At 36.0% G+C, this 144,179-nt stretch overlaps 2 protein-coding genes across 4 annotated transcripts; one reads left to right on the top strand and one right to left on the bottom strand.

Annotated features, from left to right (window-relative positions):
* Window positions 1-58,302: 58,302 nt before the first annotated feature.
* Window positions 58,303-134,124, top strand: PTPMT1 (protein tyrosine phosphatase, mitochondrial 1). The gene is made up of 5 exons (XM_081730672.1): window positions 58,303-58,720; window positions 69,589-69,669; window positions 95,296-95,487; window positions 101,369-101,507; window positions 130,052-134,124. The coding sequence occupies exons 1-4, from the start codon at window positions 58,496-58,498 to the stop codon at window positions 101,489-101,491; spliced, it is 621 nt and encodes a 206-aa protein (XP_081586798.1). The 5' UTR covers window positions 58,303-58,495; the 3' UTR covers window positions 101,492-101,507; window positions 130,052-134,124.
* LOC145664215 (uncharacterized) lies at window positions 75,870-86,361 on the bottom strand. 3 transcript variants are annotated; one of them, XM_081730669.1, is made up of 4 exons: window positions 86,171-86,361; window positions 82,722-83,374; window positions 81,175-81,409; window positions 75,870-79,051 (listed from the first exon to the last, which is right to left on the bottom strand). In XM_081730669.1, the coding sequence occupies exons 1-4, from the start codon at window positions 86,334-86,336 to the stop codon at window positions 78,924-78,926; spliced, it is 1,182 nt and encodes a 393-aa protein (XP_081586795.1). In that variant the 5' UTR covers window positions 86,337-86,361; the 3' UTR covers window positions 75,870-78,923. The 3 variants fall into 3 exon arrangements, with proteins under 3 accessions (XP_081586795.1, XP_081586797.1, XP_081586796.1); XM_081730671.1 differs by having other exon boundaries at window positions 75,870-79,020; XM_081730670.1 differs by having other exon boundaries at window positions 85,938-86,313.
* Window positions 134,125-144,179: the final 10,055 nt, after the last annotated feature.

Genomic DNA, 144,179 nt, shown 5'->3' with positions numbered 1-144,179 from the left:
ATACAATTTGAGGCTAAATTATATGAACATTTCTAAAATTGCCCCTAAAAGTAGATTACATTTTTTAAAAGTCGGGATTTCGGAGGGCGGACCCCCAGGACCCACCCTGCGTATGCCCCCTAAAATATTCACGGTAGGCTTGCAAATGAACTGCTATACTATAATGATGAACTATAATATGGTTGGATCGGCCCCCTAACTTCTACCGCCCCTCATATTTTTGGGCTGGCTACAGCTACCTGCTTGGCTACCTACCAATACACACAATGATTAGTCTTAAGGGGCCGTCCACATATTACGTAACGCTACTTTTGACCAATTTTTATCCTCTCCCTCCCCCTTGTCACACTTCGTAATGCAAGGCTGAACCCCTCCCCCGTTCGTTACGTAACACTTTTGGATTTTTGTTTTCTCACCAATTTTCCTTATTTTGGGAGTTATTATAATAAAAACTATTTTTAATAGCAGAAATTTTATTACAAAATGCTCTTTTTCTGAATATATTTGTAGTATTTTTCACTAATAAATCAAAGTACCGGTACGTATTAGAAAATGGTAGGATGGTAATAATATTTTAACCCCATAAGATTGCTTAATTAACAGTCCTAATTCTTCAAAACTGCATACTGTCGTTTCCCAAGGAGATCACACCTATCCTTTTCGGTCAGATGATGACAACGAGGGTCACTACGAAAGTTTTGAGATACGCATTGTTGTGGCACAGTATTTGAATTCCAACAATTGCGTTCGGTAGTGGAATCTAGAGCAAAGAAGCGAAGCAGGTTTCAACGGCGTATCGCTTTCACTTGTTTGTTGATGTGATCAGTATTCGGCTGTCTAGAATGGAGCTCGAAAGGGAACCTTTTCGGGGAATGATCCTCTACGATTTCAAAATTGGATTCAACGAGACACAAAGCCTTGACCGTTTGCAGGGGGCATTTGGGGACCTTGCTCCTTCCCGTACTACACTTTTTCGGTGGTTTGGTAAATTCAGAAGAGGCCGGACATCGCTTAAAGATGGAGAGAGAGCTGGACGTCCTGCAAAAGCTGTGTCAGATGAAAACATTGCCGTTGTGGAACAAATGATTCGAGAAAATCCTCGAACAACTTTCAAGGACATTGAATCTACAGTGAACATTGGATCGCCAGCAGTAACAAAAATTCTTCATGTTCATCTTCGGTTCATGAAGGTTTCATCTCGTTGGGTGCCTCACACTTTGACTGAACAGCAGAAGCGCATGCGTGTGTAATGGTGTGAAGAAATGCTTGCAAGATTTGATGGAGGCAATTCTCGACGCGTCTCTGACATTGTTACTGGTGATGAGACTTGGATCTATCAATTTGACTCTGAAAATAAACGCCAGTCTACAGTTTGGATCTTTCCGGACGAAAATCCACCCACGAAAGTGAAGCGACCGCGAAGTGTGGGGAAGAATATGGTCGCAACTTTCTTCTCCAAATCTGGCCATGTTGCTACTGTTCCACTTGAAGAACAAAGGACTGTTACTGCTCAATGGTACACTACTGTTTGCCTAACAAAAGTGTTCCAGAACCTTCGGGAACGGCGTCCAAGAACTGGATTGCGTGGGATCCTGCTTCATCATGACAACGCGTCCGCACACATGGTCAATATCACAATTCAGTTTTTAGAATCTAGGGAGGTCAAACTTATGTCTCATTCGCCGTATAGCCCTGACCAGGCCCCGTGTGATTTTTTTCTGTTCCCCGGGATCAAAGATCGCATGCGTGGGAAGAGATTTTGCAGCCCTGAAGAAGCTGTAGTGGCTTACGAGAACGAACTTTCAACACTTGAAGAAAAAGGCTGGCAACACTGCTTCCAAAAGTGGCTTTCGAGGATGCAAAAGTGTGTACAGTGTAATGGTGAATACTTTGAGAAAATGTAAGTGTTAAATTGATTTTAAGTAAGTTATTTCACATCTGAAAACTTTCGTAGTGACCCTCGTACTGACAAGGAAGAAGAAGGTGGAACAGGATCTGAAGAACTAACATCGATCTCTTTTTCAGGGATCCAGGATGCTTCATGCATTTGAAATTCGCCAGTTTCGACGATGCCAAGTTGCCTTCCTCATCGACCACAGATTCAAAGTAGCTGCACATGTGAAGAAGCAGGGACATCTCGTTTGTGAAGAAGCTCTCGAGCATCTTTTTTGGACTTCGGACTTCAGTTTACCTCTTTTCATATTCTTCTTGTCCTAAATCAGTGCGAGAATGCGAATAAACTCAATTTCTTCAGAAATATTCAAATTCAAAAATCAAAAATTTAGTACGAGATAATATCCGACGAATTAGGTTTTTTAATATCTTATTTTGATCTACAAATCCTGGATCGTTCCATCGCGGAAAGTATAATTTCACGAAAAAGAATTTCTTCTGTTTCCCATGCAAAACCCCTTAGAAGAATAGAGTGAGTAATGATTCAAATCAAAGGTTTCAGATAACATTCTCAGAAATAGCAATACTAGTGGGAACATGAGGGCATTTTCAGGCGGTGGTTACGATCACTAACAACTAACTCCGGAAAAGCGTGTTCCCTAAATCCAATGCTGCGATAGCCACAAAACGGAGTTTTATTGTATTGTAATACATGCAGGATTCGCCACCATTTACGCTGGTGTCAAGTGCGTCTTCGAATCTTTTCTGTATGATTCAATTTATATAGGCTATAGTTCGCTATTTTCCAAAACAATAGGAATATTTATTTATCTATATCGATATATATATATACGAGGGTTGGAACTTAAATAGTGGCAACACTGCTGTGGAGACACTATGCAATGAAATGTACTAGTGGCGCTGATAGCGCACGTTGTTAACATACCTACCTAACCTCGGAGCAAGTAGACTCGCCCATCCCACGTCACCGGCAGGCTCACAAGCGAGGGAAGCACAAATCACTTGTGAGCGAGCGGTCTAACGTAAAGGTGTCAGGTGTCACTATGTTTTCCAAACAGGAACAACGGAGTTGGATCAAGATTGAATGTGTCAGGGGTCGTACAGCACGACAGTGTCATCAAGGGCTTCAAGAGGCGTGTGGGGAATCGGCATTGCCGTACAGAACAGTGGCACGGTGGGTAAAAACCTTTAACGAAGGTCGGCAAACTGTGGCGGACATGCATCGGGCAGGTCGTCCTAGCGTCTCTGAAGAAGAAGTGCAAGCTGTTACCGCGTTAGTGGACAGTGATCGACGCCTGACGATTCGTGAGCTCGCCCACGAAACCGGATTAGGGCATTGACGGTCAGCCCTGGAGGAACGTAATGCGTTAGGATAACACACCATAACTTTCACCATACTGGGGCTCTGACGCACTTTCGACTTTCGCGGTGACCCATAATGACGCCATTCGTTGGATTGGCGTTTCAGTGTTGGCTCGTAAGATCTGGCCCATGTCTCATCCAGTGTTACGATACGGCGTAAAAAAGCCTCGCCTTTGCGCTCATACCGCTCCAAGTGCGTCTGAGCAGCGTCGTAACGCATCCATTTTTGCATTTCCATCAACTCATGCGGAACCCATTGTGATGCAGTTTTGCGCATGCCCAGGCTTCCTTCAGAATGCGAAGCACAGTCTTACGCGCTAATCCGGTTTCGTGGGCGAGCTCGCTAATCGTCAGGCGTGGATCACTGTCCACTGTCCACTAGCGAATTTGACACCTTTACGTTAGACCGCTTGCTCACAAGTGATTTGTGCTTCCCTCGCTTGTGCGCCTGCCAGTGACGTGGGATGGGCGAGTCTATTTGCTCGGAGGTTAGGTAGATATGTCAACAACGTGCGCTATCAGCGCCACTAGTACATTTCATTGCATAGTGTCTCCACGCCACTATTTAAGTTCCAACCCTCGTATATATATATATATATATATATATATATATATATATATATATATATATATATATATATATATATAAATGAAAGTGACTATGTTTGTAACTTAATAACTCTTAACCATCCGACCGATCTCGTTCAAATTTTCAACATAGATGAAGTTCTGACCTGGGATGTTTTTTTATCATTTTACTTTGAAGGTGCAACTTGGGGGAGGGGCAATATATAAAAAATGATTGAAAATGAACGATGTTAGTGTCAAATGCATAGATTTCGGGGTCGCTGAGATAAACAGTGACTCTTTCGATGCAGTTTAAATCCAAATTCACCCCGCAACTTGGGTAAAGTGGAGGATGACATATACAAAATGTTCGAAAATGACTGATATTAGAGTCGAGACCATGGTGTTAGGGGTCGCTGAGATGAACAGTAACACTTTCGATGCCGTTTAAATTAAAATTTGGCCATGCAACTTGGGGAAGGGGAGATATATAAAAGTGATCGAATATGACCGATATTTGTGTCGAATCCATAGTTTTTGGAGTCCGTAAGTTGATGGTGACAGTTTTGGTGCCCTATATATCCAAAATGAAACGTATTCTCCCCGTATGAAAAACGGGTATTCTAGCTAATTTATAAAAATGAAAAGTGTTTTTTCTTGATTGACCCTTATGCACATTTCGGTTGCACATAGAACAAATCCAAGAATGTTTTATGTCATCAATTCGAGGACAAATAGCACATCTCCTCCTTTTAGCTGGAGAATCTGTTTGCGGACAGTCTACATTGATGTTCTTATCAGTTAGTCGTAACAATGACTGCCGAAGCCTACGAGAAAGTGTCCCGCATTCGCCCCTTACTTTTAGGTGATCTTGAGCGAGAGTCATTGTAATACTCCTCATGAAGTCTCGTCTCTGAAGTCTTCTTGGTTCGTTGGAAAGATGGTAAAAAAAAAAACAAGGCTATTTAAGCATGCAACGTCCAGTATTCTATAGAAAATTGCAAGAAACCACCTTCTGCAAAATCTGCCAGTTCCGAGTTCTGCACACATCTCCGTAACACTCCCCAAGAAAACCACAGAAAAAATGTAATGCAGGAAACGTATAGCACAAGTACTATCCTGGGGAAAATTTCGACCCCAGAGGTCCGAAACTATCGAAACAACAAAGTGCACGGACACGAACAACAAGTCACTACGAAATCTCAAGATCAACTGAAAAAATGCAACCGTTAAGTTTTACGACCCACGATTATGCCGGCTAGGGTAAAGGAGGCGGCGATAATGAGAACTGAATGAAATGGTGGAATGAAGAAAGTGGGACGAAACTGGAGAACCCCGAGAAAACCCACGCACACAGTGTTTATCCAGCACAAGGTTCACTTTGCGCGAGCTGGGATCAAACCCAGGACCCCATGCACTAGAGGTGAATACTCTATCACTGAGCCACCCCGGCCCCCTAGCAAGGTCAACTGAGAATAGACGACTGAAGCCTCAGTGAAACAATATATATATATATATATATATATATATATATATATATATATATATATATATATATATATATATATATATATATATATATATGAATACATACAGGGTTTGTCCGGGAAGTAATAGGACTGATTTTATTCCGCCATGATTGTACTTCGGAGCGTGCGCGCACCGACTGAATCCAGTAGAGGGCGTTCCTAGCTAACGAACGATCAGCTGGTCAGTTGTCTCCGAGCACACGGAGAGTCAGGACAGGCCTTTTCGCGCGACGTGTTTCTGTGAGTGGTGCAAGCCGAAAATGCAGCGTTCGTTAGAGCAGAGGTACGCGATTAAATTCTGTGTTAAACTCGGTAAATCTGCGACAGAGACGTTTGATATGATCAAGCAGGCTTACCCAGATGATGCTTTAGCAAGAAGTGGTGTGTTTCGGTGGCACAAGGCCTTTTCGGAGGGCCGGGAAGAGGTCGCCGATGAAGACCGTGCTGGAAAACCATCGACTTCGACAAACACCGACAATGTGACTCGTGTGCGCGAAGTTTTGAACTCAGACCGTCGACTAAGTATTCGTTTAATTGCCCAGATGTTAAATTTACCAAAAACTGTGGTTCATGAAATTGTGACGGAGCCTTTGAACATGCGCAAGGTGTGCGCGAAGATTGTCCCAAAAGTGCTCACTGACGACCAGAAATTGCGACGAGTGGAATTGTGCCAAGAAAATTTGAACATATGTGAAAGTGACCACCAATTTTTGAAAAAAGTAATCACAGGTGACGAATCAGGGATCTTTGAGTATGATCCCGAGACAAAGAGGCAATCTTCCGAGTGGCACACGCCGGCGTCTCCTCGCCCAAAAAGAGAAGAATGAGCAAATCCAAAGTGAAAACGATGCTCATTGTCTTTTTTGACATCAAAGGCTTCGTCCCATATGAATTTGTTCCTCCTGGACAAACCGTCAATGCCAAGTTTTACGTGGAAGTGCTCAAGAGACTCAAACAAAGGGTCAATCGGGTCCGACCAGACATCGGAGCTGACTGGAAGCTGCACCACGACAACGCTCCGGCCCACACCGCCTTTCTTGTGAATAGCTTCCTGACCAAGGCCGGCAACCCAACGCTTCCGCAGCCGCCCTACAGCCCAGATGTGGCCCCCCGGACTTCTTTTTGATTTCTCGCCTGAAACGCCGGATGAAAGGCAAGCATTTTCAGACGACAGAGGGGATCCAAGCAGCTTGCACCGCGGCTCTCAAGGCTATTCCGGAGAATGACTTCCGTGACGCCTTCAATGCTTGGAAATCGTGCTGGCAGCGCTGCATCGACGCAGAAGGAGCCTATTTTGAAAGTTTTCAAAGAATTGTAACGATTGGCTCAATATTTTTTTTAAATCGACTCAGTCCTATTACTTTCCGGACAAATCTTATATATATATATATATATATATATATATATATATATATATATATATATATATATATATATATAACGCAGCAGCTGAAATCCGTGGGGCAGGAGGGTATGAGCAAATCGATCACCTATGGAATGAATCGATCCAGGGCACAGTAAAACTAGTTAGGCCAGTGGGCATATCTCCTTCCTTCTCTTCTCTTTACATTATATCTGGAGATGTATGTTCTGACTAATAGGCTACTGTGGCAATTTTAAAAAGTAAGAGGATATACGCTATCAATGATAAACTATGAATTTTAATATATATAGGGCAATAAATCGAAAAACTCTATATTATTGTTCTGTTCCAATGCCCTGTATAGAGATCCACATATGTCTTCTCAGAGCAACATTAAACTAATCTTTTCCACAGAATATTTTTCATTCTATACTTTGATCCAGGGGTTGAAATGGAATTTTAGACCTAAGGGGAAAGTCAATAATAGATAAGGTTTGATTCAGAAAGTCGGAAGAGCAAGCGAACTTTGATGGAGAAGCGATAGAGATTGTTGCAGAACAATTAACAAAAAAACAAAATTAAAATCACCATTCAAATTTACTATTTGTTAATAATAACTACAGATGTTTCTCCTTCCTTTGCACAATCACTTCAACTTACGAAGGGGATATTATCCCCTCGTGCATACCTGATTTTCACTCTTGCTTTTATCTCAGGCTTTTTGCACGTGAAACCGTATTTACCGGGTAACTTTGACTAGGGGTCATTTTGACTCGTGCATTTTTGTCGCGGAGCACTTACGCCCAGACCTTTTCCATGCTGGTCCGTAAGACTCGGGCCCTTTTGAGGCAGGGCTCTTTCGATCCAGTCTCCTTTGACGCAGGACTCTTTTAACTCGATTCCTTTTGACCCGAGCAATTTTGACGCGGGGCCATTTTGACTAGTGCATTTTTGTCGCGGAGCACTTACGCCCAGACCTTTTTTATGCTGGGCCATAAGACTCGGGCCCTTTTGAGGCAGGGTTCTTTCGACCCAGTCTGCTTTGACGCAGGACTCTTTTCACTCGATTCCTTTTGACCCGGGCAATTTTGACGCGGGGCCGTTTTGACTCTGGCCTTTTAGTTGCGGGGCTATTTTCACTCGTGTCCTTTAGAGGCGGGTCCTTTTGACCCCGACTCTTTTAATGTAGGGCCAGTTTGTCGCGGGGCCCTTTCACCAAGCTCTTTTGGCGCGGGCTGTTTTGACTCGTATCTATTTGTAGCGGGGCCGTTGTGACTCTGGCCCTTTTATTGCGGAGATTTTTTGACTCGGAGACTTTTCTCGCGGGGCCTTTTGACCCGCAGATCTTTTGACCTGTGCTCTTTTTTTACATTCGCTCAGCCGCGTAACTCTCAGCCGGTGCCTTAAGCATTCAAAACCGGCGAGGCAACATTGTTGCGAATGTTTCTTTATTTTTTCTAGGCTCTCTTGACGCGGGGCTGTTTATACTCGGGCTCGTTTGACGTAGGGTCCTTTGGACTCGGTTCTTTTTGTCGCGGGACCATTTTGACCCAGGTCTTTTTCACGCTCGGTCGTTTTATCCCGGAAACTTTTAACTCAAGTCTTTTCGACACGGGCCATTTTGACTTGGACTCTTTTTTCGCGGAGACTTTTGACCTGGACGTTTCACTCTGGGCTGTTTTGACCCGGGCCCTTTTGACGCGGGATCGTTTTAACTCGGGCACTTTTGTCGCGGAGACCTTTTGACGCAGGTCTTTTTGACGCGGGCTCTTTTCTAGCGGGGCTGGTTTGAACCGTGCCCTTTTGAGTTGCATCCCTTTGACCCGGCCTCTTTCGGACCGAAACCCAAGACCATTTGACGCGGGGTCTTTTGACTCGGCTCCTTTTCACGCGGGGCCGTTTCTACTCGGGGCCTTTTGTCGCTAGGCCCTTTTGACCTGCAGACTTTTTGACTTGCGCTCTTTTAACACGGGGCCGTTTCTTCTCGGGTCCGTATGACGTAGTGACCTTTTGACTCGGGTTTTTTTCGCGGGATCCTTTTGAGTCGGGTTCTTGACGCAGGGGCCCGGTTGAGTCGGGTTTTAACTCAAGCCCATTTAACCTGGGCCCTTTAGACTTGGGGCCATTTTGACACCGGGCCTTCTGTCGCGGAGACCCTTTCACACAGGTCCTTTTGACTCGGGTCCTTTTGTTGCAGAGATATTTTGAACCCGGGCCTTTTGTCGGGAAGTTCTTTTATCCGAGCCCTATTGACCTGGGCTCTTTTCACGCGGAGCCCTTTTTACTTGGGCCTGTTTGACGCAGGTCCATTTTGACTCGGGTCTTTTTGTCGCAGGACACTTTTGACACGAGCTCTTTTGACGCTGGGCCGTTTTGATCCCGGGAACGTTTGTTGCAAAGAGCTTTAGACCCAGGCCTTTTCGACTCGGGCATTTTTGTAGCGGGGCCCCTTTTGGCACAGTCCGTTTGGCATAGAGCCCTTTTGACTCGAGCTGTCTTAACACAGGGTTCTTTTTTACTCCGGTCTGTTTGTCGCAGGACGATTTTGACCTGAACTTTTTCACGCTGTTCCGATTTGACCCGGGCCCTTTTGAGGCGGGATACTTTTGACCGGGGCTCTTTTTACGCAGGCCCCTTTTAACTCGAGCCCTTTTGACGCGGGGTCGTTTTGAGTCGTTTCCTTTTGTCGCGGATACCCTTATACCCAGACCTTTTTTACGCTGGGCCGTTTTGATTCGGGTCCTTTTGAGGAGGGTTCCTTTCGACCCAGGCTCTTTTGACACAGGGCCTTTTAACTTTATCCCTTTTGACCCGTACAATTTTGACGCTGGGCTGTTTTGACTCAGGCCTTTTTGTTGCGTCGCTCTTTTGACCCTTGCTGTTTAGAAACCGGTCCTTTTGACTCGGGCCCTTTTGTTGCGGGGTCCTTTTGACTTGTGCCCTTTAGTGGCCGCTCCTATGACCTGGCCTTTTCTGACCCAGGGCCAATTTGTTGCGGGCCCTTTTGGCTCAGTTCCCTTTTGTCGCTGAGATCTCATGACTCGGGGCCGTTTTAACTTGGGGCCTTTCGTCGCGGTGGTCATTTACCCTGGCCCTTTTGACACTGAGACATTATGACCTGGGCTCTCTTGACGTGGGGCTGCCTTTTCTTGGACCCGTTTGACGCAGACCTTTTTCACGATGGGTCGCTTTATTCCTGGCTCTCTTGACGCGGGATAATTTTGTCTCGGGCCTTTTTCACGCCGGACTGTTTTGACCTGGGCCCTTTTGAGGCGGGGTCGTTTTGACCCGTACTCTTTTGACACAGGGCCGTTTTTTTTCGAGCCCTTTGGACTAAGAACCTACTTAATATATATAGCGCAATAAATCGAAAAACTCTATATCGGCCTTTTGCTGCCCCCCCCCCTGTTGGAAAAAATCTTGTTGGTGTTAAGGATTATCATGTTGCTTAGTTACTGCATTATATTGTGCTATACAAACAATAAATACATCTGTGTTTTTTTAAATAAGAAGAACCTTATTTACATTTATTACGGACCTTGCTTTACGACAGCGAAACATATTCACGTTCAGCGTAATCAGTTTCCATTCTGAAATAAGGACAGTGAGACGAAAGAAATTATTGACGCATACATTTAGGACTTAGAAAAGTGTCCTGCGAACATGTCGTAGTAAATTCCTGAAGAGTGACTTTCGCTAGTAGCAATTGTTAGCAGTTATTAACTGAACATAGAAGATAATAAACTGAAAAACTGAAAATACGAATCTTTTCAGAGATGACAGTGTACTGATGCTTTAAATCTGTTCCTTTACTCTTTATACATACGTTATTTCCCTAGTCAAAATAAAAACTCTTCAAAATTATTCACAATTTCTTATGCAACCATCCCTTCCTTGGAGTACTGCGCGGTCACATACCCGTCACGGCGATGTAAAGGCACTTTTGGCGACGAGGATACCAAATAACTTACGTCATATATTTTCTGTAACCCTTCCTGAAAATATTGTTTTGAGCACAGTAATTTTCTGAGAGCAAATCCATGAGTAACAGTAATACTATCTCTAGTTTTTATTTGTGCTAAGTACTATTGGACATAAGAATGTAGCAGTACAACTCGTGCAAATGAAAGGAAATTCACATGTTCACAACACTATTTTCGTGAAAGATAACATGAAATGTAACGCGTTATACGTTACTTGGTATAAATGTCAAATGTACCGTGTAAAGCTTTACTTGTAGTAGAAAATAGAAACTAATGCAAAATTTCACTGTCAGTTACCAGATATTTCTAGTGTTGCTACAAGAGCATTAAAACAAAATATCTTCTTCTGGATAGAACCTAACCTCTCTCAGAGTTATTATTGTACTATTGGGGATGAAATATAAGGTATGTACTTCCTAGTACAGTGCAAGTACACTCTCTAGAGCAGCGTTTCCCAGCTGGTGTGCCGCGGCCGCTGGTGTGCCGCGAGGAAATCGAAACAAAATTATTACTTCTATAGCAATCAAATTCCAAGACAAAGGGCAAAATGTGTATGTGTATTTCATATTATTATGAACATCTACTATGAATCTACAATTTTAAGTTTCGTGCTGTGTTACTTTTCTGTACATTTTTAATGTTGAAAAAAGTGTTTGTTATCATTACTGCTTCTCTATTGTTGCAGACTATTTCATAACTTGAAATTTTAAAATATCATTCAATCCTTTCGACAAAGCAAACATGCATACAAATTAACTACATTTGTATTTTAAAAGTAAAGGAGATTTGTTTGTTCGTTCGTTATTTAATGATCTTCCTTCTTAGTGAAAGGTTGGATAGTTTTCGAAAAAGAAGGTGTACTTTTAAAAACCTGATTCCTATATCTCATTGCAATTGTTTTCTGTTTTTAAATTAGAATGAAAAATAAGCATAATGATTTACCACAGAGAAAGAACAGTGACCGAGCTTTCTCCTCTGTGAGAAGGAGATCAGTAATCACAGAAAAGAATTACCATGGTATTTTATATTTACAAATAATATCTATATGAGTGTGCCGTGAGAATTCAAGTTACACTTGTAGTGTGCCGCAAGTTGAAAAAGGTTGGGAAACGCTGCTCTAGAGGAATGACAAACGGATATTTAATGCCTTTTGGAAACATTTGGCCTGCTTATTTGTTTCGAATCGACAGACGAAAGGCTTTTTTTTTTTCTAAAGTCAATGACGACGACCCATGCCTTCCACGATAGAATTTGAATTTTCGAGTAAGGGAAAACAACAAGGTCTTCCACCGACGGTAATGGGACTACCACGAGAACCTTGACGGGAACCAACTCATCCTCGAAACTGACAAAGATCTGGTTCCTCTCAAAACTCTGAAGCCTCATCGAGACCACTCACGATCATCTGTTTGTCTTCCTTATTTTGAAGCTCTACGATATCCACCGAAAGCTGCAGGTGTCTATTCAGACTCTACTTTAGCAGTCGTCACCTTTGTCGTAACTCTATGGAAGAAACTTCAAACTCCGGAAATTCTCTTTACTCCTCAGCTCAGCTAATTTACATAACGTCAAATCTTCCTACCTTACCCTAGTATGATATTGCACTCGCCTGAATTTACATCAACTCATCAAATTCAGAATAGTATCAACCTTAAAACAACTAATCTGAATCTCTATCAACATCTTATAAGGTAGAATCCAGCCATGTTTGGTACCAATGCAGTTTAGTTACTACAAACTTCGAGTCACAAAACACTACCTCCGACTAAGCTCACTGCACTGCTTTCCCTAGTGATCTGTAGTGTTAATCCCGCGATCACAAAGATGTTTTAGACAAACTCAAGGCCGATAAATTTATTCTACGCGGGCAATTCGCATTAAAATGTTGCAATACCAACATATACATTGTTCATTTACTTACCGACGGCAAGTCTCTCATCGATGACTTGCTTCAAAATGAGATTTTCATTTGTCAGTGTTATCGTAGAGTTAAATCTCGCAAGCGACCACCTCTCTCTTCACACTGCGAAAATTGCTTGTAATATAACTCTCATCCAACAAGTAAGTGCTCTCATCCATCAGTTTGTTCTCACTACAGAGGACCTGATAAACTAAAAAAACATGCACTCTACTAAATCAGCCTTCTGTCTGCAACACCTGCTTATCCTACTTACTCCTACCAATGTGAAAACAAGCGTAACATCTACATGACAAAACTAGATTGTTATTCCACTGCGTCTTTACACGTCTTCCAAATCTATCAATGTTTCAACAAGAACTCAAACCTTGCTTTTACTTCCTCCAACCGTGAAAAACGTATCACAATTTATCACACTAGTGCTATAAAATGTGTTTTCATTTCAGCGTCATGCTATTCTTACGAATACCTCAACAGTTGGATACACTTTTCATATTCATATGGTAGTACCCTATCCAAGCCGTTATTCATTTCTATTTTCATTCTGAATCTAACAATCATGGACAGAATGGACAGTAACAGGAACAGAAAAGCCTTCAAACTGCTCTTTGTTAATATATATTCGTTTCAAACTGATAGAGTTCTGCCTGAAACCATGGCATCACTGCACGAAGTCTATTGCGTTGCGCTCCAGACACTTTCTTTAAAACATCAGATCATTTTTACTTCCCACATTACCATCCGCTTCGATATAATCTTCCTCACAATATTTGTCATGGTAAAGGCGCCATTGCTATTAAAAAATTCATTGCCTCGTCGTCGTATCATACCATTATATCCTGATCAATACTCTGGATATGTTATCACAACAGCCTATTTTCACGTCCTTCTCTGATTCCAGCAACTATTTATGTTCGCTCCACTCAACCTTTATCTTGTCATTTTCTTATATACTTGGATCTTAATTTTAAAATTTAAATTGCTGTACCATACATTACTTACCATTTTCGAACAGCCACACAGCAGCAATGTTTCCAGGACTTTCTGCAAACTATCTGCAGCTCTTGCATTCCTCTATCACATTACGCTCGGCCTGAGATATCACACCTGATGTTGTAATAGCAAGTAACAATCTGTTAACTTAGTCTCACGTGGAAGTAATCAGCTTAGGTAATCACTTTCCCATTCTTCTTGCAACAATTCTATCTGGTACTCATAGAACGGGACCACAGGTCTCCGACACAAAATACAATTTCACGAAAGCATAATGGGGCAAATATTGTATCTACATCTCTGAACAGCTCCTATTTACAAGCACTATCACATCTTTGGATGACAAACACAGTCTCGATTTCTTTAAGTAACCTCATATCAATGCTACCGCGCATGCAGTACCGAATAGTAGCTTGCACTCCAATCGGCCTAGTTTACCTCCACGTTCTCACACTTTTTCACCGACCTCACGAATATTTAGAGGAATATAGAAGGACCAAAGATCATAACTTTCTACTGCTTCTTCGCTAACTCCGTCAAACATTTTATCGTTGCTCGGAAACGAATATACTGACGAACTTCTTGCAATCAATTACGCAGTGAAACAAATTCAACAAAATTCTGGAACTTATTCAAACACTTTACCTACTAAAAACCGGAACACAGTATCCTATTCATGTTGCTAGCATTGTACCTACCACCGATGCAGAGAAAGCAACAGGCTTAGCTAATCATTTCGAGGTCTTCATTCTTATTCTACTCCGCTCATTACACATACATCTCATCCTCACATTACCAGTTTTGATGATCCTACTTGACCATTGCTTACTCCTGCAATGGAAAATCACTTTGATTCTACTGAACTACTCACAAGTCCAATTACCAGTAATGATATTTTGATGCTCTTGATAGTCGCCCTAATAGAGCTCCTGGAGCAGACACTATAACTTACAACCAAATTCGAAAGTTACCATTGGCATTTTATCCTGTCCTAGCTCTATCCTATACGGCTATTTATATCACTGAATATTTTCCTACTTTACGGAAACTTGCCAAAATAGGAGCATTTCTAAAACCACATAAAATCCTACCAATATTGGCTCCTACAGACCAATCAATCTCACTGTCTTCAACAAAACATTGGGACGAATTCTGATCAAATATTGGAACGAATTATCTATACTTACTCATTCTCTTCTGCAATCTATACAAACCGGGTTTCGATCATTATTTATCACTGCTGATCAACTGTTGGAATTATCTAGCTATGTTATTAACCACTTCATTAAATACCTGCCTTCTGTGCTAAATTCATTTGATACTGACAAGTAAACCTTACGTTTGGGTGAATCGAGTTGCTGACTGAGGCACATATGAGAAAGTAGTACTAAATGTGGTCAGTATTTCAGTGAAGTTGTAGGTGCGAAGCTCCAGGGGTTAAGGAGATACAGCTACCAGAACATCACATGGAAGTACAGAATAGTATTCATACATTTGGAGGTAAAAGCTCTGTAAGACCTCTTGTAACGACAAAAGGTGAATAACAAATATATGGGTATATATTAGGACTAGGGGGAAGTCATATAGTAAGGGTATATCTGATGGCGGCCATCTGGAAATCCGCCATTTTGAATTAAGGTTAAGTTTTTAAAATAGGAATAGGGTCATGTGAGACATGATTTAAGGCGCAAATTTAATCAGAAGAGCAATGGTCACGTTAATTTTGAGTTACGCACAATTGGTAAGACGTTACAGAGAAATTAAATATTTTTGCAGCATATTAGTCCTTTACCCCACCTTGTAAATTTTGTTTTAATTATAATAATTAAATAAAAAGCAGGTGGATAAATATTAGGTCTATGGTAAGAGTTGCCTTGATGGTGGCCATGTTCAAATCCGCCATTTTGAAGCAGTCAAAAGTTTTAAACAAAACGCATAACAGTGATACCTTATTAATAGCAAATTTTACCATAACTCCAACGGTATAACAATTTTTGCTTTATCATTAACCAGCACAAAATTAAATGGATCGCTCCTCACGACTACTGCTTTGACGGAATTGTTAACGACAGATGTGTCATCTGTAACTCGATTGCCTTTGTCAGGTGTGCTCACTGTGAGCAGAGCATTTGTGCAAGTCATGCACTCTTTTCTGAACTACATATTGATTGTACTAATTGAGGACTTTTCTGGAAGAAAGACCCAAGTTCAATTATGACTCAATTCCTCTTTGGTCATTTTTCCTTAAATTAACAACTTGTTTATGCGATAACAAATGATGGTTAATGATAAAGCAAAAATGGTTATACCGTTGGATTTATGGTAAAATTTGCTATTAATAAGGTATCATTGTTATGCGTTTTGTTTAAAACTTTTGACTGCTTCAAAATGGCGGATTCGAACATGGCCGCCATCAAGGCAACTCTTACCATAGGCCTAATATTTATCCACCCGCTTTTTATTTAATTATTATCATTAAAACAAAATTTACAAGGTGGGGTAAAGGACTAATATGCTGCAACGATATTTAATTTCTCTGTAACTTTTTACCAATTGTGCGTAACTCAAAATTAACGTGATCATTGTTCTTCTGATTAAATTTGCGCCTTAAATCATGTATCACATGACCCTATTCCTATTTTAAAAACTTAACCTTAATTCAAAATGGCGGATTTCCAGATGGCCGCCATCAGATATACCCTTACTATATGACTTCCCCCTAGTCCTAATATATACCCATATATTTGTTATTCACCTTTTGTCGTTACAAGAGGTCTTACAGAGCTTTTACCTCCAACTGTATGAAGACTATTCTGTACTTCCATGTGATGTTCTGGTAGCTGTATCTCCTAAACCCCTGGAGCTTCGCACCTACAACTTCACTGAAATACTGACCACATTTAGTACTACTTTCTCATATGTGTCTCAGTCAGCAACTCGATTCACCCTAACGTAAGGTTTACTTGTGAGTGCGCATTCGATACAGTCTGACAACAGGGACATCTTTGCAAGTTGCTAGGCATTCTACCCTTAACCCTTATTCGACTTTCTTCAGTATTCAGTCAATTTTCTTCAGTATTGTTTAGCCTACATTCAAATTAATCAGATTCAATCCCACCGTTCTGTGCTTCGAACATGGTGGCTCTGTTTTGTCGGCTCTAGTCTACATCTTACATGTTGCTGACATCCCACAACCTGAGCCACTACTATATTCTCTGCAGTTTCTAGCATTATGTTTCTAACACTATGCATAGCATTATGTTTCTCAGTGTATCGTACCAACGCGAAACTCCTATCGGCAATCGATAAACGTTGGTGTCTTAAATGGAAACTGACATTAAATGCAACAAAAACTCAAATGACGTTATTAGAACTCAAACGCAAGAAATACTCTCAAACAAGAAATCCTAATCGTTTACATCTCACACTCTTAGGTTCATCAATAATGTGGAATATCTTCATCGTCTCTCCACCTTCGAAGCTAATATTTGCCGTTAAATCGATGTATTACGTGGTTTACGAAGCACCAACTGGAGTCTTAATACGAGACTCATACTTTTTACTTATGAAGTCTTTGTACACCCTGCTTTAACTCAAGAACATGCCGCCTGCTTGCCACCTCCATCAAAGTTTTATGCCAGATGGCAAGTCCTGGAACGTCATGCTTTGTGCCTTGCATACTATTTGCCACTTCGAATTAAAACACAATCTCATCGAATTCTATCGTCAAACCAATATATCGCACTTCTACTGCCTTTGCTCTCATTATATTCACTACCGTATCACAGACGCTCATCTAATTCTAAATTAACTTCTCGACGAGACTTCAGCCTTACTACGTTACGTTTATTCACCAGTCGACAATTGTTTTGTTATTCATGGAGTAAACAGGCCTCAGCTTTGTATAAATCTTGGTTGTGTTTATAGTTGTCATCTATACATCTTTAACATATTAATTGAGTACTACAGTCGTTCGTTTTTACTAACAGGGCTAAGTATCTACATCCCCTCTGAGTAGCCCCAGAGCAGATGATTAACATCCTCGTTCAAACTAATATATATATCCTTGTATTTTGTTTCCTGCACTTTACTTCATCATTTACATCATTTGAAATTTTGTAAATGTAATCTTTTTAAACATCTTGAAAGTTTCAATCATAATGTTGGAGATATTCAAGTTTTGCACCGTTCTTCGTCGCGAATAGAAAGAAGCGTGATACATTTTAGACAAAGACGAAAGAAGGAGTTAACACTAACAAGGGACATCACCCAATTGTCCGGCTCCGATTTCAATGAAATTTTTATTGCTGATAGAGGACATGTATTCATTACTTGTGATGACAGAAATTTTTGCCATGGTGCATGTTTTCTATTTTTTAATAATTTTTAAAGGTTGTGATGTGGTTAATAGAGATTACTGCAGAAGTCCCATACTACCCTTTGTAAACGGAGTGCTAATGAAAGAACAACCATGTAGATACGTATAGGGTCTAAGGGGAAGTCATATGGTACGTATGACCTTGACGGCAGCCATCTTGAAATCCGCCATTTTGAATTAAGCTCAAGTTTTCTAAATGGGAATAGGGTAATATGATACACAATTTCGGGCTAGAATTTAATCAGGAAGACAATGGTGAAGTTAGTTTTAAGATGCACCCATTTGGTTAAAAGTTACAAGCATATTAATTGTTTATACTTACTATGTGCAGAAGTCCCTTACCTCCGCTTCTAACCCGCGTATTAATGATAATAAGTGGATAAACGTTTCGGTAATACATATTATGCGTAGAGGGAAGTGATACGATAAGGGTATCATTGACGGCACCCATTTTGAAATCCGCCATTTTGAATTAAAGTGAAGTTTGGAAAACTGAAAACCATAGCATGTGGCACCACATTTTAATAGTAAATTTTCCCCAAAAGCCAATGGTATGCTTATTTTTCTTCTATAGTTAACCAATATGAATTTATGACTCTTCTAATGTGCACGAAACGTCCATTATTCGATCTTTCAAATTGGCAACACTCCTAATTTTCATCGCATGTTTTAAGATTCCAACTGGCACTTTGCAATTGTTTCCATGGCTCATGTTTTCTAAATTTATTTCCTTTTTTTAAGAGTTGCGATTTGTCAGTTCATGAATAGTGTTGGGATAAGCATCCAGCAATCTTTCTGAATTTTGAAGACTCGCCATGTAATTATTAATTTCATAGGCAATGTAATTATTTATTTCCTATACCTGCCCTTCAAAAACTCGTTTACTGACATGAATCATCGCAGAACGAAAGAACTCCAACTTTGCATTCAGGTAATACCGGAGACGTAGCTTGTAATGGATAGTAGATGAGACGAGAAATAAGTTGAAAATTCACTTCAAAAAAGGAAACAAAATATGATTGTTGTGTAAACCAATGGTCTTTTATTTTGTTTTATATTTATTTGTTTATTGTATATTTAGTTATTTATCTTCTATGGCAATTCTTTAGCTAGTCAGACAAAAAAGTTATTCGTTTTCTAGCGATTTTTGTCGATGGTTCATGTTTGTAAGATTTATAATCAGTATTGATCGGGAACTCGATTAAGTTACACCTCTTTATAAACAAGTTACCTGTTTTCATATTTTGTTCACGGTACAAACAATGTGTTGGGAACAGTCATATTATGTCTCTTTGATATTTTCTATCATTGCTGCTGTTCCTTTAAAGTTATAAAGTTGTATTTATTTTTAAAAAAATATACTGTTTGTCGCAACATGTAGGCTACATTACATGATAATTTTGAGTTCGTGTTACATCAATTTCTTATAATTTCATTTGTATTTCTTTACATCACATAGGTCCATAGGTACCTCATGTACTCTGAGTTAAAATAAAAAAATACACTGCCAAGGAAATTAATAATTACATTGCAAGTCTTTAAAATTCAGAAAGATTGCTGGATGCTTATCCCAACACTATTCATGAACTGACAAATCGCAACTCTTAAAAAAAGGAAATAAATTTAGAAAACATGAGCCATGGAAACAATTGCAAAGTGCCAGTTGGAATCTTAAAACATGCGATGAAAATTAGGAGTATTGCCAATTTGAAAGATCGAATAATCGACGTTTCGTGCACATTAGAAGAGTCATAAATTCATATTGGTTAACTATAGAACAAAAATAAGCATACCATTGGCTTTTGGGGAAAATTTACTATTAAAATGTGGTGCCACATGCTATGGTTTTCAGTTTTCCAAACTTCACTTTAATTCAAAATGGCGGATTTCAAAATGGGTGCCGTCAATGATACCCTTATCGTATCACTTCCCTCTACGCATAATATGTATTACCGAAACGTTTATTCACTTATTACCATTAATACGCGGGTTAGAAGCGGAGGTAAGGGACTTCTGCACATAGTAAGTATAAGGAATTAATATGCTTGTAACTTTTAACCAAATGGGTGCATCTTAAAACTAACTTCACCATTGTCTTCCTGATTAAATTCTAGCCCGAAATTATGTATCATATTACCCTATTCCCATTTAGAAAACTTGAGCTTAATTCAAAATGGCGGATTTCAAGATGGCTGCCGTCAAGGTCATACGTACCATATGACTTCCCCCTAGGCCCTATATGTATCTACATGGTTGTTCTTTCATTAACACTCCGTTTACAAAGGGTAGTAAGGGACTTCTGCAGTAATCTCTATTAACCACATCACAACCTTTAAAAATTATTAAAAAATAGAAAACATGCACCATGGCAAAAATTTCTGTCATCACAAGTAATGAATACATGTCCTCTATCAGCAATAAAAATTTCATTGAAATCGGAGCCGGACAATTGGGTGATGTTCCTTGTAAGAAAGAAAACTTTACATTGAAGAGAATGCTATAATAATCAATTATTTTTAAAACATATCTTAAAATATATTTTCCATTCCGACGGCTTAGTGTCATAGGAACGTTCCTATAGAAAATTAGTTTTTCAGAATCGCAAAAGGATATTGTTTTTTTCGTACTTGATTTTAGTTTATGATAATCCAAAATGCTTTTTATTTGATCAACCATATTTTACAAGGAAGTTTGACTTATAATCATTTCACAAAAAGAAACATTCGAGCTCTGATAATGTCGGAAATTGTTTGCTAGTGGTCTAATACTGCCACGCTTAGTTGCATGCATGGAGAGCATGCCTGCGACCGTTCGGTCTATTTGATGGACTGGTTCCGCGAAAATGTGCGATGTAACCCCCATTTTCTGAGGGAGTGGGATATGCCCACTGCGCGGCCGAACCAAGTCCTGAGTGCCTACCAGTTAACCTATTGGTTGAGGCAGACTGCTAGCGAGCCAGTCCTACCATGCTCTGCAGGCATGGCGCCTGAGCGTTAAAATGGATTCCTGAGATTGGCTTCCACAAGCTACCGAATTCCATGGTATGACCACAGCCCGGCAGAGTGCAACCCAAATCCGGGGCCTCAGGCAATGCCCGAGGGGGCTTGTTCAATCCCGGTACCTCTATCGTTCAACTGGCAACCGCCTTGTCGTGTAGAGGTACCACGCACATGTCGAGATACTCCCGTATCTCATCCCGGACCCAATGGTACGTGTTAAGTCACCATTTAAATTTGATGCCGGCCCATATCCTACAGAGTTTCCTCCCTTTGGCGGGATCAGAACCGTTACACAGATTCCTGGGCTTGGCCCCTCTCCCACCCTCCGTTTGGTCCCCCAGCAGGCAGGAATCCGACACTCCCCCCGGTAGGATCGTCCAAGCAATTACGGTAGATGTACACCGTACATTACCAGAACCAATGACTGATGTAGGCCGTTTGCTCAAGACAGACATTGTCATTTGGGAGCCGTGTCTCCCTGGTAGGCCTGCCCAAACAATACAGTGCTACCTATCTTTAACGTCTTTTGGTACCACGTACACATTGTAGCTAGGCTATGTACTAAAACTAAATTTTGTGTTGTTCGCGCAAAGTTGAATTTGTTGTATTCTGTTCAGACAGTTTTGTCCTTCCATCGCTTGGATTTCCGGGCAGAAACTGACTTTAGTAGCCCAGTTGTTAGGTCGCCACCGCAGCAATCGCCGCGGAAAAGATGTTAAAGCAATCCAAATTTGTTGTTGCGGGAATAAATGTCTCACGTGAATTCGATTTTCGATTAGACTATACATACTTATATATTATCGTTGGCACATTCTGCGAATGCAATACTACACTCTAAACACAAAATTAATAATTTCGAAATAATCTTGACAACAAACTTCACTGTGATATTATATTATTGATAGATTAAAATCATATGACGAAATTGTACATTTAGCATGGAACAAAGAAAATCAACAGGTCAAAAGTTAAATAACATGACGTCTTTTACTAAATTTTGGTAAGTAAATAGCATTTGACAATAGCATCACAACAACATTCATCAATGTTTGTAGTACTTGCAAAATTACATGATAACGTCACAGTGGTACACATAATAGTGAACAATCGCATTAATAGCCTGGTAATAATGGTGATGTCTTCAGTTTCGGACTTCACTTATTCATAATACTTCAGATGTTTCAATTCACTAGGAAAATAGTTAAGTTATATGGCATGATAAATAATAACGGCATTAGTGCTCATAACTTGTACTATAGGGTCTTCACGGGATAATTCGTAGTATTTCATAATCGTATATCTTAATATTCTTAAATCACCGTTACTCTATAAGCGCATTTTTGATGTTACTCGTTTCCTCATTTAGATGCCTGGCATTAGACTGAATCAATCGTGTAATCATTCAGACGTAAGCATTGCTATTAATATTATCGTTTCATCATTATTTACGCAGTTTTATTTTTATTATTATTTTATTTAATTATTCATTTACTATATTCATAATTCATTTACTATATTCGTAATTATTATTTATTGAATACTTTATAAATTCCGTACCATTTATATTTTTCACTCTACTTTATATAACACATACACATCTATGCATACATCGATGTAACACGAGATTACTAATTATATACTGAATATATTTGAATTAGCCAGGGACACGAAGATGTCAACACAGGAAATCACAAGTATGGCGTCTACAGATGAAATCAGAAATATTGCATACTACAATTGCTGCTATTTTATCCATTATATACCTATGATGCCACATAAATCATAATGCTTACTCTAATAAAGCAGGGGGCGCGGTGGCTCATGGTAGAGCGTTCACCTCTGGTGCTTGGGGTCCCGGGTTCAATCCCAGCCCCCGCCAAGTGAACTTTGTGGTGGACAAACACCGTGCTCGTGGGTTTTCTCGGGATTCTTTCGTTTCCTCCCACTTTCTTCATTCCACCATTTCACTCATCTCTCATAATCACTGTCTCCTTTAGCCTAACCGGCATAACCGTGGGACGTAAAACTTAAAGATTTCATTTCATTTTCTAATAAAGCATGGCATAAACTACGTCAGTTCCGTCATGATACTAATTTCTTTGGTATATGAACCAATTATCAAAACGTTTAACAGTCAATGCCAAATTGAAATTATACTGAGAATTTGGTTAATAGGTACCGGTAACTGTTATAATTCTAGATCTTGAGTGGCTAATGTATTATGAGGGGAAAGGTTTCCACCCTCCGAACCTGCTCTTTTAGTGATTTTGCATTTTAATGCCAATCTTCTCTCCAAAATCTAAGTTGAAATATATATTTTAAAAGTAATAATAAATAATACCTTACGTTGATTCTTTTCTTAATATTATAGAATTGTGGTTGCAATCAACATTTTTTTAAAATTTTATACACTAGTTAAAATATACAGACTCTTCCCGTATGTTAGTTTTGGTATATCTCTACGTTCGTTTGTTTATTTTATATCAAAACTTCTACTTTTTGAGGTGCAAATTTGTTCCATTTCGCTTTTTGATTTTACATTCGTAAAAATCGTAAATTTAAACATATATTTTTTAAAAATAATGATCAAACAACTATCAAAATAATAACACAAATTGAAATAAAATGGACGTATTAACATAACTAATAATATTAATTGTAGTGTCAGCTGTAGCGGATCACTACAACTTCACCCGCCGTCGGAAATAAAATTTTATCATTTAATAAAATTTTCCATGTAAGTATATAACATCATTTATTTATAAGTCAACATCATCCTCGGTTTCCATATTTGGTCTTTTGTCATTCTGAAAATGTTTCACTTCGTTAATAGTAAGATGCTTTGAAGATATCTCTTCAGATTCAAGAGGATAACGACTCAGAGTATCGGCAACAAAGTTTTCTTTACCCGATATATGCTCAAATTTTAAATCATATCTCTGTAATTTAAATACTATTCTTGTAACCCGAGAATCAAGGTTTTTTAAGGAAAACGCATAAGTCGCAGCATGATTATCGCAATGAATGATAGTGGCTCTTTCCAGAATATAAGATGAGAATCGTTCGCACAGGAATAAGATTGACAGTAGTTCAAGCTGGAATATGGACATTGAAAATTCATGCAGCTTTAATCGCCTGCTAGCTTATGCCGGTACTGATATTTCATCCTCTCCTTCAGGATATTGACATAGATAGCCAGCGAGATTCTCCTTGCAGGCGTCACTGAATATATGGAAAGGCAAAGAAAAATTTGGTTGTCCTAATGCAGGAGGAGTAGTAGCTAGCTTTCTTAATAAATCGAATTGATTTAAAATTCGTCTGTGAATTTGAACGGTGTATCCTTCTTAAGCAATTTGTAGAAAGGTGGAGTTAATTCAGCATAATTAGGGATGTGACGGTGAATCCATCCTAGTATGCCTAAGAACGACTTCAATTGTTTTCTACTTTTAGGAATTGGGAAGCAACGTATAGTGTCAGTCATTTTGGTATCAACTTTCACTTGAGTTCCACTGACAATATGTCCTAAAAACTTAATTTCAGTTAAAAGGAATTTACATTTTTAGAAATTTAAAGAGAAGTGAGCAGAATCAAAAATATGTAATACTTCCTCAAGATGGCGTAGGTGTGTTTCTAGATCTGGTGAGAAACATAAAACATCGTCTAGATATACTGTAACAAATGCTCTAGTTGACATATTGAAGAATTTGTTCATCATATTTTGGAAAACAGCGGGAGAAGAACGTAGACCCATGGGTAGTACTTTAAGACAATACTGTCTTCCCAAGTAAACAAAACCGGTATATTTATAGGAGTCCGGATGTAGTGCGAGTCCATAATATCCAGCAGTACAATCAAATGATGAAAAATATTTCGCTCCACTAAGTCTCGCTAGAATTTCAATTGGTTCTACTTGTACTTTTGGTGCTATCACTTTCTTGTTCAGATCACGTAAATCCAATACCGGTCTAACTCCACCCGAAGACTTTGTTACACAATGCATGGGATTACGGTATGGTGAGGAGATTTCTTCCACTATTCCATGTTGTACCGATTTTGCCAATTCAGCTTCGAACTCAGATCTCATTGCATGAGGTACGCTATAAAGTTTTCCAACGATAGGTTCTTCATCCGTAAGTTGGATACGATACGAGTCAGTAATAATTCGTCGAGGGTATTCCGTAAACATTGGCCCGTGTCGCTTTAAAAGAGATATCAATCGTCCTTTTGTCGTTTCATCTAAATCTTCTCGGTTATTTATAATCGTCTCAATTTCCGTTTCAGTAACATTAGGCTCTGGATCCTTCACTTCTTTAGGTGGTTTGTCTTCTTTCAGTGAGCAGATAAAATATGTTTCCACCTCAGCAAGGTCAATATTTGGCAACGAAACCTGTAGAAAATTTGGCTTAGATATATCGATATTGATACGTTCTTCATTATTGTTCTTCAAACTGAGTTCTCGTTTCTCACTATTAATAATGCATTGAAATTTATTGAGGAACGGGCTCCCTAATAATAAGTCAGGTTTCGCGGTCTTTACCACAAACAAGGGGGTTTCAAACAAATTATTTTGTATTCTTAAATTTACGACTTGTAGGCCTTTTACCTGGAAATGTTCAGCACCTGCAAACGTTCCTAAAGTCATGTGTGAGTACGGTCGTAATTTAACAGTGGGAAATTTGGCTAGTATTTGACGCCAAATTCTTTCACTCAACACGTTTACTTCCGCTCCAGTGTCTAGTACACAAGTAAGGGAAATACCACCAATACTTCCTTGAATCGTAGGGGACGGGTAACAATAAGCTTCCATTGATAACACATTACTTCCCTTATCATTGTCATCCTCTATGACAAAAGATACTTGGTATTGTAAATCGTTCAATGTTGAGGTAGGATCTCTTGGTATGTCTGCTTCTCTGCTTGATACTTATTCAACAGCCTTAATTTTTTCTCAGGTGAGCAGTTGAAGTGCTTGAGGTTCCGAAAATTCTGTGTACCAATTGGTCGATTATCCAACGTGGTTAAAACAGCACAGTTTCGTAATACTTTCTCAACTCGGTGCGGTCCAACGTAACACGGCAAGTATTTGGCTGTTTCACTTTTAATAGTCGATGACAAATGATGTCTTTCTCATCACCAAGTCACCTGGCCTTAGGTCCACATCGGTTTTCTTAGTATCTAATTCATTGGATTTCGATCTCGGTAAGACAGGATTTTGTAGAGCTAAAATTCTGTCGTGAATACCTACAGGGAACAGTTCTTCCGGCCAGCAATAGGCGCGTTTGAAATTGTCCACAGCTGACTGTGACAGAAATAGTTCGGCGGGGTCGACTGTGTTGTAGTGTTGACTGAATGGTTTAAGATATCCTGAAACATTTTTAACATACGACTCCACTTGTTTTGATTTTCGGCGCAGTATGTTCTTATAATTCTATTAAGCTCTCTATGTTTTCGCTCTATGATCCCATTTCCTCGGGGATTATAGGGTGTTGTAAGGCAATGTTTGATCTTCCGGCTGTGGCAGTACTTTTTCCAGACTTTAGAAAGAAATTGTGATCCCTGATCAGTAACAATTGTATTTGGATAAGGAAATAAGTAAAAGTAAAATGTTTCTAAAGTCCTGATTATTTCTCCAGCCGTAGCCTTACGCAAGGGAAAGAAACACACAAATCTGGAATATACATCAACAATAGAAAGAATGTAATAGAAACCATTACTTTGAGGCAGTTTTCCCTCTATATCCATGCATAATTTATCATGTGGGAAGTTAGCTGTTAAATGATAAGTTTCTCGATGAATTTGCCTATTTGGAAATTTGTTCGTTGCACAATCCAAACAGTTTCGGGTACAACGTATCATGTCCCTTTTCAATGTTCTCCAATAAAATACAGATCTACAGAATGCCAAACATTTCTTCTGGCCAAGGTGTCCCTTTCGATGAATTCTTTCAACTAATTCATTTGCCATTACTTGGGAAACAACTAACAGCCAGCTTCCTCGTTTTACATTCTGAACAAATATTACCGAATTATGTCTCTTTATATATCGCGAATTAGGTAAATTCTTTATCAATTTATCCTTCAAACTGACAATATGCGTCACTTTCTTGTGCTTTTTTTAGTTCTTCAAAATTAAATAAATTGGGGTCTTCTTTAAAAATAAAATTATCAAAGTAATGAAACGCATCATGTGTACTATTATTCTCTAACGTCTCCACAACTGGGACAGGGGAATTCATGGTTTCGCAGCCTCCTACCCCTGCGTCCGTAGGCTGCGGCCTGTTTCCCGATTCAGGTCGTTGATCTGGAACCGGAGTCTGATTACCAGGCGGCGGTTCGGTCCCAGCACTCTCTCTGTTGGTTGGAGGTTCTACCGCTCTATTGGTAGGTACTGCAGTTAGGTTCCATTGTGGTTGGTAAGAGTACGCACGCTTGCGAGACCAAGGTGGTAACGATCGTCTGTTTCGGAATCCCCATCGTCTTTCCTGAAATCCTGGGTGATAGTTCTGTCCAAAAAAACGATCATTTTTCGGTGCCGTGATCATATTCGTTGACGCTAGAGGCGTTGCAACTTGTTGGTTCACTTCGACGTCTGTCTGAGAAGCTGAGTCTGTTTTCATTCTCTTCACATAGTTCACACGAGGAGCTCTGTAGAAGACTCTCCGATTTTTAGCGTCAACATTGTTTAAAACCGAATTTTGACTGTAGTCCTGAATATCAGCCAGGCGCAGCAAAAGATCATCTACGTTCTTACTCGGCGTAGCACGTAAAATTTTAGCATCTTCAGGAGGTATACTATTCAGAATTAAGTCAATCAGTTCATCTTGATCAAAGTTACTAGCAATTTCTTGGTACATGTCCACTAAATCCCAAGCAAAATCAGATAGATTTCCGTGTTTAAATTTGTCATACTTCACATGCTGAAGTTGACGCTTTTGCGCCCTCTCCAACCTTGGTGACAAATATTGTCGTTGAAAACTGCGCACAAAGTCGTCATATGTTTTAAGTTCGGACTGGATATTTCTAAACCACGCTCCAGCACCCTTGAGCAGACATCGTTGCGCGATAACAAGTTTACCCTTTTCGGTTAAATTAAAGAGTTCTATCGTTTGTGTTAATTCATCCAAAAATGCTTTTGCCGATCCGTTAAGTTTTCCACTGAATTTTGGAAAATCCTTCAAGTCTCGAGGTTTGATGTTACTTCCTTCATTGTCGGATCTCGGATTTGTATGTTGAGTGGTAAACCCTACAGTTGGTGAGCATTCACATCGCTGGTTATGCCGCATGTACAACGGTTCTCGTGGAGTGACATCAAGACTAATGTTTTCTCTACTTGGACCGAATTGATCATAAGCAGTTATACACATTAAATGAACTAGGTCTCTTTTCCATTTCCAATACAGGTTCCTTCGACATAGGGAATCCTGTCGTTGTGACCGTAGTCGCATTCCTCGGATTACTATTAATTGTTGTTATAGTGGTACTACATATTGTCAACGAATTTAAAACGGTTGGTACAACTGGTATTTCAGTTGCCAATCTTTCTTCGGATATTGTGGAATCCATCGTTCGATTATTCGTTCGAAGACTGACTACTTCTTTTTCCAGTTTTTCTATGCGTTGGCTAAAATTTTCTTCTAGTTTGTCCACTCGGTTCCGATCCTTCTTTATCTCATTCCTACTTTCCTCTTGTTCACTTTTAATTATTCCTATACTAATCTGGGTTTCATTCTGAGTTTTCACTAAGTATTCCACGGCATCTCCCATAGTTTCCAGTCTTCTCTCAATTTGAGCTTCCTTCGACTTCAGTTCTTCAATCTCTTTGTCCAATCTATCTGTAACCGATTTTACGTCTTTCTTCACTTCTTGTTTTAGCGTTTCCATTTCTCGAGCCATATTATTTGATAACGTCGCCATATCACTGGAAATTCTTTTCAGGTCTTGATTCATGTTATCCGTTTTTATTCACGTTGTCCATTCTTTTATTCATGTTTAACTCTAGTTGAGCTATTTGCTTTACTAGCATCTGGATCATATCATTTGATATTCCTCCATTGTTACCACCCATTTCTTTTTCGGCGCTAGTTGCCGTCTCAGTATTTCCACTTGTGTTTGTTGATTCGGCATTCTTATTATTTCCAATATTACCGACTTGTCCACCAATTTCACTCTGGGTTCCTTCATTGGTCACACTCTCCATTAATATACTAATATCCTCTTCAGTAGTGTTGCCACGAGACGAGACGAGACGAGACTTCAGGCTGTCTCGTCTCGTCTCGTGCAAAGCATGTCTCGTCTCGTGTCTCGTCTCGAAAAATGTGCTCGTCCCGTCTCGAGAGGTTCTGTCCCGTCTCGTCCCGTCTCGTCTCGTCTCGTCTCGTCTCGTCTCGTTTGTCTCGTTTTGTCTCGTCTTGTCTCGTAAAAATATAGCAGCATACCATGGGAACGAAAGTAAAATGTAGCAGGCTGCACCATGCTAATCAAGATACAACTAACAAGGGAAGAGAGGGAGATTATATATCGAAGTGGAAGATGGTTTACATACCAATCGAAAGCACTAATGACGCCTATTACAAAACTGTAATAAAAATTTTCCGAATGCATATACTGTGCGAGTTATATGAATATACAGGGTGTCCAGAAAATCCATTTCCACCCCTTGAAATCGCAAACGATAAGACAGATGCTAAAACTGGAAAACACGTTTTTGATCATTATAAAAGTACAATGTATCAAAGCAAACATTGTTGTCCCAGGGCCACCCACAGAGTCCCAGGCGGGATCCAACTCAAAAATTACAAAAGGTAAGGGAGTCAAGTAGTATATCGTTCGAAACTTCTTAGGAAATGAAAGAAGACGAACAAGTCCCAACTCTCTAAAATCCCTGTCAAAATGGCGGCCGGTCAAACTGTCAGCAAAAACGTCATTGTAGAGTCTATGGCCACCCTCCAAAGAAAGAAAAAAACTGAAACGGTAAGACAGATGTCAAAAAAGAAAAAGATGTGTGTCATCTTTTCAAAAGTACAACGATTGAAAGTAAAAATGTTTGTCACAAGATTCCAGACGGGGTCCTATTCAAAATTTTCAAATGGCAAATATGGTTAAATAAAGCTGTTGAGAAATAAAAGAACACGGAACAAGTCTCGATCCTCTAAAATTACCCTGTGCAAAATGGCGGCCGGTCAAAATGTACATCTTCACTTCGATTTTCTGAGCACGTTCACTTTCCATTTTGCAATCGGCACTTGTTTTCATTCTGAGACATTTGTACGTATTTACTCTTCCTGGTGCAAGGAATTCTTTCGTTTGAATCATTTTATAATTGATAAACCAGATAACGAGCATAAGTACCACTGTTGTGCAGTCATAAACATAAATAAGTATAGGTAATAGTCTTTACTTCTGATGGCTCCAACCTCTACTTATTTATGTTCGTGGAAGTACATTATATGTTAACTAGTCAGTTCTATACTCAAAGATGTCAAATGTTGTCGTTTCTTTTCTTTATGTGTTAATTTGCTTTTATTTTATTATTTTTTTCTTTATTTAGATATTATTGGGCTCAAAGAGCAGAATCTCACAGTAGCGGCATTTCCTTTCTTTCCGTTGAGTACAAGAATTAAAGTGAAAATAAACTAAAACCCGGTTACAGAAAGAACAACTAAAATGCAAGATGTTTGCACAGTATTATCGTAGAGCGTCCATACTTGTTCTATATGTTTTCATTTAATAACAGCTTTAAACGATGTGCTACTTGACCTCCCTTGTCATTTGAACAATTTGAACATGACCCCGCCTGGGACATTGTGGAGGACCCTGAGACAAATATTTTTACTTCCAATCATTGTACTTTTGAAATCATGACACACATGTTTTTCTGTTTTGACATCTGCCTCACCGTTTCAGGATTTTTTGGGGGGTGGCCATCGACTTTACAATGACGTTTTTGCTGACAGTTTGACCGGCCGCCATTTTGCACAAGGTAATTTTAGAGTATTGAGACTTGTTCCGTCTTCTTTCATTTCCCAAGAAGTTTCGAACGATATTAAAACGCTACTTGACCCCCTTACCTTTTGTAATTTTTGAGTTGGACCCCGCCCAGTACACTGCGGGTGGCCTTGTGACAAGAATTTTTGCTTTGATACGTTGTACTTCTAAAATGATCAAACACATGTTTTCGAGTTTTGGCATCTGTCTTATCGTTTGCGATTTCAAGGGATGGTAACGGATTATCTGGACACTCTATATATCCATATAACTCGCATAGTATATGCATTCGGAAAATTTTTATTACAGTTTTGTAATAGGCTTCATTAGTGCTTTCAATTGGTATATAAACCATCTTCCACTTCGATATATAATCTCCCTCTCTTCCCTTGTAAGTTACAAGTATTACCCAGAACACACAAGACAAGAAATGTCACGGTAGCTACACCGTGAAGCCTTCACCTCTGGTGTATGTGGTAGTCGGTTCGATCTCGGTTAGTGCCATGTGAGCTTTGTGGTGGACAAACATTGAATGTGTGTGGGGACCGCGGTTGCTCAGTGGTAGAGCGTTCACCTCTGGTGCTTGGGGTCTCGGGTTCGATCCCAGCCCCGCCAAGTGAACTTTGTGGTGGACAAACACCGTGTGCGTGGGTTTTCTCGGGGTTCTCCCGTTTCCTCCCACTTTCTTCATTCCACCATTTCATTCATTACTCATCATCACTGTCTCCTTTAGCCTAACCGGCATAACCGTGGGACGTAAAACTAAAAGATTTCATTTCATTTCATTTTTCGAATGTGTGAGTTTTCTCGAAGTTGTCTAGTATCCTACCACTTTCTTCATTCCACTAATTTTCCCATCATCATCCATTCGGCCAAAGTTGCCTAAAGGTCTTAAAAATAAATTCAAATAAGCTCACAAGGCAAGGACAAATAGTTTACAAGATAATATATCTCTGCTGTTAGTTGTCTGAGGCTTCTCGACCCTGGCTTCTTTTCATTCTAAAACATTGAAATTTGTTTCACCAGTTTCAATACACGAACATACAGTAAATTGCTCAGAGGTACGTCGAAGATGAAGACACTAATGTTAAATAATGTTTACACGACAAGCAAAGTTCGATGTAAAGGTGTCATCATCCCCGACACTATCGTATACTATCAGCCCACTTGCTTTACAGTGTCTATATATATATATATATATATATATATATATATATATATATATATATATATATATATATATATATATATATATATATATATATATATATATATATATATATATATATATATATATATATATATATATATGTATGTATACAGAGAGAGAGAGATGTGTGTACACTTTGATTTCATATATTCCAGCCTTTAGGTTTCACAGTGTTAACCCATAACAATCCAAAAACTACTTTCCATTTTAACATATATAGATTTGTTGCAATTTAAAAAAAAAAAAAAAAAAGCTCGGAACCAAATAATTTTATTCAGTAATGGAAAGTATTTGATTGAAATTTTATATGTTACTGCACACTAAGCTCTACTTAAAGTGCCATAGTAATGGGAGCTGAACGACACATCGGACGAAAGAATGCTTGGGGCCAGTCTTCATCTCCATGGTTCAAATCTGTTCCCATAACCGCGGAGTGTGTGCTACTCTGTGGTGCTTGTCCCGTTTGTGTAACAAACTCATGACAGTACACCCAGATTAGCTAATGGCTAAAAAAAAAGTTGATTTTTGGGTGGCCATTTTGGATTAAAGTTCCTTATATTGTCGGGATCTATTCGCAATCATACAACGTACATCTTCATACCAAGCCGAGCGGTCTGCGGCGATAGACCATCGGCTTGAAGGCCCAGGGTTGAGTCCCGGAAGGGTCATGTGTATGGATTTTAACAACATTTGTTTTTTCGTACTGTGTCAGGCGGGGAGGAATCGTACGGGATAAAAGGATTTCAGTCTGAAAAAAATGGAGAGAATATCCTCCCCAGGATACTTTCATGGGAGTAAAGAATTAGTAAAAATATAGGATATACATTTTATAGCAGGTTTAAAAATATGGTTTGGGTATCCTATTTCTTTTCTGTTAATTATATTCTTCATTTGATTATTCTCATGATATTTTCTGCTTTTAACGGAGTTCCATGAATATTATACCAAATGTTCTTTACACTTATCAAGTTCGAAAGGTTTTATGCGCCTGTAAGAAACCATTTCTGAAGATAATTCAGGTCCTAATGAATATTATTCACTAGGAAAGGGAAGTATTCCCCTCCTCTCGAAGCAGAGGGCAATTTCGCACTCTGGACAGATCAAACATTTCCGCGTAACAAAACGAAGGACCCCCTGTAAAACTTCTTTACCTAAAGTGTTATTATTAGTATCATAAATTTGCTGAAAGCAAACAATTTGAAGGGTTCGTCGATAATATCTTTGCTTCTTTTGTCGTCCGCCCGCCTTCCAAACGAAGAGGTGAATTTTACAACATGACTGCTGTATAATAAGCGACCGATTCGTAAAATGGTAAAAGTATGTTTTTATGTGTGTGTGTATGTGTGTGTGTGTGTGTGTGTGAGAGAGAGAGAGAGAAGACAAAATTTTAGTTGCACTTCAATTGCCGTTTTCGGTTCATATACCAAAAAGAATACCGCCACCAGAGAACAAAGACAAGTGTAGACCTTACCCAGTTTTCAAATTGAATAGATGGTGGTAGTAGTTCGGTTTCTTGACCTTGTAAAAATCTTCCCTGTCTTTGATTTTGTTTGTCATCATTCCAGCCAGAAATTTTTAAAAAAATGAGAATTCCTCAGTTTACAGCAAGGGGAATTGGGGACAAGACATTAAGGATGATATTCCTGGAAGCTCATGTATCACGATTATTTCATTCAATAGACAGAGGACACTTTTCTATGGAGGCTTTTCAACATGTTTTCTCACAAAGGGGATTTTTCTTTTGCAATCTATATGACCACTGGCAATTTCAATCTTGGCCATTCCCGCCAGCGTTTTCATTTTCGAGACACGAGACGAGACGAGACATTTCACAAGACGTCCCGTCTCGTCTCGTGTCTCGTCTAAGAGGGTTCTGTCCCGTCTCGTGTCTCGTCTCACGAGACGAGACGAGACCAGACACGAGAAATGTCTCGTCTCGTGGCAACACTACTCTTCAGGATTCCGTCGATCTGTCTCATTTTCAGTTTCCAATAATTCTTCCACTTGCTTTCCATTACCATGAGGTTCTACTTCAATCATCTGCTTAGGTTCTGTTTCCGTCACCTGTACCGGAGTTTTAGGCACTTTGTTCAATTTACTTTCGTCTCCATCTTCAATGTCGACATACACTTCTCCTTCTTAATCCTCTGTCACGTCTTGAGTGTCACTTGGGGTTGGAAAATCTTTCTCTTCACATTTCGGACACAGCCATCTTACATTCTTCCCACTCAAGTACGCGTACTGTTCGTCTTCTAGTCCCATACACCTGAAATGGAACCATCCGTTGCACACGTCACAATTACACTTAAATGTATGTACTTCAGTTCTGGACATTATATTTTCATTAAATTGATCCGGAGAGTTTCTCCTTATCCCCCACATTTACCACTCTTCACAATTAAACAAGTTATGTTAAACAATTAACAGAATAACACAAAATTCGTGCCATATTTTATTCTTTATACAGTATATTTAGATAATATATTCAAATTCACGCGATCATATTACCTCCGTCAGCCACGTTGTTTCTTCGAAATTTCATATATACAGGATGTCTTCTTCTTCGTGTACATTATGTTTTTCATATTTCCAAACAGTCAGGTACTTGTGAATCAGTATTCTAATAAATACAATTTCTATAAATTTTTGAAATACTGCTAATTACTTCGTAAGTTTAACGTATTGCAGCTAATTATTACTGTTTTATCTCCATTTTACTATTCGGTTTTCTTTAAACAAAATGGCAGAACTTCAACTTGACACCCTAAAGTAATTCGAAGTATCCGTTCACAATTGGCTTCAACTTCATCCTGGCTGGATGTCGTTATTTTGTACTAAAACTAAATTTTGTGTTGTTCGCGCAAAGTTGAATTTGTTGTATTCTGTTCAGACAGTTTTGTCCTTCCATCGCTTGGATTTCCGGGCAGAAACTGACTTTAGTAGCCCAGTTGTTAGGTCGCCACCGCAGCAATCGCCGCGGAAAAGATGTTAAAGCAATCCAAATTTGTTGTTGCGGGGATAAATGTCTCACGTGAATTCGATTTTCGATTAGACTATACATACTTATATATTATCGTTGGCACATTCTGCGAATGCAATACTACACCCTAAACACAAAATTAATAATTTCGAAATAATCTTGACAACAAACTTCACTGTGATATTATATTATTGATAGATTAAAATCATATGACGAAATTGTACATTTAGCATGGAACAAAGAAAATCAACAGGTCAAAAGTTAAATAACATGACGTCTTTTACTAAATTTTGGTAAGTAAATAGCATTTGACAATAGCATCACAACAACATTCATCAATGTTTGTAGTACTTGCAAAATTACATGATAACGTCACAGTGGTACACATAATAGTGAACAATCGCATTAATAGCCTGGTAATAATGGTGATGTCTTCAGTTTCGGACTTCACTTATTCATAATACTTCAGATGTTTCAATTCACTAGGAAAATAGTTAAGTTATATGGCATGATAAATAATAACGGCATTAGTGCTCATAACTTGTACCATAGGGTCTTCACGGGATAATTCGTAGTATTTCATAATCGTATATCTTAATATTCTTAAATCACCGTTACTCTATAAGCGCATTTTTGATGTTACTCGTTTCCTCATTTAGATGCCTGGCATTAGACTGAATCAATCGTGTAATCATTCAGACGTAAGCATTGCTATTAATATTATCGTTTCATAATTATTTACGCAGTTTTATTTTTATTATTTTATTTTATTTAATTATTCATTTACTATATTCATAATTCATTTACTATATTCGTAATTATTATTTATTGAATACTTTATAAATTCCGTACCATTTATATTTTTCACTCTACTTTATACAACACATACACATCTATGCATACATCGATGTAACACGAGATTACTAATTATATACTGAATATATTTGAATTAGCCAGGGACACGAAGATGTCAACACAGAGGAAATCACAAGTATGGCGTCTACAGATGAAATCAGAAATATTGCATACTACAATTGCTGCTATTTTATCCATTATATACCTATGATGCCACATAAATCATAATGCTTACTCTAATAAAGTATGCCATAAACTACGTCAGTTCCGTCATGATACTAATTTCTTTGGTATATGAACCATTTATCAAAACGTTTAACAGTCAATGCCAAATTGAAATTATACTGAGAATTTGGTTAATAGGTACCGGTAACTGTTATAATTCTAGGTCTTTCATCTTGAGTGGCTGATGTATTATGAGGGGGAAAGGTTTCCACCCTCCGAACCTGCTCTTTTAGTGATTTTGTATTTTAATGCCAATCTTCTCTCCAAAATCTAAATTGAAATATATATTTTAAAAGTAATAATAAATAATACCTTACGTTGATTCTTGTCTTAATATTATAAAATTGTGGTTGCAATCAACATTTTTTTTTTTTTTAATTTTATACACTAGTTAAAATATACAGACTCTTGTCTTGTCTTGTCTTGTCTTCACTTTTAAGAAGTGCTGAAAAAAAAATAAGAAGGGCACCAGGAAAACCAATTTGTGCCATAAATGCTATAATTAATATGGTAGTTAGTTAAACATTTCTTCAGTAGTGATTGTGCTATTAAATCTTCTTGAATATGTCAACACACTTTTATTTGTTTTTTTTTTTTTTAAACGAGATTCCGGTTTTTTTAAGAAATTGTATCGTAGCTTTAATTGGTATATGTTGATTAGAAGCTAAAATGTGTTTGTATGAAAACGGAGCATAACCTAGGTGATTGTAGAGTTGATAAAGAAATTGATTTCTAAACGATTCAAATAGTTCACATTCGAATAGTATGTGATTCATAGTTCCAATGCCTTTGTCACACCAACAATGATACGTAGGTTTTTTTCTAATTTGGTACATTTTAACGGGAGTTAAAGCCGTTCCTAAAAGCAGTCGATAATACAAAATTACTTCTTGCCGAGTCCATGATTTTATGTGTTTCTTGAGTTGTTCTTGTGATGATGACGATATGGACCAGTAAAATTTTCCTGGTAGGGTTTTTTCAACATCATACCATTTCCCTAATTCTTTATCGTGGAATTCTTTGATTGTACGAAAAAGGTTACATGGCGAAATTTTGATGTTAGTAAGAATTCCTGTTGAACATGATTGCTTTGCAAGATTGTCTATTATATTGCTATTTTCTTCGATGTTTATATGTGCTTTTATAAATGCAAAATGAATCTGATAATTATTCTTAGACAAATTTATGTATAGATATTTTATATTTAAGAGTATCCATGTCATTGATTTATCCCAAAAAGTATTTTGTAATTTCATGAGTACACTCAGCGAATCAGAACATACCACAGATTTTTTGATTTTATGTTTTTTTATATATAGTAAGGCTTGTCTAATAGCGAATGCTTCGCCTTCAAAAATAGTAACTTCTTTCGGTAATTTGTATTGTAGGGAGATTTTATTCTTCGGGATGTAAACTGCTGCTCCGACGTTTCTGTCATTATACTTTGAAGCGTCTGTATAAATGAAAAATGTTTCATCATCAAAACGTTGCTTGAAATCTTTCCATATATTTTGATAAATTTTTTCCTTTAAATCCACATTGGATATTGGTAAGTAATGAGGATTTATGATTGTTATTTGTGCCATATTTGTACTATAACTCCAAACAAAGCATGGTAAAGAGGGTACTTTATATATCATTGAGGCAAATTTTTTGAAATTGAGGTATGCTTGTACAATCCAAGGAAAATTCCTAGTATATGGTGTATTCCTTTGATGAAAAAGTAATTCTATTTGTTGAAGCTGCTTTGGAATAGTAGAGGAATTCTTACCAAAGATTTTTATTAAAAACATTGATGCAGACTTAGAGAAAAGAACTGGGAACGGTATAATTTCTGCTTCTTTTAATATGGCTTGTCTAGGACAGAATGCTGGTTGTGAGAAAATTATTTTAATGATATCATATATAGCTTTTTCTAATTTCTGGTAATATGTACCATATCTATTATACAATGGATTGCCATAAGCAATTTTAGATATATAACCATGTTGTAGAATTTTCAATAAGGTGAAAGGATTAATTCCCCACTTTTTCGCTGACAAGCATTTTAATAAATTTTGATATTTGAATTGTTCTTGAATTAAGTATTGAAGATGGGCCTTCCAGTTTAATTTCTGGTCCATTCTAACTCCTAGATAAGAAATATACTGTTCACAATATAGCTTGTTATTCTTAAATGTTAAATGATAATTTCTAATTTTTTTTTTCCTGGAGAATATGATAAACTTAGTTTTCTTCCAATTTAATTCCAATCCATTCTTGTTCATCCAAATGTTAATTTCTTGAAGTTGATTTTCCACCTGTGGAATAGCTCTTTCAATGTTTTTAGTAAATGAAGTTAACAAGATATCATCAGCATAACTAGTAATATTATTATTCTGCCATTTTTTATTGATTAAATCCAATATGTATATATTAAATAAGAGTGGACTTAATTTGCTGCCTTGTAGAAGGCCTAATGAAGTATTTCTTGATTCTGAGTAAGAATTTTTGACTTTGATGAATACCTGTCTATTAATTAAGGTATTGTGAATTATTCTAATAATTTTGCTAGATATTTTCAGTTTATACATCTTTTCTATTAGGATATCTAAATTTACATGATCGTAAGCACCAGAAATATCAAACGATATAGCCAAAAGAGCTCCTCTTGAAAGAAAGGTTTTATAGATATCTAATGTTAAGTTAGATAATGCATCATATGTGGAGAAATTCTTTCTAAAACCTGTAATTTGTGAAGGAAAAATTTGTTCGTTTTCCAAATACCAATTCAATCTGTTAAGAATAAGATTCTCAAATATTTTATAAGCGCACGGTAGTAGAGCAATTGGTCTAAAATTATTATAAAGAGCTGTATCTTTGGAATTCTTTGGAATCGGTAGAATTAGGATTTTTTTCCAAGTTGACGGGATATGTCCAGTGTTCCATATATAATTATAATATTCCAATAAATTTTGTAAACCTAACTGAGGAAGGTTTTTATAATGTAAATATGTGAGACCATCTATACCTGGCGAGGTATTTTTATGAATATTTTTTAATACAACTTCTAATTCATCTAGTGTGAAATTTTTATCAGTGATTACGTTGTTGTTTGATATTAAATATTGAGAAAGAAGACTTCGATCATTATTTACAGAACATGGCGTTAATTTATTATGAAATAATGGTAACCAATCTAAATTTTTCAAATGAATTTGAGTATCCTGTCGATCATGATATAATTTAAATTTTTTCCAAAAATGCCATATTTTATGAGGTGAGGTTCTGTCCGATAAGTTATTGCAGAATTCCTGCCAGCAAGATCTTTTCGTTTGGTTTATGATTTTCTTTGTTTGCGCTTTTTGTTTTTGGTATTCAAAAAATAAATCTGGAGTTCGTATTGATATAAATTGTTTAAATAATATTATTGTCTTATTTACGTATTTTTGGCAAATATTATTCCACCATATCGGCCGAGGTCTGTAATTTTTCTTGATACTAAACTCTCTAGAATGATCTTTATGATTCTCCATACGAAGATCAGATACAGTTTTCTTGATGATTTTAAATATATTATCTGAGTCATTATTTATTGTGAAATAATTTTGTATTTTATTTTGATAATCTGTCCAAGAAATATTTGTAGTTATTCTTGGTAATTTAGATTTGAAGCTATTAGAAAATGATTGTACAGAATTATCCTTTACTTTTCCGTCTGAAATTAAATGAGAATAAAAAATAATAGGGAAATGATCGCTAGAACATGTGTGATGATAAGTTTGCCAAACAGTTTCCAAGTAATAAACATTTTTCGTAATTGTAAGATCTGGTGCTGAAAATGTGTTTAATTGGATCCTTGTAGGTGAACCATTGTTAAGAAAAATATAAGATGAATTCATTAAATGTAAGAGGAATTCACTGCCTTCTTTGGTAGTTTTATTGGACCCCCAGACTACAGAATGAATATTGAAATCACCACCTATATAATCAAAATTGTAATCAAATAATTGTAACCAAAAGGATGTATTAACACTAACTTTTGGAGGGATATATAGATTTAAAATTTTTAATTTGCCAATAGTTATACCAAGATATTGGATATGCGAATGAGAATTTTGAAATTGCACATTTAAAGTTTGAAAATTTAAATTATTTTTCACACATATAGCAATGCCTCCATGATAATCATGACGTATTTGATTTATGCATTGATATCCTTTAATACGTAATGGAATTTTAGGATTACACCATGTTTCCTGTAATAGAATAACATCCGGGGAAAAGATATTTATTAAATTTGTTAGATGAAATAATTTGCCATAAATACTTTGGGAGTTCCATTGAATAAAGATGAGTCTATTCTTCCTATCAATATCCATATCCAAATTTTTTTTTTTTTTTTATTGAAGTAAAGAGTATAGGTTATTGAGAATTGTCTCAGGTGAAATATATGTACTATCTCCCTCTTTTATTTTCATTGAAGAGAATATTATCTTTTTCATCCCTTCTTTTATTTTATTAATTCTTTGAAGAGAATATATTGAAACTGAAGGAACCTCTAAGTCCTTACCAACGAGTGGAGCAGGAGTTTCCTGAAGTTCTACTTTGCTAGAATTCAGTCTATCTCTACCCTTTGCATCAACCAAAGGGGATTTTTGTGTTCCAGAACACTCTGGGTTCTGTACAGCCATTTTTCTTCTAAATGAAATAGATTTATCTTGAGAATTACAAGAATAATCGACTTTGTTATATGACTTTTCTTTTCCAGTTACTGGTGTTCTATTCATATCCAACTCACCGGTGTTTGTAAAAGTAGCGTTAAATTTAACATTTTTATAATGTGATTTGCCTTTGTCTGATTGCGATAACAATTGTGAAGAATTACGAGAAAGCCATTCTCCTTGGCTTTTACGCCTTTTCTCCGGAGGTGAACTGGGAAGTTCGCTAACGACTTGGGTTCTTGAGAATGTTTTATTCAACACTGGAGTTACCAGTGGAGGCATCTGATCTATGTTAAATAAGGAAGCATAAGTTGAGATATTCTTATCAAGGTGTTGACCCTCTGAGGAATGAAGATTAACAGTATTTTGAACTGAATTAAAGTTTCCAATATTCGAATTCTTTTTCTTTAAGATTGCATTCGCCTCATTGAAAGAAATCTTTTCTTTTGCCATAATTTCCATTAATTTCCCTTGTCGTATTCTTTCCGGACATTCTTTATAATCTGCTGCATGATTACCATTACAGTTAATGCATCGCAGAGGATTGTTACAATTTGAGGAGACATGTGGATCACCACATTTTATGCATAAACTTTTATTTAGTCTACAATTAATCTTGCGGTGCCCAAATTTATTACACCCTGATATGCATTGTCTAATGGCCGGTATGTAAGTATGAACCGTTCTTTTTATATAGTATAACTTGATATCATTCGGTAATTGCTGGGAGTCAAACGTAAGTATGACTGTGGACGTAGGATCTAAGTCACCCTTTGGGTTTTTTTTGAATATTCGTCTGGCTGACGTAACTGTTGTGTCACATTTGATATCATTTAAAATATCTGACATTTCTATATCCGTTTCAATGCCGTGAACTACTCCCATTGAATAAATAAGATGATTAGGTATGAATGCTGACCAATTATTTTGTGCAAGAATTTCATGCTCTAAAAAGGAATTAGCTTCCTCTCCCGACCTGAATGTAATTTTCAATAAATTGCGACCTATTTTGTCTACTTTTTGGATACCTGCAATATCTGCGAGATATAACTTTCTACTAATAGACATTATATGTTTTTTTCCTAGTTCGTCTGTACTAGACTTAACGAACACGTGGTATGGAGCGAAATGATGCGATCCATATTTATTTGTGCCAATTGTTGTAGCATTATTTATCTCTATGAAGTTCCTTGAAGTAGCTTTTTTGAACTGGATGCCAACTTCGGAAGATAGATTTCTTATATTGACATTGGTGTTATTATCTTTTATGACTTGATCATTAACTTCCGAAACAATCATGGCGTCATTATCCTCAAGCTTATTCGATTCTGAAGCAGTTACTTCCACTTCATTTATCATTTTGTATTTATGTATGTTTATTTAATGTACTCATAATTGACCATTAATGTTAATAAAAATAACACAAAACACAACCTAGAATGCTGAAATTATAATAACACAACTGATAACACACTAATTAATGAAATAAAAGGAATGGTCTCACCAAAAGAGTAAGTTAGGAAAGTTCCAGAAAAGAATTCACGAACTAATGTACACTCTATTTTTGTCTGTGCAAGAATAACAATGTTTTTCTGCGCGCACTAGAATAGAGAACACTACGTTACACTAGAACTCGTTGTTGATTGAAATTATTATTGATTAACCATTAAACGAACTCAATATTTGTTTCATAAGTCATACAACCACACATCTGCGCGCCATCTTCCATCCTACCTCCCAAGGATTAGCCTAGACGGGATTCGAACCCTCAACCTTATGATTTGAAATCCGACAGGAAGTTAAAATATACAGACTCTTCCCGTATGTTAGTTTTGGTATATCTCTACATTCGTTTGTTTATTTTATATCAAAACTTCTACTTTTTGAGGTGCAAATTTGTTCCATTTCGCTTTTTGATTTTACATTCGTAAAAATCGTAACTTTAAACATATATTTTTTAAAAATAATGAACAAACAACTATCAAAATAATAACACAGATTGAAATAAAATGGACGTATTAACATAACTAATAATATTAATTGTAGTTTCGACTGTAGCGGATCACTACAGCGACTTGTCCGAATCCCAATGGTACGTGTAAGCCACCAGTAGAAGGGACTCACACACCCTTCCTTCGGTAGGGTCGTTCAAACAATACGGAACTAACTCTTCTTACGTGAGAGGTCAACCGTACATTACCAGACCCATTGGCTGATGTAGACTGTCTACCTTTAAAGACAATGGCCATTTGTGAGCGGCGGCTCCCCTGATAGGGTCGTGGCTCCTGTACCCAGTGAATGTGTAAGTCTGGGACGCAGGAGTGACCCACTTCCTCAGCGCTCCTGAGGTACGAGTATGCGTTAGGATACTAAGTATCCCATCCCGGACCCAAGAGAACGCATTACACTCTCTTTGAGGGCAGTACCTACATCATCCTCCCAATAGGGCACTGGATCCGCCCACACCCTTGGACACACCAGCTACCCATTCTTTCATACGTGTTGGGGCACCACGTAGCCTTATCTCCCGGACCCAAGGGCACGACCTAGTTGCCCGTTTCGGAGGATACCCGAAGGCTCACCTTCGTCGGTAGGAGCGGTGGTTTAAACTACCTACCTCACTGAGGACGTGATGAAGTCACACGTACTCTCCCAGATTCAATGGCACGAGTTAGTCGCTCATTTCGGAGGATAGCCGAAGCCTCAACTCCGCCGGTAGGTTGTTATACTTATTTGCACCGACAACTAACAGATCGTTGCCAGATTTTAGCACAGGATAGACAAGAGTGAAGCGTGTTTCCACGCTGCTCTCGAAACCCTATCTCCCCCTATGGGTCAGCTGGCCACAACAAAGCATGTGACCAGGCCATACACAGGAGGTCCCTCCCCCTTTCTCAGCACGGGCTTGGGACGGCCATGGCGGGGTTAATTTCAGAAATGTTCGTATAGCAAAAAAAAAAAAAAAAAAATTGTAGATACGTTCCTTTGACACTAAGCTGTCGATTTATTCCTGATTAAAATACGCCAAGAAAAACATAAGTATCACTAAAGACAAACGCCCCGTATAAATAGGCAATTATGATATGTAAATAAATAAGCACAGGGAATAACAATGGCGAGAATCAGTGAACATACTTCATGACATCCTTCTTTATAATTTAAAATGAATCTAGTTTTATCGACTATGCTTATGCACAAAATAAGTTATTTTTTGCTATGTGGAAAGCATCTATTTTTAAAAGATATATTTAAAAATAACTAACTACTCGGGCACATCAAACTTGTCTAAGTTGCTGCCAGAAGACCAATTACTCTTCGAAATATAGAAAATTATTATTTACAAATAGTTGTCCTCGGAAAACATAGAGGTGACTGCTAAAACATTAGGTGACAGCTTTCTGAAGAAAAGCCACTCCTCCATCACAAACGTTTTACAAGACTCTGTTTAATTTGTACTACTACTACTACTACTACTACTCTGCCGTGTCGTGACAAAACGCTGTAACTTTGGCGAAGAAACTTTGCGAAAATGAGCCTTAAAGTTTTCATCCGAAAATGTGATCTGTATCGTGTAGAAATAGTGTATCTTGACTTTGGAAACACGTGGTTACATGTAATGTTACGTAAATGCATGTTGTGTGATTAAATTTGGTGAAAATTGATTGGTTGACCATTATTGCCTAGTTACACTGGTTCTACACGATACAGATCACATTTTCGGACGAAAACTTTAAGGCTCATTTTCGCAAAACTTCTTCGCCAAAGTTACAGCGTTTTGTCACGACACGGCAGTACTACTACTTTTACTACTACTACTCAGTAGCGTTTCGTGGTCTGTAGAAGCACAGGTTGCAATGTTGCAATATCAAAGGTATGTAGTTACGCGCAAGGGTTCCCCTCCCCCAGCATTCTTGAGTTTTATCCAAAAGAATATTCAGGAAATATGAAGAGGAAAGTCCTTTCAAGCTCCATTTGTATATTTATTGATTTGAGTGTATTCTCTAATATTGATTTAATATGCAAGTCTATCCATCACGACTCTGGACCTTACTAAAGAAATATAAACACTTCTGACCAGAGTATATACACTTGTTTATTAAAAACTAAATTTCAGTGTAACGGTTTCAACAACTTAACGTTGTCTTCATCTGACACTAACTGAAAGAGATATCTTAGAGCATAGATATTTATACTAAAACTGAAAGTACTCAAATGCCTTGCGTGCATGGGAAGCCACCTGAGTCATACTTCCCCGGGCGTCATCTTTCGGCCACCTGCCCTGACTTAATTACCCTCCCACCTGTGTTTATCTTTTCCAGACATCTGTAACACACCTGTTGTTCATACTTGACCAATTGCCTTAAAACTTTCTCTTAATCTTCTTTTGATGCCTATTAGATATAATTAAAGACTATACTACATACAACTGATTATAAATACAGCAATATAAATATATATATTATTATATATATCAATATAAATTACGTATAAATATGTTCAATCTTGTACTTTTAATTTAATTTGTTCCAATAATTTATCCCTTAGATTATGTATTAACAGTCCACTTGTCCAGTTCATTAATTGTCAGATTTCTCTTTCTTTATCCTTCATACTTCCTTCCATTTCCTTGTCATTGGTCTATTGTCACTCTCTAGCCCCTTTATACCTTCCCAATCTATATCATGCCGCGTTTCTTTAACATGTCTATATATGGCATTATTTTCTCTCTTAAGTCTCACGGGTTAAGTTTTTTCCCTGTTTCTCCTATATATATATCATATCACAATCCTTGCACGTCGCTTTATACACTACACCTTCATCTTTCTCACATATTTCCTTCATTCTACCTTTTGCTTTCTTAATCACTTCCAAAATTCTTCTTCCTCCTTTTCTGTACGTCTTCACTCCACCTCTTCTAAGTAAATTCTTTAGTACTTCTGTCTTCTCCCTGATGCTCTCTATCCCGTGCCATTTGTTCTTCTCCTCTTCCTTTCTCTCCTTACTCCTTCCTTTCCTTCTTTCCTCTTCAGTTCGGTTCTTCCTTAACTTCTCTTTGTTGTACCCGTTCTGCTCTAGTAGGTTGTGGAACTTCTCTATGTCCTCCTCCTTGATAAGAAATGGAAGGAAGGACGAAGGATAAAGAAAGAGAAAAGTGACAAATTAATGAACTGGACAAGTGGACTGTTAATACATGATCTATTGGATAAATTATTGGAACAAATTGAAGTAAAATAACAAGATTGAAATATTTATATGTAATTTATATTGATATATTTAATATTATATATATATATATATATATATATATATATATATATATATATATATATATATATATATATATATATATATATATATAGTTTAATATTGTATATAGTTATACTTATATAGAGTTTTATATAATGTTATATTTTATGGTTTATTTTTTGTCGATATATAATTTTATATTGCTGTATTTATAATTAGTTGTATGAAGTATAGTCTGTTATTTATATCTAATAGGCATCAAAGGAAGATTAAGGGAAAGTTTTAACCCTTTTGTGATCCTGGCTTTTTGGGCTATTTTTTAGACTTTCAGTCAAGCAGCTACTGTATCGTCACTATTTATCCTAGGAGCATGGTTCATACCTCATTCTCTTCAGAATAGAGCTGGCTTTCAAATGGCACCACTTGCATGCTCATACCATATATTAGAAGCGGAAAAAAAATGTCAAAGTGAAAATTTCGGAGGGAATTTTTTTTCTCAAACTTTGGCCCCCCCTGGACCCCCCCTTGTGTGATCGTAGCCATCTAAAAAAATCTGATAAATAGTACTTGGTATACTGAATGTGTGTGCCAAATTTCAAGTTTCTATCTTGAATAGTAAGGGCGAGAGAATTTGTACCAAAAATTCCCACAATGCCCCAAATTACCATAAAACACTATGATCTCAGGGAAAAAAATCCTGAGACATCCCTAATTGCCCTAGGACTATAATTCGCCAATCATTCTCTTCAGAATAGAACTGTCTTTCAGGCGGTACCATTCACATGTCTCCATCATGTATCTAAGGCGGGAAATTCCTGAAAAAAGGGATTTTGGGGGGGCAAAATTTCCCTTTTTTCAATTTTTGCCCCTCTGGACCCCCCTGTTTTTACGCAGAAATCGGAAAAAAACTTCTGGTAAATACTACTCGGTAGACTGAATGTTTGTGCAAAATTTCAATCTTCTACGTGAAAAAATAGGCCCGCCAGAAAAAATTTCCCTACCATGCCCCACTTTTACCCTATACAGAAGTATATTTGGATAAAAATTCACTGAGACGGCCCTAATTACCATAGAATAATAATTCGACCGTCGTTCTCTTCAGAATGGAACTGCCTTTCAGACGGTATGACTCACGTGGTCCTATCATGTATATGAGGCGGGAAAATGACGACAAACGGGATTTTTGGGGTAAAAAATTCCTTTTTTAACCCTTTGCCCCTCTGGTTCCCCCCTTGTTTTAACACTGACATCGGAACAAAAAATCTGGTAAATACTACTCGGTGGACTGAATGTTTGTGCAAAATTTCAATCTTCTACGTTCAAAAATAAGCCCGCCAAAAATATATATATACCGACAATGCCCCATTTTTCCCTATATAGAAGTATATTTTTTAAAAATTCCCTGACATATCCCTAATTACCCTATGATAATAATTCGACCGTCGTTCTCTTCAGAATGGAACTGCCTTTCAGACGGTATGACTCAGGTGGTCCTATCATGTATGTAAGGCGGGAAAATTACGAAAAACGGGATTTTTGGGGTAAAAAAATCCCTTTTTTTACCCCTTTGCCCCTCTGGTTCCCCCCCTGTTTTAGCACTGACATCGGAACAAAAAATCTGGTAAATACTACTCGGTGGACTGAATGTTTGAGCAAAATTTCAATCTTCTACGTAGAAAAATAACCCCGCCAAAAAATATTGAACATAGGCTTAGAAAATGAGAAAATAAATTTTTGACTTATGACGTCATCACCTCCTATGTCTGGACGCAGGACGGTCTGAAACCATACGTAATGTCTTCTACAAGGCCTCTGGACTTGGAAAACAAAAAAACCCAGACGAAAAAGCTCAAATAGAAGAGAAATAACGCAATGTACCATGAAAAACGCGTATGGTACAAATTGTACCATAGGATCCCCAAAGGGTTAAGGCAATTGGTCAAGTATGAACAACAGGTGTGTTACAGATGTCTGGAAAAGATAAACACAGGTGGGAGGGTAATTAAGTCAGGGCAGGTGGCCGAAAGATGACGCCCGGGGAAGTATGACTCAGGTGGCTTCCCATGCACGCAAGGCATTTGAGTACTTTCACTTTTAGTATAAATATCTATGCTCTAAGATATCTCTTTCAGTTAGTGTTAGATGAAGACAACGTTAAGCTGTTGAAACCGTTACACTGTAATTTAGTTTTTAATAAGCAAGTGATATACTCTGGTCAGAAGTGTTTATTATTTCTTTGATTTAATATATAAGTTATTTCCCATTTTTTTCAAACAACCACTATCAATGTACGTTTAAACACTATTTATATGCAAACTTTCTACGTTCATGCTATTGAACAAGAGTTAATTCGAATATATAGCATGTGCTGTGCTGTAAGCCATGAACTCAAAAAGGAGAAAAAAAAGAAGATCGCATATATTTATGCACGCAGTTAAACAAAATTATTTAATTAAGTAAACTATGCATTATTTTAAAATGGAAGATATTTCTTCGTTCTTTCCGAGCTTCAAATTTTTCTATGACTTCATTGAAATCTGAAATGCTTCTCGCCAAGCTTTTCTGAATAGAAATCATAGCTACTGCAAATATTTTCCGCTTTATTTTCTTTAGGGTACAGAAACACCTCTCTCCTCCGACAATATACATTTTATTAGCATTTCTTTGTATGAATATAAGGGATAAAAAGTTCATTTTCAATAACTACATATTTTTGTCTGCTGTTCTACTATAAAGAAGCATTAAATATAAGATTTTTCCATCGAAAATGAAAAAAAATAATAGTTTAACATTCCAGCAATTTAGGCTAAAGAAGACAGATGAGTATTGAAAGTGGATGATTTCAGATTATTTTTTTATGCTCTCCGCCGGAAATCGAACACGGGATCATGTGCACGAAGACACAGAGCTAAGATATTTTCTTCTTCGAGACTCGATGCCCCCCCCCCCCAGAATAGGATATTTTTTATTTTAAAAATAAAATCTATCCCAAGAATTATTACCTTTGTATTATAAATGTAAAATAAAATCTATTGACTTTGAACGACCGCCCTCCCCCAAATATTCAGCCTCTATGCGCCCCTGCTACCATTAGACGCGTATTTGTTCTTTGTGAGTTTCTGCTTGGTGAATAACTTCTTTCTTCCAAGCGTCTATATCTCACTCAATCTATCAATTGAGTCAAGCGCTGCCAAGCGGAGGAATTCGTAACTACTACAGAAGCTGACTATATACCAGTTGAGGACAAAGTAGCAAATGGAAGAGCACAATACGGGAGGATAGCAGCGATGCAAGAATAAATCCACTTCCTCATATTAAGGGAGCAGACTACTAAATATTTTTCAAAAGCTAACAATTTTTCTTTTGTCTGTTTTTCGTAAGTGAAAAGAGATAATGAAAGGTAGCTTGCCACAATAATAGATAATGTTATTCTACTCCTGAAAATATGAATTGGAAGAACAATCAGTGTTGCCATCCATAGAAATGACAGTGTGGCCAAAATTTGAATTACCCACAAATCTTGGTTAAGTCAGAGACTAGTAAAATAAACTCAACGGTAATTGATGACTTATCATGATATCTGTGTTCCTTGTTAACTACTTTTAAAATAATAATTGTATTTATTTTGTAATAACTTACATAAGTTTTTACAAAATAAATAAGTGATTACAAAATGGATGGCAACATTGATTATTATTCCAACTCTTATTTTCAGATGTAGAATAACATTATCTATTATTGTGGTAAGTTACCTTTCATTATCTCTTTTCACTTACAAAAAACAGGCAAAAGAAAAATTGGTTAGCTTTTCAAAAATATTTAGTAGTCTGCCCCCTTAAGAGATAGGAGGTCGCTACTAGTGCTGTTGAATTTTTGTGACATTTGCGGTTTTCGGTTTTTGAGAAAACCGGTTTTCTGAAAACCGAAAACCGCAAAAGCGGTTTTCAAAACCGAAACCGCAAAAGCGGTTTTCAAAAACCGAAACCGCAAAAGCGGTTTTCAAAACCGAAACCGCAAAAGCGGTTTTCAAAACCGAAACCGCAAATGCGGTTTTCAAAACCGAAACCGCAAATGCGGTTTTCAAAACCGAAACTGCAAAAGCGGTTTTCAAAAACCGAAACCGCAAATGCGGTTTTCAAAACCGAAACCGCAAATGCGGTTTTCAAAACCGAAACCGCAAAAGCGGTTTTCAAAACCGAAACCGCAAATGCGGTTTTCAAAACCGAAACCGCAAATGCGGTTTTCAAAACCGAAACCGCAAATGCGGTTTTCAAAACTGAAACCGCAAAAGCTCTTTTCGAAAGCGAAAGCCGCCCGAAACCGTGTTTGCGGTTTTATAAGGGATTGTCCTTTTCAAAGCAGAAACAATGTTTGCTGTTTTTAATTACACCTTTTAACAATTGTGAAAGCATCTATCGATCGAGACAAATGTATTGATTTATATGTGTGTTTTAACTTTTTTTTTATTTGCTCCAAGGCTATTATTGTAATATGTGCAGCACAGTGCGAAAGGGATAGTTCGATGGTTGTACAAGTGACAGCTAAATTAGGGTTGCCATATTTTAAAATCAGAAAAGTGAGGGGTTCTACACCGTAAGTATTGATGTGAACTTCTGTGTTACAAATACTGACCTGCGATCCTTAGTACTTTTTTTTTAGTTATTTCTTTGATGACACTTCCAATGTACTTTTCGGCTGCAGGGAAGCAAACTGGACCCCACCTGATTTTCATATATGTTGTAAATTAGACCACAAGGAACACAAATCTGAAGGAATTTTGACATTTCGAATGTCGGAACTCGAGATATTCGAACATAAGTTGACCATGGAAGCAAACTGGACGCCACCTGATTTTTATATATTTTGTAAAGTAGGCCACGAGGAACGCGAATCTGAAGAAATTTTGACATTTCGACTTCCCGAACTCGAGATACTAGAACTTATACAGTAGTTTTATGTAATATGTATAAAAGTAACGAAGAAAGTTCTGTCGCTTTTTGACCTATCACTTAGAGCATCGATATGTCACCTAAGACGTACCTGGAAGATCAAAAATAGTACCCATCAGTATCAATGACCTTCTGCCAACGTTCGGGTTGGGCATGGATTCCTTCGCGGTAGAACTTGGTTTGCCGTGAAGCGAAGAAGGTATCAAGTGCATTTAGCACCTCTACTACGGAGTTGAACTGGAGTCCTTTAAAGTGAGTGTCCAAGGAAAGGAACAGGTGATAACAGGACGGTACAATGTCCGGACAGTATGGCGGATGCAATAGTGTTTCCCATCCAAAGCGTAGGATAGTGTCCCGGCTCATTCTAGCTATGTGGGGCATAGCGTTGTTCCGTAACGAGGGAACCCCTTAGCGATTGAGAAGTGCTGGCTCCAGGGTTTTGAGTTTTTCTTGAACACGACTCAACTGCTGACACTACGCAGTTGCATTGATGTTCTGCTCTGACCACCCGGTAGCAGTTCCCGATGCACGATGTCGTGAGCAGTCCACCAAACACACAGGAGGACTTTCTGCTGCATTGCTGATTTCAGCTGTTTTGGAACCGGTTCGTGGGATTTTAACCAATGATGACGACGCCGTGAAGCTTCGTACAGGACCCACTTCTCAACACATGTCAACACCCTGTCCAGAAATGGCTCCTTCCTCAGACGAGACAGCAAAGAATCACAGGTGTCTGCACGCGTAGCCTTCTGGCCCGGAGACAAATCATTTGGGACACATAGACCCAACTTGTAGTGCTTCCCAAATTGATGGAGGTGCTGGAGAATGGTTTCTCCATTAACATTGAATAGTAAGACTATTCAAGGTTTTGGATTAATTGTTTTAACAAAAGAGACACTGACCAAAGCTTAAAACTTTACTTTATTTTAAATTATAATTTGTAACTGTTTCAATTACAATTTCAATTAAATTATAATTTGTTATAACAACATTTATATATATGTCTGTATTTTCATTAATTTCGATCGTGTCTGAAGAAGGATATGCTAGATATCCCAAACAGTTACAAATTATAATTTAAAATAAAGCAAAGTTTTAAGCTTTGGTCAGTGTCTCTTTTGTTATAACATTGAATGTTAGCCCCAGTTCCTCACATGTCTGTCCACTGTTCGGCACCCTCACGAAAGGCCTGAGGTATCTTCCGCCCCGCTGCAGTGGCGTTTGATCCAAGTTTGAACTCGTACAGCATACACGCCCTTATGATGCTCTGTGGAGGTTCCATATTCACTCCGTCCTTACACAAGTTCACGTTGTAACTGAACTGCCACAACCAGGTAGAATGTTGGATATACCCACACCAACAACTGACCTTCGCCTTATCTCCATTCGCACTCAACTCACGGTATGAGGGTCAATTGAACATAGACCTCCACAAAAAGCGACAGAACTTGCTTGGTTATCTTTATATATCTCACAGGACATAATATGTTTCGTATAGAGAATATTGTGTTTTTTCATATAGATAGATAGCGTCTATATTAAACTTTAAGTTTTAATATCTCGAGTTCCGGAGGTCGGAATGTCAAAACTACTTCAGCTTCGTGTTCCTCGTGATCTAGTTTACAAAATATATAAAAATCAGGTGGAGTCCGGTTTACTTCCGTGGTCACTTTATGTTCGAATATCTCGAGTTCCGAAACTCGGAATGTCAAATTTCCTTCATATTCTGGTTCCTCGTGGTCTAATTTACAAAATATATAAAAATCAGGGGAGGTCCAATTTGCTTCCCTGCATCCTACGTTTCAAACGAAACCGTTTTCCAGAGTGTACATTTTGCTTCAAACTGAGTTCTGCCCTGGCTAAGAAACGTAAATTCGCTTCTATAAGAGTCTTGGAATTGTCGTTCGGCATTCTTTGTACCTTGTGAAGGCATGAATAATTCAAGTATGTTTGTTACAACATCTACAAACGAACATTCATTCGTATAGAACCTCCAATACATTACATTAAAAACACATGAAATACACAAAGAAAACCATTGTGCATTAGAGCAGATCTCTTATTAGCAAATGATTCTGCACACGTGCACTGCTCAGATAGCCCAGAGCCTGAGCCTGAGCGCGAGTCCAAATTTAACTCAATCGAGATTGAGATTGTCAGAGATGTAGCGGTTTACGTTGAATATACCATACCAACACTTTATCAACTAAGTCCTCTTAGATTTTTCTCCAATCCCAAAAAGCGGGTGGTTTTTCGTGATTAAGATATGTTTAAGAGGGAGACGAATATAGAACCTGAAAATCGGGTGGTACCCGCTAAAATAGGGTAATAAGCCAACACTAAGCTCAATAGAAATAAGGTATATCCCTATTTAAGATCACTACACATGCAACTCATGAAATTCAATTTGAAATATCATCCACTTAGACTGACATCTTTTATATTATTATTGCTCTTTCCCCTTGTTTTTAAAAATAGTACTGCCACTCTTTCTTTTGTTAACAAAAAGGCACCACCTCCCTTTCTTAATAAAAAAGAAAGAGAAAAGAAAGAAAAAATCTCTATCTCAATACACAATTTTATTGTTGATTTGTTGCCACTCCGATAAATGTGAATGTTGTGGTTTTGCATGTGTTGACTGGTTTCTTATCGAAAGTCCCAGACACCTGCAGTAGTTTATACGTGAAGGAAACACCGATCATATTTTATTCTGTATCTTTTTACTTTCCAATAACGATACCCGTGCCACTTTGAGAAATTGCAACTTATTTTTTTATTCTGCCAATTGTACAAGTATATTCACCAAGAATTTTCCTTCACTTTAAGACATTTTAAGAAAAAATAACTTCTTTTCCTTCTGCAAATTTTGATAATTTTTTCCCTACGCCGAGGAAAATTTCCCTCCATCTGGCAACTGTGAGCCGAAGTGGGGAAAGATTCTTAGCTGTTTTCTCGTCGTTACTTGATATTAGTGTGACATTTGCGCTTTTCGGTTTTTCAGAAAACCGATTTTCTGAAAACCGAAAACCGCAAAAGCGGTTTTCAAAACCGAAACCGCAAATGCGGTTTTCAAAACCGACATTTCGGTTTTATGAAATTTCACTTTTTTCAAAAACCGGTTTTCGGTTTTTTCAAAAACCGATTTCGACAGCACTAGTCGCTACCATATGCTCAATGTTACTGCTTACAGTGGCAACGCTCCCTGCAACTGGATTTGTAAATCACACTCTTTCTTTCAGTTTTTTAATTTAATTTTTAAGAAATGCATCAATACTGTTTTGCGCTCAAGAGCAAAGGTCTATTTTTTACTGATACACTATTTTAATACTTAAAAATATCTTTAGTATTAAAAAATATCCGGTTGCACAACCATGCAACATATAGTACCAGCCGCCGCTGCTGCTACTACTACTACTACCGGTACCCTGTATAATGCCCTGTATAATTCAATTTGAAGTTGCTGGCTTATATTTCTTCAATATGTATATTCGATCTCAGATTTATACCTCTTTATTCAAAAGGATGGTAGATTTGGAGGGAATGTAAAATTTTATCCTCTATAACATTTGGAAATGTTAGCTGGTTTGTAGTAAAATAGATTGAGAGCAGATTATTGGTCTAATATGTTGACAGAGAAAATACTCTTGTCGTGTCGTATCGTTGAAACACATAAAAAATGAATTATATAATAATAATAATAATAATAATAATAATAATAATAATAATAATAATAATAATAATAATAATAATAATAATAATAATAATAATAATAATAATAATAATAAATTTTATTGTGGTTAAGCTATACATAGCAATAGACAACGTCAAATTATATATAATATTGGTACATAAGCATAAATGAATAATAATCTATAACTAAATCAGTAGCGGCTAATGTTAGTGTTGCAGCGTTGCGCAACGACCAAGGTATTTCAAGAAAAAATATTATCAATAGTAGTAAACAACAGAAAAAATACTTTTTAATACTCGCATATATACACTTTAAATATCATATTTTTTACTTCTGTAACTGTCCGTTCCGTTTATCCGTTCCACAAAGCGAAAAATAATCCGTTCCAGAGTCTCTAATTTATATTGTGTTGCAGCGAGCATACAACGACCAGATTCCTTCAGCGCGGCAATTGGAGCAAATGTTAAGTCTCCTTTCCCCTATCTCGAAAGTTAAATGGACGTGACAGTGCTTCTGCAACACAGCGCGGTTTCCAGTGAATGAGAAGGATTTTCACGCTGAATAAGAGTTCTGAATTTTCTTTCACTAGCAATTAACAAATGGAATTTGTTTTTATGAATTCATATTTTTAAATTACGGGACCATACTGAAGTAAATCAATATAATGACAATTAAAAAAATAATTGGAGAATTACAAAATAAGAAAGTAAATATCTAGTAGAGGAGAAAACAAATGAAAGTAGACACGCATTTACAAGTTAATTCTTAGCTTATATTGATAATGAAGGCTTCTTCTACAGTAATTTGTGAATCAAATATTAATAAGTCAGTATGTAGAATCGCTACCCCTTCCCTCTGGGGATAGTATTTTAGTATAAACATATTTCTTTTATAAAATAAGTTTATTTTCTAATCTTGATAACTTTCCACATAAAACTGTTTGATGAGAAACGCCAGATTGAATTTGGGACTAGTTAGCAATGCTCAGAAGCGTAGTCACGAGGGGGGGTAGAACGGGTCCGGACCTCCCAAAAATTTCGAAACTCGACTAACATTTGTAGACTTTCTTAACGAACTATACTTGTTTAACAGAGAAATGATTGATGTAGGCTAAATATTTTATTTTTCACCTCATCATGTACTCTTTCTTTTCTTATAAAAACAATCATTCTATCATTTTTTCTAAAAATTTAGGTGACAGTAAGTAAGAATTACTTATCGTATTTTCGGGTGCAGTATAAGACAGATTCCATATTATGTAGACGTATTGGACCTCCCTCAAATACTTTGGACCCCTCTCAGTTAACATTTCTGGGTGTAGAATTGGCAGTGTTGTTTGTTTTGATGTTCTTTGATTTTTTTTCTTCTGTTACATGCTGATCCTTCATCTGGCGGAGGTTTCCTTTCTAGAACATATCACATTGGTAAGCATTGTTTCGCCTCATGTGGAAGTATATTGTGTTCATCGTGCATTGCGTAACAACCAAGACGGATGATTTGGAATGTAGTTTTTTCTTTTACGCACATGGATGTGTGTTGATGTATGAATATGTGACATTCGGAATTCATATACCAGTACCTCTTTTGTATCGGCTGTTTTGGTTTTTAATTATTAGGTTTAATTTTATTGTGTGCGTTTTAATTCTGTAAATAACCTACAAATTCTGAATGAATTGTATACCATGACCTCTGTAAACAACTTACAAAAAACATTGACCAGCTTTCAACTGAGGAAAAATTTGCAATTAAGGCTTAGACAAAACAAGCAAAGGGCAATCCATGAGAGTGTTCGGAAAAAAAATCCAGTTTAAATTTACAGGATATTTTATGGCAGTAGTGTTGTTTGCACCAGATACATTTCCTCAATTTATTTTAAATTTTCCTGGATAAACTGTGAATAAAGTGTGTTCAATGTACATTTTTATAACACTAATCTCTGCTACGAACTCTCTTCAGTCAACGCTGAACAGGAATTCGGATCACTGTTAGGGACTGAGTTTGCTAGAATGAATCGTTCGCAATAATCTAGAAAAAATATTTAGTGAATCTACAAAGCTTCTGAAATTAATATTAACTGTACCTATGGCGTCAGCAAAAGACGAAAAGTTTTGTTTCTACATGAGAAAGAATTGACACTTTCAAGGAATTGAATGTCCCAAGAAATGTTATCACCATTTTTTATGCTTTCCATCGAAAAAGACCTGACAATAAGAATACCAGAGTTCAACCAGCATGTATTAAACAGATTTGCTTCAATCAAAGAGAGGAGAATGAACTCCCTAATTAATTAAGGTGATTAATCGGATAAAATGTTTTGCATTTTTTATTTTTTAAAAACAGAATTTTATTTAATTTAACATGTCACATAGCATTTGCATCTAAAGTTATGCTGATTAGTCAATGAGTCAACTTTATATCTTCGGTCTCTTATCGTTCGTATTGCAACACCCGAAACCACAATCCACCGGCCGCCACTGAACTAAATTAATAATGAAATGGCGTAGGTAATAAAATGAATGACAATGACGATATGCATAGACTAAATACTAGCTCAACACAAAATTAGGAAATAAATTACATTCCAATTGAACATCTAAAACACTCCTGTAAAGAATAAAAGGGAGTTGCAACTAACCAATTGTACAATTTACTTTTAAATCTATCTATATCGATCTATATGTTCATTTGTTAGTGTTGCAGGCAACTTGTTTCAGTTTTATTCAGTGTCTCTTAACTATTTAACGTTTTGGACTGTCATCGATTTGGGATGTTTATGAGTTTATTATTGCTTCTAGCATTGTACGAATGGATATCTTGTCCGAGTTGTAAATCTTGATGGTTACGTTTTATGTAGAGGAGTACTGTGTAAATGTATGGATTGACTATTGTCATAATTTTAAGACTGATAAATAATACCCGTTATAATGTTTGAGTGTATTAGTTAATAGCATAAATAGATTGAGAGCACATTATTGACCTAATAATATTGACAGAGAAAATAGTCTTGTCGTCTTTTCGTCTCGTTGAAAAATAAAAAAGAAAAAGAAAAGAAAATATATTTATCTTGAAGAAGCACACAATCCACTGTACCAGGTATATATCTCTTTATTCTTGCACAAAATGATGGAAGGTTCAGAGGGCTCTCAAATATCATCCGCTCTAGCACTTGAAAATATTACCTAGTTTGTATTGTCTATAGACTGAGAACAGCATCGTTTCTAATACGATAACAGAAAAAAAAAATACATTTGTCGTCAAGTTTCTTGAAAATAACTCCAAAAGAGTTATATTTTCTCTTCAAGGGGCGCGTGGTCCTCCTTCTGGGTCCACCACTGCCTAGATGGACTATAAACATTTTAATTTGCCAAATGAGCGAATTTTATAGGAATGGAAATATTTACTACTAATATAGTGAACATTTTCTTTATTAGTTGGCACCATTGTTAGGAGGTGAAAAAAAGTTGGGAGCAGAGGGCGAAGGTGTGTGTGTCTGTCTGCTTCTGCTGGTAGGAGTTCCTGTAATTTGCCTTGCATATGTGTTCTGTGCCTGTTATGCGAGGCAAATAAAAATGCGTTTAAAAATATCTGTTGCTGAAGGACAGATCTTGGATAAGAAGAACTGAAGCTAGCATTGCTTTTGTCTGTTATGAATAAGAGTGGAAAGAGAGGTGATAAAGGTATAGCGTTTAGCTGTAATTGTGCTCAGAAGAAGGATTTGTCTGTCTTGTCAAGAATGTTCGCTCGACTGACGTTTTATCCGACTTTATTTTACAATGTTATAATGGAAAGGGTATCAAGTCGGCGATGGTATGATCGGATAGATGAAACAGTTTTACTTGGAGCTCTTCCATTTACTGGAATGACAAGTCAGGTAAGTAACCTTTAATTAATTAATATTCATGGCCTGAGGGACAAATATCTCCTGAATTAAAGTTAAGTATAATGTATTTTTATTGTCTTTGATATTTTACACTGGATGAAGCCTTAAGTTAGTAGTAATTGTGTTAGGTATGCGATAAATAGTAAGATAGGCGTTTATATACTTCGCTTTTCAACTGAAGAAAGCGGGTGTAGAGTGATTATAACAACAAAAAGAAGATAATCGCATTAGGAAATAATGATACAGTTGAAAAAAATGTTATAATTGAAGCTTGTTCATAATACGAAATGGCGCTTATGAAATCTTGACCAAGAGATTCGGAAATTCGAGGAAGAGAGAAAGTTTAGAAAGCTAGGCTACGAGTTTCACTGTTGTAGGTTCATGTCTATGCTAGTCTCGTTCATTTATCTAGGTCACCAAACCAGTGAACTTAATTTGACCTGCCAGTTGACTTTTTTTAAAAATAGCTTTATACTGTAATTACAAAATAAATTCTTGCATATGTCCACATGACACGACCCAGTCCTGTCAATAGGTTGCATATTGGGTCACTGGTAGAGCGCTCGCCTGTGGTGTGAGGGCTCCGTGGTTCAGTCCCAACCTATGAGAGTTTGTAATGGACAGTCTTTGTGCCCTATATTATCACTCCACCAGTCCTTTCATATCATTCGCTGTCATTAATGATCCGTCTCCTTTACCCGAAAGGGGCAAGGTTCTAGAACACAGGTCCCCCTTTCTATTTAGCTGTAATAAAGACAGAGAACAACGTGCCCTGCGGGGCTCTAACCTGCCTTCACTCACTCGGCAATACTGTGTGAATTAAATATTAAACTTTGGTACTGAAAGGAATAAACCTATCTATTAACCTATAGGCTATGGGGGACCTGTGTTCTAGAACCTCTTCTCTCCCCCCCTCCCACCGAAAGGGCATAAACGTAGGACGTTAAATCAAAAATTTCATTTCATTCTTCAAGACATGGTAGAAGTAAGAAGCCATTGATCGTACAACATCCCAACTCTCGCATTGGTTTTCTTCAAATAAATTAAAACTAAATGCAGATAAAACAAAGTGTGTTTTCTACCATTTAGCTCACAGAATATCAAACTAACTGCCACAGATATCATTGAATAATGAAGTTTGTACATTTACCAATATTGTAAAAATTTTAGGTCTGTATCTGGATGATAATTTCTCAAGGCAAGAACACGTAGAGAAACTAAGCAAAAAAATTAGCACAGGCTATGTACATAATACGAACTCTAGTCCCAATACTTAACCTGCAATCAATTCTGTCCCTGTACTATGCCATATTCTATTCTCATATTAAATACGGAATTGCGTTCTGGGAGTCTTCGCCGAAGCTTCAGAATATATTTAAACAACAAAAATCATTACCAAATCATCAAAACGCACCAGCTGCAAGAAAATATTTGAATCATTGAATATAATGACAGTCCCTTTATACATATTTGAACTTCTGAAAATTACCTGGGATCATTAGATAATATTAAAAGAGATGGTGATACTCACAACTACCTTACGCGTGGAAAAGATAACTTATCCACTATGTATCATAAAACATCAGCAAACGGAAAATCACACATCTATATGGGTTTTGGCACAGCCCCGTTTCGTGTCCAAATGGACAATTTCTCTTGGAAGTAAGCCGAGAAGCGGTTTGGATTCCGCTTTAAGTTTATGTGACCTCTTGCAGCATAACCTTGTTGTTGCATAATAACACCAAAGCGGAACAAACTAAGTTATGTCCATATTTAATATAAATACATAGAGTAAATTATTTAAACCCCCCAAAAAAACTTTTTTTTGTTTTTTTTTTTTTTCAATAAAAACCATGGCTTTGCCAACCCTGCTTCGAAACGTAATTAAATTCCAATTGTATATACTAGATTTATGTCAGTTGATGTAGTTTTATGTATAGTTAAGATGGTAAATACAAATATATAGTAATTAAAATAATTAAGTTCATATATATATATATATATATATATATATATATATATATATATATATATATATATATATATATATATATTACTGTTATATAGATTGTAGAATTGGTTTAGCCTATATCTATTGTCACAAGTTGTTGAACACTAGAGCATTGTATTTGTTTTAAATATTGTATCGAAATTATGTACTGACGAGTTATATACCATTTTGTACAAATGTACATGTAGCATGGTCCAGAGAATGATTAATAAATCTAATCTAATCTACCAATAGTACGCGCTGAACAAAAATTCGCAACGTAGCATTACTGTAATGCACTCTTAAACTGCTATCCTTTTGAGTACTTAAAGTACTATCCTTTTGAGAGGTAAGAATCGCATTTTTTTTTTTTTTTTTTTTTTCATTTGTACTAGGCTAGGTTACCGCAGATGATTGCATGGAAATTACAGTAATAGATATGGATCTGAACTCAGTTTGACGTCCTGATTACATATTACTACATAAGATTTTCCCACGCATGCGCAGTTCTGTTAGATTAATATAGGGTTGCCAGCTGACCGGTTTTTCAGCTGCCTGATCGGAAATATTGTTATTTTGATTAAAGCCGGTGAGCGGTACGAACTTCTTACCAGCTCCTTTATGACCGTTTTGTTTTTTCAAATTTGTATTTAGTTCAAAGCAATTTCATCTAGTTCAAAGTATAGATTTAGAAAGTAACTTTCATTTTGTAAATCCAAAACTGTCACCTATCATTTTGTTCATCTGTTTGTTTAGATAATTTTAAAGAGATGACAGGGATTGTATCAGGGAAAATTTGAAATTGTAAGGAATTTTATACATTTATTGGAGACGGGGAGGGGGGAGGAGGAGGACTTCTTAAAGCAATTCCTGTAGTTGAAGTGTAAAGAATAAATACCATTTTCAAATCCAAAATTGTGACGACTATATACTTTTATTCACCTGTTTCGATAATTTTAAAGAAGTGGTAGTTACTGGTAAACACAGTTAAATGATCAATGCCGGTTTCAGTTTCTCATTTATAGCACACTGCATCTATTAAGCTTATTAGTGAATGTACTAAGGATATACCGAATACAGGTGCTAATGCACTTTTGTCCACGATAGTATATTTCCTTTCCATGGATGGGTCCTAATAGATACTTAAAACTTATACCTATATCATAAGGAATTTTGAGGAGATGCCGGTTTATTTATTATTATTATTATTTTTTTCCAGACTTGGCAACTCTAGATTAATAAAAAATATATATATATACATTTTTTTTTTTAAAAAAAAGCACTATATTAAAACATAATACCTGAGAATTTTGTATACCAGGAAACGATTGCAAAATTGCTAATATATTAAAAAAATGATTAGCAAGGGGTAATAATAATTATCATTATTTAAGTATTACGTTTGTCATACAGATTGCCTAAGTAGGTTTTAAATGAGCACATGTTTTTTTATAACTACTGAATCCGTAATGACTTAACTCGGAAGCTCGCTGGTACTAATATTATACCACATTTTATATACTACCGTGCTTCAAAGAGTTAAAGAAACAGCAATTGGAGTAGTCCAGGAAATAAACTTTCATAGTTATGACAGGAACACAATAATAATTCACGCAGATGTTCGTTTCTGATTTATATTTCAGCCAAATACTACTGGATTTTTTTTTTTTTTTTAATTTTTCACTAGTCTCTAGAGTTTTTCCTAGAGTTACTTTAATCCAACGTCTTTCTATACGGCCAATTAAGCGCAATTTATTGTTAGGATATATAGTATTAGACTAGTGTTGCCCCCGACATGGTAAGTATCTTCTAAATTCGAGATGAGATTAGAAAAATGACAATTCTCGTCTCATTTTTAAGATTAGAATCGAGAAATTGCACGAGTCTAGGGGGCAACTCTAGTTTATCCCAGTCTCAGTTCTCAAAATATATTTATTGATACATGAATCATAGCATAAAAATCATAAATTGATAAAATGATTGTACGAACACAATGAAGAACATTTATCATTTTTTTAAAGATACGCAAGTCATTACGCCATATACTCCAATAATAAATATGGTTTGAGTGTTGTATCATTACGCTGAAGGATTCTGATAACTTCTAGGTGAAATTAAGACAAGTGAATGTTGTTTCACAGTTGAAACTATGGAAGACTTCCAAACCATTCGAATACAATAGTCAAGCTTCGAAGTAGTCGGCTAAGAAAGAACTTGTTCCTGAGTTCATATATATAACGTTTCTCGCTATTTCTTACTACTTTCGTTCTGTGGCGATAACTGTTGAAACCAAAGATCGTTAATTTGAACCACTTCAGCTTGAATAGAGGGTTAAGGGAGGGTATAGAAGCTATTGTTGGGACGCTGAAACGATTGCAAGAAAGATGCTTCTCAATACCTTTTACAGTTCTTGCTCTGAAAATCAGTATTGAAACCAGAAGCATTGTAAATTGAACCCCTTCCGGTTTCAATAGAATGTTGAAGGTAGTGATAATATATATACTCTTGAGATCATGAATCGATTGCAGAGAAAATGTTTTTCGCTATCAATTACCATTTTTTTTCTATGGCGATAAATATTGAAACCCGAAATGGTTAAATTTAATTACTTCTGGTTTGAATAGAGGGTTAATGAAGAAGACAAAACCTGTTACTGGGACGCTGAATCGATTGCAAAATCCGCATCTCGATATCTCCTATTGTTTTGGCTGTGATACCTGACGACACACAGACAAACTCGTTCTGTAAGACTTATGACACTTCTGCATAGCATAGTTTGGAAATCTAAAAAATCGGTTCATAAATTTTGTATGTGAATTTTCAAACTAGAGAAAAAAAAATAATTCTTCAAAAGAGAGACAAGATGTGATCTACAAAATTTACAAGGTGAAACAAAGAAACCTTATTTCTCGCTTTCGTCTCGTGAACAGCAGTATAACAGACACATTTATTATTTTACTGGTAATGGTATTCGATCTTTGTTACACAATAGACTTTAGTGCTTATCAAAATTGGAGAGTGCGTCTATTACAGTACATTTCTTTGGTTTTGTTACAGTCAATAGGTACTATTTATATAGCGCTTATTGTTCTGTTGCTATAGTATTTAATCAGTGTTCAAGGGAGGTGTTTATGCGTATTGTGGTACATTGCTCTAGTTTCACAGAAAAATGTTTACTTTATCTGAGTTACGGGAAAGTAAGAGAAAAGTGTTTCGTGAAAAATATTTTAAAAAATTGACCAAAACAAGAAGAAAAACAACCATTTCTTGACAATTTGGAAAAACATAAGGCAACGTCGTACAAGCATTGATGGATCAGTTTTTCCAGCGGGAGGGTTGTCCACTACAGTTTCTGAAACTGTATAAGAGAATAGTGAACCAAGTTTACTTACTGGGTTCGGATTCATCTTAAGAGATCTTTCTTGTTTTAGGTATAAACATGGGTTGGGTTTGGGCTGTTGGATATAAACAGGTAAAAGTGGGAAAATCTTACGGGTTTAGTTCGTTAGTTGGTATTCTGAGCCAGATTGTTACGACAGTAGGGCATTACTGGAGCAGACAGTTCTGCCAAATTGACACATTTTTAGGTTAGAATAGAGCTTTGCATTTCTTTTAGCAAAGCATGCACTGAATGAGGAACTCCCATTTACTACTTGCAGATTTTCAGGAGGGCTCAGTATAAATACAGTTTGGACATGGTGCATAAAATTCAATGAATAAAACACAAACCAACTTGTGCTGGGTGCCCACTAAAATGCACGAATACTATCTAACCGGATTAGGGCAGAACAGCGGGGGGCCCGAGCGGTGGCGACAGGGTGTGTCCGTAGGGAGAAGACGCGTCAGCGACGAGGGTATACGCATACGAGGGTAGTGAAAGAGCACACTTACAAAAACAATACTTTCACTATCACGCAATATTCATCTGTATGTGCTGTGCACTGACAGTAATTACTTACATTCACAGTGTTATTTCTTTACACGGAATGTTTGAAATCTTATTTTACTTATAAATTTTCTGTTTGGTAGAACCGTCTGCTCGAGTGAACCCGAAAGTAGTTGTTAAATATACGTAGTCAAATTTTTATTATAATAGTAATGCTATTGTTACTTGGAGGCTTAGGAGGGCCTGCCTCTTTCATTATCTAAACTACTTACTTTATATTGAGTCTTGTCTCACCTTGTCATGTCTACTGTTTCATTTGCTGCTCCAATTTTGTGGAAATGTTATGTTGTTCGTGAATAGACACTTCACGAGAGTAAGTTTGCCTTTTGTTAACTTGTTCGTGATAAAAAGAAATTCAATATATAAGTTGGTTTTGTGTTTATTCATTGACTTGTGTTATTTCCGTCACTCCACAGAGAATATTTTAGTCCCAAGTTATACGTACTTCGAAATGATGTGTTTTGTTTTCGTTGAGATTGTGAGTGGAGCACACTTCTGGAATGATTCGTGATTTTAAGCATTGTGATTGACTGGTGTTGTAATGTTTGATATTAATTTGATTTTAGTTTAGCGTCCCTTTCAGCAGCGAGGCTATATGAGACGTGGACCTACAGCTTAACGTGGAATTCGAACCACATAAGCTCCCACGTGGAATCGAACCGTTCTCTCCCACAGGTGTTATAATGTTGTATGATGTATTATAACCTGTTACCTGTGTAGTCTTGTAAAAGTTGCTCGGTCACGAGATACAGTTAGCTCATTTTTTCTTTTAGTGTTTGTCCGCGGTGAATGTTATATATTATGAATAATTTTTTAACGTATGTTTTGTTTCTTTCGCAATGTGCATGAGTTGCATTTGATTATTACAATATTGAAATTATGGTACTTTAATTGTATTTGTGGAAGAAGATCGATGGAAATGAAAGTATGAATGATTACGTCATTGCCGTGTTACAGCTTCTTTTCATTGCACTATTTGGAAGTAGTTCGTTTTCTTTATTTATATTACAGCGTTTTTTCTACTTATAATATGGAGATTTTTCTTTCAGAAATATAATTAAATCGTCGTTGTTTCACTATTCAGATTAGCATTTAAAAGTTTAATTATTGTAGAGGGATGCCAACTAACGAACTTTACCCAATCTTACTATTGGAACTCATTATACTGGGTGGATCAAACTCAGGCAGTTTTTGATCATTAATGATCAATCAATCCAACAACAACACGGAAAAAGAAACACTACTCTTTGTTTCGATAGATGACACCATCATACGTTATGCTGGGAACGAGGCCTGTACTCTACTCAGTGCGCATTAAAAAAACAATATGGTCGGAAGACGGTTGTTTATCAAGCAATGTGTAAAATGTGTGCGCCTTTTCTCTGTTATTGACAATGCATCAGAAGTCCAGCTATGATGTTGGAAGAGTTTGAAACGTCAGCAATCCACAATGACACTTTCGTTCGATTAAACAAGCAGTCGAATGAAACTGACAGTGCTTTGACCTTGGTCAACCTTGTTCAACCGAGAACTGTGTGAACTGCGGAACTGGTATTCTCTCTTCACAAATCGACGTCTACCTGCCATTTGTTTGCCCTGCTGGACATTTCAAGGACAAGTTTACGTAGCGTTTTGAGTGAAATGTAGCTGACACCATACCACCCACGTCGTATTGATATTCTTAACGGGGACGACTTCGACAAGCGAGTTGAGTTTGCCGAGCTAATACATACCAAGTTTCAGGAGAGCTTGGCCTTATCCGGAATATTGTGTGGACTGATGAGGCTAAATTTCACACATCGGGATAGGTCAACAGGTACAGCTGCGTGTTTTGGCGGCCAGAAAACCCCAGTGTCACCTTTCCATATGATTCCCAGTCCTCGGAAGTGATAGTGTGGAGCGGCGAGACGTACTGACTCATTGGTCCGTTTTTCGTGGAAGGTGGCTTCACAGGGAAAAGTTACCTACAGTTACTGAAGAAACTTCATCCCAGAACTTTCAAGAACTGTGGTGGCAGCAAGATGGAATCGCACCACACTACGTCAAAAATGTCCATACAAGAAGTTTTTCCTCACTGTGTGTTCACAACTGTCTAATTGAGACCGTCCCATCCCATGCACACTCATGTCCAAAAAGATTGTCGCATATCTATAACTGTTTTCTTGTAAAAATATAATTTGATAATGATTTTGCAGGGTACTTTTAATACCGATACTATGTGTATAGTCGAGAAATGTATATTTGTGGTGAATTTCATAAGAAAATAATTAAAAATACGAAAATTAGAATGAGTAAAACAAAATGTTGCTAAATGAACAAGAAAGTTTTCTTTTTCGTTTTATTGTTCTTATTTACTGCACTTTTGACAAGAAATTTACCAGATACATTTCTTTGCCGATTATACACATACTAACATTATAAGAAATACCGGGTGAATTCGTTATCAAATTATATTCCTACAACAACATATTTATAGACATGCAACAATCATTTTGGACATGAGTGTACATCCCAAGATAAATTTTAAGAAAAAATTGAGGGTGTCACGGTTACGTTCTGGGGTACTGTAAGGCAGGGGAAATTATAATTATTACGTTGAGTGAAACATTTCTTATTACATTTAAAAGAGTAAGTGTAGTTGGTTAATTTAATGAAAATCCTACCTTAATTTTGTAAACATTTCTTGAGATATGGCGGTATATATTTCATTGTGACATAATCAGTGCCTGAATCATTTGGACTTTTCGGGATTGCATATAAGAGGATGGAAATTGAAAAATTGGAGCTCATATGTCCCAGAAGAAATTTTACATAACAATTATCTGGTGCTATGGTGGGATTCTAGGGTGCTGTAGAGTAGGTAAACTGCAGTAAATACACCCAGTGAAATAATTCTCATATCGAATGAAAGGGTATATAAATTTGGATAATATAGTGAAGATCTGATGTTAATATTCCAAATAGTTATTGAGATATATCATTATATATAAATATTCGTGGTGTGACATCATCATTGTGTCATATGGTTTCTATGATTAGGTATAAGAAGGTGAAAACAGGAAAATCTAATTAATAATCTCATTGCATGTCCAAAAATAAATTTTAAGGAAAAATCAAGGGATGTGATGTCTCGAGATATCGGGGTGTCTTGGATTGGGAAAGTTACATTTGATACTTTTAGAGAAACCCACCTTATCTTATGTAATAAAAGAATTAAAGCTGATTAATTTAATGAAAACCAGACGCTAATGTTACAAATAATTACTGAATTATAGCATCGTGCAAGATCAACCCTCACAGAATAGGCCGTTCCCCACCACAGTACTTTGCTTTCAAAATAGATGGATTACAGGACTACGCCAGCGGCCCCGCTTGATGATGTGTTGAAGTGAATTAATTTGAGATAAAAATAGCTGTTGGCGTTTCCTTGTTAGCTTAGATCATTTGTTTTGCATACTTTCTTTTTCTTTTAAAGTAGCTCTGTATCGTTAACTTTGTAAACTCATTGGGGCTGTCTCTGAACCGGTGGTCCAGCTGTCTTGGAGAAAATATAGTAATCGCTCGCCCTATACTGTGGGGGTTGATGTTGCATTACGGTCTGTGCATCCGCCAGCTGCACCGGATTCAATCCTCTGTTGTGGATCGGAGCTATGTTAATAGTAGGTTTTACCCTCAGTGTTGAAGGACGCAAAAGATCATTCAGTTTGTTGCAGCTTTAATTGGTCTATTGCCATATGCACATCACTTGATTTCTGTGTTTCCGTTTTAAGATTCAGTGGGGCCACATTGAATAATTCGAAACTCCGTTACGCTATATGGTACAGTCGTTGAGTAGCTTGTACCACAGTTTTTGGCTTCACTTACCTACCTCGGAGAAGCTTGCCTTCCATTTTGGAAATCTCTGACATCAGAAAAGTTCAATGCTGTTTCTAAGCTATACATTCATGCAAGGAACAAAAGTTTGAGTAGACCAGAGTTGAATACTTTTTTCAAGTGCGGCTTTTTCACAAGAAATATACACTCAAGAAAATTCGATAGTTATCTAATTACTGAATTTAGCATCATGTCTCTCAAAGCATGTATATAAATCATATGTTATCTAAAGTATATGTCGTATTACACTGTAAGTTGCTCAGTTGTGTAGGTGAATATTTTCTGAGTATCCAAACATGGCTAACTTGGACAAATTACAGTATATTTTCATTTTTTTTTTTTTTTTTAACTCAGTGGTAACTAACATTCACTGTCTTAATTACTACTACATGACTATTCCCCCAGAGTTGATTCCTTGTTCAAAAAAGGAAAGGTGAACATGAGGCTATTCTGCATAGCATAATAATATAATTGATAAGACGTATACTTCATAACTAAAAGGTTTGAATTCAAAACCTTTTGTCGATCCTGACAAGCTTTTCTTCACTACTACCAAATGAACTATTAAATTCTACCTAGGTACGGTTTATTTAACAAATGCTATTCAACTGTCTCTTTGAAAATTGTGCAACGTCATGGTTTTTATGATGTAAGACTTTAAAAAATCATAAGAAGCCACAAATATCAATCGTTTTTAAATTAATAATAAAAATATAGCTCTGTCAACAGAATCCTTACTAGGGAAATTAAAAAATGGTTCCTGGGTTCGATTCAGAATGAGAGAGCACGAAAAGTGTAATTTAATAATTATCCGCCTCCTATAGCCTAAACGACGTATTCGTTGGACGTTACTAAAAAAAAAAAGTTCATTTTCGACTAAGAAAAGTTGTATTTTCCTATTTACAAGAGTCAGGAATGTATTTATGTTAAATTAGAGATGAAAAAGATACGTACCAGAATAAAAATATGACATGTCATAGAAATCCGAGTCGTCTTAATTATCACATTTTAGAAAGGGATATTGAGTTCCATATTTTCTATTATTTGCAGCTCATCCAAGAAGAAAATGTTAAGGGTGTAGTTTCAATGAATGAAGACTATGAATTGTGGCTGTTCGCAAACAATGGAGAAGTAAGTACTTAAAACTTTTATATTTTAATGAGCCTTTTTTTTTCTTAAGCTCTTCGTCTGAATGAATTGATTGCAAATACTTTCTGTCAGTAGCTAATTTTATTATGTAGAATAGAATAGAATAGAATAGAATAGAATATTTTATTGTCATTGAGCTTTACAAGCAATAGACAACGTCCGAATGAAATATACATATAGATACAGATATATAAAATACAGATATAGATATATATAAAATAATCATTACATACAATCAGTTATTCGTTAATATTACATATATATATAAAATAATCATTACATACAGACAATCAGTATTGGTTAATATTAAATATATATATAAAATAATCATTACATACAGACAATCAGTTATTGGTTAATATTATTATGAACAACCTAATAATATTTGAAATAAAGTGATACTGCAAACTAGGACACAATGTCTTGACATTCACTAAACTCTTGAATTGAGTAAAATGGATTCGTTATTAACCAGTCATATAACTTTTTCTTAAAAACCTTAAATGGCAGCTGTTGTATGGAGGATGTTAGTTTATTAAATAGCTTTGGTCCTATAACTAAATAACTATTTTTGATCTTCGATAATCTAGTGAAGGGTATATCAATTTTCTTACACAATCTAGTATTATATGTATGTACTTCATCTCTGAGTGTCATATTTGCCAGGTTTTTCTTAGTGTAAAGTAGCACTTGATAAATATATACATTAACTACTGTCATTATCTTAAGCCTGATAAATAGTGGTTTGCAGTGTTCTTTATCATGTGTTCCAACAATAATCCTGATGGCTTTCTTTTGCAAAACTAGAACATCATGTGCTTGGCTACTGTTACCCCAAAGCAAAATCCCATATCCAATTATGCTGTGAAAAAATGCAAAATATGAATTCCTCAGATACTCATAAGGAACTGTATCTTTCAATTTTCTTAACAGAAAGAGCACTCGGGAGAGCTTTGTACATACATATTTGACATGTTGTTCCCAGGTTAGTTGGCTGTCTATATGTATACCAAGAAATTTAACCTCAGATACATCATAGTTTCCTCTATCATTGCAGTGATTGAGACTAAAGGTTACTTTTTTTGTTTTATCTTGATTTAGCACAAAACCATTTCTTTTAAACCAGGTCGCTGCCTCTCTTAATGCGCCTTGAGCTTCTATATACACTTCTTCAAAGCTTGTATTTATGTTAAGTAGCGTAGTGTCATCCGCGTATAGAATTGATGTGGTATTAGTATTTAGAGGCAAATCATTTATCATTATTAAAAATAGTACCGGACCCAGAACAGAACCCTGCGGTACCCCATATTTCACTTCTAAGATGTTTGAATACATGTTGTTAACACTGACTATCTGTTTACGTTCCTTTAAATAGGATTTTACAAAGTTTGAACTGCTACTGTGGAATCCGTAATACGCTAACTTATCACATAGAATTTTATGATCAACACAGTCAAATGCTTTACTTAAATCGCAGAATGTAGCTAGAGCAAAACCCTTATTTTCAAAAACTTCATATATTTTTTTCGTTAGTGATTCTACTGCATCAATTGTGGATTTCCCAGATCTGAATCCAAATTGAGCTTCTAGAATTATGTTTTGCTCAGTCATATATTTATATAGCTGATCTTTAACAATAGTTTCCATAATTTTAGAAAAAACTGGAATAAGGGATATTGGACGGTAATTAGATGAACACGATCGATCTCCCGTTTTGTGTATAGGAATAACTTTTGCTATTTTAAGTGCTTTGGGAAAAATACCTTGAGAGAAACATTTGTTGAAGCATATTGCAAGGGGTTGCGCAATTTGATTAATTATAGCTTTTATAAGGTTGCTCGATATGTCAAATATATCCTTACTGTCCGAAGTTTTCATTTTTTTAACTACTTTTATGACATCATCAGGGCTAACATGGTTAATAACAAAAGAACTATTAAATGGAGTATGTTGACTTAAATACTGATACATATTTACATTAGTATCTGCATTGTTTTTCTTGATTTCCTCTACGGAAGTAACAAAATACGTGTTAAGAGTATCAGGCGACAGCGTAACATTATTATTGTTATTATTATTTCTATTGCTTACCTTGTTGATTATCTTCCATGCAGTTTTGCATTTATTTGATGATAATTCAATGCAATTTTCATTGTATGTTGCTTTCGCTACCTTTATTGCAGATTTATATTTACTCCTTTGAGACTTATAAATATCACTGGATTCACTAGTCATTTTATTCTTATATATATTATAATACTGCATTACTTTATCTTTCATGGCAGAGAGTTCTGGGGTATACCACGTTCTTTTACCTAACTTTGTTTTCTTTGATGAATTATATCGGACCACCCTTTTAGGCACACACATATCAAAAATATTTAGAAACTTTGTTAAAAAAAGATCAAATGTATCGCTGGCATTTAAATTATCATACCTAATGTTAACTTCCCAGTTTATACACGATAATTGTTGAATGAAACTTTGCAAATTAGTTTCTGTGATGGGCCTAGTTGCTATAAGTTCGGTGGTGGGAAAACTAAAGTTGCAGGATTCTACTTTTGTTGTACTTAGATTGACTAGCAGGGCATCATGATCTGAGAAAGGAAATTGACATACATTACTGGTTAAATATTCCGTTTTTACATTGGTAAATGCATTATCTAAGCACGCTGTGCCTCTAGTCGGTTTACGATTAATCACTTGAAGATTATGTTGTCTGAGTAGATTAAGTAACTCATGGACAGTTCGTTTGTCAGTAGTCACATCAAAATGTGCATTTACATCGCCCCCTATTACTATCTCATAATTATGCCAGTTGCTGAGAAATGCCAATAACTTCTCCAATTTTTCTAAAAAAATATTTGGATTACTATCAGGAGTTCTATAAACAGATACAATTATTAACTTGTACTGATCCAGAAAAATTGCAGTTGATTCAAATTCACGTTCAGTATTAAGAAAAGTTATATCTAATTGACGATATTCTATTTGATTATTAACATAGATAGCGACCCCACCATGTATGTATATACTCCTACTGTAACTATTTGCCATAGAAAAACCATCTATATTGTTGTATTGGAGTTCACTGTCCGCACTCCAATGTTCACTCACACAGAAAATATGTAAATCATTTTCGTAGGCAAAATCTGAAATAAGGAATGATTTGTCCTTCAACCCTTGTACATTAAGAAAGCATAGTTTAAGAGCATTACTGGTCACTGAGTGTGTATCATCAGCTTTATTAGATAGTTGGGCTAATTGGACAGCATTGACTGAAATCGGTTCTACTCCCTGACTCATATTACCTTGTACATTTGATCGTTTATTAACAGTTACATTTCTACTTATATCATTAATTTTTAGCGACTTTCCCATATGAAAAAAACAGGCACATGTACAGGCGCATGTAACACAGGCCCTTTATCCACCTGTGGGACAGGCACATGTGCAGGTGCCTGAAAATGACCCCAGTTTGAACGCCCTACACATGCATGTTGAGCAAACATGTACAGGGCATGAACAGGTATTACTGCACAGGTGTTTGTATGGTAGATACCCTAGTAGATCTACCATAAAAACGTATGTAAAGTGCCTGTCAGCGAAGAAGACGTGCAAGTACAGCCGCTGTACCAGTATAGAACATGTGATGTACATGTCATGTATAATGTCTGTAACATGCATGCTGAACACAAGTTATACGCGTGTATGATAAATAGCTTTTACCTGGTACATGTGAAAAGTACTTACGAAACATGCATGTCAGATGTAAGAACTGCATGTAATGTATATATACATGTAAAAACCATACATGTGACATGCATGTTGCGGGTATGGAAAACATCTGCTGCTTGCATGTAACAGGTGGAGAACATGGAAAAACCATACATGTGAAATGCATGTTGCGGGTATGGAAAACATCTGCTGCTTGCATGTAACAGGTGGAGAACACGGAAAAACCATACATGTGAAATGCATGTTACAGGTGGAGAATTTATAAAAAATATACATGTGACAGGTACATGCCACATACATGTTACGGGTGTGGAAAGCCTCTGCAGCTTGCATGTAGCAGATGTAAAACATGTAAGAAACATGTGTTGTACATGTATTATACATGCGCGAAACAGGCCTGTTGCTTAGATGCTTCATTGCATGGAAATAGAATGTTAAGGTATGTAACATACATGTTACAGGTGCATGCCCCATGTATTGTACAAGTATATAAAACCTGTTGCCAGCAAGGAAACAGGTGAAATACATGCATTGTTACATGTACGAAACATATTATGTACATGCATTGTCTCGGCATTATACAGGCATGCTACATATTATCAACACATGCACCGGAAGTGCACGTAACAAGCATTGTGTATATAGATTACATGCACGTTGTGTTAACTAAAGCAGATAAAATGATAGCCATGCATGTAAAAGTAGAAAAATAGATTTCTGAGAATTAATTTGCACAAGTACTGCATGTGATGTACACCCATGTCCAAAATTATTGTCGCATGTCTATAAATATGTTTTTGTAGAAATATAATTTTATAACGAATTCGCGCGGTATTTCTTATAATGTTAGTATGTGTATAATCAACAGAGACACGTATGTGGCAAATTTCATGTCAAAAGAGCAGTAAATAAGAACAATAAAACGAAAATGAAACTTCTTTGTCCATTTAGCAATATTTTGATTTACTCATTCTAATTTTCGTATGTATAATTCTTTTCCCATGAAATTTACCACAAATATACATTTCCCGATTATACACATAGTATCAGTATTAAAAGTACCCTGCAAAATCATTATCAAATTATATTCTTCCAAGAAGACAGTTATAGATATGCGACAATCATTTTGGACATGTGTACATACAGGGTAACATATAATATGAATATAAGGAATAATTGCAACAAATGACATTACGAAAAGTAACGGAACTAGCTTTTGAGGTCGAAACCTAGTTTACAAGTGTGCAAGGAGCAAAAGAAAATATACACAAAGTTTTGGAACACGCATGTAAATTAGTACTTACTTGTACTTCATGTATTTGCTAGTCTGTAATGTACAATATCTGTTGAACATTTTCCTTTCCTCCTTGCACGCCTATAAATGAGTGAAAGTCAGTATTATTACTTTTCGTAAGGTCATTTCTTAAATACTTATTCTTCGTCTATTATTATTCTTCAAGTATATGTTACCCAGCATGTACATCCTATGCAACAGTGCTAATTAATTCTGATTTTTTCTACTTTTACATGCTTGAATACATTTATTTTATCTGCTTTAGTTATATGCCATGTGCATATAATCTATATACACAATGCTTGTTACGTGCACTTACAGCGTATATGTTGCTTATGACATGCCTGAATGGTGCTAGGACAATGCATATACATCGCAAGTTTCGCACATAAAACAACGCATGTTTTTCACCTGTTTCCTTGCTGGCAAGATTTTACATACCTGTACAGCATTTGACATGGGCCGGTAACATTTGTGTCACCTACATGAACATTTAGGCTAGCACTTACAACACTTTCGTTGCTTACAAGGAATATTTCCTGAGAGCGCAATACATTTACAAAACATTTTTCGTACATACTACTATGCTATACGAAACAACGATGGAAGAACTGAGTAACGCGAATTTTCGACTAAAATGCCATTTCCAAGAAGGAAGTTTGCGCAAGTTTAACAGGAAATGCCAGAAAAAACACGATTGACGAAAGATATTAAGACGCAATCCTGTTGCCTTTCATAGTTGTTTCATATAAGTACGGTTGTTCCCCTTTATTTTTGCTTATACTTTATTATCTTTTCCTGTTTGGAAGCAAGGTTTATGTCAATCAGTCACCACGTTTGGACCCGAAAAGAGACCTGGATAAATTTTATTTCATGTCTTACTGTCTGAATGGTAGTTTTATATTTTGAGTAACAAAGCAATTTACGATATACTGATGTACACAATTTATCATTTTTCTTCCAAACAGGTTTGCTGTGTATCGCCAGCGTGAAATTCAATTTGCAACAAAGAAACAAACATTTTTAAGATTCGTTTTGTTTATTAAAGAAATAATGAAACGCTTTCATACAAATGTATATTATATAAAGACTGAAAATACATTTTTTAAATTCTTGCAAAGAAAACACAATATTTTTTTTGTTCCATAAATTATGAATTATGATTATATAAATTATGAAAATCTTAGCAGTGAATATTAAGCCAAGAGCAAGTTTACAATGTTAACCGTACGTCTTTTTACTAAGACAAAAATACAAGTTTTGTTTTATTAACTTAATGTAACCTCTTGTTGTATTTCGTCCTAATAAACTCTACATTCCATAATAATTGCAAAGTACCTTATTGCTGTTCTTAAATTCTTCATCTGCATGACTCAAGTGTAGTGTTTAATTGTATGTCAACCAATTCAAGAAGGTTGAGAAATACCTATCCTGTCCATCTTTTATGCATATGACTTTTGTATATAATAATTCCTTCGTAAGGATGGCATAATCATGAGTAACAGACGAATCATTATTACAATGAAAGACGTGTGTTATGGGCAGATTGTACCACTTCTGTGAAAGCAGTTTCAGCTTCAACTTTTTAAACATAAAAATATATATGCAACAAGATTCGCATTCAATAACCTATATTTCTATGATCCTACAAACATGTGCTGTGCTACAGTCATCAAGCAAAAAGTAACTGTCATCGTGCTTCCTGTTATTGCTGTGTTTAGAAGTGCAGAAAAGCATTTTTCCTGTGTGTATATCACCTATTCGAGAACATTTATAAACCACAAATTGACCCTTTTCTCAATTACGTGGGCTTAAAAATCGGGGAAAATAAGTTGACAGGCAGTGGAAGCATTGGTTCATCAGGCTGTATCGACGAACAGGGTTCGTTTCTGACGTTTCCTCTTGAGGAACAAAACGAAGTACTTCACGGCACACATTCACAGCATCCTTTCAAATCAACGTTGGACTTTTTGCCTGATAGTTAAGAGTACAATTCCGAGTTAAAAAATACTTCTGTTCCTGAATTGCAATTAAATGTAGTTCATAACGTTTCGGGAGCAAACAGTTCTACATTGCAGGAGAACGTTGAAAATAAATCTGTTATAAAAATAGTGCAGTTTGTTCATAAGCACAAGCTCACGAAAATTGCAATATCAGATCTTAGGTTAATGCATACTGTAAATATTAAAGAAGTACCACGCACGAAATATTTATTATTGCAAGAATTCATGGCTTTACGTAACATAGAAGTCCAACGGCATTTCTTCTGCTGTCAGTGTGCATATATTCACGATTCAGCCTGTGCTTCCCTTTCATGCAATAACTGTACCAAACACGTGTGCAAAAAAGCTCACTCCTTTTTTACTGTAGATATTGGTAAACAACTCGAGAACATGTTTTCCCGACCACATTTTCTGGCAAATCTGTCAATATCGCAATCACGTCAGGGTAACTTGAGTAGTGTTAGATATGGTAAAATTTATAGGAAATTCAGGGAAGAACACCCATTATTAGTGGATGAAGATGGAATTTTATCTTTGACAGGGATCATAAATGTTGATGGCTTTACCTGTTTTAACAGTTCTCATATCACTTTCTGGCCATTCTACGTTTCCATATTAGAAATAGATGAACCGATGCGATGGAAACCAGAAAACATTCTTCTAGTTGGATTGTTCACTTTCATCGGACTTCCAGAGTTGCACGTTAAAAAGAACGATTTATTGCATTCTGTATTTTATTCATGTGTAGCTGCACAATTGAAGAAGATTGAATGTGGTGTTCTTCTACAAGGACAATATACTTTGAAAAATAATGTTATCACTCAGGTACGCTTGCATGCCATTCTTGGCACGTTTGATAAACCTGCAAAGTGTGCTGTACAGCAGCTAGTACAATTCAACGGCAAGTTTGGATGCAGTAAATGTCTTCAACCAGGACAGTACTTACAACATGGGCTACGTATTTATCCGTACAATGTGGCACATCCTAAAGGTCCTCTGCGAAATGACACAGACCACTCTCGACATAGTGAGAATAAAGAGTTTGGTGCTAAGGAAATAACTGTATTTGCATTCCTTAATAATTATCAGATTATTGAGAGTACAATGATAGATTACATGCATTGTATATGTCTGGGTATATTTCGTTCTTTAGTCATGAATTGGCTGGATTCCAAAAACAAGGATGAAGTATGGTACTTAGGACGCAAGATTAATGTACTCAACAAGCGTTTGACAGAAATAAAATCGCCATCATGTTTGGCCGTTCTCCACGATCGATCAAACAACGTCGAAATTGGAAAGCTATCGAGTTTGAGAATCTTTTCTTACTGTACTTTCCTATCTTTTCTGATATTTTCAATATTTCAATCACACCTTGCAAATCATCAAACCAGTGGGTGTTTCTTATCAAGTACAATTTCCGTGCAACATTTGGATGCAGTGGAAAAATGTTTGCATGCATTTGTTTTCCAAACTGAACATTTATATGGTAGGAAGCATATGAGTTCTAACGTACATGACTTACTGCACCTCACTGACTGTCAAAAATGCAGGACCTCTGTATTCTTTCTCATGTTTCCCGTTTGAGTCACTAAATGGAAATTTAAAACACTACATGCATGGAACACAAGAGAGGTTCACAGATTGTTAATGGCTTTGCACGAGAAAATGCATGTAGCGGAACATCTGCAACAGTTAAGATTACAGAATTCCTTTTAAGTTCAAAATCAGTCTCGTTTGCCAATACCACAAAAACTCATTGCTCTACGCAGTATATTTTAACACAAGTGTCCGGTATTCCTATTACAGCCACGTATTTTTCTGGTATCGGATTGTATCAAAGAATAATGGTTGTTTTCGCCCTTTCCTCGTGAAGAACAAGACGATGTACTAAGGCTGTTACATAATGTACCTTCTCACTGAGTGCCAGGAATTTCAGTGTTTACTCTGTTAACATGTAAACGTTTATTCCACCTATATCGTGTTTTTCTTGGTACCTGAAGCACCGAGGGAGGGGGACTGTTGCATGCAACATATTGTTTGTAGTTTCATTTCATTGTAGTTTATAAGTTAACGTAACTATATTTAAAACACGTATAATGAACATATACAAAATGTAACTACAAATAACTCAAAAGTATATATATATATCTACAAATTACTATTATACTATTGGTATGAAGCAGCAGTTAACACAAACTCTACTGATCATCTTGATCCTTCTGCTTGTCTCCGTGCCTATTCTTTCGAGCCGCCTGTACACATTTGTCCGTCATAGCTGCGTGAACTGCAGACGTCCTGGTATTAGGAAATTTGAGGAGAACATAATCTGTGATTAAAAAAAGGTCTTATGAACAAGGATCTTTTACGCATATACTAAGGTGAAAATATAACGAAAGAAACAACCTCCGGGTTAAAAAAAAAGTCATATATTGAACAATAAACACTGATTGTAGGAGGTGGCTGGGTGGACAGTAGAGAAACTAACAACTACAAATATAGTTATTGTTAAAATAAGTCATTCCAGTCGTCTTTCATGGATTTTATTTGTAAGCCTTGTATGCCTTCATTACGAACTGAAAGAGGTAACGAGATGGAATAGTTTCTTTTAAACCATCATGTACACAGTGGGAGGGAAGTCTTCTCTCACGCTTCATCATGTCCTCGAAGAAAGAAATAGTTACATTCTGACGTATGCTGTTTAAAGAGTATTTATGGTTTTTACGGCTATAAGATTGGTTTGACTTAGTTTAACGTCCCACAGTTATGCCTGCTAAGCTAAAGGAGAATGGACTTACTAATTATAGTGGAATCCGAACTACTTTGATCGTTCAACTGTATTTCCACCGGGAATCGAACCAGGGACCACGCGAATAGAAGTCAAGCGTGCTAGCCACTAGACCAAGCGGGAGTTCTTTACAGCTATAGGAGTCAAGCACCGATAAATAAGTGGCAAATTTATCGGCCATAACCTACCATTCAATCGGCAATAAAATCCTGGGCTGATTTCTTCTTATTTCAGGTCATGTCGGTGACCAAGAGAAGGGTTTAGGTGGATCAGTCGGAATCATGCTAAGTGCAAAAGTTAAACAAGTACAAAACTTGAAAAATTCGCCACAGAAACTTACAATTTGTTTACATATGTTAATGGTGATCAGTATCTATCTATCACGCGTATCCGAGTGGTTCAAGAATGTTAAAGGAAGGAGGGAAACCGGGAACCCACTGTGACAGGGAATGTGTGTAGAAAATCGGTACAAGTGTTCGAAACCGCTAGCTGAGAATTCGAGCAATTATTAACACCAACAAAGAAACAGTAAATCGAGTTTTACACGACGATCTGCACGTGAAAAAGAAGTGTCATAAATCCTCTCGCACAAACACTGAGATTGAATTGCAGTACTGACATTGTTCAAAACAGTAAAAATGTTTTTTATTCGAGGTTAAATTAGAGGGAATTCGGGTATTGTAGAACCCGTCATCTAAAGCAGACCATTTTTTGTTTGTTTGTTTGTTTGGTCGATTTTATTGAAGTGAGTTGGCAACATCAGAGAACGCAAATTGCTTACTCTTATGTGAAAGCTTTCACTGAAGATGTCATTGAATGCAAATAAGAATATGCAAATTTATGTCTGTAGCGGACTTCAAGATTTTCGAACGGTTAAGTTTGTTAAAAAGTCTTTCCCTATGTATTTAGTTTCATTTAGATTCATGTTATATCAAGAACAAATAGGTGACATTGTCTTGACTAGACCTTACAAGAACATCAAAACCATCATGTAAAAATATTTAATTACTGGTGGCGGATAAAGTGGACCCCGGCATGGTAGCTAAAGTGAAGCAGAGTCCAATTTGCTCAACCTTTCCAGCGGTGCTCCTTTACAGGTTCTTTTACTGAATTAATGACTGGCATAACTTAAAATGTGTAAATTTAATACAGATATAACTCTTGGATACACAAATACACACATGTACGAGTTTCTGAAGTCATTGCAGTATTGTTATAGCCATTGAACAAGTCGGTCAATGGAGTTCTGAAACGTTTCTACAATGGAGAAATCATAGTGTACTTCAGACTTACAGGTCATTCTATCACTCACTGTAATTTGACAAAACTCTGATAGGACAATTAAGGTTACAGACCGGCGTCTTTAATTTCTCGTTCAGCACCTTTTGTGCTACAGGATTCTAGCCCATTAACAGAAGACCCCAGGGATCCACTTTACCGGAGCAGTTTCAAAATCAGCAAATTTTCACACTTCCAGTAAGGAAGAATTAAAAAATGAATACAGCATAAGCTAAATTATTGTGCCTAAATAAAGAATTGTTTTGTTATAGATTTATAGAAGTAGCAATTTGTATTTAAAAATATAGCCCACTTCCTCCACGATGTACTATGCAAGAAATGCGAAACAAAAATTATAAGTAAAAAGCATATGAAACCTAACATACCTTTGATAGCACTAATAATATCTGGAGACAGTGTTTTCTTTATTTTGCCACGACCAGTTATTGAACTTGTACTAAGCTCATCATCATCAAAAAAGCACATCAGATTTCTCGTGAGCTTTGTAGCAGAATGGCCTGCACTGGCTACGCAGCGAATTAATCGGGAATGTTTTATCGTAATGTCAGGGTAATCAGGACTGAGAACCACATCATCTCCATGTACGGATCTCGAGTATTCCTGTAAGTAAAAGTTTAACACAATAATTAATCTTAACACATTCTACCATTTACTTTTACATATATGATGTACAGTAGAAATAAAATTACCCGAATTGCTTTGGAAACAAACGATCTTACCGCGAACAATCTTTTGCGCTTGATTTTGGTTCTTGAACCCCCCCCCCCCAACACAAAACAAGGGTAGAGATAACGAAAGCCGAAACGATGCGAGACTTAGCTGCATCGAAACTAGTAGTGTGAGCTGATTGACTGATTTTAACACACTGTACATGCAAAATTTAAACTACTTTGTTTTTATGTCTTTAATTTGTCATTTAAGCAAATTTAGATTTTTATATAAAAATACTATTTTCGTAAGTTATTAGGATCGAGTGTAGTCCAATTAATCCGGATAATTGTAACTCTACCGTATATAAGCACAATAACTGCCCAACATATGAACAGTATGTATCAAACACTACTACAACAGCGAAATTGAGTGTGTTTTTAAAATTGCATTGTCTAGGGAATACATATAATTTTATACGCCTCCAGCTAGCAAAAAGGAAACAAAAAGAAACAAATATAAGAACAGTGCCGTCAAATCTAATTACAACAAGCAAACCGCAAATGATGGCTTTCCGAAAATAGTGACCTAATCACACTTGAAAGGGACGAGAATGGATACATTATACGCAAGAATTTTCGAGGTGCAATCTTCCTATAAGCACAGATGAAATGCAAATATATACACACAAAAAAAGAGAAAATGAAATGGCTTTCGAGTCTTCCGTTCTGCGGTTATGTGGAGTAAGCTAAAGGAGACGGTGATGATGAGAACCAATGAAATGATGGAATGAACAGAGGTGAACGCTGTAACCTTCTCCACTGGTCTAGTGGCTAGAATGCGCGCCTTTGGCGTGAAAGATCCCGGTTCGATTCCCGGTGGTAGAGCATTGAAAGAGAGGTTCGGATTCCACTTTAAACTATATGTCCACGTCTCATATAGCCTCCCTCCTGAAAAAAAGACGTAAGCGATAATCAAATCAAATAATCAAAAGTAAACGCTCTACCATTGAGCCACCGCGACCCCACACAAAGAAAAGAGACAAAATATTTAATACAGACTTTGTCTGTCTTATACAGACTATGCCGTTACCTTAAATTACTCATAGTTTGAAATAAGCAAGCAGAAAGAGAAATTTGGACCGCCACTTACATATTTGTATGACCCTAAGAATTTGAACAATTGTACGCCCGCACCCCTTCCCTACAAAACGGCGATAAATTGATCTAAAACCTTAGTCTTAAAATCTAGAAAAGAAACTTACGTTACTACTTTGACTGGATGGTGACACTTCATGGTTGGATTCTTCAAGATCTTCGGCATCTAGCAATGTGAACAAGAATGTCTTGACACTTCTCGGTACTTTGAGCTTCCGCTGTTTATCTCTGGAAGCGCATTCCTTCTTTAGAGCATCTACTAAGCATTTTTCTTCGTCTAATTTGGTGCGCAAATCATTAACTTCTTCTTTCAGTACGCTGCAGTTTTGACATTTGTCGATCTTTCGTAGTTTTGGTTTCGAGCCTGATGGACTGTTCTGAGCTAAGTTTGCGTTGCTTGGATGCTTGTCTATCTGTTCTTGACAAACGTTACTGGCGGATGCTGACTGTAAGTTTCCGTTGCAAGAAGTTCTGTTTATTTGCTCTTGCCAGACGTTACTGCCGGGTGTAGTTTCTGTAGCTGACTCAGATGGAAAATTATCCGTACATAGTGTAGGGTCCTTCACAATAGTTTCAAAGTTCCTTTCAAATATTTCTTTCAAACTACCTGGATTTCTATTTTCATCCTCTTCATCTGTTGGAATCGGATCTGTTGAACTTAGGTCATCAGAATTATTACTGCTGCCAGAATCATATCTTATTACCCGTTCCGTCTTCCCGACAAACTTCCTTTGTTCCACCTCACATTCGGTTTTAGTACCTGAAAAAAAAAAAAGAAAGAAAGAAAATCCATCATGATGTCATCTGCACCTGAAGTTTTCGGTGGTACATCATAATCACTTCATAAAATATAAGCAATACAAGAAAAGGGCCACCCGTTAAAGGTATCTACTACAGATTACATGCACCAGCTTCCAAGGAAAAGTAGTAGGTTCAGTAGTTAAATAATCGTGGCAGGTACTGACCGATTGAAAGTAGTGCCATTGCGGGAGATGTGAGAAGGCCATCTAATTGACCCGGGTGGTAAAGTTTGAGATAAAGTGTTCCTTGTACAGCTAGCAAACTACAGAAACAGAATACCTCAATCTAGCCGATGCTTCTAAATCACTCTTCGCAGTAGGAGTACAAATATATAATAAATAATTTCGTAGAGAACAGTGTATACTAATAGTTAATATAGGGGCGCAGATTTTTTAAAAATATGTGGACATAAAAATGATAACTTTGCGGTTAAACGAGTGACTGCATATGAAAGAGGACTGTGTTTGATATTAATTCCGACTATCGGAGTGCCCTGCATTCTCCATGCCTCCTGCAGGACAAACACCAGTTCTCGCATTAGTTAGTCCATTTGCGATGTCACTGTCGCAAGACTATTAGAATAGATCGTGGCTAAGCTGTTAGCGCACGCGACTTTGACGTGAGAAACTCGAGTTTGACTCCCAGTGGAAGCACATGTGGTTCGGATTTCCTGTTAATCAGTATGTCCACGTTTCATATGGCCTCGTTGCTGAAAGGGACGTTGAACTCAAAATCAACTCAACTATTAGAATGGGAAACTCCAAAACTTAAAGTCAGTGAGTGCGCTTTTAGAATAAGCATAAACCTCGTTTATTCCCCAGTAGTGCAATTCCTAACGTTTACTGATGAAAGAAGTAAATGTTTTATGAATGTCTGTAAACCGAAGACAAAACTTTTATAAATTGGTTTACACACACACATTATTACTCGGTAGTACATTGTTACTTGGGCCTGTACAGTAAGAGTTTAAGAATGCCTTATGGAATCATTTGAAGCAAGAAAAGTTAAGAGAAATGAGTTTTTATTTTGCCGACGTATGTAAATATGCACGAATCTAGGCACAGTAGTAATGTTTGCATGGTGTAGCTATTCTTCATAATCTCATTCGAGACTTACAAAACCTACACGCAAACTACAACGTATGATGTTGCAGTTCATTTCCTACATCCCAAGAAATGGCATTTGTGCTGTATCGCCAGACCACACGAAAATCGAAAAAGAAGTACCAACATGAACTACATTTGGTTAGAGTACACTACTTTACGTTAGGTTACGTTACATTAGGCCAGGTTAGGTTCAGTTACAAGTCAATTACCTTCAAAACAAAGGCATTTAAATTTTTACAATTTGCAACAGAACATTACTATTTGCGTATAAATAAGACGTCCGAATGTACATGATATGAAAACTACAGTACAAGACATTAACCAACCTGTGCTAGGTGCTCATTAAAAGCAGAGCGCGTTAGTTAGGGCGGGTAAAGGAACAGGCGCATGAGCGAAGGTAGTGAAAACAGGTGGGTGTTGGCAATGATAAGAGTTTGAATAGCACTTGTCGTTGTTTCATACTAGTAACACTCCACTTGTAAACAGTACACCGTGTCTTTCACTCAATTTCAACAGCTGACGTTCGTTATTTTCGTGTACGTAATTCTATAAAACTCACACGATATGTCATAATATTGATATATACGCGCCATTTCCACACTTCATTTCTCGCCACTAAATCATAACAAGTGTACCTCTATGTGAAATAATCTCTTCCGCCTCCACATACAATGACGCTTAGAACACCAAAACCAGCCTACAAAACCACTTTCTTAACTTCAGCTATTCCCCTAATCTGCTTTTCATTCACGCTCCTTCACAAACCAAAATAGGAGTATGTTTAGTACAACGTAACCAAATCTAACCTAACCTAAAGTAACCTAAGCTAACCAGAACCTAAACCAACCTACTATTAGTAGAAATAAGCGAAATTCTATCATTCTTTGGAAAAGTATGCTGGACCCATACACTAATATAACATAAACTAACCGAACCCAACCTAAGTTTACCTAAATTAACATAACCTACCCTAAACTAACCTAATGTGAACAGAAATTACCAAAATTGTAACATTTTTTAGAGAAAAGAGCTGGACCCCTTCTGCTAAACATAGGCCCCAAAATAAATGATCCAATTCACCCAGTAGATTTCCAAAATATTGGAGGCGGTACAGCACTTAAACCCCAAGAACTAACATGGTTCACACTGTTTTACATTAATCACTAAAAATCTTCTATTCTACTCTGATACCTACAAAAGTGTTATTTAAACTCAGATATCTAGATTCAGGTCGACTGCCAACAGTTAAAGTGTATCACAGAGAAAGTGTACTAAATAGTTTATTTTGGCACCAACTGTTGTTGATCTAGCTACACAAAAATAAATTAAAAAAACAACTTAGGATTATAAATAGTAAATACTTCTAAAATATAACAGAGTGACAGTGAATTAAAAGTGAGCACAATACTCTGTTACCTAGCCAGAAGACATTTTCTCCAATGTACTTCGCTGAGTCGTTAACATCCGTAGATTCATGCGATTTGTATTTCCACCGTTCGGTAGTTACTACAATTTCGCGGTAATTTTCTGTTTCGACACTGCACTGCAAAACACACGGTAATGAATCACACATTAAATATATGTCATTATCTTAAATTAATTACATCTATAGCTGTTAAAGTATTGTTAGAGCCAAATACATTACTCACCTACATAAAGAATTCTACCATCGTAGCACGTGCTTCCTTTCCATTGTACAGGGTACACTTTTCCAAGTGTAAGTTTACCTGTACATTTACATTTCTTGCGGTGTAGAATGGAATAAGTATTATTATCCCATTCAACTACAACATACACATTATTTGCCGTTGACATCTTGAAGGCAATTGTAATCTGGTAACTTACAATTCGTCCGCTACCATCGAGCACACAACCATAGAAAAACCACTGATCACAAACCCTAACGTCAACAACCAGCAGACGATTGACAACGAACAAACGAACGCTGTGGCGCCAAGCGTCTTTCCTGTGCGTAAACATATAGGTTCTGATCACGTTATAATTATATTGTTTTCGATATTGTCTCCCAGTTTACAATATACATATAAGAATAAATTATATGTGTATGACGATAATTGTGTATTGTTCACATATCGCAATTCTTAAGGAAAGGAAACTTATTATTCAGACTCAGGGGTGTCATTTGAGAAAGTCAAGGGGGCAATCGCCCCATAAGTTTCAGAATCTCTCAATTAATTGTGCAGTAATATAATATAAATAAAATGTTAGTGTGTTTGTGTGTATGCTTCTTTGGGTGCCAGACGAATGGACCGAGAGTTATCAAATTTTGGTCACGGGTATGCTGGTCCACGGCCAAGACCAACACAAAGCATTTTTTCCAAACTTCGAACTAGGGGTCGCAAGGAAGGATTTACTACGACATGAAAATATAGTCGAAAATGACTTATATTAGTGTTAACTTCATAGTTTTCGGAATCGCTGAGATCATAGTGAAACTCGCGATTGCGTTCACTTGCCCACCCCCCTTGGGGGCCAAGGGTCAACAGCAGGTCACCGAGACATGTACAAATAATCGAAAATAACCAATATTAGTGTCAAGTCTATAATTTACAGGCTCGCTGAGATCAACGCTGAAGCTCTGGATCCCGTATATAATTCCAAATACAGCCCCATTGCCTAGGGGCCGAGTCAGGAACATACGCAGGGGGTGGGTCCTGGGGGTCCAGACCCTCTCCGAAATTTCGACTTTTATGTAAATTTAGCCTAATTTTAGGGGCAACTTTAGGAATTTTAATATAAAATACTCTCATATTGAGCTTGGACTCCTCCCGAAATAAATTCCTGCGTACGCTACTGCCGAGAGTCACCAAGCGGGTCAGCGAGACACGTAGAAATAAGCGAAAATTACCGATATTAGTGTCAAGTACTTAGTTTTCGAGATCGCTGAGATCAATGGTGAAACTCCTGATAGCGCTTACTTCCAAATTCAACCACGTCGGCTGGGCGCCGAGTCACCAGGGGGGTCACCGACACATGTAGAAATAATCCACAATGATCGATATTAGTGTCAAATCCATAGTTTTCTGGGCCACTAAGATCAATAGTGAAGTTCCTGATCATTTTACTTCCAAATTCAGCCACGTCGGCTGGGCGCCGAGTCACCAGAGGGTCACCGACACATGTAGAAATAATCGAAAATTAACAATATTAGTGTCAAATCTATAGTTACGAGGTCGCTGAGATCAATGCTGAAGCTTTCGATCGCGTATAATTTCAAATTCAGCCACATCGACTGGGGGCCGAGTCATCAGGCGGATCACCGAGACATATAGAAATAAGCGAAAATTACCGATATTAGTGTCAAATACATAGTTTTCGAGATCGCTGAGGTCAGTGGTGAAACTCTTGATCGCGTTTACTTCCACATTTATCCTCGTCGGCTGGAGGACTGAAAGGCACAAAGAGAGGGTTTTTTACCGAGACACGTAAAAATAATCGAAAATTATCGATATTAGCGTCAAATACATCGTTTTCGGGGTTGCTGAAATCAATGGTGAAATTCCCAATTGCGTATAATTCCAAATTCAGCCCCATCGACAATGGGCCGAGAACCACCAAGCGGGTCACCGAGACATGTAGAAATAAGCACACCGAGACATAAATATAAATCTCTATAGAGCAAAAATGGTAACAGATAGCTGGGCATGACCTTTTAATATCAATTTATCGTTCCAACAATAAGTCTCATCTCTGTCCTTATCCATCTATTGAAATCAAAAAGCGTATGTCTACGATTTCCGATGTGAATGTTGAATTTTCATATTTTGGAAGTCTACATGAGTTTCACTTTGAAACGAAACTCATTTGTTACTATCATAAATCTTAAACCTGCATGTATGTAACTGAAGAGGTATTTCTCATTGGTAGAATGTTAGCATTCAGAAGGTTCTAGTATCGATTCTAGAGTGCGGCCACCCTGGCTGCATTTCCCCAGTTACACCAGGTGATACAGGAATGGTAGTTTACTTTACAACACAGGGCCTGACCACTGCCCTCCCCTATCCGGATCTGTAACTTGGGTGTCGAAGATCACAAAATAATTTATGTCAAGTGCATGCTTCTTACATGTTTACGTTTATTTGTAGGGCCTACAGGTGCTGTATATTGCATGTTTTTAATTTCTGACTTTTGCATGTTAGTGTACACATTATCGTATCCTTTTATCCATCTGCATGTACTTTCCAGGTGTTTTACATGTACATGGTAAGTACCTGGGCATACTGGGGAAATAATGCATTTCCCATGCATGTGGCATGTAGTTTCCGATACATAGTGATTTACCTGTCTTATATTCCCTGTACATGTACGCTTTATCTACTTCTGCCAGGTACAATACATGCACCTGTGACATTCATTTTCCGTGGATGCATGTCCCTTACCTGTTTTCATTTATATGTACACGTATTGTACATTCCATGTTTTTCACTCCTAACTTACGCATGTAAACATGTAATTTACATTGCATTTTTTCTATCGTTCTGCAGGTACTTTGCATGTGTTTTACATGTACATGGTAAATACCTGGGCATACTGGTGAAATAATGCATTTCCCATGCATGTGGCATGTAGTTTCCGATACATAGTGATTTACCTGTCTTATATTCCCTGTACATGTACGCTTTATCTACGTCTGCCAGGTACAATACATGCACCTGTGACATTCATTTTCCGTGGATGCATGTCCCTTACCTGTTTTCATTTATATGTACACGTATTGTACATTCCATGTTTTTCACTCCTAACTTACGCATGTAAACATGTAATTTACATTGCATTTTTTCTATCGTTCTGCAGGTACTTTGCATGTGTTTTACATGTACATGGTAAATACCTGGGCATACTGGTGAAATAATGCATTTCCCATGCATGTGGCATGTAGTTTCCGATACATAGTGATTTACCTGTCTTATATTCCCTGTACATGTACGCTTTATCTACTTCTGCCAGGTACAATACATGCACCTGTGACATTCATTTTCCGTGGATGCATGGCCCTTACCTGTTTTCATTTATATGTACACGTATTGTACATTCCATGTTTTTCACTCCTAACTTACGCATGTAAACATGTAATTTACATTGCATTTTTTCTATCGTTCTGCAGGTACTTTGCATGTGTTTTACATGTACATGGTAAGTACATGGGCATAAGAGGAAAAACTAACATTTCCCATGCATGTGACTGATAGATTACAGGCACATGCCATCAATTTGAATCAAGTTTTTTGAACATACCTATGGCGCTTGTATGTCCCAGGTATATTACATGGACCTGTACTATGCATGTACCTTGGTGTATGTACATTACATGTCTCCTTTATATGTACAGATACTTTTCATTGCATGTTTGAGAACTTCTAACATTGAACACCATCTACACATGTATCACATGTTTATAGCCACAGGTAGATTCACCTGTCAGTGGGAAACTAACATGCTTTTTACAGCTACAGGCGCCTGTATAGTACCTGTTAAAGTCACATGTACCTGTACATGCACAGAACATTGCCTGGAATTTGTCACATTTTCATATGGGAGGTTTGAAGTTTCCACCCGGCCCCACGAAATTTTCAATTCATTCATGGAGTCGGGTGATTTGGGTTTTCCTGTACAGACCAAGGCATCGCTATTGCCTTTTTACTTTCTAATGTAGTGGCTATGCTCTTATCAATTATTTCACAGATCTTTATACTTAATAGATCCTTCCCTGCTTGATTCAGATGCATACCGTGTTGAGTATACATTTCCCTACCTAACTTACTGATATCAACCATATCAACATTCGTGAATTGATTACATACTGCTTTTAGTTTTAAGTTAGTGGCTTGTACAGCTTCATTAACACACGATTCTTTAATAAGGTCGTACCGGTAAGGAATGTTTACTACTATTAACTTACATTTATTCAAAACAGCTAGTTTATTTCTAATCCTACTCACAGCCTCACAACCTTCATTCCTAGCCACATCATTTGTTCCACTTAATATTACTACACAATTACCTTCTTTATTTACATTGTTCGTATTGATGCCAGATAACACATCAACACTTTTCGCTCCAGGCCTGATGTTCCCTTGTACTGCCAACTTGTGTTTAGAATTGTCGCTCACTTTCATAGACAGTCCTCGACCATGACTATCACCGTATATGTACACTTGCGACTCTGTCTGGAGCTTTCTTCTTGTACCAATCTTATTGATTGAAGCTTTGCGCACTTGGGATTGCTTTATCGTTTGTCCTTTGTTTGTGGGCATTCTTACACTTGTCTTCTTTTGTGAGTTTCCTGCCTGATTTACATTTGACCTCATATCCACTTCACTTTCGACGTTTTCTAGCACACTATATCTGTTTACACATACAACTGAACTATTTGAAACCACATCTGAATATTTTCTAGGTCTACTGTAGTTTACTTTCTGCCACTGGTTGGGGTTCCTTTGAGTTTCAACATCTGATTCTACTGACTTTATTTTTTGCTGCAATGCCTCGTTTTCTGATTTTAGGGACTTTATGTCATCCTGTAATACGTTTATTATTTGTACCAAGCTATCAACATCTACATTGCTGTCACAATGGTTCGCTTTTACCGTACTTGAACTCATGTTTTCTCCTTGCACTTGCACTTCATCACTTTTAATCACACTTCCTTCCTGTTGTTCCTTGATATCATGAATCGTACTTTTTAATGTATTCACATCACTAAGCAAAATATGTACCATTTCTTTCAAAGACGAAACCTCATGTTCTGTCCGAACGCAACTAAAACACTTTCCCTTTACTGTGTCATTTTCCACCCGATCGTCGTTTGTTTGCGAAGCACATGAATTCGTCTGAATGTTTTTCGATCTTGATCGTGTTACTATTGTATTTTTGTTTTGAATCTTTATATTGCATGCTTCACAAACATTTAATGTAGTAGATTCAATGTTGTATTTACATTTTTTACACAGTTCCACGCTAATACCTTGTTTTTCTTCAGGAGCTACGGGTCGTCCAACTACACTTGCCGCCATCTTAACTTGACGATTTTTGACTATTGAAGTTTCTCTACGGTTTAAACACCTACATCATCATCACCCACGCATGACCAGTCTCTCTTCTATTTCTTTTCTGTACTCTGGTGGTGAGACCAATGATTCAGTCTGTGCTTCATCAATTCAATGCTTTAATAGTTTGTTCTATTTTTTTTAAAAAAAAAAAACCTATCGTGGGAGTACCTTCTATTTTGTTTTGATCCTGGCAGCAGAAAAGAACGCTATCATCTGCACAAAATTAGGAAAATCCTTAGCTTGAAAACTGTAGGGCCTACTTCAAGCCTTTCGAGAAATAAATGCATAAACTAATATTAGTTCTATAAAAGTAAATCTATACAATACTTATACAATGAACTTTCCAAGTGTAAGAGTGGTTGAAGTGATTTTTTCTTGCCCGCTAGGAGATAAGATTAATGTACATTTTAGAAGAATAATAGAACCCTCTGGCTTGCGACGGTAGTTAATCCTTTTAAAGTTTTGCTTTTTTTTAGGTAAATTATAGACTGTGTCAAGCAGCTACAGCATCATACGCATTTATCGTAGGTTCATACCTCATTCTCTTCAGAATAGAACAGCCTTTCAAACAGTATCATTCACATTTCCTATTATGTCCCTGAGGCGGCGAATTTTGAGAGAAATCGGGATTTTTTTCTGATTTTATTTTTATTTATTATTATTATTATTATTATTATTATTATTATTATTATTATTTTGCAAATTTTGAGCCCTCTCTAGACCCTTCCTGTGTTAACGCACATATCTCAAAATCAACTGAAAAATACTAAGGGATCAAGAGGGTACTAAATGTGCACAAAAGTTCAAGCTTCTATCTTGAATAGTAAGAGCGGAAAAAATACTTATCAATGAGCTAAGAACATCCCCACAATGCCCTAGATTACCCCCAAAAGACCCGGATGTAATATAAAAATTTTCTGAGACATCCCTATTTATCCTTTTTTCTTTTTTCTTTTCTTTTTTACCTCATTCTCTTCAGAATAGAACAGTCCTTCAGACGGTACCATTCGCACGTCACCATGTCTCTAAGACGAGAAAATCGCGAAAAAAGGGATTTTTTTTTTACCTCTTTGCCCCTCTTACCCCCCTCCCCTGTGTTAACGCAGAGATTGAAACAAATCTAAAAAATACTAAGGGGGTGCCCTAAATGTGTGTGCAAAATTTGTCTTCTAGGTGCAAAAGTAGGCCCGCCAAAAAATAATAAAAAAAAAAGCCTCTATAAATACTAAATTTCCTGAATTTGTGCGAATTCCATATTATTATATGTATCAAAAAGTCTCATATACGAAATTTCGCTCTTGTGTTTCGAATGATTAATGGAGAAAAACTTCCTTTCCCCCAGCATCCATCATAAAGTGAATGAAACATTCGTATTTATATCATAAAAAGCTTTCATATAGAAACTTCCGTGCCTTTATGTGCAACGGTTCAAATAGTAATTAATAATATGTAACAATATCGTGTGATTAGATAATAATATGTAATAAATTAAATGCTGAGTCCGTTTCTTTAGATGGAAATTCTCTAATACTATATTTGAAAATCCTTTGTATGCAAAATTTCTACCCTTTATGTTTATCGATTTATAAAGCCTGTCGTCCCTTTCACTCATCCTTCACTGCTTATTCTTGCAAGTGAGTGAGGTATTCGTATTTTGTGTGTATTGAAAAGAACTTATATGCAAAATTCCATTCATTTATGTCTAGCAGTTCAAAATAATTTTCCATGTACGTAGTAGTTATAGGGTGAGTGAGAACCAAACATAGATACACATCATCTCTGGTTATAGTTCTATTGAAGCGAACCATTTGATTCAGCATTCATTTGTATGTCTGTCTGTTCCGCGATCACTTCGGCTTTTGTCAAGTTTAGCCTATTGTAACAGGACACTGTTTGGGGAAAAGCTTAGATGGGTAGACCAAATAGCAGTAAATACCACTAAAACACATACAACCTGTTGCTGCAAATGATAGAGCAAAATTCACAAAATAAGCACATTAAGCAAACTCAATAGAAACGTAGATCAGATTCAAAATTAACAAGGGATGGTAGAGCATTAGTTATTCTTTAAAATGAAACATGACTCAAATTCATTTAGCAAGTTTCGGCAGCAGCAGTAATGGAGGTTATAGATAAGAAAAAGTATGTCAGTAATGGAATCTGTATACCTTTTATAGCAGTGTCTTTATTCCTTGTATGAACTTTAGCTGGTTCCATTCACTCTATGGTAAAGTTCTAAGTTGATAGACAAATTACGAATTCTACAGCTAGTCACCAACAAACAACTGACTAATGAGTGACGAATCACAGAAATAGTAATCCGGAGAATAATCAAGATCCAAGGCAGCGGAAGGTTTTTATTATTTCGGTCGAAATCACATTGCTCTCTGTACTTCTTACTTCTGGGGGTCGCTATCAATTGTTTCCATGAGGTTTCCGGTAAATGGCCTATTGGTGAAACGTTTGGTTTCGGAAATTTTAGCTTCTTGCTGGTCTGACCTTTCGCGACGAAACGTTCTCTCCAATCGACCGAGCTGGTTGTCTCTTCTGAACCCGGTACTTTGCTCGTGGCGGTGATAAAGTCGCTGTATCATCTTTTCGTGGTTCTTGGCTGAATAATCTTCTTAGACTGAACCCAAAAAGTCCGAAGCTTAGTGACGTAGACAAAAGTGGCAAAAGTAGCAAGTAAAAGTGAAGCGAACGAAAGACGGAAGTAACAGACAAGAAAGAAATTGCTGCATTCTACCGATGTTTTTACAATAAATTACAAGTTTGCTATTTTCGCGATGAGCTGAATACACGTTGTTTCGAAATTGTAAACATTGTAGATTCTCTTAGGTTAATATCCATATATTCATGCTGTCGGCTGGCATTGTCAACACTCTCTGCATCAAGGTGAATAACACTTTCTGAATCAAGTTGACATCGATGAAAGACTGCTTAAACTCAATAAGGAAGTGCATTCTTGTCTGGAAGGCAAGGTCTTCCAATGCAAGACGCTGACAAGTTGGTCCATAATAGTATTTTAATAAAAGTCGGTATGTGCTTTCTTTGACGTTTAGGAAGTAAGCCTGTTGTTTGGGGCTATAATCTATCAAGAATAGTTGGATAATTGAACCCCCCTTCCAATTAATTTATGATAAAACAAGTTTTCACGGTAACTTTCGTGAAAATTATTAAATTTTGATGCAGTTTGGTACAGATTTCTGTGGAAATCTATTACTCATTCCCATTAGTTAGTGTGAAATCGATCAAGCATAAGGAAGCCTATTTACTCCATCTCAAAACTTATGCTTCTCGATAAATTTCGTAAAAATCATTGGATTCTCTTATAACGTATATTTTATTTCTGAATTTGAGAATTACTTCTGTTCTTTGGAGTTAAGATTAGAGACAAGGGGTGAATTTATTTCAATGCAAAAGATATATTTGTTTTCAAAAAAATTATTTTTAAAAGTGCAACATAGTACGTTCTTTGAGACTTGAGAATTATACCACCTACATAGGGCTAAATTAGAGACAAGAGGATTGTTTTTCATCCTATCTTTAAAAAGAAAAGCTTTGTTGCTTCACTGGTGCTATTAAACTTTGATGTCATTGGATTTTGTAAATGAATTTATCAACATTTGTATTCGGAAAATCGAGTTTGGTTGTAGTTAAATGTAGTAAATAGCTCTCTAAAGTTTCATGTTATTTTATTTCAGGATTGGAAACAGCACGGAGTAGAATTTTTGCAACTTAGTACGACAGATATATTCGAAACTCCTTGCCAAGAAAAACTGAAAAAGGGTGTGAATTTTATCAACAAATTTCGCCAGTTCGGTGGAAGCGTGTATGTTCATTGTAAAGCTGGACGAACGAGAAGTGCGACGTTAGTTGGATGCTATTTAATGATGGTAATTATTGGATAACTTAATATTACTTAGAACAACTTTAAGGTTGACAAGATTTATCTTACGTATATGCCTCTAAAGATTGAAAAAGACGAACATTATATGTAAGTGATCGATAAAGTTTGTAGGATAGAATATTGGGAGGAAATTGGATATTCCAAAGACTCCACAAAGATAGAGCTTCCTCATGGGAATATGGTTAGCGTACTCGCCGTTTGCGGAGGAACCCGGGTCGATTCGCGGTGGGAGCTCATGTTATTCTGATTCCATGTTAAGCTATAGATTCACGGCTCATATAGCCCCTCTGCTGAAAGGTATTCTAAACTCTAATATAACAGTCACATTGTGTGGGGTCGAACCACAGACCCTTCTCACCGGAAGTAAGCAACTCTACAGCTGAACCACTATTCTCCTTTTTCTATAGAAACAATTGGATGGAGAAAGCTAAAGCCATTCTAAAGAATTCATTAAATTCTAATACTTCTCGAAACTAGCTAACTTAAGCAGTTTACACTTTTAATACTAGTTCACATATTGAAAGCAACTTTAAAAAAGGTTTTATGGTTTGGTGGTTTTACGGGTTGATTTTTTTAATAATGACCTCGTATAAGTTAAGAGTAAAAATTATAATTTTGGATATATCTATTTGAATCCAGAGTACTCACATAAAAGTTTGATTAGATTAGAGTTTAGGGTCCCTTTTAGCAGGGAGGCTATATGCAGCTGTATGGACCTGCAGCTGAACGTGAGATCCGAACCCCACGAGTTCCTACCATGAATATAAAGTAACCTGGACTCACGTATAGTACCATATATTATTTGTTTGTTCTAAACAAAGAGCTGAATATAATTCAAATAATTCAATATTAATACCGGTAAGATTTTAAAAACTGTAAAATTTCTTATTTGCCATATATTTCTTGCTATTTTCGTGTGCTTTCTGCCTTGATCTTTCATAGTTTCTTCGAATATTGAGTTCATCGACTTGAGTTTTGTCCAGCTGTTAATTGTAACCAGGGTTAAAAGTGCGGGGGGACGCCGTCTCCCTACTTCCAAAAAATATGTACGGTGTCCATCCCATTCCTGAAAAAATATAATAGGTGAAGATAGGTGGGGGGATGGCGGGACGTATTTTACTAGTTTTTCATCTCTTTCAAAAAAGTAACTACATCATGATGCAATTGAATTTTCTAACCTTTAACTTGTTTGCAGCATTTTTTTGATGTCGTTAGAAAAAATATTGTACAGTTTGATTCTATGAAAGATTTTTGCACAGATTTCGTTACAGAATGATTTTGGTAATTCTTTATTAAGTTTCTAAATTCATTTTTGATTCTCATAGATTTGCATTGTAATGCGGCATGGGAGATCCGATTCGATTCTTGGTAAGAGCTCATGTGATTAAGCTGTAAATCTAAGTGTCGAATGAGACGCTAAACTCAAAATCAACAAACGAACCAATCATCACCCATCTACGTTTCCAGGGGAATTTATTACATGTTAGTAAATATGATCCCTCCTTGTTAAGTATCCATATCAAGCTACTTCATTAATCCTAATTAAATATGAAGATGAGAATTATAGTTTTTTTCTTTTTTTGCTCATAAATATTTAATTATTTTAAAGATCATCTTTGTCTTTTTTTTTTTTTTTTTTTTTTTTTGTACGATTTCTGCAAAATCGATTATCGCTTTTTTAATGTTCATTTTTATGTTCTCTGATTCACTCACAGATAAGACATAATGTTTATATACACCCGGATTTTTGTCGGTGTAACCGTGCAATATGACAAAGCCTAAGATTACAAAACTTGATCCGTTTATGTAATATATTTTGTTGTTAGTTTCGATTTCTTTTCAAGATAAAATTTGCAACCAGAGAAGCAAGAAATTTCCATTGTTTCAAAGAGCCGATAATTTACCCTAATTCAAATAATTCAATCATGAAAATGTGTTACAGTTACAAAAGAGATTACAAAGTGTTCAACAATAAATGACAAAGGTGTTGTGAGTGCAGAGTTTTTAGTATCTGTCAAAATCATATGTAATTGAGCTCGGGCGTTTATATTTATGGACGCAGATTTTCAAGAAACTGACTCTTCATTCCCAAGTTCGAACCAAAGGTAAAATATGGAAGTAAAATAATGTGGAGATTGTGAAGTACGTTAATTCTAATTGTTCTTTTCCTTGTTCTTTTAAAATAAATTAATTCTAATTCTAATTGTTCCTTCGAATTGTTCTTTTAAAATAAATTTAAGATTAAATGTAGTTTAGCATACTTTTTCAGCACCAAGGCTATATGAAACGTAGATCTACAGTGAAAGTGGAATCCAAACTACCACAATGCGTTAAAATTTTAAGGCTCTTCATCGGGAATCGAAGCCGGGACTTATGCACCAAAGGCCAGTAGACCAACAGGAAGAACGAATCCAAGGTTGAATTTAAAGTCAATAAAGTATCTAGTATAATAATTTTTCTACAGTGTGTGAAAGGCCAAGCAGCAGTACCTAGTCACCTAAAGCTATCAAGCTAAGTGCCAAAGGTTGTGAAAGACCACTAGCTAGGGTGTCAAAATCTTAGGTGGAGAACGGGATGGAGTTGTGTACCTACGACTTCTCCCACGTAGAATGATATATATATATATATATATATATATATATATATATATATATATATATATATATATATATATATATATATGAGTCTATTATCTAGACTGTGCTCAGAGCCTGGTACTTACAGCACCTATAACCTATTTCTTTTACAAATAGCTACTGTTAGAGGTCTGTGTAAGAAGGTAGGGGTGAGTGCAATTCAGAAAAAGAAAAGAAAATACAAATAAAGAAACTAATTTACTCTAATTCCCCTTAATATCAAATAGGTGCAATATTATAATCAAAGTATGTGTATATACGTCCTTCTTACTGTAGCTATCTGTACAGTACCAGTGGATTCAATATATTTCTCTTCTTATTGCTCCAGGGTAGGAAGTGAGTTAGCATACGAGAAAACAAGGAAAACCCTCATGAACTCGTTCCTGAAATAAAAGACACGGGTATAGAGCAGGCATCGGTAAGTGTACTTACCAACTCGATAAAAAGAGACATCATAAGGCCAAACATTCCAGTAAAAAATAAAAATAAAATTTCCAATATATTGATGAAGAAATAACACCACATTAACGTCACACTGGAACAATACATTACTATAAATTCCCACTGTACACAAGTTGACTACTTTCATATTACTAGATAAAACTACCAGGATTATTTCCTTATACGTACTGAATTTAGAACACACTAGTATACAAGAAAAAAAAATACCCTCCTACGTGTGGTATTCGTGATAATTGGATATTCGTTTTTGATAAATCGCTTACAAATGTTTTAGAGGACGATCTCCGATGATAAGCAGTATACAACAATTCTCTTCATTATGCTCAGCACCATTACAGTTACTTCGAATCTTCTCTACGCCTGTGAAGTGTGTTCTCTTGTAGAATTGACGATCTTATAATCAGAAGTTCCCGTGGTCGGACGAAATAATCTGACTAGTAGATGTCTTCAGCCCTGTTATCCATACGTACACAAACTGTATGGAAACTACGTACTTCTGGTTAGTTCTGTCCTGGTTAACGTTTATGCAGAAATTAACTCCGGGCGCTTCTGTATCAGCAACCAAACTGTCCTATACTGTGTTCATCAGACGAATACACACCACAAATTCATCTCACTTCATTTAGACTTCTTCCTTCATTCTAAAACAGTATATGACGGTATTGTTAGTCACAGGCCATGGAAAACAGAAAATAATAATAAAACTTGTTTTAGTTTTGATCACTTTAGGTTACATGATACACTTGTGAAGCTCCTGAGTATGTTCATTCTCTCCATCGAAACTAATTTTAAAACGTTGTTGTACTAAAGGTTCTACTTTTACTGGACTGTTTAATGGTATGTTATTTCCACTATGTACTCCACTCCACGAATTACTGAAAGCGCAATTGGAATATAGAATTCTTGAGTGGTGTCCCCCCGGAATTGGAGACCAAATAACCTTCAAGTTCAATCGATGAAACCACCACTAACTCACCTTCCCTTCTTTATGGTATTTATTACACATACAAAGGTTTGGTATTCTCTCACCTAACTGTCCTGCAAATAGGAAAACGCTCCACACGATTCGTCGTGGGTGGCGAAGGCAATGGCTTGAAATAGTATAGCATTTTTTTTTTTAATCATCAGTTTGATTAATATTACCATATCTAAATCGAGTCATCTCTTCCCAGTAATTCAAAGTACTTATCCCAAGAACTATATAATTTACATATACGCGCGTAACTGAGCTTGTATTTAAATTTAATCAAAATGTTATATAAGAAATTAATACAAATATAAGGAATTATCTTGATCCTAACTTAAATATTGATAAGCAAAATTGCTTATTTAAATATTGATGTGCAAATGAAGTACAGAGAGTGACTGCACTTCACAAGTGCAGGCATGTAACTAATAGTATGAATCTACAAAGTAAGGTTTGAAAAAATGCTTAGAAGTTTCGTATTGAAGGTGACAATTTGTTGAAACGTATCCGTACAGGGCAAAGAAATGAATGCTTAGGTGAATTCAGTCTTTACAATAAATTAGAAGGAATCACGCACTTGAAGTGTAAACATCGTCTATTAGATGTTAGAGGAGGTTTCGTGCCATCTAACGGCGCAATGTGTAATATGCATGGCTTCCGTTAAAGTCCATCGTTACGAGTGAAAGTGTTAACTGGTTGCCTCCATTGACGAACTCTACCGAGATAATTGCTCTACCTACTTATTGCAGAAAATGGAATTCAAAAATTCGCTTTCGTTCGAGAATTAACGTGTGGAGTATCGAACGGACGTAAATCACCGTTACCCGTTAAGATGTTAACGAATTGATGCTCCTTGTGAAATCGGTGTGCTCGTGTTTCTTTTGCTTTTAATTTTCTCGGATCTTTTCTGCTTAATTTTAGTTATGGTTCCAAACGGGTCTAAATAGACATTGTTATTGACGCATCGATATATTGGTTACTTTTACTCCAGTAGAACTATTTTAGAACTTGCTCAGTGATAGAGCGTTCACCTCTGGTGCATGGAGTCCTTGGTTCGATCCCAGCTCGCGCCAGGTGAAACTTTGTGGTGGGCAAACACCGTGTGCGTGGGTTTTCTCGGGTTCTCCCGTTTCCTCCCATTTCATTTTTGACCTTATCAGTCCATGGCGTCACGAGACAAATGACTTCAGAACTGGAGTCTTCGAAGTACCGCTTATGTCACTAGTAAAAACATCTACGCTTGTATACATTTCTAATAAGTAGCACTTCAAAGACCCCAAACTTAAGGTCATTTTTTTTATGGCCCAGTGGATGTAGATAAGTTTAGAAATAGTTCTATTGGATTCAACATCCTCAAATTAATATGAAAAGCAAAATTGTAAATGTATTGAAGCCTGTACACTTTCACTATTGGCATACTATTTTATTCCTTAGACGATAGGCTACTTGCCGTCCAAATTTCTTTCAGATCTGGTCAGTAGCTACCGAGACACCAAGTACCACATACAAGCCGGGCCGAGCCAAGCCCGACCACCAAATAGAGCGATCTTTGTTCTTTAGACGATGGGCTACTTGCCCACCAAATTTGATTTAGATCCAGTCAGTAGTTTCTGAGAAATAAGGTATCACATACATACACGTGGAGTGAAACTATAAACTCTCGTGTGCTTACACCGGAAACTAAAAAGCGAAATTAGAAATTTATCCAGGTCGCACGATCGGATGTGTTCTTTACATAGGTACATTGGACATGTTATTTTAGTTGATTTATGGCATTTTACTTCTAAAATTATTTTTTGCAGAAAAATGGTTGGAGCCCAGAGCAAGCAGTGGAATGTATTAAGAACCGACGCCCTCACATCCTTCTACGATCCAAGCAGTGGGAAGCTCTACAGATATTCTACGACATGAACGTTAATAGATGACATGAGGAGACCCCTGGTGAGGAAATGATCAATTCACTTCACCAGTGACTGTAATGATACAGCGTATTGCACTATCAAATAAGTTTACTTAATACTATTAACAAATAACAGGGATGGTTGTGGTGACTAAACAGAGAATGTGGTGCAGTTAGGTTGCTGTTGACTAACATATTTTTAATGTTCTTTTTAAAATTATTTTAGATGGATCATATTTTATGTGTCGTTATTTGTATCTCTCTTTACAGCTATATGGATTTTGTAAGACTGAGAAGGTAAGAGCTGGATCTTAATCTTTTCTTCTTTCTTCTAAGGTGAATATTGATTGTGAAGTAAGACATGGGTTGGTTAGCATGTACTAATTGTATGTATCTTTTCCTTATGTAAAAATAATTCACGCTGATGTCTCAGTATTTTTTACTTAAAAAATGATGTGAATTGTAAATGGTTTTCTAGATTACAGTTCTTGGCGTTTATATTTTGAAAAAAAAATAAATAAATAAAATATAAAACAACTTCAGTGCTCGTGTGAATGCACTGAATACTACTATTTGTAGGTAGTAGAATTGTTAGATCACGAAACACATCCAGAAAATAAGGAAATCATGGAAAAGAAATAAAGCAATATTTAGAGACACGATTCGTGAGTGCAATTCCCCTCAGCATAACAATCAAAATGGCGTTACGTATTTCTACATATGTATTTATATGTGTAGAAATATTATAATGAAAATATAAAAAATAGGCAACCTAGGAAAAAATTAGTCTGAATAACAAAATCTCGTTATAACAGAGGATCATACTTTAGTTGTCCGCTTAGTTCATAAGTGACACCCATTTTATCCATCTCTGATATTTCAAGTGAAATATCATAGATTAATTTAATCAAGAAGAACTCGTAACTTAAGTTGATCTGACGCAATTCCATTTATTTATTTATTTATTTATTTGTAAAGATACAGTGTTAAGGTATTACTGATTCCGCGACTTCAGACGTATTTTACAAAATAAAGAATACTAAATCTCAAATATGTGAAACTTTTAATATGTACACTGACTTTTTTAAAACTGGTGCGGGAATAATTTTTTATTTTTGTGTTAGCCAGCGTAGACGTATATGAAACTTTATTTTCTGGGTGTTTCGCACTCATTCGTAAACATTTTCCAAAACATGTTGTCATTCTTAAAGGAATCGAAATATGTCATGTTTTGTTGTTGTACTGAATTTATTGTAATTTATATTTAAAGTTGTGTTTAAAGCTATATCTGTATTTAGCATGTAAGATAAATGAATTTTGGGTTTATTACAGTTCTTAATGAAAAATGGATTAGTAAGAAAAATATGAATACACTTTAAGTGTAAAATATATTTTTTCAGTTGATCGTAAATTTTGAAGGTGCCAATGCAGTCGTATTTTGTTTATTTTAAGTATTGTATTACGATCGGTTAACCAACCAAGGAAAAAAAAATTCAAACTTTGATATTGATATTTGTTCATTTTATGAATTTTATCTATCAGAAATCTAGTAAAACAGTTTAACAGATTCTGCATGTTTCTGAGGCAAACTTCTAAATATAACAAAGTAATTTCGTGTAATTCACAGAAGATTTACCATGAGTATGATAGATCTATGTGTGACGTGAGTCTACCATTTACCATAGGATGAAACCATATAGACTCCTACCAGGTATGGAATAGGAGACCACGCACTAGAGTTACTTCTACTTTATGCTAATATTGCAGAATCCTTCCATGGAATCTGTAGTTAAATTTTAAATAAGAAAGTGGAAAAAAAAAAAGTATTTTCATTCAATATTGTCAAGAAAGAAGTTCTTTTAAAAAGAATTTTGTATCATTTGAGTACATGCTTTTCTTTATGTGCAGGTAAACATCCAGACTTCATATACTTGTTTAAGAGGATGAAAATTCCTGTATAGTAACACATCCTGATTATCCTAGGTTTCTTTTTTAAATCGTTGATGTACGATATTACTTGGTACCTGAACATTCAGTATTATTAGTTATACTAAGAGAGTAATGTGAATAATTTAGTATTTGAACTTCAGCCGTGGTAGAGGCCTAGAAAAGAATTAGTCGAGATTAACACCGAATGCATTTGAATGCGATATAATTAATGACAGTTGCGTTGCTTCGTAATATAAACTTCTTTAGATGTTATATATTTAGGTCATATTATATCATATTTTGTACTTAATTTCTTTGTTGATCAGTAAAATTTGTAAGATTACTTTCTGTTAATTAAAATTTGCGAGACTGTAGAAAGTGAATGAGTTAATTATGTTGGAATGTAACTGAGAGTGCAATTGTAAAAGACAATATTATGATGTGATTAATTCCAGGAAATCGAATTCTTCCGAAAGATAAAGGTACAGTTTTATGTTTCTAATCTTAGATTTGTAGAAAATAACAAACTTAAATGAAATATCTATAGGAAGATGTATTTTGCTACCAAGTGTATATATATTAAACTGGTTGATATTTTGTAAATAGTTCAATATAGAATTTCATAGATCAAAATATCTTTGACAAAAACAAAGAAGGTTTTATCATTTTCAATTGTTGATGATAAATAACACCAATATAAAATGTATAAAGTTTTTGAATACAAATTAAAGGATATCACAGTTTTAAAGGCATTTTTCGCTACTATTATTCAAGTTAGTTTAAATCTTGAATAATAGTGCATTAGTAAATATAAAGCGACACACATTTTGTCGCTAATAAGTTAACACATTTTGTAAAATAATAATAATAAAAATGTTTGTAGCATAAGATCAACAATACTACTAGCAAGTCTCTGAAGACAAGAACTTCGGCAAAAAAGGTTTATATAGTACAGTATGTTACTCTAATCTGAAAGAAAAAAAAGTTATATATATATATATATATATATATATATATATATATATATATATATATATATATATATATATATATATATATATATATATATATACACTTTTCAAGTTTAAGACAATTTTTCCGTAACTAATATAGTGTTCTTATATCGGCGATAGGGTGTACTCATTGGCCTATTGAAGTGCAATTTTAATCACTATATGATAACGAAATGGCTAAGGTATTACTATCATATGTTCCATACACTTAATGTAGTTATCTAGAACAGAAGCCTGTGCGTTCCATTTTTATTAATTAATAATTAAAATATCCGTATTCTAGAAATAGGAAAATAAGTATTTGTATTACAAAGTAGAATGGAGTGCTAGTAGTAACTATTATTTAATTGTGGTAATCTCGTCGAAATATTGTACTTTCTAGTCGTCAAAGAAAAAGGATCAAGAGCTTACTGTAGCATATTGTCTCAAATTATAAAGCTTTATTAATTTTTTGGGATATGATATGTTGCACTACGTATGTTTTCTTGGCAAGTATCAATCTGATAAAATAATAATAATAATAATAATAATAATAATAATTAAGATCATGTATCATTGTCAGTCTGCGGCGGACGTTGTATCGAGGAAGTTTCTAGTAATTTTCTAGTAAGATCAAAACGAACGTACTTTATGAATCGGCAATATGATGTCTTCTGTTGAGTAAACAAATTTTCATCGTGCTTTTGTTATGATAAATTATTCAGAAGCTTCACCGGGAAGAAAAAAAAAATAGTAAAATTGTGTTGAGTAGGGGTTTCCAAACTTGTTTATCTAGGAGCATCTTTCAGAAGAGATATTCGCCACGGAGCACTTATATTTATAGAATTTCATTCATTCATTCTCTTCTTGAAACACTAAGGGTTGCTCCACGGAGCTCAGTTCGGAAACTATAAGTGTCGATCTGTAAATTGCAACTCCATGACGTAATCAATGTTTAGTTGTCATGAAGTTGATTGAGAATTAATCCAAGCGGACGCAAGTACACTGATTTGGATCCATGGAATTTAATGGTTCGATTTGTTTAAACTTTTAATGGAAAAACTCTACATGGGAGAAAATAGAAGAGAGGTTGATTGTTTATAACATTTATTGCCAAAGATGAATATTTTGAAAGTATTTTCGTCGAAAGTATGCAAATTAGTTTTCTTTCGTGCTCACCATTTCCATGACAAGAGGGTGGTTTTCACTGGTATTGTTTTTGTTGAATGTGGTTTATGTCTAGTTCCTTGGGAGACAACATGAAATGTAAAAATTATGCATCGATTCATCTTGAATATGACTTTATCTGATTGAGATATAAGGAGTTGAATGAAGGTGTGTTCTTAACCGTTTGCAGTGGGTGGAGGAACACCTAATGTGCTAGAATAATCAGTCCCTTTCTCCATAGCTACAACTCAGTTACGAACTTCTGCGTACGTTTTCTTAACCCTGGGTACACATCACATACAACCCAAACCCAACACTTCAGCACTGAGAGTATTGTATATAAAGTACCAAATATTCAAGAATTACTTCAGGAAAGGATTGAGGTCGAAATCAGATGGAATTGGCCAGGAGAGTAATCGATTGAAACAATTTCGTAGGATGCGCGTGCGGTTACTGCTACAATATAGAAGTTGTGCTAAGAATTGTTCTGGTTATAATTGTAGAGTTGTGATTGTTTTATATCATCCAGGTATCTGAACATACCACACATACGGTTAGTTCTTCATAGCTTATTGTGATTTCTTCAGGAATAAGACAATTCTTTTAGCAACAGAATGGGCAGTTCGGTGATACTTCACGCCAGAAAATTTATTAAGTACAATACTGCTGTGCTGTGATAGCAGAAGATGAATATTACCTTACCAGCATCAGAAGTTCTGAACACTACCTTGCTAGCATAGGGCTAAACTCTCCGTTGTGGGACAGCGGGAAATCCTCCTTCGATTGTTTGGTAGTTTCTGATGGAAAATAAACATGTATCAGTAACGTAACTGTTCGGATTTGTTTTGATTTGTTTGTAAGGTTTTCTTGATTTTTCTGTTGAGTGTTTTTGCCAATCTTGAGCCTGTTGGCTAGTTTTTGAAAGCTCCGTGTGAATTTAACCGAGAATAGGGTCTGTTTCTACAGGTGTCTCGTCATGTCTGTCACCAATTCTGACTATACAGTATGTGGCGGCCAAAAGTCTGGACCGGGCTGAATATTTCTCAAACTACATATGGGTTGCTGAATCTGAAGTCAAATGACTTCAATATTTTAGGGTGAGGGGAAAACGTTATGACGTGGTTACGATTGTCGTCCGTCAACTTTATTTCAAATGACAGCATGGTCATATTAAGTAACACGTACTGTCTACGAGAAATCAAATAGTATAGTTCGTTTTAGGACAACCACGAACTATACTATTTAGGTGGTGCACTTACGAATGATTTAAAAGTAGAGTTTGGATTCTACTGGGTGTTCCGAAAAGAAGGAATATGTGTCATACAACAAGCAAATTCATCACCAGAGAGGTTGTCTGGACAACAAAAACGACAGACAAATAGTATCATAGAACATTTTCCAAGTAGCAGCCATTCTCTTCTAAGCGCTTCCGCAAACGTTTAACTCAATGGTTGTGCACCTTACGTCAGTGACAACATTGCCAACATAATTCGGTGGTGCGCTATCCTGTTGCCAATATTCTGGGAATGTATCATTTTTAATTAATAAAAGTGATGTAACAGTGTTTTCCAGCATATCTGGAAATGTTGCAGCCACCAGGGTCTCATCAATGAAGATAGGCCGAATGAAATTCTCACCGCATATTACCGCACCACAGCATTACTTTGCGTGCACCTCCTGTCTTTGTTGCATCTGCCCAACTTGGATTGTTAGCACAGTACCGAACATTATCTGTTTACTTCGGCTGTAACATAAGTTTGCTTCATCACTAACAACAAGTGTATGATAATAGTGGATCTTGTGCTATCTGCTCCAGCGTCCACTCGCAAAACTTTATTCATTGGTCAAAATCAGTCATCCTCGGACAATTTTTATTGAAGCTGTAATTTGTAAGGGGGCCATCTTTCTCTGTGCAAAATTCTTTGGACGCTTTTGACATTAACACAATATTCATTCGATAACAGCATATATCGATAACACTTTCATCTCAACTATCTCACCCAATACGGCTGTTGATGTGTTCGGATGTGATTTCGTGGTCTTCTAGTTCGAGGTAAATCTTCCACATTTTCAGTTGCATGAAATTTGAGTAAGTTTTCTCATGGCTCCGTCTGTCACCGGCTCTCGATTAGGATGTTCCACTTGAAGTTAACTGCTATTACTGTCGAACTGCGTCCTCCAGACATAAAAAATGAGCTCTATCCTCTCTTCACAAGTTAACATCTTGGAATCTCACGTGCTAAAATCAGATTCCGTGTCACCAACGCTCTACAAGTCATTACTTTGCATCTATACACATGGTAGTAACTAAAACTGCCCCCAGTAAAACATAAACAGAAACTAGCTGTGCAGTTTTCTTACTCTACAACAGTTCAAATTAATATCAGTTATAATTAATTCACTTCTACCATTTATTCTATTGTATAGTTATTCATAAAAGCCGCTTGCTGTCAACTGCATCCGATAAACTCAAAAACCCTAAACTATACCTATTTCTTCCAAATATAACTTTTATTCCATATTAACAATACAAATACTGATCAACAGCAGATCATCTATATGAAAACAGTTTAAAGAAAACTACGTTCAAACAAGATGTACGCAACTTTTAAAACGTAGCACTTTCTGCCACGTAACATGTTCCATGTGCCCCCTCCCTCTGCCAGAAAATATTGTAGGCGTAAATATTTAATTATAAACCTTTAGTGTCTTTTTTTTTTTTTTTTTAATTTTTCTTCTTCGATTGCAGCTACTCTTGTGCAATCTATCTTCTTCATTTTGCGAGTCAGCATAACTATAATATTAAGTTTCCCTGTTTCAGTGTTTTTAAATCTTTGTGACCTGTGTCTCACCAAGCTGTTCCTTCCGGTACTGTTACAGAGGAATTTATTTGGAAAATGTCTTATTCTAGCCCCTTTGTGCTAAGTTAATTAGGTTTCTCAGAACCTGTACCCTATATGTCATTGTAGTGAAAATGCTTAGTTCTCTTTTATAATGTTGATCAAGGAACTATTTTGTATCGTTCCTTCTTGCTATTCTTGTCTTTTCCCTTCCTGACATATTTAAGATGCTTCTCTATTTCGTTTTTCTGTTTCTTTATAATAGTAAGACCTGATCATTTATCATTTCAGTTAGGTGAACTTTCCATCTTGGTATTAGGTTGAATTCTATTTCATTCTCCCAGTAAGTCAAATTCAAACATATGTTATATCCTTTCTTGGCTAGGTGTTGTAGCATTACAAGAAGCTTCAGGGTGATTATAGGTTTCTTTACACAGTGTAGCCATTTGGTGTTGTCTCTCTTCCATAACCTCACTTTGTGCATACGTCTGTGCAAAATGCTTCTTGAATGAACATTTATGGAAACAGCATTTTCCATAAGCAGGACACTTTCCTTTTCATGCACTTTCTGATACCACCTACACTTAACTTTACCCATAATTGGTTTACATTGATAGCTACAGTAAGATTATTTTGAACCTACAACAGATGATGCTTGTTCGACGGTGATTCGATGTTTTACGCTTGTAACTTCAAGAAGATTGGGTGAATGGTTTCCTTTCCAATACGAAGCATTTATTTCTAACTACATACAAGTTGACATGATTTCGGTAACATTAGCATTTTTACGAGTTAATTGTACTTCTGTTTGTTGTACAGCCGAAGCAATGTCAATAGCTTGCTGCAAAGTAATATTTTTAGGAGATGAAATTTGTTTGCATACCACTTCAATCCAGACTCGTGTAGAAATTAATTTTGAACGGAGTGCTCCGAATAAAAATTCACAAGACGATGCCTGCTGCCTTAGCACACTTACAAATTGTAAGATGGTTTGATGCTCCATTTGTCTCAGTAAATGAAAACGATATTTCTAAGCCATTTGATTTCTCTGTACGCCATAATATTTCAGTATCGGACTTTTCAACTTCTGAAAATATGCAAGTGGAACATAAAACATATGCAAATGGCACGGAGAACTGCTTAGAAGAGAACAACGGCCATGTGAATTATATTCTGTCATGGTGTTTGTTACTTTTGTGATTCACAGATGTTCTCCGTAATGATGGATGTGGTGGTTGTGTTCCCGAACCCTACCACAAAATCAATCGTAAATGCACCGCCGTTACAGTTAAACTTCAAAGAACTGTTCGATTTCTTGTGTCATTTGATATATCACATAACCATGTTACCATTTGAAATAACGAAGCTAAATTCAAGATGGCGGACGATGGCCATAACCACATCATAACGTTCCCCTTCCCCAGTATCGATGCCATTTGATCTCAGATCCAACCCATACGCAGTTTGTAAAATATTCAATCCAATCCAGACTTCTGATCACACTCTGTATATTACAGAATGGAGTCACTAAACCCCACATCATAGCCATCAGCTTCAAAATATGTAGCGGTATGTTGCCTTTCAGGAAGAGAAAAAAAAAAAAAAAAACTTCTGATTACAGCTCTGTATTTCATTGTCTCCACGTTCTCACTGATTAGACATTCACACTAACAACAGAGCGAGTTATCAGTGGGCCTTAAATCTGTACCATGTATTGATACGTAGTTATGTAGTATTGAAACGCATATAGTTTCATCCACCTACACTCATTGGAAGTTGGTCAAAATAAAATTTTATTAATTTATTCTCATAGAGTTCAATATATGGAAAGGACAGTATTAACGCATTTATGTCAAATTGAAGAGGTTTAATTCAGTCCTTACGGTACTTGATGTCCTTACATATTTTCATTTTATCAATAATGTTTTAGTGATACTTTGTCTTATTGGCGTCTGGCTATATTTCAATAACACTGTACAAAACGATTTATTATGATTAATAGTTTAAACACAGATTATGAGAAGAGCCTATGCAAATTTTTGATGTTTCATGTGATTCTTCTTACTTTCTACAGTGTGATCGAAAAGCCACATAATTCGAATTTTGATACATATACTGAGTCATTTTGAAATCGAAATTTTAAAACTTTGAGTAATTTGTTCCTTTCGAATAAAACACTAGATTCTAGTTAATAACATCTGCAGTTTCGTAATAACTACTAACTAAGCGACATATGTGATTTTGTTGGGTGCATTAGCATCTGGAAAAGCAGCGAAAAAAAAAATCTGCTGTTTGGCGTCGAACTGTGATTTGAAGTCAGTCTTAAGAATAAATTATTATTATTATTATTATTATTATTATTATTATTATTATTATTATTATTATTATTATTATTAATAATAATAAAAACTTCGTTTTTACGTGAACACGATTGTTGCTTAAACACGTCTCATATTGAACTCTCAGCTGACTGGTGCTTGGTGTGTTGCCAAGCGCATAATAGTACTGAAAGTAGTTTAAAAGCTTATTTTCCATATGTAACTTCCACTTTTACAATGTATTAAAAATGGGGTTTCGTGACTTTTCGATCACCTTGTATCAAAAGAACATTTAAAGATAAGGGGAATGACGTATAGAGTTAACATTATAAATATACATTTTTTTAAAAAAATAAATAATTTCCGTAAAAAAAATATATACCTGCAAGTGTTCAATGACTAATAATTGCTCAACAATTTGGTTGCATGGGTTATGTGAAAGTTTGTTGTAAATACAGTATATGGATATTTCTTTAAAGAACTTACTGTCGCGCCGAATACAAAGAAATTCGTCGTAACCAGTACTAGATAATAATCCATGTGCAATGTTAACTTCATATAAACTGATAATACAAGAGAACTTAGTTTTGTCTTGTGCTTAATCTGTTTCTATGAGCACACTTAACTATAACGAACTCAGCACATTTCTAACACAGGTTTAAGAAGAAACTGAGATTTAGTTGCACTTACTCACATATTGGAAAGGAGCTAATTTAAGTTAATTTACATTTGAGCTTCACGTATGCCTTGTTATGGTGAGATGAAATTACTGAAGTTAGGAAGTAAGAAATAATGTAAAAAGTATGAAAATGGCAACTCATTTCCCTTAATTCGAAGAATAAATAAAACTAATTTCTTGTTAAGAAAAGGAAGAAAAAAAGGCGGCTTGTTATTGACTCAGATTCGCTTTTTCATTCTAATTTTCTCTTGCTTTGCTGATAGATTGGCAGATTTTTAACGTTCGTTTTTAGCACGAGGATTATGAAATTGGTAATTGTGAATATTTAATAGAAATACTCTAAATCTCGATTTTCCACAGCAACAATAGTTTTCACATAAATGCCATTTTGCGCAAAGGAAGAAGGCAATTTAAATGTGCTCAAACGGTAAAGACAAATATCTTAATATAATTTTAGTGATAAACATTTTTTAGCAACTGAAGTTTCATATTTTTCTTCTCGTGATCAGTTGAAAAAAAAAGTTTCGCACCAATTCCCATTTTTACTTCGTGATTTGTGTCTTAGGTTTACCCTAAAACAAAAGCTGTCCATATATCGAGCGTATTCTGTAATTCGAATAGGAGATTGAATCTTTGAGCACATATACGCACCAGAATATTCTAATCAAAATAGTGGGAGACTTAAAAAAAAATCTTAAATGTGTAAAGTAATTCTAATTGTTTTGACAGCATATTTTCTGTATACTGTAAAAGCGTTTGTCTCGAGAAGTTCCGGGGTCGGAGGTGTTGTCTGGGTCTTCTTGGTTGTCCTCGCAGGGGGAATGCCTAGTTCGTACCTTTGTAATAAGTAGGTCCTGATCGACTTCCTTCCCGTTGTATATTGTTCATCGTAACCTTGGAAATAGTCAACATATATAATCAAAACTGAACAAAATATTAAATATATTAAATATACTTGTCAACAGTTTCGGAAATGTAACATCGCCTTCATCAGACATGTTATGCTGATGAAGGCGATATTATCTTGCCAAAACTGTTACACTAGTTTATTTAATGGTATTTAGAGCTTTGGTTATTTCCTTCTCATGTTTCGTTATTGTAATTCGCTTTTACTGTGATGTCCTCTTTCAGTAAATTATTTCCAGTTATATCTGGTTCACTGACTGACAGATTTGTCAAACCATTATTTGGGCCTTAAATTTCTTTTATGTGTGTGTGTGTATAACTACAAAATTCAAAGTTTATATTAAATTCAAGTGTTTCCTATATAAAATTCAAAGTTGGTTGATCACGTTAAATTCGCTTTCCCCGCGTGTAAGAACTAGTTGTGCTGATGTTCTTTAGAAACCGAGATATGTTGAATTCATCTTTCCTTTTTTTATTTTACACTTTTTTTGCTTCATGTGCACTTACGCAGACGGATATTCTTGTGTCTTTCCGGTAGCAACTTCAACAAATTTGCTTCACCGAATTCGTTCTTTACCTAATTTGAATTCCGTGCTGCTTGGTTGGTGGTGGTAATGCGAAAAGAATGTAAGGTTTTTTTTTTTTTCCTTCTAAAATAATAATATAATTGCGTAATGGCAAAACTTGTCATTCGTTTTTCGAATCAATACTTCTGAACAGGGCAGTTCAAGATTCAAAATTTCTCAAGGTGAGGCCTTAGTTGCTAGAAAGGAATTCGGCAACAATAAGGAGTTCAGGATTCAACCAGAAAAACCAAAATTAAAATTGGTGGCCACAATGTCAAATATGGAAGATCTTTCTTATCTGTGTACTTATCCAATGCCTCGAAATTAATTAATACACCATAAAATAAAATCTCTGCCACGAAAGAAATAAATTCCATGAAAGTAACCCAATGACAAACAAAATGTTCATAGCAACGAAAGTAGTAGTGGGATGCAACTTGACATAGAAGTGTCACTTTGAAATCGAGCGTTTTATTTAGTTTTCAGTTGGCCTTATGCTTCCACAATTTTTGCAAAAGGAATATTTAAAAAAGAAAAAAATGCATACAAAATATAATTTTGTCTTGAAGTGAATGCGATTCGCAGCCACACAGAATGTTTGCGAAACATGGTCGCTTACTCTGTGGAAAGAACATAGAGTGAAAGTATTTGAGAACAAGATCCTGAGACGAATATTCAGACCCCAAGAGGAACAGGAATGGGGAACGGCGGAAACTTCATAACGAGGAACTACATAATTTATACTGTTTACCAAATATTGTTAGGGTCATCAAATCTAGGAGACTCAGGTAGGCAAGCCATGTAGCCAGAATGGAAGGAAGTAGGGACGCTTTCAAAGTCTTAACTGAAAGTCTAATCGGAAAACGATCATTAGGAAGACCTAAGCGCAGATGAAAGAACGATATTAGGATGGGTCACGCAGAAATAGGAATATAAAATTGAAAATGGATGAAGTTGGCTAAGGGTAGAAGTCAGTGGAGAGCTTTAGTGAACGCGGCATTGAACCTCCGGGTTCCATAGGCCATAGAATTAGTTAGTTTATTTAGTGAATGCGATTAACGTTCAAACTGATCAATTGCAAGAATTAAACAATTACCTATGAAACGTATACTTTGTTGTTTGCAAGGGTAGTAGATACTCTATAAGAATAATAAGTACTCAGTATTTTGTGTGTTTCTATAACTCACGTAACTTGCATGGAGGACACACATTTTACCTGGTTTTCTGCCATCTTTTTTGCGATTCCCTAGTAAATTCAGACCGATGTCATGATGTTTGCAATGAACAAAGGCTGCGTATCATCAAGAGTAGAGAGAGGGAGAAAGATAATTTTTCTCAAAAGTAATTCCCAACCTTCTGCACGATACTATGCACCAACGATAAAATTCTGGCAAAAGAAATCATCATTTACGTTTGTATTCACTAAGTACAGTATGTCATGTGGCATGATAGATTTCTAGAAGAAAGAGCTTATTGCTGAAGACAATCTGTGAGCCGAAGTCTAGTAGGCACAGAAAGGAATCCAGTACTGTTAGGGAATGTGAGAATTTTATCATGAGTTAAGCTTCCGGTAGCGTCTAGTAATTTTCAGTAAAGATTTAGGGATATGGAATGTCCTATCCCTATATATTGATAATCCATGTAATATGTTACGGAGATTCCAATTGCCAATATCCGAATATTGATATTTGGAAAACTATGATCAAAATAAGTGTATTGATAACCGCAGCACACGCCTATTTTACCGGGTGATTCTTGAAAATTATTTATTTATTTGTCCATATATATTTCGACTTCTGAAAAATATTTTTGATAGTTTGTATGTTGCAATAAGCTGTTTCGTTTAACCATGAACATGGTCTTCCATGAATGACAATAACAACGCTCTGACAATAACGCTCTTTTTATTAAATTAAATATGTGAATAACAATAGATAACTAATAGAAATATTTTTAGTGTATAATCAATATTTTTCATATAGAAATATTTCGATTGTAATTTCAACTGGTATCTGTGGTAGATGTTGATTTTTTTTTTAATAGTTGTTTACTAATGATATACATATACTAATCTAATATCCGTTGTATAGATAACATTTAATAACAAAGAGTCAGTATTTTATCTTTCCTGATATACTGTAAATAGGGTTTCACATTCATACGAATTTTAGTTCTTTCTTTAGGTTTCAGTAAGCTGTGAAGTAAAAGACAGAATGGCACAACTCTTACTATGTAAAACAGTTTACATTACATATTCTTAGGCTACTTTTTCACGAGTTGCGGCTCATATTGAAGCACTTGATGTAATGAGGCATGAGTTCTTGTATTTTTATGCCTCAAAGACGTAGGCTTGCGTACGACCGCACAGTGGCGGAAGATATTCTAGAAGAAGGTAAAGTGGAAAGTAACGCAAATTTGTATGTAACTTGTATGCAGTATTTTTGTGTCAGCTATGTTATCGCTGGTACATATCTTTGAAAGTTGAAACATAGTTTAGGTGATTGTGTTAACAGTTACTTTCTTAAAAACCTGAGGCCAAAAAATCTAATGTCAGGGTTTTTCAGCTTTTTCAGTACTCAAGTTGTTGCATCTTCTAGTAAGATTGTCATACCTTGTTCTCACATTCCTGAAAAGGCAGGGAATTTTTGTAAAATAAAATAACTCTTCAAAGCAAGCTCATTTAAAAAAAAAAAATCTCATTCTTTGTTATGAGAGAGTGAATGCGTTAACGTTTTCTCGGACTGTATATAATTGCTTCCTGAAATAAGCTCTTACAAATATACTTAACTTTCAAGTCAGGGTCTTCTAGTAGCAGAAATATACAATTGTTATTATAATGTATTTAGTAAATTTTCAACATATTTTTCTGTAAATTTTTCATGCTGGAAGTACTATGCATTTAACAGTATTGAATACTCCTATAATAATAGAATATAAATATAAAATAGTAATTAGAGCATAAAAATAGTGTTCTTAAAACGTTCTATACTTTTTACTGTACATATACTATCTATTTTATAGAATTATATATATTATGCACATAAGTCAATTTTACCACATACTTGACTGTCTCGTAGCTCTATAGTGATAATGCTGTAATATTGTTAATTTCAGGCTTTTAGTGAATAGTTCGGCTTTCTCTGCCTTTTTTTGTTTTTTTAAATCTTAAATCATTATCGTTGGTTAATTAACTACAGACAAGTTTGTAGACAAGCCGTGATAGACAGGTTTTTAGAACAAGGTGTTGGCTTATTCATAGTATAGAAATGGGAAAAATTATTGCTCAAATAATTCAATTTTTAATGCAATAAATATGAGCTTTGTAATACTACAATTAAATAATCACATCAAATTCTTGATGTACAATTCACGTATTTAATTCATAAAATATTACTTTCAAAACCATTTTGGTATCTAGCAGTAACACCGTGATATTCCTATTAGTAGTGATTTGTGTTCAAAGAAAATTTTATATATATATATATATATATATATATATATATATATATATATATATATATATAATTTTTTGTTTGTCAAGTCGCCTGCAAAATTTTTGTTTATTCTTCGAAAATATATTACCGCGTGGATAACATTTTCTTTCAAGGTTTACTGACAATACATATTTTTTTTTTTTTTTAAAAAAAGTAGATTGGTTGAACTTGATTGTCCTTTTTCAGCACCAAGGCTACATGAAAGGGCCTTCTGGTTGAAGTAAAATCCGAACCACTGCTCGAGTTTATTTCCAAAGCAAGCCTTCTCACTGGGAATGGAACATGAGACCATACACATTGACTACATAGACATAGCAGGAAAAAACGTCATCCATTATATGCAAAAACTCGGCAAGTTTTTGTAGAATTAGGAATAGTTTAATGTCCTTCCTTGCAGACGCGGGAGATGTCAATATTGTAACCGTGTTCTTCATATGCGTTTTGCAGCATCTGTTTAGTGACTGCATCCACAGTCGTTTAGAACAACATCTGCTATATCATTTGGTTAGAGGATTGTGAATCAGACGTGATGTAAACCTGATTTAAAAAAAAAAAAAAAAAAGTTGCGGAGGATTTCATCAGGTGATTTTGTGGGCCACGATAAAATAATTTTTCGCAAAAGCGTCTAAATATAAAATCTAGATGTTTTATTAATGTGTCTTCTACTACCTTGCTATTTTAAAGCAAATGCAACTTTTTACTGCAACTGGAAAATTAATTTTTCTGTGTAGGTGAACGTCACTGTGAAAGTGGCTTGGGGCCTGATTGTGTTCGTTGGTAGATTGTCAGAAAATGACGCGAAACAATTTACCATTAGTGAATCACGTGTATATCCATCTTTACGTGGGATTTTCGTATCACACCGATAAAAAGTTCCTTCGCTACTAAAATCTGACTTTTCGAAAGCAGGTCAGTCTCCAAGTGGTGAACAATAGCTAACATTGTGCTCGTCAGCACCTAAAGGAGAATGGATTTGTACAAAGTTCTCTATGTAGAATGCATTATATAATTGAATAAAATAGCTATACTGTATGATGAAAGGTATCCAGACACACCGGCAAAGAAAGTGTTTTACGTGGTAAAAAGAGTGGTGTAACCTACCACATGAAATATATTGATAACGTCCGGAATCGCAACGAGACAACGCGAGAAAGCGAAATGGGCCGTTTTGTGGAGCTCATGGTTTTCCAGTATAATGAAGTGATTGACTGACACAGGTATAACAAACCTGTGGGTAAGATTTCAGCCCCCCACCCCTAAACATCCAGGTCAGTTGTTTCCGGTATTATAATAAAATGGAAACGTGGCGAGATCTACACAACCCAAAAGCAGCCAAGCTGATCTCATAGACGTCGAGCGTTGGGAAGAGGGTCATTTTGAAAAAACGACCATCTCCGAGCAATTCCAGCGTGTGTCAGCATCAACTTCTACCACCATAACGACTTTCGCAAGATACAATAATTTCATTTCTATGGTCAAGTAGCCGCTCATAAGCACACAACATCGATAAACGCTACTCACCGTCTCACGTTGTGTATGGAGCTATGCCATTTAGCTATGAAACAGTGAAAAGATGTTGGAAGGATGGATCACGAGTGTGGCGTTCCGATGAAAAAATGGAAGCTTGGAGAATGCTTGGTGAGCAGCAGCTATTGGTATGTGTAGTTCCTACAGTGAAATTTTGAAGTGGGAGAGCTAGTGTGTGGTTATTTCCCGTGCAAAAGACTTGGGCCTCTTGTTCTATATGATAATGTCACGGTATAGGGTTGCAACGACATTCTAACCACGTACTTGCTACTTACCATCGAAAATAAGTTGGGAGAATGAGTATTGTGCATATCAATATGAAAGCATTAGATCATACTGCATGGTCTGTTGAGGAGTGATTTCACAACAACGACGCACCGGTAAGGAATTGGCTGGCTGGAAGTCCTGAATTGAACTCGATTGAAACTTATGGGGTGTTTCGGAAGCCGTTTTTGTTCCAGAGCATACCATCTCGGTACTCACCTTCGTTGAAAAATGAGCTTCCGTTCCGCAGAAAACCTTTCGCCAACTAATTGCAAGTATGCCTGCAAGAGTGGAGGCTGTTATAAAAAAGATTCAACCTTGTATTAGATGTCACTATATGAGATGGGTCCATGAGCAAAATTCGACTGCAATTTTTGGTGGGCGTCCAAGTTCTTTTGATCATACATGGTGTGTCTCCGTACCCACCCTGCGTATCGATTTCAACAGATCCGTAGTATAGGTCCATCCAACACCTTCAGCAGTCTCTTCGAGGGACTCGGCCGACCTGTTCGTTTAATTATCAAGGCAACCAGTCTCTAAGAACTGCTTGTTCCGCAAACGCAGTGTTTGTTTGTAAGTGCCTCTTTCTTGTACTACGCAAGTAAACTTCGTTAGTATGGACTGAATTCTGAGAAATTCAGGCGAAATGTTTCATGTGACACTTTAGTCGTAGCGGAGAAATAGTATAACTACGCTATGATGCACTGCTTTCTTGTTCTACAAATCTTGGTGGGTTTTTGCTTTGTGCTGTGTCTAAGTTTTCCTTTATTATTAAACCGTGAAATCCCATTTTACAACTCATATTCTGTTTCTATCTACCGACGTAACAGATTAAATTTGCTAATTTCATTAGATATGGTAAACTGCGTAAGTAGGTACCATTTAGGTTTACATAAGAAAACTGAAATTTCGCAGGCGAATGTATATAATTTAAAATGTTGTAAAATGAAGTTACGTGCTTTGTTGACTCGGCATTTAGAATATTTATTTGGAAGTTATGAAAGAGTAGTTATTTATGACGGTGACTGAAGATGAATTAGTTTTTTTAATATTTAGGTTTAAATGTGTTTATTTTCCTTGAGTGACTTTATTTATTACTAATGTGATATTTTATACCTTGTTTTACCGTGCCTGATATGACAATATATCTAACAAGTTATTAACTTTGTTAAAGAAACCCGTTTACATCATGAAAGTATTTCTTGATGTTTGTTAGTTTTTATCTTTTATTATTATTATTATTATTCTCCACGTTACCTGTTCTATGTTGTAAACTGATTTAAAGTAATTTTTAAATAAAATAACTATTTGCGCCTTAGTATTGTAATAGCATTCTTTAAAAAATCATATCTATTCTCAAAAGTAAATTACTAATATGTACGGTACACGTTTATACATTCTGTTATTTATGATTTTAGTACTGCAACTCAAATATTTATGCATGCTTGCACTATCGACTGTGGGGTATACGGGATGTGATCAAAACATACGGCGAATAATTTTATTAGAAACAAAATAATAAGCCTACATGGAATTTGATTTAATCTCCTTCAAAGTATTGTCCTTGGCTAGCAATGCACTTATCCTAACATTGAATCCATGACTGGAAGATTTCTGGAAGGCTTCTTTTGAAAGGGTGTTCAGCTGCTCTGTCGTGGCCCTCTCAATGTCAGGAATGGTGTCAAAACGTTTTCTTTTAAGCACGGTTTTAATTTTTGGGAAGAGCCAGAAGTCGCATGGGCTATGTTTGGAGAGTACAGCAAATGTAGACAAACAGGAATATTTTTCGGCCAAAAACTCGCGGATCAAAAGCAAGATGTGGCACGGCGCGTTTTTGTGGTGAGGAAGGAAGCATTTTTCCCATTTAATCGGCAGTTAAAATGCTTATCACGGACCCATACGAGATTTTTAGTCCTTCGATAAGCTCTCGAATAATCATTCGCCTGTTTGAACAAATCATTTATACCACTTTTTGATCTGTTGTTGACATCGAAGGACGTCCCGATCGTTGCTGATTTTCAACCGACACCTTGTCACTTTTGTATCGCTCATACCACTTGTAAACAGTCTTCAATACCACCACTTCATTGCCATACACTGATTTTAACGTTTCTTGAGCTTCTTCGGCACTTTTTTTTTGCAACTTAGAACAAAACTTAATGTTGGCGCGACACACACTCTTAACACGTCCTCACTCTTCTGCCTCTGGAAGCCAACTAGCATGTCACAACTTTTCAAATTTGACACTGACTGTACCAAAGGTTTAGGGTACCTGGCTTACTAGTTGAAATAGATACATCATCAATAGATGGCACTGTGCAACTACATTCACCGTACTTTTTGATCACACATTGTATGTTTTGTTTTCTACACACGTATATATAATAATTATTATATTCACAGCAGTGAATTAGCAGCATGTATGGTAAGGATCTTTTGATGTGCACACTCAAAAATCGATAAAATACATTAACATTGATTCAGTTAGTGCAACAAGAGTTGAATGACGGGATGTATATTTCATGTTTTGCTGCATCTTAGTATCAGTGCTTTGTTTCCAGATACTTCAGTTGATTACTTCACGAGAAACGATCCTAAAATTCGTTACTGTTCTAACCACCATTTAAATTTTTTTAGACAGTCGTATAGATATGTTTTTTCTTGATTTATATGCGGTTTTTATTTCGAAACTAGAAATAAAAAGAAAATCACTTTTCATTTCCATATGATGTTATTGTGCTGTTAAGTGTATCTTCACTTTCTAAATGCATTTTTTTTTTTATTTTTGTTTTTTTGTTGGATTTCATTTCTAACCTGTACGTGCAAATCTATAAATCGTTATTTGAGTTAGTGTTTTATTATTATTATTATTATATTGCTTTAAATTTGCATCATTAAGTAATTGGAAAGAAACTTGGTGTACCAAATGTTCAAGTAAGTAATATTACGTACTTCCTATTCGATGAGTATTAATATAGAGATCCGGCATAGTTCATTTCGATAAAATACCGATTGAAAAATGTTATGTATACTCATTGTGTTTGAGGTTATTGAACGCTTAAGAGAATGTAATTTTACCTGCTACAAGAAATATAAATAATTAATTTTAAATGTAGTATATGATGAGATTCATGATAATATTTTCTGTGTGACAACATTTGGACAATTTGTGTTACAATTACGAACTGTCTATTAATTTAAATATACATAAATTAATTCAATATGGAGGGAAGGATTATATTTTCAAATTCATTTGCGAGGGTGTATCGATTACTTGCAATAAAAATCTATTAAAAAGTTCTATAATTTTTATATTGTCATAAATATTAATATTTTCCAGCATTAAAGTTACTCTATTATTTCAAACTTAACTGATAAGGTTCTTCAGCCTATGTTGTTAAAGTCATATTTTATGATCTGATGCTCAAATTGTGTTGAAGTGTAGATATGATGAATTTAGTGAGTTTGATTTTGTATGTAACTTAGCTGAAAATTATGTTGGTAAATTCGAATTTCAAATCTTTTCAATCGTTACGAAGATTTTATTTCTATTAGTTTCTCTTAATATCTTCTGGTGCGTGTTTAGGGAGGGGGAGGAGCTTAATCTACCACCCCATGAGATGCGAGATTTTATCAAATACCATATATTCGGAATGTAAATATACATGTTACATAATTCATATGTTCGAATATTATGTACGCTGTGCTTACTCTTATCTGTTAAGATTTGCACCGCTCGGAAGTTGTCTCATGTCCAGATTTCGTTTCATCATATGAGTTGTTACGCTTTTTCCTTCTTCAAAAGGAACGCTATCAATGAATAGTTACACGTTAAATATTTGAAGTTAGTTTCTTCCTTTTTCTCTAATAGTAAGTTATGAAACATCTGCATTTCCGCAAATTTTATAATCTTTATTTTTGCTAATACATAATTCAGAAGAAAGTCACTATTAATAGGTAATTTAAACATTCATTAATCACGAATCTACTGAACTGGCCATGAATATGGATTTTTTTTTTTCCTGTATAGGAAACTGAATTTGCATGTAGCTTGTTTACGCAATAAACATTTCTCAGTTTCTGTCGAGCCAGAATTGTCATAATCATCATCATAGGTATTCTGCCCTTACTGGCAGGTCACTTGCAGCAGCTGAGAAGCTTCCATGCTCCACGGTCCTCCGCTAACTTCTTCGTCTTCACGTATGATCTTTCTCTTTTTATATCATCCATTAATTGTAGTCTCCTTCGCCCCCTCCGTCTTTCCCGCTACCATACCCTCCAGGACGTCCCTCATGCCACAATTTCTTCTTAGGCAATGTCTTAATCAGTCCCTCTTCTTAACAATATCCAAAAGTGTTCTTTTCTTCCCCACCATTTCTAACATCCTCTCGTTCGTTTTCCGCTCAACCCAAGTAATTCTTTCCATTCTTCTCCACACCCACATTTCGAAGGCTTCCAGTCGTTTTTCATTAATTTTACGTAATGTCCACGTTTCCGCCCCATACAGTATAACACTCCACACGAAGCATTTTATGAGTCTTTTTCTCAACTCTCTATTCAAGGTCACACAAAACAGACTTTTCTTCCTCCTAAAGGTTTCTTTCGCCATTCAATCCTTGCTTTTATTTCACGTTCGCACTTCATGTCATTACTAACAATACTACCCAGATATCGAAAACTATTCACTTGTTCTATTTTCTCCCCTCTTACTTTTATATTTGACACAGACCTCTTCGTTCCAATTACCATGGCTTTTGTCTTTCTAACATTTATTTTCATCCCATATTCTTCAAAGTCCATCCTCAGATTTTCTAACATTTTATTAATTTCCTTTTCAGATCCTGCAACAAGCACCGTATCGTCTACAAATCTTATGCATCTAATCATTCTACCTCCTACCGAAATGCCGTCATCAGCATGTAAACTCTTTTTCACTATCTCTTCTAGATAAACATTAGTGTTAGCGAGAGGCAGCATCCTTATCGAACTCCCCTTCCAATTGCACTCTCCTCCGTCAGTTCTTCCCCTATCCTAACACTTACTTGTTGGTTCATGTATAAGTTTCTTATGAGTCTTCGATCTTTCCATTCCAACCCTATCTTCTTTAGAACTCCCAACAACAATTCCCAATTCACGCGGTCAAAAGCATTTTCTAGATCAATAAATACAACATACACCTCTTTCCCTTTTTCTATAAATCTTTCACCGATCGCCCTTAATAATCCAATAGCATCTCTTGTGCCCTTACCTTTTCTGAACCCGAACTGCTCCTCCTCTACTTCATTTGTTCTTCCATATAACCTTCTGTTCAATATTCGGAGCAAAATTTTAGCTGTATGAGATATGAGACTAATAGTTATATAATCCTCACATCTCTTTGGGTTCGATTTCTTAACCATCGGTATCATGATCGTCTTCAGGAAGTCTTTTGGCCACTCTCCTGTTTCATGTATTTCATCGCATAGTCGGAACAATTCTTTCTTTCCCTTGTCTCCCATATTTTTAATGAATTCGATTGGTATATTATCTATCCCGGTTGCCTGTCCATTCCTAGTCTCGGACATAGCCTTTTCAAACTCATTCCGAAGAATACTAAATCCTTTATCATCCTCGCTTACTTCATTTTCTACTCAGGAATGTGATTCAGGAGGAATGTCACATAATTTGTGAGGTGATTCTACTTGTAAAAATAAACCGAGAAAAGTAGTTCTATGAAGATGTGTCCGATTTTCGATCGTTACGGAACTGGAACGGGTTGAAGACTACACACATCCATGAATACTTATGAAAGCAAGTGTAAATATTACTTACCGAAATGCTGTGTAGGCGCTGTGGTGGACAGAATAATGGTGGGACAGATGACTGATCCATCCTGCAAGAGATGTTCAAAAAGTCCCCACCCATCTCAATGCACTTGTCAACGCGTTGGAGAGTGTGTTGTGTTGCACATCGATCATCTAGGCGGGTTTTAATGCGGGTAATGGTGTCGGTGATGCAAGCGACAAGTTCTTCGCGTGTATCCACCTTCGTAGCGTACACATCCTCCTTTAACCAGCTTCATAAACAGAAGTCTAGTAGGGTTAGGTCACGTGATCTGCGAGGCCAGTTAACGGGTTCGCCACGGCCAATTCACCGCACAGTGGTCCAGATTCCCCTAAAACCTGGCCAAAACCGAGAAAATGAAGTTTGTAGCAGAGAGTCGAAACCCATGTGGTTTGAAAGATAGAGGATCACTGTATCCAAAACAGCGTGGGATAAGGAGGGTTTTACCCCAGGAAGTCTGAAGTGAGCTTTTGCTGACTGTGGTGATAAGTTGTCTTTAGACGTCAGCATGCATAATATTCATAGATATATAAGACCAGAATTTTGTTCTTGAGAAAAAGTTGTGTCGTTTTGTATAGCTATGTACATTGTTCTTTCCAGACATGATGTTAGATTAGGTTGATTATTACGTAAACGTGACAGAAGATGGTAAAACCAAAATGGTTTGGAACTCCATATATTTTGATGGTTCCTTTCAGTTCCATTGGAGTTTTAATGTGCTTCAAGCCGTTTCAAATTACGATTTCTTTTACAGAGAATAGCTCAATACGTCCTCTTTCGGAGACAAGAAGCCAATGTTGCCCCTTTTTGCCCGATTTTTGTAACAGGAGACAAGTAGCTGGTTAAGAATTATGTGTAAACCAGTGTGTATCGCTGCACACTTAATTACTTTATTTTCTCTTCTTTGTAACGATGTCGTTATCAAACTACGAGAAGAAGCCTTTTTCGTGTAATTCAGTATACAAAAGGCAACAAGGACGCAAAAAGACGATGCTTGACTACATCTGTTGAGCGCGAAATATCAGCATCGTTAACGAAAGAAGGGAAACTCCAACTGGCGCAAGTATGTCATCAAGTTAGAAATAAAAAAAATCAAGAAATAAAAAAAAAAAAAAAAAATCTCTTCTAACTTAATTTCGCTGACGTCTAGAGGTATATCAATGGAAGTATTAAGTGTTACTCTTACATATTTAACTAGATTAGTTAAGACCTTTATATATTGACCATTGAATTTCATAGGAGTTTGAATCAAAGAGATGTAGATATACAACGATTTATTCAATTAAAGCTAACTACCTGGACTGGCGCCCTGAAACGAGAAAATTTTGAGAAGATACGAATCGGTGCAATATAATCCGCTAATAATTTGTCTAAATAAATTCATAATAATTTATAGAATCAAATTAGGCTTTAGAGCTAAATCATCATTCACTTCGAGAATCAACTAAGTACGTGTTCTAGTTTCCATTTCAGCTCAATCTCACTCGACTATCCCTATTGATCTCTATTATTCACTCTTACTTGAGTGTAGTCTCAATTGACTGTCCCTGTACAAGAATAGCTAGTTCCCTAATTTTGGATCTTCGTCCATCACTTAGGATGTAACTAACATCTGATAATTTTGCTATTCTGAACCATCCTTTTGGTTCCAGTTCTCAAACAATAACTATTCTTCAAAAGTTAACAAGTTCTGCGTTCTCACTTAAGCACCGGTTTTCATTCAATCTGTTACTAACACAGAAAAGATGTGTGTTTGTAAAACCGATCATTCATGGTTTACATTAAGAAAAGATTCCCAGACCCATCATTTAAGTAGCTTAAGAATTTATTTTAGGCCTAGGTACCTGAGAAGTTCAGTAGACCTCTTCTGAAAACGTGACTAATACTTATATGCTCCTCTGCAGCAGAAGACAGAGCGGAGTGAGGGAGAGCGAGTATCACTCCAATGGCAGAATTCTGAAAGTTACAGGTGGATAAACATCTGAAGACCCTTCTTGTTTAAAAATCGATTGCACCGCTTCGTTGCTATAGAAAAGAAAGGAAAGAAGTTACATCTAGTATAGCTAGTACAATATATACATGATTAATATACACTTACAAAATTATACAAATTAAAGCTGTCTAGATTCGTGATATATATGCATGCATTTGCATGTGCTTGCAAAGTTTTCTTTACATATACCCATTTGTCTCTTAATAATGCCAGCTCACCAATATATCGCCGATTGATTGATATTGCTGGATTAGAATGACTAAAAGATAATCCACCCGGAACTCGAGCACCGATTTTCCGCTTGTCAATCGATTGTTCTACCAATTGAGCTGCCAGCAACATGACTTTTTCTGTGTTTTGATACTTTTGTTCTTGGAGTACCAACCAGCCATTTATTGGCAATTATTAGAGGCAATTCGCTAAGGGGTACGGTGGATATTATGGTTGTGTGTGCTGTATATACATTGATAATCTAGTTAATCCGAAAATGAACAAAAATCCGTATAAACTAAATATGATGCCAAATACTACAATGATAAAGCTTCATAATCCTGAAAGGAATTTTACTATGAACTAACAGTGTTCATTCTTCGCATAGGAACATGGACATGGAAAATTGATATATATATATATATATATATATATATACAAAATTTTCTGATCTCAAAATACTTGGTGTTGAAAGTTCGATTTCACTATAGAGTTAGGTTAACTCTCATCCCAGTTTTCCTCCTTAGAGGTTACATGTCTGATAATATCGGAGGACTAAACTACGACAAAAAGATGGGAAAACCTCTTTCACCTTTAGGGGATCATATTAAGTAAATTTCCATCATATTTATAGCGTAGAATACAAGGAGATTATTTCTACAAAATTTCAGTTACACGCTTAATAGTTTCTTGGATCTGGATAACGAGGGGAAAAGTTCCCTTTTTCCCTTTAGGGATTACATTTCTCAAAATCCTGTCTTATCACAGTCCAGGATTTATGGACAATATTTATACAAAATTTTGGAAGTTCTACGTCGGATAGTTTCGGAAATCTGGTAATGAGTGGATCAGTGAGTTAGTGGATTTATCTTTTTATTTTTGGTTAAATGTGCTATACATACACATTGATATTGTAGTTAATAATCCGAAGAGGAATAAATTCCATAAAAGCAAAATATAATGCCAAATACAGTAATAAAATTTCCATGGTCCTTGAAAGAATTTTTCTACCAAAGAAACTTGTGAAATTAATAAGATGAAAAGGATAGAAAATATCTATTGCTGCTTCGTTCTTCTACAGGTCTTCAGCAGATGATCTTGGTTACGCTTTCGATATCCTAACTGAAAATTTTATTTTAGCTGCGTACTTGACAAATGCTGACATGATAATTCTATAATCAGAATCGCTTTTCTCCCATTTTATTGACAGGTGCAAGAAACACCCTTTGAAGAAGTAATCTATACAATTTATACTAATTACTTCCAGAAACAGGAATGATTCATTAATGACTAATAAAATAAATTGATGATAATTGTTTGCTATGCGAATCCATACCTCATTCTCAATAATTCATTTTGTAATACATAAAAAAAATACATGAATAATACTGTTGTTAACAGATCTGATTGCATCAAGATACAGCTTTCATAATATTAAGTTTAGTATAGCGAGAATCATTTTCTGTGGTACTCTTTCTTATCTGTAATTCTAGAGCTACTTTAAGTAAATACTTAAATTTTTAACAATATAGCTTCATAAATGCATTGAACTCATCAGTTAAAAAACAAAAGTACTCAAGCACTCAAACATGACTTCTAGCTGTTCATTAGCAAACAAAACTTCCTTTTCGACATCATAATCCAAACCTTTTTATGGATTTGTATAAGGACTGCTTTACAGTACTTATTAGCGTAAAGGTATGGTATATGTACGTTTTGCTAACTTAACAAGGTTTTCTAACGAGGAGATTGCATTTTATATTTAATTTTGCATTGTGATATGTACTTATATAATTCTTTCGTTAAAGCTGGGTTTTGTAGTGTACCTTATGTAGGTTATGTATATTGCTTAGAGTGTATGATGGTATGTTGTTTTTCGATTAATGGTGAAACCAAATGCATGGAAAGAAGCATAACTTTATAAATTGTGTACATGTTTATTACTATAAATGAATTATTTTTTTCGCAGCTATAGCGACGCTATTAATAATGCTACATTGTTTCTTCTTTTTCATAAAGAATATTAGTTTGTATATATCTTCATGGTACTGGTCGTATGATTGACAGTTGTCAATGTGAGTCACAGTAGAGAAGTTTAAAATTCAATGTAATTTATTAAGGAAGCATATTTCAACAATATACATTCTGCAATCCTACATCTGGCCATTCCATTGGGATGGACAAACACTGTGTGCATGGGTTTTCTTCGGATTCTCCTGTTTCCTCCCACTTCCTTCATTCCACCATTTCATTCATTTTCGTCATTATCATCTCCTTTAGCCTACACTGAATAACTGTGGGACATAACACTGAAAGATTTCATTTCATCTGGCTATTAATAACTCCTAACATCTACCTATACTTTGTTTCCTGAAAAAAATAGTTTTGATAGCTAAAAGAATTCCAAAAAGAAAAAATATCAGCACAGTATTTTGAAACTGTATTGTATTTGTATTTGTATCGAACTTTTATTAACCCAATTTATATTAACTCAATAGAAACAATTATGACGGCTTCTTTATATTCTGAGCATGCATAAATTGCATGTAGTATAAAATTACATGAAGAAAAGTAATACCCTTTATTTATGTATACTGTAGTTTTAAAACTGAAATATTGAACGTACAGTTGCAAAATAATAATAACATATTTTTAGATATAAATTTTAATGTAATATTTAAGATTTTCGTCACATTTATAATTCTGCTTTAGTAAATAAATTAAGATTTCGAATCAAGTATGAGTAATGTTTATATAATTAGGCGTAAAATTTTCACGGTTGTATTTCTCCATCTCATTATTCCAAAATATGCTTTCTGTCATTCAGTTGCGGATTTTGACGGAAATTACGTTGGTAAAAATCGAACTTTTATCGCGCCAAGTGAGCCTTGTGGTGGACAAACACCGTGTGCGTGGATTTTCTCGGGGTTCTCCCGTTCCCTCCCACTTTCTTTATTCCATCATTTCATTCATTTCTCATCATCACCATCTCCTTTAGCCCGGGTGGCATAACCGTGGGACGTAAAACTTAAAAATTTCATTTTGAACTTTTATCGCTTCAAACCAAAGGAAGAATACTTACCTAATGTACTAATTGTTGATATTTCTTGTATACAACAATTAGTTTATTCGGTAGTATCAAGTATAATGTAACCTAAAAAGATAACACTGTCAAGCAGAAAAAATCAATACGAAATCTCATAAAATGCTTTTCATTTGTTCTAAGCAAATATTTAAAGAAGAATAAACCAAAATTGGGTAAGAAAGTTTGATACAAAACTGGATGTGAAAAATGAAACACGTCAAATAAGCACACAACCATAATAATAAGAATAGTTGAAGTAAGCTTGTATCATACCACCTTTGGTTCTCCACTTCAGACTCTGAGTAACAGCATACTAAGCAATTAACCCTTCAATACTTTTAAAAATTGAACTTTAGAGACGTAAAATAAATAAAACCACTTAAAATCTGTTTAAAAGCAAGCATTAGCATGAGGCTTTAACATAGTTTAAATAATTTTAAGGGGCCTAAAATTTTCTTAAGCAATAAATTAACACTGATATATTACTAATAATAGGCATGGCATTGCACGTTATATTTAAACTGCAGATTGATCTGTTAATGCTTGCAGAAATTGGGAGGAAGTTTCTCTTTTATGTAGGTATGAGGCTTTTCTTGTAATTTCATTGTATTGATTCATCTCTAGATTTGTTTAATTGTAAATACAAATTTATAGAGTTGTTCCCTTTGCTGAAATTGGTTTATTTAAAATGCATGATAGAACATGATGTAGAATTAGTTGAAAAGCTCTTGCTTACTTTAGGCGCTCAATATGATCTTCATTCTATTGTTTTGTTTTTCTTTTCCTTTTTAGGTTCTCCTGTATCAACTGTGATTCAACCACCTCTCTCTAGAAGATCTAGTGTATCTAGAAAATCATAAACTGGAAAATCAAGATATTTTTACTATATATATTTTTAGATATATTTTGTGGGTAAGGTGTAATATAATGCTGCATCCGAACTATATATTTTTACTACCGTCGTGATTAGAAGCCAAGTAGCTTTGAAGCTGACACAATCAAAAGGTGCAAATCTTCAAATTATATAATGTTACGTAATATTAAATAATGTTACAAGTATATATAATGTTATATAATCAGTTTGTCACGAAGTTTTCCTTCTTTAAGAATACCTTTATAGAAAAAAATATGAATACGGTAAAATTCAATAGTTTTCATCAAGTTCCTTAGAACAAAATAATTATGAAAAATCAAAAGTATTTAAGAAACAATATGAATCAAAATTTATTTAAAATAATTTCAGTGGTGTTTCTGTGCGATAATGCTAATATATTGTTGTTTCTGACTTCTTTAAATAATAAATATTGGTTTTTAAGACCGTATTCTGGGACTGAGGACATTACGGCATCCTCTCTTACTTCACATTCGTCTGATTCGTAGATGTAGATACAGTAAGTCGTGATATTGAAAACCTTAGACAGTCAATCTTGCTTCCTAAAGTTTTATGGTCTTTAATTTTGTAATGGCGCATACCCTCTCTCTGTTTTTAGTTATTAATATAGGCTTAAGCCAAAGTACTGTAATATCCTGTTCATTGCTGTAAATAGGTTTTCAAAGGAAAGTAAGTGGCCATTTGTGCTTAACTATATATATATATATAATATATACGTAACTACGATACGTACACCAGCAAAATGTATTCTATGTAGCCATTATTCTATGTAAACGCGCATTAGTGAAAGAGCAGCTCCCTACGAGAACGTTAACCCATGCCGACTTGACGGCAAAGTCATGAAATGGCGTTTCCATATTATAATTTCGAATGTCCAACCGTGATAATGGAGAACCCAAAAGAGACAAAGAAACGAAAGTGCACGAAGCAACTAGAGAAAGGAGTACACCTTCGCGTGTGTTGACGAACATCGACGGATAAACAATGTTGCCAACCCAAGAGAAAGTTACATTTTTGTAAATCGAATTATCTGAATTGGATATCATCGTTGGAAGCAACAACGAAAATAAAGACAAAAGAAATGGTAAACGCAGAACAGTGTTGTAAATGCCGTTGGCGCACACACGCAGTGAGGTACTAACGTTTTGTACATCTTAAATTAAATATTGACAAGAACTGTTTACGCTGACTGCAAGTCTAGAAGGGTCCGTTGAACAGTGTTGCCTCGAACAGAAAAAAAAAGTTGAGTTCGGAAAAGGTGCAATAACTCGGAAAAGATCACTAGTCCAGTATGATCTAAAACCTATACTGCAAGGCGATAGAGCATGAGGAGCAGTACAGTGGATGAGATCGATAAATCACGTACTGACCGAGATATTCGGTATCTTGTTAAAGCTGAGCTGAAAAATGTGGTTTGCAAAGGATGGCAACGCTGCGTACGCCAATGGCGTTAGCATTTAACACGTTTCACGTTATTTCTTGAAAAGTTTGCAACACTGATTTGCGTTTACCATCTATTTTGTCTTTATTTTCATTGTTGCTTCAACGATGATATACAATTTAGGTCATTCGATTTACAAAAACATACCTTTCTCTTGGGTTGGCAACATTGTACATCCGGTGATGTTGGTCAATACACGGGAAGGTGTACTCCTTTCTCTAGTTGCTTCGTGCAAAGTTTAGTTTCTCTGTCTCTTTTGCTTTCTCCGTTATCAAGTTGGACATTCTAAATCTAGCTGAATATACGCATTCTTCGCATGGGGGCTGTATTTGGAAGTCAGCGACTGCGAAAACTATGGATTTGACACTAATATCGGTCATTTTGGATTACTTTCACATGTCTCGGTATCCTTCTCCCCAGTTACCCCCGCCTTCAGCCGAATAGGGTGAATTTGGAAGTTAATGCGATCAGAGTTTCACCATCGATCTCAGCGACCGTTCAAACTATGAATTCGACACTAATATCGGTCATTTTCTACTACTTTTACATGTCCCGGTTAACGCCCCCCACCCCCTGAGACCCCCTGGTTCGAATTTTGAAAGAAACGTTTCGCCTTAATCTGGGGCCTGGACCAAGGTATCCGTGACCAAAAATCCAGGCCGCGCACAGACAGACAAACACACAAACGTTTTATTTATATTAGATTAGAAGATATGAAAACGTCATTTCATGACTTTGTCGTCAAGTCGGCACGGGTTAAGGTTCTCGGGACTGCTATTTCACTAATGCGTGTTTACGGCCACATAGAATACATTTCGCGGGTGTGCGTATCATAACACGAAATTACCTTATATAAGGGACACCGTAATATATACAATATGAAAACTATAATAGTTGTCTACATTTCATATCAAAGTTGATTGAAAACCCTATGATGATTTGACTGTTATTTTTTATTATATATATTTATAAAATAATGAAATACTTGTTTTCGTCTCAGTCCCCTTCTATATGAAATGACAAACATAGGATTTCTAACGTAACTGTACTAACTTAATAACATGTGTGAAGGTTAATTTTGTATTTTGTAGACTTTTTCGTTCTACAACCTATGCCTGATTATTATTCCTCTGGGAGTTACCTAAGTATTACAATACGTAGCTTTGCTTCAGTATGAACTAAAACATTTTTTAATGTATTTTTACAAGCATGTACTGTATAAGACTTTTTGTTTTGCGTTAAGAAAAAATCACATAATCTGAAGAAGAACTACTATTGCCAAACCTTATCTTATGGCGGAATATTTCAGTATTCTAGCATGTTCAAAACGGTAGTAAGTTCAACTGGGCATTGAATGAGAAATCAGTTCTTCATATTAGTATACAGGATGGCCCAAAAGTAGGTATACACCCCTGCATTGATCAAGTATAACATTCTAGTTTATGAATTTATTTGCTTCGACTGTTCCGGGCTTAAGTTATAAGTAAAAAGACATTAAGAACAGATAATAAAGAAACTAGGTCTACCTGTTTGATAATAATAAGAAATGATATAAAATACGGGACGGGACTGTATACCTACTTTTGGGCCACCCTGTATATAATTTGTGTGTATTATCTAATTAGCAATGCAACAAGAGTGTCTGAACCTCGTGTCCGTTGGTTTTCTCGGGATTCTCCTGTTTTCTCTCATATTCTCATTCCATTAATTCTTTCACAATGATTCATTGTTAATAATCTGTTTCCATTAGCCTAAAGGACATACTGGTGGAACATTAAATTAACAATTAAATATTTCCAAAGAATTTCTGTAAAATTGCGTTTTTGCGCCGTCAGCGCAGTTAACGAAGACATGGATAAATACTTGTGAAACTTTCGATTAATGTTCTTGTAGTGATATGGATAAAAAGTTCGTAAACTAATAGAGAAGTATATTATTTTTTAAATGGATTTAATACTCTTTTTATACTCGGTATAAGGGTTAATTTATATCAATTTATGTTAATAATTATTTCTCCCAAGTTTTAAAATTTTTGCTAATGCTGATTATGTCTTTAAAAAACCCTGCGATTGGTAACAGATTCCAAATACTTAAGTGTGCAGGTCTCAGATGTAAGGTAAATGGGGCATTTACGTGTATATTTATTTGAATATGCAAATTTAGAGCCATAATTAAGACAGTATTGAGTAACTGGGTGCAGTGTTATAAAGAATACTGTTATACTTTTGAGGTATTAAGATTGATAAACTTTGGTTGTTAAGTTTTTATGGTAGTAAGTTATTATGTACCTGCTGTGTATTTTATGTACTTAAAAATTATATAAATAGGTTTAATGGACTGTGACAAATATCTAGTTATTGTATAGTTATTATTTTTTTTTTATACAAGGAAGTATTTTGTATAATATAATTGTTATAACCCTTATATTAAAATGACGGATGAATGTGTAATGATTTTTTTAGTCAAAACAGTTCATACTTTTTGTTAAAATAGTTTTTAATTCTTTTGCCAGTAAAGAAGGGGAAGGTTTTATTATTATTATTTATTTTGTTAGATGAAGTACTTCTGAGGTTAAATTTGCTATTTAACTTGTTAAGTATTTATGACAAGTTTCTAGAGCATACTATTCTTTCTTTTATTGTTAGGTGCACTGTATTTATAGTTAAATTAAAGCAGTTGTTAAATATTTACGAACATCATAACGTCGATTATATTCCAGAACACTTATAAGTCATTTAGTTCAGCATTCATATTTTATAAACTGAAAACAAATCACTTACTACAAACAAAACGAAAATACTATCACATACATGCATGCTTGCACACAAAGCTCAGAAGCTCTTTAGCTAATGCTTCATGAGACAAGGTTGGGGAAAAAATAGACAAGAGGAGGAGAGAATTTAGTGAAGAAAGAGCGACAGGTCTCTCTTACTATCACGGGAAAACAACTTTTTAAAACGAACTATTATATATCGTTAGTGTTGGAAAATTTCATGAAAAGTTCAAACTTGAAAAGTTCACCGAAAGTTCGGCTCATTTTTTTAAAAATTGTTCATTTAAAAAATCCCTGTAAAATTACAAACATTGGGTATATAACATTTAGTATATAACATGGCTATATTAAAAATCGAAGTAAATTTATTTTATTATTTTTTCTCTTTCTAATAGTACATAATTTTCACATTTTTTTTTTTTCAAAAGATGTTACGGAGCGTTACAAGTATGTATTTCAAATTCCAAGCCTATATCATAAAATAGTATGTTTTCGGGAGAAACCTTCAATTTTACATGATGCTGACAACCGAAAACTTAAATTTGACTTGCGCAAACAAGTTTATATCAAAGCAAAAACGTTACAGGAAAAACTTAGCAAATTTAGTGTTTTATGAAGTAAACTGCTAAGTTTGCATCAGAAAAGTTGAATTTTACATAACAAAACACAAAACTTGAAATTTCCATTATAAAATACATAGTTTACAAGATAAACCTTGAATTTTACATCATGAAACCCAAAGTTGACATGCAAAAAACAAAGTTTGCATAATAAAATATAAAACACAAACTTCACAGCAAAACCTGTAAGTTTAAATCATAAAACACAAAGTTGATAGCAGACAACTTGAGCACAAAAAGCTTATATCATAAAAGATAAACACAAACCTTACTGTAAAAGAAAGAAAAAAAAAGTTTGAAGTTTACACCACGGAACAATGTTTTCACCAGAGATCTTGAATTTTATATCATAAAACACAAAGTTGCAGCATAAACCTTGACTTATACATCATAAAGTTCAGATGCACAAAACAAAATTTGCATCATAAAACAGTTTGCAGCACAGTTGAATTTCATATCATAATACACTAAGTTTGCATCATATAACACAAAGTTAACAACATAAAATTTGAATATAATCATTAAACAGCCTTTTATCCATAATTTATATATTTTAATTTACTCCCAAGGCTTCATTAGCTACAACCAAAATAAAATAAGTTGCGTTACGTTTCAGAAGCTTATCGCTTCATCAAACAATCTTATACAAAATGTAAAATGTTTAAAAACTTTTCTCTTCTTTGTGCAAAAACAACAGTAAAAATTAAAAGTTAACGTTTTCAAAACAATAATACATGACAATTTGACCGAAAAATCAGATAAATAATTATAACAATTACTTTCATTGTACTTTTTTCTTCTTGTTCTTTCTTTTCCTAATATTCTTTCCCATTCCACATTTATTATCAATCCCCAGTTCCAATTCATTACTATATCACCTTCTTCTTTAATCCTTCTTGCTCCTTTCCATTTCCTTATAAGCTCTCTACTTTCTTGTTCAAGAATAATAGCTCCTTACCAATCAATTTCATGTCCTGTTTCACATATTTGAAGTGAAGGAGTACAAAGATAATGTAAGATTAAAAAGAGGCAAGAATGCAATTTTTAAACATGTGTTAGAAACAGGACATGAAATTGATAGGGAAGGAGCTATTATTCTTGAATAAGAAAGTAGAGAGCTTATAAGGAAATGAAAGAAGCAAGAAGGATTAAAGAAGAAGGTGATAGTGATGAACTGGAACAGTGGATTGACAATAAATGTGGAATGGCAAAGAATATTAGAAAGAAAAGAAAGAACAAGAAGAAAAATGTAAAATAAAAGTAATTATAATTATTTATCTGATTTTTCGGGTAAATTAATTGTCAAGATATTGTTTTGAAACCGTTAACTTTTAATTTTTATTGTTGGTTTTGGACAGAGAAGAGAGAATTTTTTTAAACATTCTACATTTTGTATAAGATTGTCTGGTCAAGGAAGCGATAAGCTTCTGAAACATAACGCTACTTATTTTTATTATTTTGGTTGTAGCTAATGAAGCTTTGGCAGTAAATTAAAATATATAAAATTTTAAGTTAACACGCACAAAGTTTACATCATTAACACGAATTTTACTGCAAAAAAGTTTGAAGTTTACATCATAAAGCAATAAGTTTGCAGCAGTAAACTTGAAGTTTGCATCACAAAACAAAGTTTACAGCAGAAACCTTGAGTTTTACATCATTATACATAAAATTAACAAACGGAAAGCTTTAAGTTGACATCCACAAATCAAAGTTACCATTATAAAAGGTAAACATAAACTTTACTGCAAAACAACTTGAATTTTACATTTAAAAAACTAAGTTTGCAGCAGAAAACGAACTTCACATCATAAAGCACTAACTAGTAAGTTCGCAACAGAAAACTTGAATTTTACATCATAAAACATTAAGTTTGTATCATAAAACACAAAATCTGTATAAGAACAAATGCTTGTACAAGATATTACGCAATTACGCAAACAATGAAAATTTTAATTCTAGACGCATGAATATCAAGCATTTAAATGTTAACAACTTGTGTATATGAAAATTCCAACTCAACTGAACAACTGGAGTCCCTCACTGAAGAAAGAAAAAAAAAAGTTACTTCGTGCTGAAATTCTAGTAATTGTAAAATAGAAATGAAACAGTTTATTCAGATTCATGCTCTGAGGATACTTCATGAGTACTTGAACCTGTGCTTTCAGCATACACAATATCTTCAGGGTCATTCGAGTCAGAAGTGGATGCACTGGTAAGTTCTGCTTCTTCTTTCTTTAAATGCACTGAAACATCTGATACAGCATCAGGGTTGTCCTTATTTTTTCTGTCTTGTCCTTGAACAGTGCTAGGTACAGCAGATGGAATATCTGCAGTTACCGGAACAGACTTGACATACCTTACGCTCGTTGTCCTCATTTTTTTGACTATTCGAAGATTTTCCCCGACTGACACTAACTTCGCAGTCCTTTTCATGGTAAGCCGTTTTCCTTTTTTGGTTTTCGTGAGTGAAAATCTTTCCTAATTCCTCTCTCAAGCAGCTGCTGTGCCAGGAATACTCAGATTTTTTGTAGCCACTTTTGATAAAGGACGTGTACAACAGAGGCCTTTCCACCAGGTGATCGGGTTCATTGTTTCTGCAGCAGACCACAGAAGTTCTCGGCTCCACAGTTCATCCTTTGCTAAATATGATCCCAGATCTGCAATCACTTTGTTCCTGTCAATGCCAAATGCCTCGCAGATTGAAACAATCTGGTCCATAGTTCTCATTCGCTGTTCTTCGTCGCTACCATGGAACTTAGGGTCCAAAACATGAGCAGCATGCTGGATATTGTGTGAGCAGAAATCAATTCTCTTTTGAACGCTTTTGTGTAGTTCATCTTCTTCAGTTTCTGATAATGGAGATGTTACAGTTTCAGAGAAATGCATCTTCAATTTTTTGAAGAGTATTGGAACTTCAGAAAGGCTTGGTGTGGCACTTTCCAATCTTTCAATGGCTGTAGCGATTGGTTTTATTAGTTCTTGAAACTTCTGCACTTTAACCCAGAAAACTTCATCATCCAAGAGGTTTTTCCTGACGTCAGAAGAAACTTTCCCATGCTGAACCACTCGGTCATCAACAATGGCAGCTTGCAGACAGGATTTAAGATGCAATAAACTTTCAAGACACCTAACAGTAGACGACCAACAACTTTCCACAGGCATTTGCAGACTATGATTGATATTCTTTGTATCTTGTATTTCTTTCAGGGTCTGAAGAGGTATGTGATGGATCTTGAAATATTTTACTATAGTCTAACATTCTACCACAGTTCTTGAAAGAGTGTCTAGTTTTTGGATGTCCTTTGCTAGTAGATTGCAATCAAGATGTCCAAGTCAGCCATAAGGTATAATGCTTGGACATCTTGATTGCAGAAATTTCCAGGCAGCTTGCATATTTGCAGCATTGTCAGTAATGACTGCTATCACTTTTTGCGATCCTCCAATGGCTTCAATTTCGTTTGTAAACACTTCGCCAATATACTCAGCTGTGTGGCTTTCAGTTTTCGATTCAATTGCCTTTAAAAATACAGGTGAGCACTCATAATGTTTATTAAAGAGTTTCCTTCAATGTCGGTCCACCCATCTGACATGAGTGTCACACAATCGGCTTGTTTGATTTTCTCGCTTACAACTTCTTGAACGCGCTGATACTCGGAGTCAAGAAGTATTGTTGATAAGAGATATCTTGTAGGCACTTGAAAGGAAGGACGTAGAGCTTTAAAAAAAATCAAGCCAATAAACATCTTCATCTATGCTCAGTGGTTAATTTGACTCATAAACGGCACGAGCAAAAAGGTAGTTCAGCTTGTCTTGCTCCTCTGCAGACATATTATCACAAAACGATGAAACCGTAGGTTGCTTATATAGATTGCGACGTTGTGGTTACTGGTACTTGACTTTGGCTGTTATGCAACTCTATTCATCACGACTCTGGAACTCACTAAAGAAATACACTGGTCTGGTCAGAAGTGTTTATTATTTCTTCGGCTGTTACTGTCGTCAAAAGAACTGGGGTTGTTGATGTGGGGATTACCACTTTAGAAGACACTGATTCTGGGTTGACCTGTCTGAAAGAAAATTGGCTACTTTGATGAGTTGAAGCAACACTAACAGATAGTTCCGAAACTTCACGTTCTTGGCTTGGTCTGGAGGTGCTTGGTATTTGTGCAGTATTGCCAAAAAGTTGTTAATGAGCTAAGTTTGGGCTGGCTGTTTTCCCTGCTTGTTCTTTCAGGTGCACTGGTGCTATTCTGCATTCTGTTAAGTGGTCCTTCAAGCGAGTTGCATTGCAGTAGTAAACTTTATTGCAATATTTACAGGATGCAACATCCCTGGAGTCCTACTTCATTTTAGTAAAATGACGCGACATCATGCTTCTTATTTGGCATCTTGATTACTTTGTGTTGACAGCCTATGAGAAAAGATTTTCATAATGTTACTCGTTACATCAATAAATTATTTGCCGATTCTTAATACTACTGTCGTTGCCATTACAATGTCATCATAGTTCCTCTGTAAAATATTTTAAGACAGTCCCATATCTCATGAAATTTTGAAAAATGTCATCTTTATCATTGTCAAAAATTATTTTTGACATGAATCATCTCTTATATGCATTTTTGCATGGAGATTAGCAGGCATGGTCTTAAATACATTCATATTTATTATTATTATTATTATTATTAACAACAATAATAATAATAATAATAAATGAGAAATTTAAGAATTTTGGTGCAGAATATTAAGCATACACAATCGGACAGTCGCTCAAATTTTATAACTGACAGATGTTGGAACGCGTGGTTCCTCCTCCACCGACTAGAAACGATTTCGTGAGAGACTAGCGGAAAGACACGTAGAAAACAGAAATTTTGACTGGGATGAGTTAGTTCCGAAAACTATTCTGTTAGGTTTTCTATTGAAAATACCTATTTTTACAAAAATAGTGGAGTGCGTTGTTTTTCTTTTCATCAGACAGAAAACTGAAAGAAAGAAAAACCAATTGTCAAAAATAAAGAATTTCCCTTCCGCTTTCGGAGAACATATTTCAGTTTCTCCGGTGACAAAAAAGATTACTAGTAGTGGAGCGCTAATAGACAAAAATGAAACAAACACATATCGCGTCTGATGTCGGTAGCCAAGTGCGAAATGTAATAAATTTGACCCATACAGTAGACATCTTTAGCTCAATATCAACTTCCAGTCAAAAATCTGAGCGACCATGCTATCCATGTGGGAGCCATTACGTGTATACCCATGGAACATTTTGAACAAGGTAAGGTACTTGTATGCTTTCGGGGGGGGGGGGAGCTACCTTGAACAAGGTCATAGCAGATTTCTTCCTAAAACCTTGTCCTTCTTGTATTCCGAACTTTGCCAATCAATTTTAACTGAAAATAATGAACCCCAAACGGTGGTCGAGTGGAATAAGGTTCTGGGCCGCCGTTCCAAGGTTTACGGGTTCGAGTGCCGCAATGGGCGTGGATGTTTCTGTTTGTCTATGCGATCGTTCAACATTGCGTGTTGATAAGAAATCAGTAAATCAGTGGAAATTAAGTTTTAAAAATGGTTCAATGGTAAACGTTGCTTTCTCAATACCAAGATCACGGCCTCAAATTACGGTGGCGACCATCCTGACAGGTTTCCCTGGCTTCCCTGTGTCACACCAGGAAAATGCTGTGATGGTACCTTGAATAAAACCAGAACCGATTTCTTCCTAAACCCTTGTATCTCCCGTGTCCAGTACTATACCAAAGTACCTTAAAGAATATTTTTAATTCAGCTTTGAAGTTAACTAAAAATAATGAAGCCCAATCGGCGATATAGCGAACCAATTCTTTGTATCGCCGTCGAAAGGATTCGTGGTTCGAAGCTCGCAATGGACATGGACGTTTGTGTTTGTCTATATCTTTAAAATAATGCGTCTTCATCAGAAATCTGTAAATCAGTGAAAATTAAGTTTTGTTAAACTTGGTTCAGTGGTAGAACGTTGGCTTCGCAATAGGAAGATCCCGGGTTCAAACCACGGTGGTTACCAATTTACCATCCTGACAAATTTTTCCTTGTTTGCCTCTGTTACACCAGCTTTTCTAGATGATGTGAGTTTGCAATTTAACTTACCTTAATAACTGGACTGGAACACAAAAATATACGCGTAATTCACTCAACACACCACTCTGGACACACTGTGGTGATTGCACATTGCACAATCCACGTAAAAGAAAGAGGAGGATGTCACCATTGCGGCGATGACACCCGAAAGTAGCAAAGGGAATTCTTCGTAACATACTGAGCCACTCTGCCGAGTTTAAAGTCCAAAAAGTTTTATTTAGCTGTAGCCTGCAGACATGTGTCGTCGCGTTACTATACGGAAGACAGCGAGCGAAATCAGTCATTTGCAATTCTTTCTTTTTACCAGAGCCGGCGCGAGAGGGGATCGAGCCGTGCCACCTGGGAGACCTGGGTTCGATTCCCGGCGGGAGCTCATGTGGTTCGGACTCCACTTTAATCAGTAGGTCAACGTCTCATATATCCTCGCTGGCGAAAGGGACGCTAAACTAAAAATCAACTTAATCAATCAACTCTATTGGAAACATCTTTTGATATAAAATAAGTTTAAAAATTAAAATTCTTAGTTGTGACTAAAGCACTTTTGTTTTTTAAATTTTATTTTCTGTATGCGCTGCTGTATATCACAGGTATACAGCGAAATCAAGCATACTGAATATTGTGTTATATATGGAGTCATTTAAATATTACGTAATCATTCGAGAGAGGTAGTTCAATTTTTTGCTTACTTTTCCATTTCATACATGTTTTTAAACGGGGTATCCTACTTTTTCGTCACACTTTGAACGTTTTCTGTCAAAATAAGGTTGCGGGTTAAAGGGGCGGCATGTGAAAGTACCGCCCAGGGCGGCAAAACTGCTAGCGCCGGCCTTGCTTTTTACTCACGCATTACCAATACAAAATTAATTATTTTATTTAATATTTTTTCTTTGTGCAAAGTACTTATTCAGTTACAATAATGTGTTTTACGTGTTTATTCATATCATATATATAATGTCAATGTGTGTCAGTCTATCTTGTATCATTATGGTGCAAATAACTATACTGTATAACACATAGGGGGTGCGGTGGCTCACTGGTAGAGCGTTCATCTCCGGTGCTTGGGGTCCCTGGTTTGATCCCAGCTCGCGCCGTGTGGACTTTGTGGTGGATAAACGCCGTGCTCGTGGGTTTTCTCAAGGTCCTCCCGTTTCCTCCCACTTTCTTCATTCCACCATTTTATTTATTTCTCATAATCACAGTCTCCTTTAGCCTAACCGGCATAACCGTGGGACGTAAAACTCAAAGATTTCATTTCACTTCACTGTATAACACATAGCTAGCTCACATCACAATGTTTAGACTAAGTTGTTATAAAAATGAGTGTCGCTAATTCAGTGGTGGCCGGTGGATTGTGGTTTCGGGTGTTGCAGTACGAACGATAAGAGACAGAAGATATAAAGTGGACTCATTGACTAATCAGCATAACTTTAGATGCAAATGCTATGCGACATGTGAAATTAAATAAAATTCTGTTTTTAAAAAATAAAAAAAAAAAAATGCAGAACACTTTATCCGATTAATCACCTTAATTAATTAGTAAGTTCATTCTCCTCTCTCTGATTGGAGTAAATCTGTCTAATACATGCTGGTTGAACTCTGGTATTCTTATTGTCAGGTCTTTTTCGATGGAAAACATAACCAATGGTGATAACCTTTCTTGGGACATTCAATTCCTTGAAAGAGCTCCTCCGTGGCTAAGCGGTTAGCGTACGCGCCTTTGGCGTGGGAGACCCGGGTTCGATTCCCGGCGGGAGCTCATGTGGTTCGGATTCCACGTTAATCAGTAGGTCCACGTCTCATATAGCCTCGCTGCTGAAAGGGACGCTAAACTAAAATCAACTCAATTCCTTGAAAGTGTCAATTCTTTATGATGTGAAAAAAAACTGTTCTTCTTTTACTGACGCCATAGGTACAGTTAATATTAATTTCAGAAGCTTTGTAGATTCACTAAATATTTTTCTAGATTATTGCGAACGATTCATTCTAGCAAACTCAGTCCCTGACTGATCCGAATTCCTCTTCAGCGTTGACTGAAGAGAGTTCGTAACAGAGATTAGTGTTATAAAAAATGTCCATTGAACAAACTTGATTCACAGTTTATCCAGGAAAAATTAAAAATAAATTGAGGAAATGTAACTAGTGCAAACAACATTACTGCCATAAAACATCCTGTAAATTTAAACTGGATTTTTTTTTCGAACACTCTCCTGAATTGTCCTTTGCTTGTTTTATCTAAGCCTTAATTGCAAGTTTTTCGTCAATTGAAAGCTGGTCAATGTTTTTTGTAAGTTATTTACAGAAGTCGCGGTATACAATTCATTCCGAATTTGTAGGATATTTACAGAATTAAAGCACACACAATAAAATTAAATCTAATAAATAAAAACCAAAACAGAGATACAAAAGAGGTACTAGTATATGAATTCCGAATGTCACATATTCATACATCAACACACACACATGTGCGTAAAAGAAAAAACTACATTCCAAATCATCCGTCTTCCACATGAGGCAAAACCATGCTTATCAATGTCATATGTTCTGGAAAGGAAACCTCGAAACCCGCCAGATGTAGGATCAGCATGTATACCTAAGAGAAGGTAAAAGTCGAAGAACATCAAAACAAACAGCACTGCCAGTTCTACACCCAGAAATGTGTGTTGGGGAGGGGTTCGATACGTCTATGCAAAATATACCTTTCTTATTCTGCATCCGAAAAGACGATAAGTAATAACTCTCACCTATATTTTTAGCAAAAAAAAAAAAAAAAGATAGAACAATTGTTTTTAAGAAAAGAGAGAGAGTACATGATGAGGCGTAAAATAAAATATTTAGCCTACATCAATCGTTTCTCTGTTAAACAAGTATAGTTCGTTAGGAATGTCTACAAATGTTAGTCAAGTTTCGAAATTTTTGGGAGGTCCGGACCCGGTGGACCCCCGTCGTGGCTACGCCCCTGAGCATTGCTAACTAGTCCCAAATTCAATGTGGCGTTCCCCATCATACAGTTTTATGTGGAAATTATCAAGAGTACAAAATATTTTGTAAAAGAAATATGTATATACTAAAATACTAGGCTA

The sequence above is a fragment of the Thermobia domestica genome, chromosome 11, assembly GCF_964235325.1.
Source record: "Thermobia domestica chromosome 11, izTheDome1.hap1.1, whole genome shotgun sequence".
NCBI classification, from domain to species: Eukaryota; Metazoa; Arthropoda; class Insecta; order Zygentoma; family Lepismatidae; genus Thermobia; species Thermobia domestica.
The sequence above is the reverse complement of the archived record's forward strand: the minus strand, read 5'-3'. Positions and strand labels throughout refer to the sequence as shown.

Coding starts and splice junctions, on each gene's coding strand:
- LOC145664215 (XM_081730669.1), bottom strand. CDS start 86,336: ATGTCAACGGCAAATAATGTGTATGTTGTAGTTGAATGGGATAATAAT. Junction 83,375..86,170: donor TGGTAGAATTCTTTATGTAG/GTGAGTAATGTA, acceptor TTTTTTTTTCAG/GTACTAAAACCGAATGTGAG. Junction 79,052..81,174: donor TATTATTAGTGCTATCAAAG/GTATGTTAGGTT, acceptor TTTTAATCACAG/ATTATGTTCTCCTCAAATTT.
- PTPMT1 (XM_081730672.1), top strand. CDS start 58,496: ATGAATAAGAGTGGAAAGAGAGGTGATAAAGGTATAGCGTTTAGCTGT. Junction 58,721..69,588: donor TTACTGGAATGACAAGTCAG/GTAAGTAACCTT, acceptor TATTATTTGCAG/CTCATCCAAGAAGAAAATGT. Junction 69,670..95,295: donor TGTTCGCAAACAATGGAGAA/GTAAGTACTTAA, acceptor ATTTTATTTCAG/GATTGGAAACAGCACGGAGT.